The sequence below is a fragment of the Amyelois transitella genome, chromosome 6 (assembly GCF_032362555.1).
Source record: "Amyelois transitella isolate CPQ chromosome 6, ilAmyTran1.1, whole genome shotgun sequence".
In the NCBI taxonomy this organism is placed as follows: Eukaryota; Metazoa; Arthropoda; class Insecta; order Lepidoptera; family Pyralidae; genus Amyelois; species Amyelois transitella.
Genome location: NC_083509.1, coordinates 7479358 through 7609598, shown reverse-complemented (window position 1 = coordinate 7609598; position 130241 = coordinate 7479358). Strand labels below are relative to the sequence as shown.

At 33.9% G+C, this 130241-nt stretch overlaps 9 protein-coding genes across 19 annotated transcripts; 4 read left to right on the top strand and 5 right to left on the bottom strand.

Annotated features, from left to right (window-relative positions):
• Positions 1-14665: 14665 nt before the first annotated feature.
• LOC106131078 (odorant receptor 4-like) lies at positions 14666-18142 on the bottom strand. Its single transcript, XM_013330068.2, has 7 exons — positions 17521-18142; positions 17079-17280; positions 16598-16694; positions 16054-16158; positions 15230-15318; positions 14903-14969; positions 14666-14719 (listed from the first exon to the last, which is right to left on the bottom strand). The coding sequence occupies exons 1-7, from the start codon at positions 18140-18142 to the stop codon at positions 14666-14668; spliced, it is 1236 nt and encodes a 411-aa protein (XP_013185522.1).
• Positions 18143-23195: 5053 nt separating this feature from the next.
• Positions 23196-43305, bottom strand: LOC106131117 (potassium channel subfamily K member 15). 3 transcript variants are annotated; one of them, XM_013330107.2, is made up of 8 exons: positions 43206-43305; positions 37754-37999; positions 30780-30947; positions 30462-30585; positions 30199-30357; positions 29914-30114; positions 29409-29617; positions 23196-24987 (listed from the first exon to the last, which is right to left on the bottom strand). In XM_013330107.2, the coding sequence occupies exons 2-8, from the start codon at positions 37904-37906 to the stop codon at positions 24829-24831; spliced, it is 1173 nt and encodes a 390-aa protein (XP_013185561.2). In that variant the 5' UTR covers positions 37907-37999; positions 43206-43305; the 3' UTR covers positions 23196-24828. The 3 variants fall into 3 exon arrangements, with proteins under 3 accessions (XP_013185561.2, XP_060800829.1, XP_060800828.1); XM_060944846.1 differs by having other exon boundaries at positions 37754-37927; positions 43256-43292; XM_060944845.1 differs by lacking the exon at positions 43206-43305 and adding an exon at positions 40643-40703.
• Positions 35929-37146, top strand: LOC106131119 (cAMP-dependent protein kinase catalytic subunit alpha-like). The gene has a single exon (XM_013330110.2). It carries the CDS (start codon positions 36052-36054, stop codon positions 37144-37146), a length of 1095 nt encoding a protein of 364 aa, XP_013185564.2. The 5' UTR covers positions 35929-36051.
• A 6257-nt stretch (positions 43306-49562) lies between the features above and the next one.
• LOC106131132 (circadian clock-controlled protein daywake-like) lies at positions 49563-58914 on the top strand. The gene is made up of 5 exons (XM_013330125.2): positions 49563-49713; positions 54535-54763; positions 56785-56921; positions 57279-57431; positions 58662-58914. Exons 1-5 carry the CDS (start codon positions 49644-49646, stop codon positions 58823-58825), a joined length of 753 nt encoding a protein of 250 aa, XP_013185579.1. The 5' UTR covers positions 49563-49643; the 3' UTR covers positions 58826-58914.
• A 93-nt stretch (positions 58915-59007) lies between these two features.
• On the bottom strand, positions 59008-68895 carry LOC106131316 (uncharacterized). The gene is made up of 10 exons (XM_060944559.1): positions 68739-68895; positions 68114-68327; positions 67322-67449; positions 65286-65540; positions 63445-63610; positions 62811-62983; positions 62141-62318; positions 60934-61242; positions 60404-60567; positions 59008-59552 (listed from the first exon to the last, which is right to left on the bottom strand). Exons 1-10 carry the CDS (start codon positions 68767-68769, stop codon positions 59284-59286), a joined length of 1887 nt encoding a protein of 628 aa, XP_060800542.1. The 5' UTR covers positions 68770-68895; the 3' UTR covers positions 59008-59283.
• A 411-nt stretch (positions 68896-69306) lies between these two features.
• On the bottom strand, positions 69307-72097 carry LOC106131300 (TIP41-like protein). Its single transcript, XM_013330360.2, has 6 exons — positions 71928-72097; positions 71643-71800; positions 71119-71298; positions 70622-70835; positions 70324-70482; positions 69307-69482 (listed from the first exon to the last, which is right to left on the bottom strand). The coding sequence occupies exons 1-6, from the start codon at positions 71940-71942 to the stop codon at positions 69390-69392; spliced, it is 819 nt and encodes a 272-aa protein (XP_013185814.2). The 5' UTR covers positions 71943-72097; the 3' UTR covers positions 69307-69389.
• Positions 72098-73945: 1848 nt separating this feature from the next.
• LOC106131299 (dynamin-1-like protein) lies at positions 73946-91508 on the top strand. Of its 8 annotated transcripts, none has more exons than XM_060944852.1 (15): positions 73946-74212; positions 74587-74731; positions 79001-79209; positions 79391-79601; positions 82674-82783; positions 83034-83171; positions 83419-83659; positions 84127-84272; positions 84928-85071; positions 85343-85498; positions 87283-87354; positions 88049-88172; positions 88688-88783; positions 89850-90061; positions 90344-91508. In XM_060944852.1, exons 1-15 carry the CDS (start codon positions 74111-74113, stop codon positions 90398-90400), a joined length of 2163 nt encoding a protein of 720 aa, XP_060800835.1. In that variant the 5' UTR covers positions 73946-74110; the 3' UTR covers positions 90401-91508. The 8 variants fall into 8 exon arrangements, with proteins under 8 accessions (XP_060800835.1, XP_060800834.1, XP_060800840.1 ...); XM_060944851.1 differs by having other exon boundaries at positions 85343-85516; XM_060944857.1 differs by lacking the exon at positions 88688-88783 and adding an exon at positions 86264-86338 and having other exon boundaries at positions 85343-85516.
• Positions 91509-92182: 674 nt separating this feature from the next.
• LOC106131309 (gamma-tubulin complex component 2) lies at positions 92183-119784 on the bottom strand. 2 transcript variants are annotated; one of them, XM_060944849.1, is made up of 16 exons: positions 119651-119784; positions 119396-119563; positions 118719-118863; positions 118228-118414; positions 117440-117735; positions 116962-117090; positions 116495-116668; positions 116067-116244; positions 115538-115826; positions 114719-114834; positions 114222-114393; positions 113700-113868; positions 97418-97561; positions 96132-96209; positions 94949-95115; positions 92183-94572 (listed from the first exon to the last, which is right to left on the bottom strand). In XM_060944849.1, exons 1-16 carry the CDS (start codon positions 119719-119721, stop codon positions 94479-94481), a joined length of 2577 nt encoding a protein of 858 aa, XP_060800832.1. In that variant the 5' UTR covers positions 119722-119784; the 3' UTR covers positions 92183-94478. The 2 variants fall into 2 exon arrangements, with proteins under 2 accessions (XP_060800832.1, XP_060800833.1); XM_060944850.1 differs by lacking the exon at positions 96132-96209.
• Positions 98533-110724, top strand: LOC106131308 (transient receptor potential cation channel protein painless). Its single transcript, XM_013330371.2, has 2 exons — positions 98533-98669; positions 107675-110724. Exon 2 carries the CDS (start codon positions 107695-107697, stop codon positions 110530-110532), a length of 2838 nt encoding a protein of 945 aa, XP_013185825.2. The 5' UTR covers positions 98533-98669; positions 107675-107694; the 3' UTR covers positions 110533-110724.
• Positions 119785-130241: the final 10457 nt, after the last annotated feature.

Here is a 130241-nt window from a genome sequence, read left to right as displayed (position 1 = left end):
TAAGAATACGAGAGTTTACGAGTACAACTTTGGATATATTACCTTTTTAAGTACCACTACGATGAAAATAAAGACGCTTACTCTATGAATCCAGCCTCAGAAAGTCTGAACCAATATTGAAGGAATAAATCTGACTATATAGAATAGATAAATGAATTGTTACGAAATAATTATTATAGCGCGACTCCGTTTTTATCTATGCTACGGAGGCTGAAGAATTACTTGAAATACATAAAGTATGTTTAATAACATGACAGTTGATGTTTATACAGAAATTTTGAAACAGATATACATACATATTTTAAAATGTGCCGGCATTTAAAATGCCCTATAGATGTCGTAAAAGGCGACTAAGAGAAAAGAACACCATCATTAAGCCATACAGCTGAAAATGGCCTTTCAAGCTTTTCAAGACTGCAGGCTCTGTCTATCCCGAAGGAATATTGACGTGATTACATGTTACATACATACATATGGTCACGTCTATATCCCTTGTGGGGTAGACAGAGCCAACAGTCTTGAAAAGACTGATCGGCCACTTTCAGCTATTTGGCTTAATGATAGAATTGAGATCCAAATAGTGACAGGTTGCTAGCCCATCGCCTAAAAAAAGAATTCCAAGTTTGTAAGCCTATCCCTTAGTCGCCTTTTACAAAATCCATGGGAAAGAGATGGAGTGGTCCTATTCTTTTTTGTATTGATGCGGGGAACCACACGGCATGTATATATTTTAAAGTTTCATTTATATTATTAATAAATACACCATGATATATCGGTTATTCATTTTATTGCATATCTATAAAAAGAGTTGCAGAACAAGCATTTTCTCACAATTCACAAGTTTCCCAACGTCATTCAATCTAGTATTGATGAGAAAATATCGAATAAAACACGATGGTCATTCGATAAGACGTCTCGATCAAATCCCACTTGGACATTGAGAAATCTCAAATCAAGGGGTAATGAATCGAGTTTAGGTTTCAGGCTATTTTTCAGAAATATTCATCTTTACTAAAAGATAACTTTTTACTTACGAAATATTAATAGTAGTGCGCTTTTGTAACTGCATTGCCATACTATTTCGATTAGGATGCATTTGCAAGTTTTTTTTCTCATCCCATATCATGTGATTCCCGGCACCAATAGAAAAAGCATAAGACTACTCCATCTCGTTCCCATGGATGACGTAAAAGACAACTAAGGGTTAGGTTTATAAACTTGGGATTCTTCTTTAAGGCGATGGGCTAGCAACCTGTCACTATTTAAATCTCAATTCTATAATTAAGCAAAACATGGTGTTAAATTCTTTTAAAGACTGTTGGCTCTGTTTACCCCGCAAGGGATATAGACATGATTATATGAATGTATGTATCGTTTCGAAAATTGTATTCGGTATATGAATTTATGAGTTCTTGCATTTTTGTTTTAAATATCATCCTTATATGACATGCTCAAAAAGTCAGCCGGAAACCAAACGGTAGGTATACTACTCTGTCAAGAAAGTAGCAGGAAAAGATCAATAATACACAAACTGTTTGTTATTCATCCAAATTTATTTTATCACCTTCAAAATATGCTCCTTTAGAAACGATACACTTACGCCAACGAATAATCCAATCATCAAAACATTTTTTAAACGCTGTTTCCGGAATTGAGGTCAGTTCTCGCCGCGAATTCTCTTTTATGTCTTCTACCGATTGAAAACGGGTGCCACGAAGTGGTAATTTGAGTTTAGGAAAAAGAAAAAAGTCAGCTGGAGCCATATCTGGTGAATATGGTGGTTGCTCGATGGTATTTGTTGAGTGTTTGGTTAAAAATTCGTTCACAATGATGGCCTTGTGCGAAGGTGCATTATCATGGTGCAAAATCCAAGAATTTTCTTTCCACAAATCTGGCCTTTTTCGTCGGATTTGCTCTCTTAAACGCCGCATAACACTCAAATAATATTCCTTATTTACCGTTTGACCTTCTGGCAAGAATTCCGAGTGCACAACACCGCGATAGTCAAAGAAAACAGTCAACATGACTTTGACTTTTGAACGACTTTGGCGTGGTTTTTTCGGTTTCGGTTCAGTTGGAAGGCGCCACTCCGAAGCTTGTTGACTAGTTTGCATGTCAAACTCGTAAACCCACGTCTCGTCACCAGTAACAATGCGTTTCATGAATGTTGGGTCGGAATTGACTCGTTCTAGCATGTCCTCAGCGACTCTGATGCGATTGAGTTTTTGAAAAAAATTCAGGTCTTTTGGGACTAGCCGAGCGGCAACATGTTTCATACCCAAATTATTAGTTTAAATGGTACGGATCGACTCGTGAGATACAGAAAGTTCGGTGGCTATCTCTCTCAAAGTTGAATGAGGATTTTCAGTCACTATTTCCTTCACTTTTGCGATGTTAACTTCAATTGCAGACGTTGATGGCCTACCAGAGCGAGGCAAATCTTCCATCACAGATCGACTGCTTTTGAACGCTTTGTACCACTCATAAGCACGAGTTTTTGATAAAGTCGATTCACCGTAAGCCTTCTGTAACATTTTCAGTGACTCCGAACACGATATTCCATTGGCAATGCAAAATTTAAGACAAACTCTTTGTTCGATGTTTTTATCCATTATGAAATTAGCAATACACACTAGATATGATATAACTAAAAATAGCACTGTATTTAATGTAAACAACAGATGCAACTCAAACTCCGCGCCAAAATGGAAAACAGTTGTGCCAATCTAACAACAACAAAAAAAACAAAAATTTGAATTTGGAACCATAAATGAATAATCCATTCCCGATACTTTTCTGACTGAATGTATTTAAAACCACATTCCTGAAACTGAACTTTTCAATTTCTCTCCATAGAAAGAGTAGACGGGCTGAAATATGTAACTGCAAGTGCAACATGACTGCAGCACTAAATTGTTAAGTAGGTACCCTCGCTCCTTCTTCCCCGTGCAAATGGCAAGTTATTTATTCTACGTCGAAAAGAACTACGCTGGAATCTTTCGCATTTATTACTCTCCTATGTATTAGCGGATTCATTTGTCAAGTCGCCCGATAGCATGTAACTTAGCTTTACGACTGCCATTTCACAATATCAGCCACCATACCTCTTGATTCGTGGTCCAAGATAAAAATGCTATTAGAGTGGAATCACTTTTGCTGTTACCATAAAGTACTCTTTTAAGATTGCATTCCTTTTTTCGTCTATATCCCGTGCAGGGTAGACAGAGCCAACAGTCTTGGAAAAGCTGTTGTGAAAAATGCAGGTGATGGCTTTAAATTCTTTCTACCTAATTTGATTTCCAGTACCAACTAAGGTATTATTCTTATACAAGCACATATGCTAGAACCATGATCCAAGCTTTTTTATTACCTGTAAATATTATAATGGAGGACAGACCGAAGTCGCTCCGCATAATAATTTACCCTGTATTGTGGACTTCGAACTGCTTTTCTGGTTAACAAAACGAACGGACTAGGAGCATAATGGAAAAAAACACCAAGGATGATGCTGTCTCTTTTACACAAAAAAAAACATTCAAAATGATACCAGTCCTAAACGCTGACTTATTGCAAATGCAATTTATTTCTAAGGCTTGGCAAAGTAAAATAATAGATGTTTTAATGTTATAAATGTTTCAAGATTTATGGCCGTAAAAAGTACCTATAGCCTACAAATGGTCAGATCGTTGTTTTATCATGTTGTGTCCACATGAAACAACGGGGAAAAATTTCCATAAAAAAGCCCAATTATAACATCGCTCTTTGTGAATAATATGCAAATGGTATGAACATGGTTTGAATTTTAATTTTAAACGAAACATTACACGGTCAATTTATGATTTAACCATACACTGGTAGATACCATTTCAAATACTATAGGTATATACTGAATCGACAGAAACATAAAATTACATTTTTCCACGCCAATGTTTGGAATCCAAAATTGTGCCCGTGTTATTTTTTGTCCCCTGTCCTCAAAATATTACGTTTCCATGAATAAGTTAAACACTATCAGATAGAACCAAGTAAGTTTTCCCATAGCTGCGGAAAATACTTTCCGATAAGGGAATGTTTATCGACCAAAAATAATATTGAAGCAAAATATAGGTACAGTAGCATGTAAATAGAGGTTATGAGTCAGAGACGCGTATCTAAATGTAAAAATATTATTTTTACTTCATCAAATCATATCGTGAATGCAGGAAGGCAGTAGCTAAGCCAATAAATTGTAGTTGTGTGAAATATCAATCTTGGTACTTTGCATTGTACGCCGTCAACTTTATTCGCTTTCTTCGTTTTTTTTTTGCTTCGCTTTTGCTTCTTTGCGAATTTCCAGTAAAAAAGTAGCTACTCCTACAGGTCTTTCTACATACATCTGGGCCAAAAATCGGTCTAGTTTGAGTTTATTTATTACAAACAAAAATACAAATCTTTTCTCCTATAATATTAGTATGGTTTGTATGGAATGTAGTAGTGCAATTAAGCGCTCAAATAAATATCAAACTTTTTCTTAACTGCATATACATATATGTACTTCCTTAATGATAATGCAAAATACTGTGCAATCATGGAGGTGGAAGTACAATGTAATGCGGACGACAAATATTTATTGACAGAGAAACGGCTTGTCTAGGCCCAACTGACTGTGAAATCTGTAAATTAAAGTAAATCATATTTTAAATAAAAAAAAAATTAATAACTTCAATTTAATTCGACCAGTGTTGTTCATTAAAATTTAGCTTTGAATAAATTGAATTCCCCAAGCGCGGAATTGGGTCCATTACGTAACAAGTAGGTCCTACTTGGTCCTGCTCGTAGTTCAGCAGACCGCAATAAACCTCAACCTCGGCGGCAGAGTGAAATTTATATTGCAAGTTGTAAGCCATCCGCCACTTTATAGGCGAGAGGCTCTTGGGATTCCTCTGGACGCCCCTGGCTAATTCCCAATTTTTTGGCGACACATAAAATTGAGCTACATTTGCGCGCCTTGTCATAAGTACTAGTTATGATCATCTGCCAGACCATTGCTAAATAAATTACTAAAGTATCTATTACATCTTTCGGTTCATTGGTTGTATTACGCGTTAACTAACAAGTTAGATATAGTCTTTATTTGATGGAAAACTTATATCCGTTAAGTGATGATAAACAAGCTCATTGTCAATCCAAAAAAATGGAGCAACTATTGTGATCTGGGCTGGGTTGGGTGCAAATAAAGTGTTATTTCTGCTAAGAAATAGATGGTCACCTATCTATTAGCCAGCGGCCAAAGAGGATGAAGATTAATGGGCCTGTGTCACGAAACACGATTCTGAATATTGTGCTATCGTGTGTGATTGCATAAAATCGGACGCAAAAATGTGTCAAATATTTCACTATTAGGGCGGGGACGGGTAGAAAGAATATCGGTGTATTTCGTTAATTCCTTTGTCAGATTACTTTTGAATTTGGCTGCTTCCTACCATTTTTTTACTTAATTCAAGGAAATTTCTTAATGGAAGTGTATCGTAGAGCGTCGATGGTCTAATCGGCAAGGTGCCCGGTTAAAATGCATGATGCGCATAATAGCTCAGGTTCGAATCATACCTCGGCTATGTACCAATGACTTTTGAAAGTTTTGTACTTACATCAATTTCAAAACTAGCCGATGCCCTTACGGTGAGGGAAAACATCATGAGGAAACCTGCCCATTTAGGCAACTGGATGTGTAACCATTATCGATTCAATACGGGTTAAGTTGCTCTGCAAAGGTTGCGGAGGTCAAATGAGATCACTCCGTGTAAAACCTGACTCACCCAATCCAGGATCTATGGTCAAAGACATACCCCGGGCTCTTCTCTATAGTGGTGAGGCTGCAACCGGGAGTAAGAGTAAGAGTATCGGAAATTAATAATGAAAAATTGTAAAAATTTCTCTACAATCTTACATACATACATCCATATAATCACGTCTATATCCCTTGCGGGGTAGACAGATCTAACAATCTTGATAAGACTGATAGGCCACGTTCAGCTGTTTGACCTAATAATAAAATTGAGATCCAAATAGTGACAAGTTGCTAGCCCATCGTCCTAAAGAAGAATCCCAAGTTAAAAAGCCTATCCTTTAGTCGCCTTTAACGACAACCATGGGAACGATATAGAGTGGTCCTATTCTTATTTTTATTGGTTCCGGGTGTGATTGCGGTGTGGATACACGGCAATCTTAAATGTTACCTATCAATCTTAAATGTTATCTAATATATGTAATTACACGTTTAATAACATTTAGTTTATTGTCCATCCCCTGAAATGACTGACACATAATTCAAAAATTGTATTTGAATGTATTATTATTGTACAAATTATAAAACATATAGTTATTGCTATTTTAATCTAGCTCAGACCGTGATGTATGACTGCTTTCTGTTAGGACCGTAAGCCTTATGTATTGTAGCTTAACAGCCTAAAACGTCATATATTCCGTTTAAAACTGCGGATATAAGGCAGACAATTTATAGCTGGGATTTAAAACGCGCAATGTTTCAGAACTCTGCTGTACTAGTCATATTATAAGTCGGAATTCCACGTACTTAGGTGTGAGTGAATTATCATTTGCCGACACATAAATAAATTTAAATTATCGTAAGAAATTTATCAAAAAATATAATTAATTACATACCTAAAATCACGCCACTTTATCAGAGGGGCAGTCAGACACTACATTTTTCCACTTGTCAGGACCCCTGCGTGTTTAATTCTTTCGCATCGTCCACATTTTATATAGTCATCTCATATTTTATAGTTTATTTAGTGTAAATTCAATAAAATAACCAATATTTTTTCTATTACTTCCAAAAGGGTGAAGAGGACAAAGCCAAAACACCGTAACTGTGTCAAATATCGTGACCTGAATATGATAAACGTTCATTAATGCAAAATGCTTGAAGCAACAAACAAAAATAAATGAAGCGCTCATTTGAAAATCGAATAAAAGCGCCGCATGCAAATACCGGGAAAAAACCATTTCGCTGATTCTTTGCCCTTTTTCTTTCTTAATTAAACTTTGTTTATAAAAAGTATTTACGAAGTCGTGCTGATGACTTGAATTTAACTAATCGATAAAAGTATTGTTAGTATATAGTCATGATAGACATTCTATTATTTAAACGATAAAAAAATAACATACCTTAAACTTTTTTTTTGTAATATCGTAAACCTATTTACGTAACAGAATATAATACGTTGGCCCCGAAGGATCATAAAACTCAATAGTACGGGCAAATGGCTTACAAATGATCGTGGAAATGCTTTTCACCGGTGTTTATGTATAGAGGGCGAAACATAAGCGATTTAACATAACCGTTGCTACTTAAATTAAACGCCTGTAATTTTCGCCAGCAAGTATAAATCATACGTGAAATGCGTGCTAAACTATTATTTCTCAAATACTACATCACACGCGTTTACTTATATGAAGCCATATAAAACAACTGTGATTTATTTAACTGGGCACTCTCGTGTTTGGGTAAATTTTAATTGCCCTTGCGTGATTGTTTGTGATAGCCATAAAACCATTTTGAGCGATTTAGATGTTGTTATGACAGATGATCATTACCTTTGCCTTAATATCAGGAGTCTGCAATAAAATACATGTTTGTGGACGCAATAAAAGTCACGTTGATTTATTTTATGGCGAAAAACAAGAGTCACAATTGTCGATAATCCCAATATAACAAGGTGTATCGATCGTCCATAAATTGCCTGCGAACAATAGGCTATCCTCGATGAGAAGTAAGACGATGTAAACTCACGGTATTATATACTCCGTATACCTTGTTGTGAAGACAGAGCCAACAACTACAGGTTGCTACAAGAAGAATCCCAAGTTTTTAAGAGTTTCCCTTAGTCGCTTTTTACAACAGACATGGGAAGATATGGTCCTATTCTAAAGTGCCTAGTATCTGACGACTTTTTTTGTTAATTTGTGTGTTAAATTGATTTGCACAATTATATTTGATTATGCTTCACAATACAATTAATGTAGTTTTACCACAGATAGGTATTTAATTCATTATTTAGATTTGTGTTTTATCCATGTGCGACCAAATCATGTGTTTTATTACGAATGCTGAGCAAGCGAATATTAAGGTATGGCTTGACGACACTGCAAATAGCAAAATTACTTCTTAAGTCAGTGCATTAAGGTCTAAAATTCTGGCAAATCAAGAGTGTATTTCCAAAGATATAAAATAACGTAAATATGGAGGCTAAAGTGGTACAAACAACCACCCCAGAGTAAAATATCATATTGCGGTATTTGGACGATAATGAAATAAAGTTCATGACATCTATCAACACAACGAATACGACATAGAGTCCGTGTTTTGTGGTTGGTTTAATTTCAATAGTATTAACTTGTAACTATGTTTTATTTATTTTTATTTTATAATATTTTGAGTAAGATGTTTGTTAGCTATAAAAATAGGAATAAACGACGAATATCAACTGGTATATACATAAGTCACATTTTTTTATGAAAGACTGACAGTTATCACGAAATGTGAAAAGTCATGGAAACAGTCAAATAAAATTCCTGAAACTTTGACAATAATCTTAAGTTATTACGTTAACCTTGGGAAAGATTGCCGAAATAATAAAAAGCGAGAAAATGACTCAAAATAATAACGAAAAATCCACGAAAAAATATTTAACTAAGATGTAATGCTATCTATTCAAGCAAATGTTAACAATGTTTTATGTTTATTGTAATTCTGTAATGTATCCTCTCTGAGTGCACCCCTAGATCACATCAGTAATCCTGCATGCTTAATTTCAAATTTCTAGATTTAGGGTGGGCTTTATGTTGTCTGTCAATCAGACACGGAATAGATTTATGTTCCAAGTACTTTCTTAACTAAGTACCAAGTTTTATCATAATCACTGTTTTAACAGATATGTTAGATCGGCCTTGTTGCCGCAGCGATAGTGCGCTTGTCTGTGACACCGGAACTGCCGGGATTGAATCCTGGTCACCATAATGAGATTCTGGGACCATAATGAGAAACGTATACGTATATTTCTCTGATTGGCCTTGGATGTTTTTCTATATAAGTATTATACTCGTATAACATATCGTTGGGTAAGTATCTCGTAACACGAATCTCGAACTTACTTCGAGGCTAACTCAATCTGTGTTATCTGTCCCGTATATATGTATTAACTTTTAATATACACTAATATATATTAAAGAAGTAACAAAATTATTTTTAAAATTTGTTATATAATATTTGTTTTGTTTTTTTTTTGGTGCTGTGTGGTTCCCGGCACCAATACAAAAAAGAATAGGACAACTCCACCTCTTTCCCATGGATGTCGTAAAAGGCGACTAAGGGATAGGCTTGCAAACTTGGGATTCTTTTTTAGGCGATAGGTTAGCAACCTGTCACTATTTGAATCTCAATTCTATCGTTAAACCAAATAGCTGAACGTCGCCATTCAGTCTTTTCAAGACTGTTGGCTCTGTCTACCCCGCAAGGGATATAGACGTGACCATATGTATGTATGTATGTATGTATATTTGTTTTGTTTGGGAGTCTATTACTACAGTGAAAACTAATCATAAACTTATTATTCAAATTTATATGGAGTAATCCTATTTCTGTTAACAAAATATTGAGACCAGATGGTTAGCTTTGGTATGTAATATTTAAGGTTTCCGACAGATGTTGAGAGTTGATAGAGTAACTATGTATACGAGTTAATGTAATGTAATACATTTAGCTAATGTTCCCGATATAAAAACAAATGTACTCAAACGAGTACCTTTCCAAGCATTAAAATTAGTTTTGTATAAACTCCTTATTTATTTTTTAGAACAATTTCTAACACAATGAACGTGTATTGCAGAAATATTTCCATAATTAATATACCAATCATTTTTATATGAAACAGATTATGTTCTAACGTCAGACATCCAAAGAAAAAGATGATTCGCGAAGAAGTTTTACGTCATTAAATTATTTTAATCTTGAATGAAAATAATAACAATCTCAATTTTGTTTCGGCTTCACAATTAGAACAACATGGGCTTCCGGTAGCCTGTGTTTCTTTAAAGCTACCTACAAATTCTAGACTAAACATTAAGTTAAGAGAAGTTTATCTTGGTCAATAAATATCTGCATAACAAAAAAATATAATACAAATAGTAATCAAGCTTTTGAATGAAATTTAAAACAAATTTTTAAAATCAATTAGAGATACATAAATTGATAAAAACACAAAATTTGAACCCTGATGATTTTCGACAAAAACATACATAACGCGATTAAGTATTTTTTTTATTAAAGCTTTACTTTGTATATACTGTTATGTTTTATTTAAATGTAACAAGGTAAGTTCATTTAAAAATCTAAACGTTTATTATGCTGTTATTCCTTCTTTATGGAAAGTTTTTCAATAAATGTACTCAAGGACAATTTAAGAAAAAAACATTTCTCATTTCAACTCTGTCATGTGTTTCCAGCGAGTTGGTATAACTTTTGGGACTACATGAATTCGGCCACAAGAGTAACACATGTTTTTGAGTGTCATAGAAATTCAGGATAACAATTTAATACGCAATTCGTATACCTATAACAAAAATTAAGAAATGTTTTTCGGTAGTCAAATCTTCATTATCAAAGACAAAATTGGCTATTCTGTTTGACTTCTGCTTTATATTAATCGTATTCAAGGAGAAAGAAGACCTTTGCCTTACGACGATTATCAAAACCATTCCATCCCTTTCCCATGGATGTCATAAATGGCGACTGAGGGATAGGCTAATAAACTTCAGATTCTTCTTTTAGATGATGGGCTAGCTTGGATTTGTGGCCTATCAGTCTTTGTGAGACTGCTAGTGCTGTCTACCCCTTTAGAGATAAAAACGTCATTATAAGTATGTACCTATTAACAAAAAAATTTAACAGGCAAAATGTAACTTAGGTTAAATTCGAAACAAAAGTTTTAATTTAAAAAAGCAACAATAATCCCTACTATCGAAATGCCAAAGAGGCCAAATGTCCTCTGAGAATGTTCCAAATTGGGAGCACAGAAAATAAACTGAGAATTGAAATGATCTCATTTCCTTCGGCCTTATAAAGCGCACATTCCAAAATGTGAGTAACATTGCAGCATCCATGACTAAATGAAAACTATCTTTTCTAAAAATAAATTCTTGAATAACAAAAGGATTACAACAAAGAGGTCGGACATAACGTCTTCCGTACTTCGCGGTTCGGCACACCCAGTTCATATTCAGTTATTTATTGCTACGAGAGGAAATATTTGTTTCCATAAGACCTGGTAAATCCTATCAAAGCTCGCATACGAAGTAAGCTCACATTTGATGCCAAATATCGTTTCTCGCTGCTATCGTACAGATGATCGTTTTGCGCTAATGACTGGAATGGAATATACGCAAGTTAAAATTGAACTGATTTTTTTTTATATGCGGGACAAATTACACAGATTGAGTTAGCCTCGAAGTAAGTTCGAGACTTGCGTTACGAGATACTAACTCAACGATACTATATTTTATAATAAATACTTATATATAACATCCATAACCCAGACCAATCAGAAAAAGTTCTTTTCTCATCATGCCCTGGCCGGGATTCGAACCCGGGACCTCCGGTGTACAGCGTACTTACCGCTGCGCAACAGAGGCCGTAATTTCTTATTCATAATTTTATGCTTCATTTTAGTGTAATAAATCAAAATGTCACATCATTTGCCAATGTTTATTTTAATAGAAATATCAGAACAACAACTACTGCGCACTGAAGATGGGAGTGAAAATTTAGTAAAGATTTTTGTTTACTGCCTGTACTATAGTGCATCATTCTCCGAGTTGTTGTTTACTGCTCACATTTAAACTCTTCTTTGATTCTGCTTATTTAAGTTTGGGTCTACATCATTTATGTATATAATGTTCCTAGGCAATAATACTATGCCGGGAAATACTGAAAGATGATGAAGAGATTTAAACTTACAGTGCAGATTTTTTATATTTCAGCCTAAAATTTCACGGGGGCTGCGTTACAATATTTTTTTCTTCTAAACTCTCATACTTATTTCGATCAAGTATCGGACGGGATTCGGTTATAGTCAGTCCACAGGAGTACATATGTTCATACACACGTACAATTAAACCAATTTGGCCCGCCCCTGTTAATTACGACCACACCTATCACTTCCTAACAACCGTTACTGAGATTGGTTTTTAACCAAATTTTACCAACTAATCACGCCAGTTAGGTGATTAGTCCGTAAAATTTGATTTTCATTCGTAACGTATGACGTAGATTTCCCAGATTGTTCTAATTTGAAGGAATGGAAGTTATAAAAACATTTGAAAGGTTAAATGTCTATTGATTCCTTTTCGTCATTCATTACAGTGATCCTAAATCCTAAAATTTCCATAATAAAAATCACAAAACAAATTGCTATCAATAATTTTGGATCCTCCATGATCCAGTTATCAAAAGGGCACCATCCCACACTTAGAAGGTGACTAAGTACAATAACCATGATACAAGCTTGTCAGATTCTTCGTAGTCGTACTTACCTGATTAGTATAAGTAAGGTGTACGTTCCTTGCAATAAAGAATTGCAAGACGTAGTATGAAACAAAAACGTTTAGTCGAGTATGACTACAATGTAGTTTTAGGTTCTAGATAATTTTCAAATTGTTTTACTAACCCGCAACACATCTGCGGTCTATAAACAACGTGTTTAGTGAGCGGTACAGTTACTAAAACACGTGAGAATGCATTCTAGTTGCAAATGAATGAATGAGCAAAAATGGTATATGGTGACTACATCATTACATTTTCTATTTGATAAGTAATACAGGATATTACAAGGTTATATGTATATCGTCAGGTGAATTCATTGATTTGCCAATGACCATGACCCAGATATTGATAAATATAATAATCTCTCTTCTTAGGATGTCGGTTGCAACTGAACAAATTCGGATCGCAAGTAATTTATTGTCTTTAATCTAACTATCTTTTTGCAAAACGTAAACATATTCTTCAAAAAGTGAATCACCTATGAACTTTTTATTGTCTATCGTGCTATAGAAGGGGCAGTTCTGCACTTTGTTATCGGAGGGCGTGCCTCGTATATTCACGAAAGTAACATTACATTACATATGCTTCAGATATGTTTGAATGAAAACACTGTTCTGTACAACGGGTGTGTGCTTGTTGTTAATATTGACGTCATTGAATTTAGATTATTCCTATTTTGTTCTTGCATCATCATCTTCCTTCTCTTTGCCCCGGACGCATTGTCCTTGTGGAGGAGTCCGAGGTAAATAAATCCAGATAAATATCCGTGACCTTTTTAATAAGGAGACCCATTCTCACTTGAGTTACATTCAGTTGCTTGAATCCCCAGGATTTCTCACGCATGTGTTTCCTATTTGGAAAGAACCAATGAAATAGTAATAAAGGGTAGAATCAGAGGGATGATCTAAAGTTTACCGTCGCAGTTAATAAAACTATATATTTGTTCATTTATTCTTATTAATACTATAGCATTTCGTATTGAATGCAAAATCATTGATATCAATACATATCATTGAAAGGACAGAAATATTTTTATCTCAAGGCATTATTTCTATGGAGCGTGAAATTAGAAAATCACGATCTGTGACTTTGCTCACATGTAATCCATTTTTGCATTGAGGATGCGTTATTATTTTATTTATAAAACGTTTACGTAAAGTCCAAAAGGTTTTCGAGAATAAAGTAATGATGTGATTATGCTACATGTGTGTCAAGGCAGGTCTAAGATGTTTTTTATCACACTGCAACTACTAAAGATACCCGAGCTTTTGGTGCGAACAATCTAAGTAGGTAAGTAGATACTTTTTATAATAAGTTTTATTGAAGCTCTTCTTAACGTAACTTATCAGATTTTTCTCTCGTAGTTATTCCGATTTTCAAACATATGTATGTCCATAAACTTCGGTGTTTATTATCGGATGTCTCCTGGGCACCGGACAATAGGAATCTCGTTTATTTAGCGCAATGCCATTTGATACTGCCGCGTCGTTGACCTACATACACTCTGTTTTTGTTCTCATGTCTGTTTAAAAATATATACAGACCGTTTGTCAACGCACGTCGATTACTCGCGAAAGTGTAAAAGAAAATGTGAGTTGATGAGGTCACTCGAATATTTTGTCTCTTAAGTCTTTTTTATATTTTAAATAAGGACATTTAAAAATAAACTGCCATAATGAATCATATCAAAAAATAACTTGGACAATAGATTAAAAGATAGAAGACTTAACTTTAAACCCAGTATTCTTTTTTCTTTTTGGCAATGCAAACAATCTGTTTCTATATCTGAATCTCAATTTAATTAAAAGCCAATCAAGCTAAACATGGCCTTCGAAGTCTTATGATTATTGTCTTTGTTGGATAAAGATTTGATGTGTGTGTTTGTAAAAATATAAATATAAGAATCAAGTACTAAGTGAAATATATTTTACTTATTTACAATTTACTTATAAAAAATATTTCAATATTAAAATTCGAAATAATATAAGTAACTGTGTAAATGGTTTGTTTATATAGCTACGTTCGTATGACTGGTGCACCTGGACGGATTTCAAAACTTAATTGCATTCACTTGTAAACTGTTTTCAGCAGGGCAAAATACGACCATGCGGTGCCCATTATCTGGAATGAAACAGTAAGATAATGTTAAGTAAATAAAAAAAAATGCTTCAACTAAGCACCATACAATTATTATACAAATTTCAGTAGCTTTTATAATTATTTTTATAACAATCTTACAGCCCACAATTAATTTAGTAATATTTTATTTTAAACTATAAAATTAAATGCAAAAAATTACATTACCCTGTAATAGGTGTGTAAATTGATTTCGGCAAAACCATAAGCAGTCAGTTTACACGGTCTTCGAGATCTATAAAAAAATATTAATCGTATTACACGAAGAAACTTGCATCATGGTAATCTACATCTGTGTCTTGCCTGATTATATAGGTTTCCTAACCGCTAGAACCTCCCTCACCGTAAGAAAATGCATACTGATCGTAAGATGAGGTATTTTTAATGTTGAGCAATGTTCATAATTCAAAAAAATACTTATACTTTCATTTGACTAATAATTTTCATAAATTTTCGGCCTTAGAGAAAAGTATAGATTATAACTTTTGTGGTTACCTCATTGAAATGAACAGCATGTCCTTCATATCCGACGCATTGGCGACATACCACTGAGATTTATATATAGCATCTCCAATATCCAAGCTCTGTTAAAAATGTTTTACATTTAGATAATTTAACTTCCGAAATGAAGAAAAGGTTGTACGCATATGTATATACTTACTATAAAATATTTTATACCTAATAATTATATTTTATGAGGATGAAATCCAATTAAACGCTTCAGTTCTAAAATTAAATTTTTAAGTAGGTACCTATTATTTATTTACTTTCCCTCATCCAAAGAAAAAATTCCTCCATTCTTGTCACAATTGAAAGCGGTCAGTAACTCATCCCACGGGATACATTTAAAGTGGATTGAGTTGACAAAAGAGCACTCATGCTCGGCCTTTACGACATCAATCCTCAACGAACCATTCCATGCTTACTTTTACTTACAGATTTTTTTTGTGCTATAATCTTTTTGATGTTAATTGAGACTCACATGTTTTCATCATAAATTATTCACCTTATTTATAACAATCGGAATGAATGTATGGAGTAAATAGTTTTAGTGTGAGTCTTTTGTTTTCAAACCCACAAATACAATTTAAGTATTTAATTATTTAAAAGGTTTTTTTTTGTGTAAAATTTTATTAGCTATTTCCCAAGGTGGTGGTCAAATTTCACAATTTTGTGACCTGAAATTATCTGATGGCAAATCACCTGGGATATAAAAATCCACCAGACATTTTGTTAAACATGATAGTTTAAGAATTTGTAGCCTTCAACTTAACTATATTTATATCAAACTTCTTTATTGTAAAAAAAATTGTACATACGGACTGCATTAACAGATCACCGTAGTAACATAACACGTATATCTGAAATAGGCCCATCGAGAGAAATCCAAAGAATGGCACCATCAAAATGTAGTTGTCGATAGTCTGCAAAAAAATAAACATTTAGTAGTCAGTATATTATATTTTCGCTTTAATTTCCAAAGTACACAACAGAATTTTCAATGAAATTTTGACAAAGAAGAGTTATCACAACATCTTTCATTCTTATAATATTTTTTATTAACTTTCATACGGTTGGATACGCGTGATCTCTCTACTGAAACTATGCAAATGAAACATTGGAATAATTTGCATATGCAAGCGGAATTATGTTAACGAAAACAAATCACTAATTTTCATTCACTTGAATGACTTCAAAGCTCTAGTTCGGCAAAATACAGGCTGTTAAAAATATTTTACATACTTTGAAAATATTTTGAGAACTTTTTACGATCGACTGCCTACCGAATATGAGTCTGTGATTTTATGATGGTGTGATACTATGCACTTGTTAGTATTAACCTTTTTTTTAATTTAAACTTACCGTGACATTGAATCCACTGATACAGATCAAAAGTGAACTGGTTGCCACGTTAAATAAAGTGGATTTACTATAAATAGTTTCTAGCAACTGAACACACCTGTAAAAATAAATGTTATATTCTACGTGCATAACCTATGTTACTGAATTTTATGTGCTCAGGTAGACAATAAAACATCCATACAAAATGATTTTTACCATCGTTATATCAACTTATTCGTCTAATAATTCATTTACATGTTAATAGTTACAAATATAAATAAAATATTCATCTTATAACTAATTTCATGAATGCTTGTGGTCCTCTAATAATAATGAAAATTACTTACGCGTATATAAGTTTTGCTGTTTAATCGCATCGTTCAGGAAGAAATGCAGTGAACTTATCTCACTCTTTGAAATTTAGCAATAGCCTGAGCTAATTCAAACATCTTCATAATTAAATTGTTTTGCAACTAAGACAAAAATACCTTCACATACAAACCGTATTAACTCCTTGTGCCTCTCTATAATCTGCAAAATCTGGGCAGAAAATAATTTGTCCTTTGTTTTATTTTTAGGGTCTGCTTTACTCGTCGTTATCCTCTCTATATCGTATTGCAATTTCAGAAACTGCACATGTATGAATGTACAACTCATTGAAAAATAGTTATCGGGTCCAATGACCGTAAAGATGGCATTTACAGCTGTAATAATGGTAACAGTTATTCGTATAATAGGGCATTAAGAGCTTAATAGCTGGGCTGTAACCAATTTTAACTGCTAATATATACACACCAACATACACATTCATCTATGTGTCAATAGACTGTGCCTACCAAAACATACTAGTATTTATCTGAAAATTAAATTCTTAAAACTTATTTCAATTTTCAACCATTTTTTAGACCTACAACAACATATGTACCCAGACAATTTTTTCTTACCTGACCAAAGCTGATGAATATAGGTAAATGGCCAAATCCGAATATCGGAAGGATCGAATGGATACCACACAAGAAATGGTAGTCCCAATTTGATTACCCCTGTTTCTTGATATTCCATGGCTGTTAACACAAATGGGCCTACTGCAAATGTTATCAAGCCAAAGGCGTTGGAACACCAGAGTGAATAAGTAGCAAAATTAAGTTTTGGCATTTGTTTTATCATTTCTTCTTCTACTTCATCTCGAAAAACTCGAACTTTATCAGAAACTGCCTGCAATTTCCTCAAAGTTTTAACCAAGTCATTAACTTCGTTCCCGTGCTTTATAAAATAAAATGTCTTTAAGTCCCCAAGTATACACAGAGTAAGACATGGCAAAAAGTAAGTAATCTCTATAACACTTCTGCCAATGAGCAGACTGTCTATCAACCAAGCGACCTCAAGAATCACATCGTTGTTAAACCAAAGGCAATTGAAACAGAAGAACAAACGGTGCCGCAATATTTCCCCGTAAGATCTATCCAAGTCTTTTTCATCTAGGGACATGCCTAGTATACGTAGGACTTTGTTAACCCTATCTAGGGATTTTTCAAAGAGTGCTGACTCTTGACTAATTCTCTCCATTTTTGTCGTTTTCATTTGCAGAGCGACCGCTTATATTTCATAATAAATCACTATCTTTTGTGCGTGCTTACATTTTTTATCATAATTACAGCCTTGATATGTAATTATTTTGTAGATTTTTGTTTCCAGTTTAATGATAAAATAGTTGTTTGTATATAACCATATAATTAAAAATAATAGCTCAATTACCCCTTTTCTACAAATAAGCAAGTAATGAAACTGAAAATCACCTGATTATTTTCCCGTGAGTTGATTTATTTCGATACTGGTAGCTTTATTATTTACTCCTTTACCAGTGATAAAAATCACCATGAAAAATCATTTTTATAGTGTCTTTATTTTATTACTACCTTCCTCGAGCCATTAAAAATGCAATTAATCTTTATGTTATTGTTACCCAAAACGCTTCTTGCTGAATATTTGTTTTGGAGTTCCTTAAGAGCTCTTTGAAGTTGTTAATGTTAACACCTGGCTCTGCGTAGATACAGCAATCAAAGAGATCGGGATATGCTTTATATTAAGCTAATTGTAAACGCTGATGTAGAAATTATTCGTCTGTTTACTTTCTTGCAGAGATGTTTGGTTTGTATTTTTGTGCCGTGTGGTTCCCGGCACCACTATAAAATGAATAGGACCACTCCATCTCGTTCCTTATAACTTATAAACTTGAGATTCTTTTAGGCGATGAGCTAGCAACCCGTCACTATTTGAATTGCAATTCTATCATTAAGTCAAACAGCTGAACGAGGCTCATCAGCCTTTTTAAGACTGTTGGTTCTGTCTACCCCGCAAGGGATATAAACGTGATTATGTGTATGTTTGGTTTGCAACTCTACTTCAGTATTACAGTACTACAGTAATATTAACTTTGATTATTATTTAACTTTCAGTTTGTCTTTAATCTTCAAATTTTAGTTCTATTTAAGCATTTAATTCATTTTATGTGACTCCTTTTAAAGGCGATCTTGATAGAAGTCATTAAAAGATAATGCTTTTTTAAAAATAATATTTATTTTTATTTTTTGATATGTAATGCACAAGTTCGATGTCAAGTACGCAGCTATTATAATAATTTATAGTAGAACCGCCTAAATGAGTCCTCGCCCGCGGAGTACAGGGGCGCGGGGGTATGACGACGAAGGGGACCGAGAGAGGTGCGGGCGGCGGGCGCATTCTTGTAAAAACTCAGTTCGCTCGCTACGCGGTTAGCGATCACACGTGTTGACAGTTGCGGACGCCTTGTGAAAATTATACATGAGATTACATTCTCAAGATGAGTCGAAATATTTTCGGACATAGAATTAATAGTCAGTGCAAACAAATGGCGTTTAACGTATATGAATATTTTAGAAAAAAGAAACTCGACCCAAATTCTGATGAATATAAACAAGATATACCTTTAAATAAAACTGTAGCAGAAGTTACTGGACTATCAGAAAAGACTGTATCTAGAATTGTACAACAAGGGAAAGCATTAAATGACAACGAGAGATTTAAATCACCGAGAAAACCAAAACAGGTTCGTAGAAAAAGAGTGGAAATAGACGATTTCACAAAAGGAGTGGTAAGAAGAAAAGTCACTCAGTTTTACACAATTTTCAAAAAAATACCTACTCTGAAAACTTTGAACGCTGTACTTAGAGAAGAGAATATATTACACTGCGGCAGGGAATATTTAAGGCTATTATTACATGATCTAGGTTTTAAATTTAAGAAATGCGGATCTAAAAGGAAACTCCTTATCGAACAGCCAAATATCACATCGTGGAGGTGGAAATACCTAAATACTATTAAAAAATATCGTAGAGAAGGAAGACATATTTTATACCTTGACGAAACTTATGTAAACGCGTCTCATAACGTTTCAAAATGTTGGCAATCAAAGGATGAACTTGGCGTTCTATCTCATATTGGTAAAGGGGACCGTTTGATCATCGTACATTGTGGAGGTCAAATTGGATTTGTAGACGGAGCCCTTGTGATATTCAAATCCAAATGTAAAACAGGTGATTATCACGATTCTATGAATTTCGCAAATTTCAGTAAATGGATAAATGAAAAGCTCATGCCTAATATACCGCAAAATTCTGTCATAGTAATGGACAACGCAGCTTATCATTCGGTTCGAGAAGAGAAAAACGCCAACTATGGCTTCTACCAAGCCAACTATGCAAGAATGGCTACGACGACATAACGTGCCTTTTGATGAAAAACTTAGAAAGGATGACTTATATAAATTAATTAAAAGTAATTTCACAGAAGATATTTACAAAATTGACGAGGTATTGAAAAGAAACGGACACGAAGTATTGCGTTTGCCTCCATATCACCCAGACCTGAACCCAATTGAGTTGGTCTGGGGTGATATCAAAGGACAATTAGCACAAAAAAGTATCGACTCTAATTTGGACCAGAAAAAAGAAATATTAGAGAGATTATTTGCTGAATATCCCAAAGAGAAATGGGAGAATTGTGTTAAACACGTGATTAAAATCGAAGACGAATATTGCAAACATGATGGAGTCCTAGATGAAGTTGTTGATTTTATTATTAATGTGCAAGACGATTCTGATGATTCTGATGATGGCTGTTGTGAAAGTGAAGAATCAAGTTCCAGTGATAGTGATATTATGGACATAAGTGATTGATTTATAATTTTGATAAATTTTGCATAAATAAATATTACATACATAACTTTATTACCTTTTTTTTACCTACATATCATACCTATATATCATAAAATCACATTTTTATCGAATTGTTTTGTATGAAAAATAAAAATTTGAAAATAACAATAATCGAAAAATGCTTATGCTATTTAATTCATGTACGTGGTCTCGTTGATACCATGGAGTTATGGGATAACAAAAGGAACACGTTGTATAGTTTACAGTTGTTTCATTCAAATTTTGTATAGCCATTATTATTTTTTTAATAAAAATCTTCACCTGTTTGCCGCTAACCACTATGACGTCACATATCTCAAGAAATGTCCAGTAACATTTCGCCCCTTGTATTACACGCTACGCTCGACCGCCGCCCGCACCTCTTTCGTTCCCCTTCGTCGTCATACCCCCGCGCCCCTGTACTCCGCGGGCGAGGACTCATTTAGGCGGTTCTACTATAACTGCCACATCAATTCACAGTATGTGACACACAGATAATGTAGTCAGATATGATTAAATATAAGGATTAATTTTTGTACCTATACTTACATATTTTTCCTTACTTTACTTAGTTATAAATGCGAAAGTATGTCTGTCTGTCCAAGTATGTCCAAGACTCCCACTTGGCCGGTTTTGTTATTTATTGTGTGTCATCTCTTATAAAGAAGCTTTAAATACAGCAATGCAGATTTTCAAGACCTGAATAAAATAAATTGGACAATCCCGGCGGAAATCACAAAAAATGACACACTTGTAAAATAGATTAAGGTCGCATAGGCAAATAGGCTGCCATTGTGTCGTAACATTTACTTCCTTGCTTTGATAGATCGACTCATGAATCTGCAGAACCTTTTGTATATAGCTAGCCTTAAAAGGATTATGAAGTACCTTAACTGATATTTATACATTTAGAATAGGTTGAGTCTTGTCTTCTTTAAAGAACCCAAAATGTGTGTCATTAAATATTATAGCTCAAAAGGCATTAATGACAAAATGAAGTCAATTAATATGTAGTATAATGTTTTGAACAATTTCTATTCAGAAAGAAAAAAAATATCCTACTGCAACCAACGTTAAAAATATCGTCGGGTGGAAATAGTTTGATTTGTTTACTTTACGTTCAAATGTATCCCTCGCTATTTAAGTCTCTGAAGAATCGAATCAGCATTTATAAATTGATTGTTGATAAATATGTTGACCACGTGTAATACACGCACTTTAGTCTCTTAATATTTTAGAATATAATGTCGGTAAAGTTGAAATTTAAGAAGATAAACAATAAAAATATTTGCTTCCATCTCATTTTGGGGGTTACGAGTCCCACCTCAGTCAAAAGATTTCCGTGACTCGTCGTAACGACCACAGTATATAACCTAGTCAAGTTTTCAACATTTAACATTAGCCCTTCACTAGACTTTATCTTATTGGTACGGCAGCTCCGACAACTTTGCATTACTACACTCTACTCTGACATAGGAAAATAAAATGTTTCCGCTGTTATATAAAAATAGTAAAATAGTTATAGTTTGTCAAACATCTTTAATACATGTTACAAACCATTAAATCTGTTTTTTAGGTTAAATAATACATTAATGTTAGCAGCTGTAAGAAATTGCGCGCATCTATTATTATACGCTAAGAGGCTAATAAAGACTTGAATTATGAACATTTTCTATTCAACACAAGCCACTGTTTAGCTTGGTACTACTCGCCAGTGGGAAACGGCATGTTTACACTATAAATTATGAAATAAACAAACATCGGGATATATTTTATTGCGCTGTAAAATAGGAAGACGGGACTGTAAGTGCGGTTTACCGATACTGTAGGTAATATTTTGGTTTACCTCATAGAATTTTATAAAAATGCAATTAAATTTACGCAATAGCCTTTTATTGCGGGTGCGTGAGTATAATAAAGTCGAGTCGGTTAGTTCAGGCATAATAAAAATTTTCAGACCTAATAACCGTATAAGCGTAACCATACCTAATAAGCGTCATTACTACAATATAATACTCGTAATGCAAACAAACGCTATAACATCATCGCCGCTCATAATGCTTAGCTAAAGCGTAAGCATATATGTATATATCTTAGAAATAGAAATAATATTGGTAAGACAATTATTCTTACTGCAGTGTGACTCAGTGACTTGCTCATGGTACCTTGAAAACTCGAGGTCCAAAAATATAACAAAGGAAAACAAATTACATGCACCACAATGGTTACTCTTGACAATTTAATGCTAGTAGCTTGCTGGATGATTTTTGATACAATATTCAGTTATAAGAGAAACGACACGACGAAGAAAAAGGTAATAAAACAAGTTGTTAAAAAAACAATATATATTATTCAGTATTTGTAATACTAGAGAGAACAATGGAAGTGTAACATTTTTTAATTGATATTTCTAATAAAATCATCAATCAATTAGAAAACAAAATACAGTTCACGTAATGGAAAATAACAAACGGGTGTTAGAGCTATAAAACGTAATTACTATAATGTCTTTTCTAACAATTTTCTACATCTTTTGAGTATTGCAAATACAAACATTCATCATATCATAATGAACAATGATTGGAAGGCAATGGTAATTTGATAGTGATTTCAATAGAATTTATACATAGATACTTATTTACATTATATTAAATCGTAAAATATAGTGCTTGGAAGCTTTAAGTCTATATTATAAATTATAGAAGAACAGTAGTGTATTAATTTTATAACTAAGTGATATCAGTTTTTTTTTCAAGAGCACCCGAAACCGCCGAGCTTTCATGAAGAGAGTTATAACTGTGGATGAAGCAAAAGAAGTATGCAGAGATTGTGTCAAGTGGAAAGATGTAGTTTCTGTCTACCCCTCCGGGAACAAGGCGTGATTTTATGTATGTATGTATGATATTTGTACGATTTTAGCCACAATTAAAAAGAACTGCTAATGGAAAAGGAAAGCTTAGGCCTTGATTATTTCAAATTAATACAGGCAAGAAATCATACCTTAGTATTTTATGTATTACAAAATTAGGGATTGATGCCAAAATACAGTACTAACAGAATAATATTCCAAAATCCGCCATCTAGACCGTAGTCTACGCTACGTTCGATAAACGCTGGCTTTTAAACTATCTGTTTAAATATGTTTATTACATGTTGTGTCTAGACAATGTGCCGCCGAAGATTTCACTCACTCTTAACGTCAAACAAAACAGAATGCACAAACAGCTCATCACATCTTTTTTGGAGTTGGCACGTGCAGCACATAACACAAACAGAGTGTCTACTCAGTTTACACTTACAATTACAATTTAGTTTTTCTTTATTTTTTAACTGAATTTTGTTACGTACCAAGAGGATGCGATTTATAACAACTGGTATGCGATATTTGCTAAATTAAAATAAACAAAAATCCAAATATCCAATGTCCAAATATAAAATTTGTCTTTAAAAAATGTAGTTTAAAAATAATGTTTGGAAATTATCATTTAATGTGCTTAAGACCAGCTGTATATATAAAATGGTATATTTTATCTTATTACCATTCTATAGCAATGTGGAATGAAGCAAGGCGTTCTTCGACCTTCACCTTCGAGGTTTTATGTGTAATCTGAAAATGTCACGCTATCTAGCTGCGTCCGTGATCAGCTCACATCAAAACAAAAAATAATTTGAAAGAAATTCACGAAATATTTCGCCTCATTACTACATAATACTTCATTAAACCCAATTATTTATTAAACCCAAACGGATTACTCGTCGGCGGAGCAGTCGTTTCTAAGATTCGAAGTCATATGTCGCTTTTACGAGAATTTATTGATTCACGAATGGTCAATTCTTGGATACGATGTAATCGTCGTTGATTTATAGGATTTTTTTCTTCTTAGTCACATTCATAGATGCAAGTCAGAGAACCAATCAGAAACAAGCAAGAAATCAATGAGGGGCTGGTTGAATGACAATTTTAGTTATCGGCGCCAATCTTATTCAATCGCAGCGGTTAATCCGTCGCGGCTGTTAAATTTATACCGATGATTCGTAAATAACAATTTGAACAATAGTCGGTTTCTTCTCCGGGCTGGGCGCCTTGATCTCTCGAAGGGCCGCTTCCAGGGCCGCCTCCCATTCCAACTGACGTTTCTCCGAGAGCCCATCACGACCGCTCAATCGTGGCATGGTAACCTGCAACCAAATATATCTATAAGTCTTATTAAATAAATAATATCGAAGGTTCCTGTAACAAAGTTCAAATATAATGTAATGGTAGTCTAGTCAACTCAACCAGAATCATGGTTTTAAAAGAAACAATAACGATTTTACAGACTTAAAAATTTAAAAAAAGGTACCTATAGATTTTCATGATAATGCAAATACCTTTTTTATCTTACGTATTTAACGTGTTACCTGTTACTGGATTTTTTTTTCATCTATTACAGATAAAGTTGCGTTGCTCTTTATAATAAATACACAGACACATGAATCAGAATACCTTCTAATACTTTAATGTAGAGTATTTACTGATGATCAATAATATAAGGCGTATATAACGGTGCAAATTAAATTTAATACTATTATCGCGACAATAAAACAAAGGTAATCTATGTAAAATTAATAAAGCACCTTACGAAGCCGCTAAAGCTTGTTGTATGATAAGCTTGATGCTTTAGCATTGCGTGTGCATTAGCATTTTAACAAGGAAATATTCAAAATAATTAATTTCATTACACAGCACTTTTATAAGATTTATTATTAAAGACGCTTTATAAACTACATTTGGCGGTCTTTAACCCATTAATTATAATAACTCTTAAACTTTACTAGCGTTAAGTCACTCAACTTTATGCTAGCCAATATTAATTTCTTGGGAAAACTTTGAAAAACAGCTGTTACTAGGTAGTTCGAATTCAGGGTAACGCCATCCATCTTCAACAAACAACAAGTAATTTGCTACCCGACCAATAGGTTCCTAATATTTTCCAATAAGTTTTAGTACACTCGCTACTAACTGATATAATATGATATATTCTTTTGGCATATTTCGTATTTTTATCCGATTTCACATGTTTTCAAAATCTTCAAATTGATATACTTAATATGCTGCTCTCTTCCTCAACTCGGAGTAAATTATATAATGTTATGATGATTTGGATAGAATTTATTCAAACTAATCGAAAAGTAACATTGTTATTTTATGCACATCTAAACCATTGTAGAATATAATCTCGATTTAATTTATTACGAGCATGAGTAGGTTACTCCGGAAGTATGTTTTCTTTTTTCAACTATTTTAAAGTTCAGCATTGATAGAAGATTTAATAGTAAGGTCATCGAATAACGAATAACTGACGCACTTGTTTAATCTGATATTTTACGAGCACTACATCGGAGACTTATAAAAATACACCACAGAACATTCGTCTTACGGATTGTAAAACTTTTTACTGCACCGTCAGAACGATATATCTTATTTACCGCAAGCACGAAGGCAAGTAGTTACTAAAATACGTAAGTTAAATTTTATGTGACAACTGAATAAATTATAGTTGGTTTACATAATTTATTTTGTGATTATTAAATTTACATAAATTTTCATACTCAATTCATAATAAGTATAGCGAGGCACTTTGATTTAATTTAGTGAGTTATCTTGCAAACTTTAAGCCATTAGGAAATAAAGTAGTAAGTATTACCGAGCCGTATACAGCATTTTATTGGGCACTAAAACTAAAAGGGTGGCTATTGCGACATTGAACATTAGGTGACCTCGATCCGACTTATGCAAGCATTACGCGTGGATACACTTACCAAACATTAACCTCGTGACGTCATTATTTTGGGGGATACAGGGCAATAAAGAGTTAGCAACTAATCGATAATCAGTTTTTCTGTGATTGCTAAGCTTTTAAATTATTATTATGACGTCATGAACAAAGAAATAATGACCTAATAACAAACAATAAAAATAACCTTTACCTATTTACTGATACTTCCCTAAGGATCAAATTGTGGAATAAGTTTTATATATATACTACTTTATTATGTCATATTTTCCATATTTCAAAATAATTATAAATCAATAACAATGCCATGTTTGTACACCATTCCACCACTGGAATAATAAAATTAATTCAACATTCAAAATGGATATAAACAGCGAAATTTCGTAACAGAAGTGGTGGTAGAATTTCAGTAATAGCAAACTCCAAACGATTAATCTCTGAGGTCAAGGGGTCAGTATATCACCGAACTGGCGCCATGGAAGCGAGTCGAAAACTATTTACTATGAAAGCTGCCATTAAAACTTTCATGAAAATTACTACTGTATCTCATAAGAAAGCTTCCTTTAAAAGATATATTAAAAGAAAAAATATTTTTTCAACAAAATTAGGTTTAAGGTAAACCTTGTAGAGGTATCTACTTCCTTTTTATGGTTAGCCTTATAATTGTACATTTTCAAGGTTAAGATGAGCTAATAGAGGTAGGTACTATTAAAAAGGTTCCGCTTTAATCTAATTCAAATGCTCACTCATATGAAGTCAAAAGTCTTCATAAGCGACTGACTGGAAGCGCATAAGGCACGATTATATATTTTTCTTACTCTGATGACTTCTACATAGAAATATGAATAATCCAATATTTTGCTTAAAGCTGAAAGCGCTATAATACGTATTTAAAGAGTGAAGTTATTCAATCTTACACTTTTCTTACTCACAGCCGCGGCAGTATTGGTAGTTTTTACTTCCGGAACTTTCCAAGGGCTCAGGCATCTGACGCCCTTGTTCACATCCTGTATAACAGGTACAGTCTGCATCATTTTACTTTCATTGTAAACAAAATCTGAATATTTGAAATCAAACGATTCGATGGCAGACGTTTTTTTTTTCAGACAACGTCTATGTATTTGACAAAACAAAAATTAATTTATGAATAACATTTGTAAAATTACTCTACATAAGTAGTTACTTACACAGATTGAGACAGCAGCATAGTTAGGTCAACTGTCTAGTAATAATAAGATTTTCGAACCTACTGTCTATTAAGTAATTCTTATAAAGCTATCCGCGTATACAATGAATGATCATAAACGCAATATCCTTTTAAAAAAGTTCACAATACCGAACAATATGTACCAATCGCCTATTGTAGTTCTAGTGTAGAAAATTATAATTCATAAAATGTTGCAAGTCAGAACGAATCACGAAGTTTACTCCAAATAGTAACCATTTGACTAAAGGTAAACAACCTTTCAATCATATTGACACGGTGGAAATGTTTGTTTACAATTTGCTTGGACGTCTGTCAATACATTGGACAGATCTCATTTTAAATTCTCGCACATTATGTATAGAAGAGTAGATGCATCTTCAGTTCACGCCCGACATCGATATTTATGTCTACAGTTATTTATAGATAGTTCATCAGAAGAACAGTAAACCAGTAAAACTTGCGAATGCGTAATACGACTGAAACGTAATAAATAAAAGTGAAATTACGTCATACTTTAAAGTAGTTTCGCAATCACAATCTTGAACGAGAACTTGAGACTATATTACTCCGCGATTCCCGAGTTCATGTAATGAAGCATTTTTTAACTCTATGTTTCTAATATTCATTGTATAACTAAAAATTAGATCTTTCATATTTTATAGGTATATATTAGTCAAGAATTTGAAATGATCGCCCAATTTATAAGAATATTCTACCGTACTGCTGGAAAACCATTGCTAAAATTTTCACAGTATTATCACATTAAATTGTCTTAAAGCAGCTGATCCCTGCATTACAGTAAACGACTGAGAAAGCAATAGGGAAAACACTATGATGAGAGAATACATTTTAAGAAGAAAAGTGATGGACATTTGCATAGATGCATTTTCAATTATCTACTACGTTGAAACGATCTTTGAAGATAGGCGTTCAATTAGGTTAGGCAACTTCAACCTAATAATGTTAAAACATCGTTACCGCTATAGTTATTTTTAGGCAGCTATATGGGGACATCTATGCCTATCGTCTAGACTGGCTTATCAGGATAGAATAACCAGGTAACCTTAAAAGACCAATCCTACCTCTTCAGGTTACTTAAGGTTGGTAGGTCATAAATATCAGTCCCTGAAAGACCGAACTAAATCAAGATTTTGTCTTGAACTCAACCAAAATGTGGTTTTTTAAAAGAAGTATTGGTGCAATGGGTTCCCGGCACTTATACAAAAAAAAATAGGGCCACTCCATCTATTTCCCATGGATGTCGCCCATGGATGTCGTAAAAGGCGACTAAGGGATAAGTTTATTAACTTGGGATTCCTCTTTTAGGAGATGGACTAGCAACTTGTTACTATTTCAATCTCAATTCTATCATCAAGCCAAATAGCTGAACGTGTCTTATCGGTCTTTCAAGATCGTTGGTTCTGTCTACACCGCAAGGGATATAGACGTGATTATATGTATGTATATGTTAAAAGTATTGTTCTGAAACCCAAAAATAACACATTATATAATATATGCATCCTTATCTCGAAACTGATAATAATAAAACTTCGCCTATTTACTAATAGAAACAGGTCACAGATGTTGTTTCTTGTTCCCCAAAAATCTTCACTTACCACGGTCAATACTTTTTGTAAAGCAGACACGTCTACTCCTCTACCAGCATCTCCCAATCTTCTTAGGGTATCTGCTAACGGGCCTGACAGAGCCCGGAGTTGCTGCCACGATCTTGCATACTGCCTTCGCACCAACTCTATGATGGTAGACGTTAGTGCCAACCCAATAAGAATGTAAAGTGTACATAGTAACATGTACTTTGGTCTTTCTGTAACAATGATTAAAGGTATCAATATTGAGACTGTTATTGGCTCAATGTCGTTTTTTAATTTTTATAGCGTTAATAATTTAAACAATATGAACAATAGTCGTGTTACCATTGATAATTTTTTAAGTAAGTTATTATCCTTTTCTAAATATTAAAAAAATTACCTCTCTATAGGTATGTGATATGAAAATGTCAATACTATGTAGGTATATAACAGACTGAAGATTTAAAAAATCATGATAATTTACCTTAACGACTTTTTTGACCAAGAAGGCTATAATCAGAACTAAACTTACTTGGAACAAGATCTCCAAATCCAATAGTGGTCATTGTGATGAAACAAAAGTAGAATCCGTCGTAGAAAGTCCAATCATCCTCCCACATCTTAAATAAACCGGCACCAGCAGACAAATATACGAACAGGAATGCCACGGCTCCGAGAGCGTAAACTGAGCGTTGTCCTGTGGGATTCGCCTCAGATACTCGACTGCAACACCCTGTAAGATAAAAAAAAAATATTTTTACAATACAAATATTTCCTCTTTCTATAATATTTGTATGAATTTATTTACTACACTTACTTGGCATAGGGGGTAATTGCTTCGCTATAATAGACACAACTGTTGCAAAAACTCTTCCTAAGTCTGCTATAACTGTGAGTGTCAATGGTATACCAATAAGAGCATAAGCAATACAGAATAATCTGCCCCAAAATGTCTCAGGTACTATATTACCATAGCCTGAAACAACAAAAATTTTACTTAGATATTTTCTAAGTAAGTGAAAAATTAAAAAGTGTAAGAATGTAAACACTGTCTATGCTTACATGCTATTTATTACACACCTATTGTGGTGAGAACTGTGGAAGAGAAGAATACTGCTTGCAATATACTCCACTTTTCCTCTGCTGGTGGAAAGTTTTTTTCTACTTCCAACGCTAAGCCACTAGATGACGCTTCTTCTAATACCTAAAACATTTAGTTTTAGATTATGTTATAACTAATATATTAATGATACTAAAGAAATATGTTAGATAAATTGAATCATGCGCTTTTACGAGTGACGAAAAATTATATTTCCAGATAAACTAAATTATCAAGCAATCATTTCAGTTAAGGTACCTCAGACACTTGTTTCAACATACTAATTTTGAATAACTGACCTTTTCATAAATGGCTAGTTGTTCGCTTAGTATTTTTTCTAAAATTATAATTTCCGTGACGTTGCGTTCAAACACAAATCTTATGAGATTCCAGCGTTCGGCCAAAAGTCGTTCCCTGTGGAACTCCTGCTTAGCCAGCTCCGCGGGATATTCCAGAGCCCGAAACACCTATGCAGAAAGTATAAATTTTACTTGTCAGTACGGTGAGCTCAGGAGATAGCTTTATCTCTTGAGCCATGTGGTGGTGTGAAATATGAGAATGTTCAATTAATAAAATATAGGTACCTCGTTCTCCATTAGGCGTAAAAGAATGACATCAGGTAATAAAACAACATTTTCTTCAATAATTAGATAAACTAAGTATATTTACATCGTATAAAATAAATCTCACTTAAAAATGCTCAAACTCCTTTTCATACAAACACTCCTTTCCCTGTTTTAGTTTCATTTCAGTGACAGGAGGGAAATTTGCTGCGTCCCCAATATCTTTTTGTATGGGGTTATAAGGAGCTTCTAACTTTTGATGAAGTATGGAACCCCAATCTGTTTCCTTGAACCAAACATGACTTTTTATATCATAAACACCTGCTTTAAGAGATCCTATACGTTTAGTGGCGTCAACTTCCAGAAAAGACTTAACTAAGTTCCTGCATTGTGGTGACATATTTTCAGATGTTTTAAACGTTCCTTGTAGTATTTTCTCATAAAGTTTTATTGGATCTGAGTTGTAGAAAGGGGGATAACCGGAGATCATCTCGAAAATTAAAACACCTACAGCCCACCAATCAACTGCCATAGTATATCCTTTGGACAATATTATTTCCGGAGCCAAATATTCTGGAGTGCCACATAAAGTCCATGTACGAGTTTTTATGACTTTGCAAAAGCCGAAATCACCCAATTTTATATAACCATTTCTGCATATAAAAATATTCTCTGGTTTAACATCACGATGTATAACAGAACAATGATGCAGATATTCTAGTGCTAATACTAATTGAGCTGCATAAAATTGTGACAAAGGTTCAGAAAGCAAGCCTAGTTTTCTAATAAGAGTAAATAGTTCACCACCAGATTCAAAGGGTAGTAAAAAATAAATGTACAAATTATCCTTGCAACAAAAATCCAGAGATATTACAAATGGAAAGTTAACACAATGCATTATCTTCTTCTCTAAGAAAAGTTGCTTAACACATTTTTTTGATATAACAAGAGTTTTCTCAAGAGACTTCATAGCGTGGTATTTTAAAGTCATCTTGTCCCGAACTAAGAACACTGTACCAAAAGCTCCATTTCCCAATGTTCTAATGATGTCAAAATCTGTCACAGACTTCATATGGTCATCCGAAGTATAATTATTATAATTCTGAGTAAACTCCTGTTTGAGTACATCCAAATACCTGTTGTGACTTGCTTGCAACTCATGAGTGTATATTTTATCATCAGATGTTATTTTATCGAATAGAGTTTTCATTAAATATACTGCACTTCATCTAAAACCTATATTATATTACAAAATATCTTATGAGAATTTGGTAGTGTTATACTGTACACGAAGTACTTTCATGCTTTTTATTAGTCCCAAAATTACTTTCTAGCTTAGGTAAGTTCTATAGAAAAATTATTACAATTTCATGTTGACGTTGATGTAAGATATTATGTTATAGACAAAAAATAATTTATTGAAAAGTTGATAAAAAAAAAACACATCGTGAGAACTCTTTTCTTATGAATGGTATTATTTTATTTGTATATGCGATGACAATCCGAATTCACTTTGTTACTAGTTGTAATAAAATTTATATGAATTTTCAGTGCAACAGTAATCCGATATTATACTTTTCGTGAGTGTAACTATAAATCACCATTTTGCCCCACCACAGTTTGTACGAATTATCATTTCATTCATTTTTTTTTTGTTATGATGAAGCAATAATATATAATTATAATAATTAAGACAAAAAACTCGTTTGTATTTCTCCTCTTCACGCTTTATCAACTTGACCAATTGTCATAAAATTTGACACACACAAACTACTTAATTTACCTTTTTTAAGGTAAGGACTGGGGATAATGGCAAGCCAAAACTAAACTAAAAAGTTTTCGTCGTATTTGCAATAAACGCGATGTGGCTTGTGCTAGTAAGACAAAAATGCAATGTTTACTTATTTTATAACATCAAATAAATATTCAAACACTCACACGATGCATATTTATATAAGAGTAAAAAAAACAAATCAGGTTATTGGGTATATCTACTCAATATCTTTTTCACGGATAAGTAAGTATTTTATTATAAAATACGCATGAAAATTAACCTCAACAGTTGGTTCTTATGTAACACTAGGTACGAACTGACTTTCTTTGATTCGGCTAAAATATCAAAAGTTTATGCTTCTGAATACAGGTTTCAATCACCAATTCAGTGTAAGCAGTCCATTTTTAGAAATCAGCAAATTCTTCTTCATAAACACATTGAGATATCTTTTTAAGCATTGGTTGTACTAGATCAGGAAAATTTGCTGTATCTCCCGGTGAATGAGTAGTTGGTACATATGGGGCTTGTACCCTTTTTTGCAATATTGAACTCCAAGAAATGTCATGAAACCAAGGATGGCTTTTTATATCGTAAACGCCACCTTTTAATGATCCTAAACGCTTGTTTTGGTCAACGTGTAATAGACCTTTTAACAATGCCTTGCAGTCGGGATCAATACCATCGGGACACTTGTATCTTCCTTCCATAATATGTTCATAAAGTTTATTTGGATCAGAAGCAAAGAAAGGCGGTTGACCTGATAACATTTCGAAAATCAAAACGCCTACTGCCCACCAGTCTACTGCAAAAGAATATCCTTTTGAGAGTATTATCTCTGGAGCTAAATATTCTGGCGTTCCACATAAAGTCCAAGTTTTCTTTTTGATTATCTTGCAAAATCCAAAATCACATAATTTCAAATAACCATTAACGTCAATCAAAATATTTTCTGGCTTGATATCTCGATGAATTATATCACAAAAGTGTAAATACTCCAATGCTAATACAATTTGGCTTGCAAAAAATTTTGCCAAATTATCGGAGAAACAGCCATATTTTTGTATATAATTAAACATTTCCCCTCCAGCAACAAAGGGAAGTATGAAAAACAAATATAAATTGTCCTTAAAAACGCCGTCCAAAGAGACAATAAATGGAAATTGTATACACTGAAGTATTTTCTTTTCTTGTATTAAGTGTTTCACGTGGTCTCTCTCTACTACAACTCGTTTGTCTACAACTTTCATAGCATGATAAGTAAACAAATTTTTATCCCTTACAAGAAACACTTCACCATATGCGCCATTTCCTATGGCTTTAATTCGATCGTAATCATCAACATTTTTCACATTATTTGGTGGATTTTGGTAAATTTTTAAAAATTCTCCTTTAAGCATTTCTAAATACCTCGTATGATCACTATGGCTTTGTAGCGTATAGGGTCCCGTAACTGATTTAGATTTGGACATATTCTATATCTAAAGCAAAAGATTCCATTGATAACTCTTTCCAAATAATATAAAACAAAATAAGAGTATTTAAAATTATCACATTATTTACGTAAGTATATAAATGTGCCTTAAGTTCATTAAAAATGATTGAATTTTAAGAACAAAAAACTAAGTTTATTATAAAAGAAAGATCATATTCTGACATAAAAATTTCAGAAAGCAAAGTAGAGACCAGAGACATTTTTATTGTTTTTTTAGCAATGGCATAGTTTAATAAATTCAACATTAGAAGCACAGATTTGAAGCCATATTGTTTGGTATACATAATTTATTAGACAACCTGTCTGAATTTTTACGGTCTATTTATCATTCCGATCTCAACTTGCCTTTAAGCTATGCCGACCTAAACTCGGGCACCGCATTATTCAAGAAAAATAAAAAAAAACCTCACAATAGGTACAGATTAAAATTTTAACATCTTTCAGTACATGAGTAGTAAGGGTGAGACATTTAAGTTTACAAAAAACTGTGTTTAGTAAGGCCCGCTCTTCAAATTACTTATATTATATTAGTTGATGCACGCAACTCCGTTTGCGTGTTTTTGGAAATAAAAAGGTTAAGGTTTTTTAATTTACTTAAATTTTGGTACATATTACAGAGTAGCCCCTTTGGCTTCTTCACATGATCCAGATCTTCTATTTTATTTTCACCAAAAGATAATGCACATCAGGATAATACTTTTGTCAAGAAGTCTTATCCATTATTCCGATGATTTAGCTGGTCTATAATGGTTCTGCACCAGGTGTTCCAGATCTTCGATTTTATACGCTTACAGAAAATGCTTATCAGGTTGAACAACTTTTGTTAAGACGTCTTTTCTATAATTCGGTTGATTTAGCTGGTATATAATGATTTTGAATCAGGTGTTCCAGATCTTCGATTATTATACGCCAACAGAAAATGCTTATCAGGTTGAACAACTTAAGACGTCTTTTCTATAATTCGGTTGATTTAGCTGGTATATAATGATTTTGAATCAGGTGTTTCAGATCTTCGATTTTTATACGCCAACAGAAAATACTTATCAGGTTGAACAACTTTTGTTAAGACATCTTTTCGATATTTCCTATGGTTTAGCTGAGTTGTTTTGGTTCGATATCAGCTGTACCAGATTCCAAAATAAATTATACCCTATATGTTGGCCAGGCATAAGAGAGACACAACAAAAAAACTTTCATTCAAATCCGTTCAGAAGATCCGGAGATTAGCAACAAACAAAACAAGTTTTTTTTCAAATTCATGCTTTGTTACTATTTTTATATCGTCATAAATTATTTCTTTGAAAATATACTCAATGTACAGAGATTTTTTTTTAACTTTTTTATTATATATATTGATTATACAAGATATTCTGCGTAATCCTAGCATAAAATATTACTCATTGGTTTTTATTGCTTATACATTTATTATTAATGTAAAAAGATATAATAGTTTTTCTAATGATATGTTTTGATAATGCTTCTGGTGCTTTTCTTTCTTTAGCACTTATTGAAAATGCATAGAGCGAAAGAAAATGATATAAAATCTCCTTCGAAAATCCTCTAGAAAATCTCAGATAAAATGTAGATAAAATACTCAAACAATAGTGTCAGATCTTCCTTCAATGGAAATCTGAGGTGCATATTTTTCTCATACTTAAAGTTTTTTTTCCGCTCTTTCATTGTTAACTACAACTGAAATTTAATGTTGAGCGAGTTGTTGGTATTAAACTTACAAATCCGACATGAGTGACGACATGAAAAGATGCAATTATTTGCCACCTCAACCCCAAGGGGGCGGCTATTCGCAACAGAAACAGGATCAGTATAATCAATATCTTCGTAAACTGCAACAAGATTTTAAACAAATATGGGGTGAGAAAACTGAAGAATCAGTAGCAAAATTAACTGATTTTGAAAAACAAAAAGTTTTAGGAACTGGAGCGTTTGGTATAGTTTACTTAGCAAAACATATTGCTAGCGGAAAATATTACGCTATGAAAATGTTGGAAAAAGAAAAAATAGTAAAATTAAAACAAATTGAACATAGCTTCTACGAAAAGAAAATTTTAATTGGTCTCAATTTTCCGTTCGTAGTTTATATGAAGTATTTCTTTAAAGACAATGTATATTTATATTATATCTTACCTTTTATCCCTGGAGGAGAGATGTTTTCTCATTTACGTAAAATGGGCAAATTTGAAGAATCAGCTGCCAAATTTTACGGCGCTCAAGTGGTTCTAGCCCTAGAATATCTCCACGCATGCGAGCTAGTCTATCGAGATCTTAAGCCGGAAAATATTTTGATAGATAGAACAGGATACATAAAAATAACAGATTTTGGGTTTTGCAAACTTATTCATGGTAGGACTTGGACGCTTTGTGGTACACCTGAATATTTGGCGCCAGAGATTATATTAAGCAAAGGATATGGAATGTCTGTAGATTGGTGGTCTCTTGGAATACTGCTCTTTGAGATGAGCGCCGGCCATCCTCCTTTTTATGCTTCCGATCCTATGAGAATTTATGAAAAAATCGTATCAGGGAAGTATCGTTGCCCAGCTCACTTCACTGCCGAGTTAAAAGATTTGATTGGTCATGTACTCCAGGTCGATACTACAAGAAGATACGGTAATTTAAAAGATGGAATCTTAGATTTTAAAAATCATAAATGGTTTCGAGAAATAGATTGGGACAATCTTTTAAATGGCAGAGTGCAACCACCTTTTCTTCCGAAAGTTCGGTCACCTGGAGATACAACTAATTTTGACGTTTTTGATGAAGAAAAAATTAAAGACAGTCCACTTTGCTTGTTTGAAGATGAATTTGCGGATTTTTAATTTGACTTTACAGTATTTATTTTCAATAATATTACAGACATAAGGGTATATGATTTAATTTAAGTACATATAAAAAGTATTATTTTCATTTACTGTCCTGTGACTGTTTTATGTTACAATTTGTTGTTGCTATTTCTTTAAGCAATAAACGTGGTAAAGTTACTCATAAAAAATATTGTATATATTTATTTACGTTATCTCAAAAGATTGACATGGACGCCAAAGATTTCAAATAATTTACTTATCATTCAATCAATATTGTTTGTACACGCTAATCTCCGGAACTACAAGAAGGATTACAATGAAACTTTTTTGTTTATACTTAGCTTGAGAAACATTATAGTGTACAATTACGATCATGTTACTAATCCCATTGAGTTGTCCAATAGTGAACAAGTGAAACGAATCTGGGGAAGTGGCATGTTAGACTCCTTATGTGTACGAAGTTGCTGACATAGGCTGGGACAGCACAGCCCTGGGGCAAGACCTGGCCCAGGTGGAACGAGGAGGGGTCCTCATCACGGTGTATAGTAGCAGAAAAGGTTCATGCTGAACCTATATTTAACTAACCAATGAATTCAACAAGAGTTCATTATGCATTACTTACCAGTCCTCCGCCAGCAGTGTATAACATGAGCGCCACAAAGAGTCCCATATGGGACAGCGCAGCCCTGGGGCAGTACCTATCCCACGTGGACCGAGGAGGGGTCCCCATGAGGGTCTCGGTCTCCCAGGTCACAGGGTTCACGTTCTTACACATCGCGTCACGTATTTTTCGCCACTATTTTAAATAACACCATATTTTGTTCGTCTTTTTGCACTTTACTCCAAATTAGTCATGTCATGGTAGCGTCTGGGATTTCAAAATGAAAATTCATGAAATTTGGTGCCACTAGATAAAGGAAGATATAAAATCTAAAAACAATACCCATACGTGTTTTTTTTTTTTTTGTAAACATTATACATAGTAAAAGCCAAAACATTGGGGCGTGGCTTTGCAGATCTTAGTCAACAATTATTCAATTGTTATTTTTTCAAGTATTTTGATACAAAATAACTCTTTCGCTTTTAAGACATACTAACTTACAATTAACGAAATGTTTGTTCAAATTAAAATGAAATTATATACAAATTAAATATTTTGCTTTAATTTTGGATCTATTTGTGTTTTGAATTCATGTCGATGAACTTTGTTTTTACTTTCCGTATTTTTGTATATCATCATCGTCATTAATTTTAAGAACGAAGATACTTTTTTAAGTAAAAAGAGAATAAACTGACAAGGAATTTGGAAGAATGCCGAGGTTAATAATTAATTGAAGACATGTTGCTTGTTTACTGTGGCGCAGTGCAGGTGTCGCGAATAACCGCACGAAAGACGCGCGACTTGATTCAGAGTTTGTGGTATTTGCTTTCTCAACTTATACCACTAATTAAAAGAAGTTATGCTGCGTTTAAATTAGGTACAGTCGATTTTTGTCCATCAAATCGAATTTTTATAATTTTTTTTCAAACTATGATTTTACTTTTATTTTATATTACTTAAATTGTTATTTATATTAAACTGTTATTACAATCAAACACACCTTAAGGTTAGAATAAATGGTTAAAACGTGCATATTAAGAAGTTATGATGCGTTAAATTATTTATAGTCGATTTTCATGGAACAACCGTATTTTCATTTACATATTTTCCAAAACTGACTTTACATTTTATTAATTAAGAATTATAGAATAAATGATTAAAACGTGCATATTTTCTCCACAGTTAGGTAGATTCGAGAGATCAGGTACCTAGGCTAGGTATGGGACAAGACTAAGTAGTGTGTTTGATTCTAATTATACACATTAACATAGATAAAAAAAATCAGTTCTATAGATTTATTTATTTTATTTATTTATTTACTTTCTTACATCTACCATTACAGACTATAGATATTAGAATAATGAAAAATAAATGAAGATAGAATATATATATATCAGAACCATTCAAACTTATCTTAGAAAAATGATAGCATTCCTATGTACCTAATAATAAGATCGTCATTATTTTTGCAATGCACTAAACCTACGCAAGCATAAACTAATTACGTTGAACAATAATAGCTTAGCATGATAAATGAGGGAGCACTAACGCAACCAACAAACATCCCACAAACAATCTCGTTAATCATCTCACATTTCGTTGCAGACTTCCCAGATGTGATTTTATGTTATTTATAATTAGGGTTTTTTCATTGACATGACATTAAGTACATACTTAGGATTATATACAAATAAATGAGCAAATTAGACACATCTTCATCACGGCGAGTTTAGCTAACTATTATCCTTATGCAATTTAAAGGTTTAATTTGCATAATACACTAACTAGCAATTCTCAGTTTTGGATTTCTAATCAACAATCTTTTGTTCATATAAAACACTTTTATTGTGAAAGAAGCTCATTCAAAGAAGAATTAAAAAAAGGGTGGCATAAAATTCTCATTCCGACGAGGAAGTCACACAAACCAGCGTCTTACAAACATTTGTACAGTTTTCGAAAAATATTTTTTTACAGATATTTTTTCTGATTTTGAAGCTAATTTGCTAGTTCGACTGACGGTAAGGAATTAAATTGCAATAAATGGATAACCTAAATCAATCAAGATAAAATAAGTTTTATTAAGTAAGTACGACCTTTTGTATAGTCCATTATTTTAGGTAATGAAATAAAAGTGAATAATCTTCATACTTCCTTCTGTTGAAAAATACATTATACAATTAATTAATAGCCATGAGAATAAAAAGCAAAATGAATAACAGATGTCATAATGAATATTAACCATAATTTTTCTATTAACCATTCTTAATTTTTGAAATGTATTTAAAAACAAAGAGACGTATTTAGATTATTTGACTTTATATCAGTACCTAAAGAAATGGATTTACTACACTATGGACCGTGGTTACAAGCGGATCAAAGCCCCATAGAAAACGCCATGAAAATATCAGAATTGGATTATTATAATGAATTACAATTACTTTCATTATTTACAAATAGCTGATCTATCTATCTGATCTGTAGTGTCTATCTACAGATCACAATATATACTATGACAGATCACTATCTTTTATTACGTAGTCGCGTGCTTAGCCTAATAAACTCTCCCAGTCACGTCCATGGCCACACCATGCCAAACTTCCCTTATCTTATATCCTTATTTGATAGCCCTTTTTACATCACACAATAAATTATGATTAGTATACCTCTAGCTTGCTTTCATTAATAATTTGTGGTTTGACAAAATATTCTGTAAAAAGTACTCGGGTACTAATAAAATTATCTTCTGAAATATGTTTCAGCCATAGAATCCAAATATTTTGTTTATACATACATACATTTAGTTATACTCTTTAGACTTACATAAGGATAAACGAATGAATGAAAACCACTATTACACTTAAATTCAGAAGGCGAGTATTACGAAACAATATCTTTAGAACAAATACATACCTTATCTTAGAGTCAAAATATTCCCTTTCAGAAAATTTTGAGTATCATTAGTAAATCTGTCGAACATATTTCAGTCCAACACTCAATATATCTGAATTGTTTGTCAAAACATTGTAAGAAGGATTGATTTATTCAGTATTAGCCATAAATTATTCAAAGACGTTAAAAGCTTTCGAGACATGACCAAATACCGGACTGAGTTTCTGACGGTTAGGTACCGTATAAAATTGCCGTCAATAATATTCATAAATAATTAAAATTCAGTGATACAGAATTATTTATTAGTGCTAATGGCTAACAATGTTATTAACATTGCCACAAATTGACAAAAGTTAATCAAATATTTAATACCTAAATAATAAATTGATAACCTTCTGTCAGAGTATTTTTAATGAATCAGAAGGTACAAATCTCATACTCAAATATACCAAACATTTCAAATGAAATAATAGTGAAAGGCGAATGCTAAATTGAAAATGCTTTTAGAAGTTGGTGCTGTAGCTAACTGAAAATGTCACTAAATTACTTCAGATGGAAGCAATCGTTGGGATCGCATCTGGGGCCTCGCTGCGAGCTAACTAATGCCTGCCAAGGGTTTAAGATACGATACGAACACATACGATTAACCCATATTCGAGAGCTGCTATATCAGGAGCTATTCCGATTAATTATGTATATGGCAAGGATATTACTGCAATAATTTATTTCATGCTTTGCATTCTCAGGAGGATTATGATGATTTTTTGGCATAAGCAAAAGTTGGTATACAAAGTACCTACGTAATAATGTTATGTATCTCTTTTAACGCAGCTTTATTTAGCTTTATCAAAATGTTGATTTGTTTTTCGACTGCAATAACTAAAAACATGTAGTGAAGTAGTAAGATACGATATGTAATAAATATTTATTAATTTAGAACCACAGTAAATTATTCCAGTTCGGAACACTGTAAGCAGCCTTGGATCATACGATCTTTAAATAAAAATATATGTTGAACAGAAAAATAAACTGAGCATCGGTTTTATTGCGCGTAGCACTTTACGTTAAAAATGTTTAGAGTATGGCAGGTTGTGTATTGCAGATACACACACATACATACAAATGAATAATTATATTTATATCTATTATACATATGTCTGTTCTGGGTTTTGTATTCTATGACTCAACAAGATTTATGCAAAAACGTAATTTCAAAAATTTCAAGTTTAAGTAACTATGTCTAATTTTGTATCGTTGTAAATTTTTTAATCAGCTTAGACGTTTTGGTTGTTCATTAAATGTAGTTGATCTACCTATTTTCTAGTTATTCAAAAAATCAAAAAGGTATACAATAAAAACACATCACATACCTAATAATAAAACAGATTAACTTAATTGATACCTTGGTTTATTGACAAATACGACCAAAAAGGAACATAGAAGGGAAAAAGGTTTTGTCTATAAATTAACATGTCAATGTCCCAAGTTCACTGAGCTAATCTGCATGCTTTTTACAAAGCGGATTATACCATAGTTTAAATATCATTTAATGCTAATACTATCATTAAAGATACCAAAAATTTTTGAGACTTCCTCACAAACTAAAATATTTACAAACATTTATAGCTTATTTTACGTTATGATCATCACTATTGTTAACTATAGGTACTATTCACATGAATAAAGAAATAAAATAATTAATGATTAATCTTTCGGTCGTGACAGGATTCATTTTAACACAACTGACCCTAACCCAAACCTAGCTAGTAGACCGAAATTTAACTTAAAAAAATATTTTCTTTAAACATGTGGAAGCAATAAAACATAGTCCGCTTTTCTAATGGATTTCAATGGACAGGAAGCTTGCAGAGCAATCGATCTTAGGCTGGCGTCAGCAAACTGTAGTTATAATTTTGTTTTCGACGGCAAAATAGATATTTTTTTCTTTTGTTTCAGAGCTGCTGTCTACTCAGATTTTTTGCTAAACAAACATGAAATTTCTGGACGACATTTTTGTTTTGTGGTATCTTATACATGATTTACCTCAGGATTTTCGTGAGCATTATCGAATTGTATATAGGTGTTGTATGTGTATATGATGAGACAATATAGACTAGACGTGTAAATAACTTGAACATGATTTGTTTTATTAGCCTGAAAGATGTTCTTCAAACCTGCAATGCCGCAAGGTTATATAATTTCTAACAAACAACTAAATAGTTAGTCAAAATTGAAACGCGACTTATTAATAAAATCGATTTTTTATAAATTATATAAATACATTTCCAATGGAAATTTTTGGTAAATATTATCTCATGAATTTGGTAGAATGCCGAATAATTTAATGCCTAACGAATAATAAAAATTTTATAACTGGATAACTTACTTCAACCAAATGTAACACCATTAATTTCGTCATGGCGTTGCTTTGATATTAACATCCTTTTATCAAATAAAAACTCAACCTAAAATTAAACACTGTTTTAAAATAATCTCAAAAAGCATTTACAACTGTCACAGAAATCGCAATTATATAAAACTTTAAACTTTTCGGATTTCAATGACATTTATGTTTTTTTATTACCATGACATGACTAATAAATAACTTTACAAGTTTCGAACTTTTTCACGTACTAGTGATGCGAAAACGGCGCGAACTTTCGGACATGCTTCCCCCGTCCGCACTCGCGAATGACTGAACATCTAAGCGTTTTCAGCATGCTTTCACAACTCGGGAGCTTTCGCTAAGCACTTTGCAGGACAGCTTTTAGCTTTATGACAACTCGTTGAAAGCTTAAATAGGCATTGGGGATGCTCCCGTAGACGAGTGGAATGAAAAGTTTAAAAGGGTCGTGACTCGGTGCGATTATTATAAGGCCCGCAATATTAAGTGCAAGTAATTTAGAAGTGGTCAAAGAAATGCCTACGTACTTAATAAGTTTCCAATAAATTTGTGATTAAAATGTATTTTTGTATACATTCAGTAAAATATAAAGACAGATCATTACATAAGGCATCCCGATAATTTACCTATGAATTAAGATTTCACAACCGTTTATATGAAAAATATAATAAATTATTTCTTTTCGTTACGTTTTCATGGATTAGTATAGTTTGCTAAATATAACAATAAAAATAACTTAATTGATACGATAACAGAGATCTACATGAATACGATATGTCGCACGGCACAATGTGACTGGTGGTAAAGTGGTTTTTTTTCAGTGAATTTTATAGGGGTGAAGTTATTTTAATTAGGTATGTTCTTTTTTCCTCGTCAGAGTTATAAGAAATACAAGGGAAGTAGCACTAGCGGCGGATAACACAAAGAGTTTTGACACGCTCTATTACGTGCACGCAAATGACTGCTGACATGCCGCGATTACAATTTAGTTAAGTTTTGGAACCTTTGATTTCAGACAGAGTAGAATAATGTAACGACTCAAATCCGTCTATCCGGTGGGCATCGTAACAGGCTTAATTAGGAAAATATGATTAGCTTACTAAATAACAAAAACGAACCTATCCTAGGTTTGGTCTTGCCTCACTGAAGTGCTACAATTAGTAGTGGAGTGGAAAAAACTAAAACCATGTCAAATTACCATGAAAGTTTTGGACCAAAATTCAAAGATACTTTAAAACAAAACCGCTGAGAATGCCACCAGAATACACGCATGATAGTGAGACACGTAAAGAAATCCAGGGTAGAAATAATGAACTAAGAACTTGACTGTTTCTCTTTCCGTGCAAAAAGCAAAAGACAATCAAAGGAAAGGCTAAAATTTGTTTTTCTTCTTGTACCTATAGTGGGCTAGCAACCTGTGACTATTTGAATCTTAATTCCATTAGGCCATTACGCTAAACATGGCAATTCAGCTAAAACCATATAGTTAAAATTTTATCTAGATTGTTGTCCGTGTCTACCTCATAGGGGCAAAGACCTGTAAGAGAAGTATATAGGTATGTAAGAAATAAACTACCCTTAATTCGGCGAGCTTGGTTCAATAGAGTTATGTATGCGGATGTACCGAAAGAAGTATGCACGGATCGTGGTAAGTGAAAAGATGTAAGTAGTCTCTGCTTACCTTCTCCGGGAAAGAGGCGTGATTTTAAGAATGTGTGTGTGTTTAGGAACTTAGGAATTTTGACACGCTGTATAACGTGCACGCAAACGCCTGATGGCATGCAGCGATTACGTTTAAGTTCCAAGTTTATACTAATAAAATGTAAGGCGTTAATAAATTATTATTTTTTTTTATATTGTTTTTTCACAATTTTAATGAGCGAAGGTCAATGACACAATAACTACTGAACGATTTGTCTAAATAACTAAACAAGGTCGCAATAATTTTTTAATGACAAATTAAAGGTTTTTCGTTAGGTTGTCACTAACTTGGACAATAAAATTGTGTAGTTCCGGGTACTCTAGAATAGGATCCCTCCACATAACCCGACTTATTCAATCCAGGATTACGGTCAAAACGCGCACTAGGCTTCTCTCCAAACAGCTAAAATTGTAACAGGGATTAACGCAAGAACGAAGAAAAAATCAATATTAACTAGGTTTTTGCAATACAAATTAGTTAAAATACACCTACTTAATCCTAAAGTTAAAGCCTGAAGTGTAAGCGATTATCACAAAAGATCTAGGATCCCACAACAAGTTCGTTCAATAAGAGAATTATGAAATAAAAAAGAAACTGTCAGTGACCTGAATATTTGTATTTCTATCTTATTTGTTCAACTATCTTACTTTTGGTAAACTTCCAAGCAATCCAGAACATTTCTGGATGATGACGAGAGTTAAACAAATGAAACACGAGAAGATTACAAATTAAATAAGCGTTGTTATCGACAGTCACAAAAGGTAACTGGCCGTATTATATCTTAAGGTCATCTCAATGTATTTATAAAAATTCAAAATGTATGAATCAAGGAAGTCTCTGATGTCTTTCCGGATCGGGGTATGTCAAAAATATATTTAAGTAGATACTGTCTTTTTATAGCTGTGATGAAAGCTTCCGAGTTTAAATATATTTATAATTACAGTGCCGTTAAAAAAATAGATGTCCGTGGTAGATGTATGGACTATGGAGCCTACCTCAATGTTCCTATCATTAATGTAAGAATTCTTACTACTTTGAAGGTCATACTTTGAATAATTCAATATTTGTTTTTATAATTATGATTATAAGCTGATTGTTTATAAAACTAAAATTTTATCCTCATCATATATATATGTACATATAATCACGGCTTTATCAGGGTAGACAAGGCATTTTTTCATCTTAGAAAGGCCACATTCAACTGTACGTCTTTATATAACAGAGAAAATTGAGATAGGTCGCTAATCCATCGCCTAAGACCTACATCCTTATCATAAAAAATAGTATTATAGCGAGCAAAGGGTTATTTAATTGTGTAATTGTTCATCTGATGAAATTTTAATGCTTCAATCAATCAGGTAATCGCGCATTGTTTTACATTTTTTTAATATTTCTTTTTTAATTTTTTTAATGAGAAACGATCTAAATCTGGCCAAAGAATTTTTTTTTCTATACTTGCCAGTATTATAAATTGTAAGCTATTGAAACAACTGAACAGCTGATTTGAACCTATGCGCGATTATCGATTTTCTCGGCGCCCGCCTGTCGGGTTACAATTTCCCGCATCACGGATTTGTATCCCTAGATTTCTTAAAATAGTATACAAAAAACACTAATAGTACTTAGAAACAGACTTATGTTTTTGAACAACTTTCACATTTAGTTTAATCAATATTATTAAGTTTGTAGGTAATATGCGATGTTCATGCCGGTAGCAAATACTTACCTGAGTAAGTTTTAAGTGGCCAGATTGGCGTTCATCCAACAGGTAATAAAAGCTATTCCTTATAGCAAATAACAATGATCCCTATCAATCCATAAATAAATAAAAACTAAAGTGACTTATAACAGGACGTACTTTAACTAATTCTGTGATAGGAGTCTGAACAAAATTGTTTGACTCTCGGCAAAAAATTTATTGCCAGGAGGCCTCTTATAGAAAACTAGCTGTGCCCGCAACTTCATCCGCGTGGAATAATTATTTTGGGCATTATTGAATCCTCAAGGATGAATAATTTTCCCCCTTTTTTTTTAAATTTTCCATTATTTCTTTGCTCCTTATAGTTGCAGCGTGATGTTATATCGCCTATTACCTTCCTCGATAAATATTCTATTCAACGCAAAAAGGAATTTTCAATTCTAACTAGTAGCTCCTGAGATTAGCGCGTTCAAACAAACATACAAACTCTTCAGCTTTATAATATTAGTATAAATAGAATGATGATTCCTAGTTGATGATTTCAGTTAGAGCTCTGTCAGCCTCTTTGCTTCTTCCTTGTCTTCTCCTTTTCATCATAGCGTGTTTACGATCTCACACGACAGCTTCAAAGCTCAACCATTCAGAGTTAGTTTTAAACGATGCCTTGTAAACAAGAGTATTATTAAAGAACTTACTTCGATGACATCTACAGGAAGATTCCTCGACTCAGACCAATAGAAACAGCATGCTCAAAAAATTTACAGTTTAAGAATTATTTATTTAAATCAGATATTTACCTTCCTTAACCAAATTCCTATGTTAACTATTCTAATATTTACATACATCGAATGTTTATTTAATAATAAACGGGTTTATCGTTTTTTTACCTTTGATCATAATCTGGTGCTTGGAAATACGAGTTTTTTGACAAAGCACATTGCCCTTGAAATCAGTCTGATATCAGTTTAAATCCTCATTAAAAATTGTTATATTAATAGAATCGTTTTTACTATGTACTTAATGATTTTATTTTATTGCAGTTAAAAGGGAAAGCTTTCCAACCTTTGCATGGCTAGATGGACACCAAATATTTATTACCTAAACTTTCCTCATGAACATCTTAGTAATTTTTGCATTTATCGCAAACGGCCAAACGTGATGGATACTTTTTTCTGCTATTTTGGAATTCTGTGATAAAAAAGAAAAAGATTCATAAATTTAATGATATGGATGTGCCAAAACCGTTGATAATGTACGGAAAGCAGAAATTGTAGTAACTTGTAAAATGTCAATAACGATAAAAATCTCAGAGCCTTAACCTATAGAGATCAGAGCTCTTCAATACCTTAAACAGAATCACGTACACATTACTTTCGTTTCACCTTTTCTCGCCTTTAATTGAATTAAGCCTACGCTTAAAGTTTTCTTATTTATTTCATTTTATCTTTGCGTGGTTCATATTTACACCCCTAAGTTTGTTTCATGAATTTCAAACACGTAGTAACGCTAAATTTAAAAAAAAAACCGCGTCTATGCTTACATATTTTACTTGTGAACATAATAATAAAGATAAATAAACCTTGGAATGAATTCGTGAAAATATTTTGAGACAATACTAAATATGGTTTTCAAATAAATGTTTTAACAATGACTTTTAAAACTTTTATCCCACGCTATACACAGTTACACTAATTTACGATGAATAGTATCTAACTAACAACTGGATGACATCTGCACGGTATATCTAACGAGGTCAATGCCGTGTTTAAATTTTCGTAAGGAACAATCGACTTAATATAATTTTGCACACCTGCAAATCAGTTGAGTTTGGCCATAAAAGATATACCTACAGAAAGAGATAGATTTGTCGTGTATGTAACAAATGCACTCATTACATATCATACTGAATTTAAGTACGTCAAATCTTTATTTTCAGAATATAAGTAAAGAAAATATAATACAAACAATTAGAAAAAAAATAGTAATAATAAAAGACTAACTGATTTCTACTAAAATATTTCTAATAAAATCTTAAAAGTTGTAAACATTATTCTGTTTATATTTGACTGTTTATTACATCTATGTTTATTTTAAACTTAATTGAATTCTATACCCGCTAATTTTCTAAGAATGCGTATCTGCCTAACACCTTCTGGCACGTGTCATGCATTGATAAGATGACAAATGTTTACTTTTATAGTGCCTTAATATACTAGACATTACCCAGAGCTCCATTTGAACAAAATAATTTAAATAAAAACAATATAAAAATTCCTTTACTCTATTCCTGTTACATTTTGGGAAAATGCATCTCATATTTTTGCTTCCAAACACTATCTTCGTGATCCTTTCTACTTTCGGTTTCCGATCCTTCCGATTTAATCTTTCTTTTGATTCCAAAGACCTGAAGATAAACCACACTACACATCTACTCACAGCTAACATTTAAATTGTAGGTGCATATTCACTCCACTTGCATTATTTTCCTACTATAGTAACAATTTATACCGAACTTTTCCTTGTGAACCCTTAATAGAATAAACTTTTTAAAGCCATATAACTATTTTGTAATAGTTACAACAGCATAGAAAATACAGTTCCGAGCTATCCTAGCTATGAAAAGCAGATAAGAGAGGAATCAGACTTTATACTGTTATGAAATAAAATACAGTCGGATAAAGAAAACCTATAATTTGACCGGAATCCAAGCAGGGCTGAAGCTAGCATTGGTGGACGTAGAAAGAGTTAAATAGAGGTTGTTCGTTTGTAGAAATAACCACCTTGTACAGAAGTACCCAAAAGTGTATCTGAGTACCGTCGCCATTTCTATGTTTTCTTATTGATTTACTATCTACCAAAAGTCGCATAAAGTCTTATTTGTAAGATTATAATTAGTATTTAATCAACCTAGAGTATTAATTTCATACAAAGGTTTCCCATACCCATTTATACCTACGTCTATAACACGACTAATAAAATAGCAAATCAAAGAATGATTGCTAGGTACTTAATTGCTGTTTACATTGTCATCAATACGACAACACAGAGTAACAAGATTTTCCTGAAAAAAAAAAAAAATGTTGTATGCGTCATATTCACCGGTTTATAGAACTTTAAAATGCCCGCTACATAAATATGTCGCCTCAGTGAAGAACCTTACAGTAGGTGCCTGGCTCTTGAACGAAAAAGTTATTGAAAAGTAAGAAAAAACGGCAAAATGCAGCCGATATTAAGTTTAGTGCTGGTTGGCCTGTTTTGTGTGACAACATGTGAAGAATACTTTTTGCGTAAGTAACTGTATATTTTTTCAATTTTATATTATTTTTTATAAAATTTTTATATAATATGGATAGTTAATTTAAAATTTTCTGCAGGTAGGTTCTATATTCAAAATTTAAAACAGAAACAACAGAATAAAAATTTTCAAGAAATATTTTTTATCTTGATACATTACTGAAGACGTGACATTTTGCATTCTTATCTAATAATTTCCAAATCGATGATTGACATTGAAAATCAAAGTTCAAGTACAAGTCTCGTTGGAATCCAGTTTTTTTTTATTATTTATCTATCTCTTTATTTTATGCTGATCTAAAACATACACATGTACTTATTCGCAAAATCATATCTGCAATCCTCTTACAATATTCTGTATCTGCAATGACACTCATCTAAAGAATAAATAAATATTTTTATACCGTTAATTGGCTAAAAATGTATCGTTATGTACCAAATAGCAATCAGCTGATTGTGTAAACGCGTTTGGCGTGAAATATATTTCCTTGTTTCCCTTAGGCACACTCTTTGGAAAAATTTTAGTGGAAAACCTAGTTATTTTCTGACTCAAAAATATTGATAAGACATAAGGTATCATAGGCATTTAACGCCCGCTTAATTTCAATTCAATATATTATTGAATAAAATGATTGGATTAAAAAACTGTTTAGAAAAATAGTTTTATTGTCAAAAAAAGAATACAAAAAACTAACACATATATGTTATCAGTCATATAAGATTATGAAAACAAAGACTTTCTGAATAGCCTGTCATTGGCGTTACTGAACATACAGTTTTTAGTAACGCCCATATATTTATTTACGTAATATCTTAATAAACACATATATTTCGACTTAGAGCCGTACAAAACTTAAAAGTATATTATATTATCTTTTTTTAGATAGCATCATAATTATCATTATATGAACTACAAATACTAAAATATTATAATTTTATAACACTTTCAAACATCTCGTAATTTCTACTTAATCATCTATAACAAAAATATTTCACTTTTAACATGTTCTATAACAATAGAAGATCAATTTTTAAAGGATTTTAATAAAAAATCAGATTATTATTAAAATGCCTATTGGGCGCTATTCACCGTAGGTGGCTAATGACGCCCCAAAATAGTACGTCAATTAACGCCCTGAAATGAAGTAAATTAATATTATAGCTTAAACATAAATGAGATCAGTAATCAACTTATATATCCTACGGACTATTCAGAGTATCAGTAATCAGTCTTACAATCCTTTGAAATTTTAATACTTTTTCTATTTATTCGCAATTTGAACAAATGAAGTCTTTGTCACGTTTTGTGAGGCCAACACACTCCTCATGGTACCACTTCTTGCAAAATTTACATTGTCTCATGTCCAATTTTTGGTTTTCATGACATGCATTGCAGTACCAAAGTTCTCCTGTATCGTCCTTTTTTTCATTAATTGTCTTTTTATTGCCTTTTTCATTAACAATGTTCTTAACATTTTTTGGAAATTTATTTATTGTTTTTCTGCTTTGTTTTTTAATTTCATCTTATCTTTTTTCTTTTTCTCATTTTCTTTGGTATTGGTATTCTTTGTTTTTTTTTTTATCGTCATCTTTTTTGTCAACTTTCATAGTGTCTTCAGACCATGACTCCCCTCTTCTTTTACGTGTGGAATGAGATGGATTCATTTCCCGGATCTGTTAAAAGCAAATCATTATGAAATAAAAGACATCGATTTTCGCCTTGTATAAATACGCCCACTTAGGATAATAGCGCCCATACAGGCTATTGACGCCCAAACCTCACGTCACGGGGCGTTATTACCCGAATAGCACCTTGTACCTAGTTCTCATATTTTCACACATAATTACAAACAAATCAATCAAATTGTCAATGAAATATGAATAAAGATATCTAAATAGAACGCTTATCACAAAATTAGACATGTAAATTACAGAAAATGAATTAAAACTTACGGATTTGTCGGAGTATTTTTTATAAGAACAGCGTGCACTGCCGGCGTCCTTCAAGTTCGGTTCACAACTGAGCGACCGATGGCCTGAGCGGCGCCGCGTCGCGTCCGCGCGTTCCTATTGGTTTATTCTATGTGTGCATGAAGTATAACGTAACTCGTGCGGCATTATCTCCGATTTTTAGCATTCGGGCGTTTTTACACATTGGGCGTTAAATGCCATACCTACCTTATATATATATAAACTATAGAAATAGTAAATAAGAATCTTTTTATAAATGTCTTAATAAGTTTGTTTTTATTACGGAGTTCCAATTGAACTGACAAACAAACACTTGGTTTACAGTGTACAGACGTGAGTAACATTTGAAATAATCCCTAGCATTATCTGCTTTATAACAATTCATTGAGAATCGATTATGTTTGTCTTTATTCCTATTATGAGTAATTAAACCCAGCTGTTAAAAAAAATGTTAAGTCATGTAATTATAATTTACGCTCAATTCTATATGAACTTGAAAACAATAAACGGAAGTGTTTCTTAGACGTAACACGTGTTACTATAGTTATCCATCCATCCAGTAGATGTATTTTGCAAAATTAGGCATGTAGAGAAGGTTAAGGGAAATAAATACTTGCTTGCAAATGTAAATAAGGTTTGAGTGTAGATAATGCGACAGAAGTATATAAGTTCAAAGGAACACGATTCCAAAAGTGAGAGATGATTTGTGCCTATCCCTCCGGAAAATACATGTGATATTATGAATGTATGAAAACTGTTACTGCAACAAAATACCTTTAATTCACCGTTTTATTTTAAAATCCCTTGTGCGCGGTCGATGCAGCGATGACTGAATAATAAAATAAATAATATAAATAAAAATTTTGTTTATTCAGTATCTAGAGATTACAATAATAGTGCTAGTTACTGGAGCCTCCTTTTAAGCAAAAATATGCTTGTGCCAGGAGAACTCCGCTAAAACTGAAGAAGCTTATTAGTTCTTTGATTCGCAATAAACTGGCTTTTCCTCATTGTTCTTCTTTAATTATTTTTTAAGGACAAATTTACTTAGTAGTTTCTTAGGATAAAATTTTCATCTGTATTTCCTGTGTTTGAAAGAGGTTTGCCAAAGATTTAGGTCAACTGCCTGCTAACACATCTACAGGAAAAGATGTTAGAGGGTATTTTAAATGAGATCCTTAAAACCTGAAAAAAATAAGGTATTACGTATCTTACAAAAAATTGTCTAATATTTATTAGTAAGTACTAAAGGTGTATGTACATTATAAATATAAAACAGTATTACAGTGCAAAGGCGAGCTTATGCCTAAGTGGGATTTCTTCCAGCCAACCTGACATTATTTTAAGAGTTTATTGACCGGGTAAGCCCAATAAACACAGTGGCAAAACAGCACCCCATATTTATATGCCCTTAGGTACAACGCATAACGTTTCTATAACATCTTAATCCAAGCTTATCTTTGTTATGTTATTGGCATGAATAACGTTATAAAATAAAGTATCTAAGTACAGACACTGAATATGTACTTATCAAAAAATTAAGCATTGAGACTGAAAGTCATGAACGGACATTGGTATTTAAAACAGGTTTATAGATTAAAAATAAAAATGCAAGGTAAATTGTGATCAGATCGATGAACTTTGTGGTAAGTAATATCACAAAGTTGTGGTTTTATTATTATTCTTCCATCTGAAATTAATCTCGGTTACATGAGGATCTCTCTGGTCGGGGCATCGTGATCCTGGATTGGGTAAGCAACGATTTTACACGAAGCAACTCTGATCTCCGCAACTTTTGCAGAGGAATCTTATTCGATTATGATAATGTAAGCTGCAGTAGGTGAATATGCCGCCTATTCACTTGTGTGGAAAAACGTTATTATTAAGGCATTCTTTTTATTTCTCTAACCATCCATCATTTCAATGTGAAGCAAAAGCCTACCCTCATAAAGTATATATTGTGTACATATTTATGTTGCGGCGGCCTATTTGGCACATTGTTTCTTGTCTATAAATTAAGAGAATCTAGGTTCGATCTCCAGGTCATGATGACCATGATGTTTTTTTATCCGATTAGCTTGAACTAGAGATATTTTTCTTTATGTTGAATTGTTGAGTTGGTACTTATCTATCACAAGTCTTGAACTCCTTAAGGTATGCTCTATCTGTGTAATTTGACGCGTATTTACTTTTGTTTATTTATTCGAAAACAAATATACTGGACGGATTTTGATATATTTAAGTACGTGGGTAGAATATAACCTGGAATTACATATAGAGTACTTTGTATCCCGAAATTCCAAAGGAAGAGCGAAGTCCCTGCCCCGGGGCATAGTTCACAAAGAAAACAAAAAACGAAAAATTCAGGAAGAACTTCCGGGGTATATAGCTACGATCTTTTGTCGTGTAAATTATTTTCGCAATTATGATAGACTTATTCAGCAAAAGTTTTGGAAACCTACTTCTCTTCTAGTACTGCCAGACAAACCTTATCCTTCCTGCCAATTTTCAGTCTTTTAAAACCATACGTTTATCAGTTGCTCATGCAATTCCGAAATAATTTCATAAGTCTGTGGATTGATAGATTTTTCGATAAAACATTGATAATATTATAAGTATCAAGATTGATATTTAAGCATATGTTATACCTACATCATTAAGTCGTACTACAGCTCGACGTGGCCTTTTAGTCTTTTCAAGACTTTTGGATCTGCCTACCCCACAAATGATAAGTATAGACGTGATTATGTGTATGAATAGGTATATATGATGATATGAACTTATAACCGAGCACATTTGGAAATTAATTTTCTTAAATACTTATTGCTGATTTATTTTCACAGCTTCATACATCAAGCCGTGCCAGTTGGATGACAAAAATTTCACGAAATGTGTGAAAGAACAAATAGAAGCCAGTTTACCCCACTTCACAAAAGGCGTCCCCGAACTCAACGTGCCGTCGATAGACCCCGTGAAATTGGATGATATTATAATCGACGGGAACGGATTAACGCTGAAATTCACGCAAGCTGCAATGCACGGGTTGAGCCAGAGTCAGCTTACAGACTTAATGTAAGATATTTATTATTTATTGGAGTGCGTTTGACTCAAATTTGCCTGATGGTAAGAAAGATGCTACACGCAATCTTAAATAACGACAATTCACTTTTGCCCTGAAAATACCTAAGTTGTCGGTATGAGCAAACAGACGCGGTAAGTTTTATAAAAAGAATTTGTCGAATCGAGAGATGTAAAGGATATCGACCATAAAAATAGGTGGAATCCCTGCCTACGCCGTAAATGCGGACGTGATGCAAACATTGACGTGTATGCATACGAAATTGTTTGAAGAGCATTGCAATTGTAAGCGTTTCCACATTCGGCTGTATGACAAATTTTCTTTCATTATATTCATTAGGTCTTTAAAAATCAACGTAAGTGGTTCTGACGCGTCTGTATTGTGGTACCTTCCTATATGATGTCAACATCCACAATTCCACATCGCAAAAGGTAAAGAGCTTCCGTACAATGAATTATTATGCGATGAACAATTGCGAGCCATGATTGTGTGTTAATTACTGATGTCCCTAGGGCATTCTAGATCGATTATATTTTTTATCTACCTGTTCGAAACAAACAGTCTAGACTCTTGGTCACCAAGTAATTTTCAAGGACACATCGCCTTATTAGCAGAATATGCTGGCGGCTAGCTCTGATACCGATACCTAGATTTGAGTAATTACCTATTTGTAGTAAGTAGTATTAGTACAGAAATATTAATATGATGGTACCTATGTGAATTCTAATTTTACCATAATCAAGATACCTATAATTAAGGGTACAGTGCATAATCAATTAACAAGCTTATGCTCAACACTCTACCTACACCTAAAAGTTTACGAATCAGGTTAATCCAGTCAATTTAATTCTAAAACTTATTTGACAACTTTTCAAAAATTTCTTATTTTGCCATCACAAAACAATGTTACAACAATAAAAATCTCAAAACCTGTTAGGTGCAACAATAATCTTAAACCTGCCCATGCGTGACTGGGGAGTATAATAATTAGTAACCACGTATTGAAGCAGTGCCTATTAATTGTGAGTCATCTATAGTTTGTATCAATATAAATAAATGATTGATGTAATGTGGGTAAACCAATATTCTGCTTTGAAATACGAAACACAAGATGATTAGATATTTCGTACAGATCTATGCTAATTCTCGAATATCTATTGCAAAAGCATTGACATGGCATGGACTACGTAGATTCTTTACATACAGACATATTGTCATATCTATTTCCCTTGCGAAATAGACAGAGCCAACAGTCTTGAAAAAACTGAAAGCGATTCAAATAGTGACAGGGCGCAAGCTCATCGCCTTTCTATCTAAAAATCGATTAATGCAACCATATTTCTATGCAGCTCATGCGCAGTCGCCACTTATAATAATACTTACCTACAATAAGGAGGACCCATGCCATAGAATCGTGAACAACAGTAATCATTTGATAAGTAAACATTTATCCATTAAATCCTTAATACCATGTAAAATTACATAACTTTATCATTTTTTATTCGCTAACCATGACAAAGTGGTTACAAAGATTACGACAAATGGTTTGACCGTAATACAAATAGCTTCAGTGGCCTTCTCAGTGAAGTACAAACACGCATTTTAAGTAACGGCCTTCCGAAATGGTAGCAAACTTCACAATGTCCATATCTACATATAGACAAGGGCCAGAGGTCGACATTCGTCTATTTAAACGTGTTAAAATTAGAATAAAAGCTTCCGTGGCAGCTTCGTAGCATTTATGTTATAAATAAAAAAACAAAGATTAGCTTAGATGTATAAGTATACTAAATACCTATTATACGGTCACTATAGAAACAAGTATAATGTATGTAGTCTTACTTCAGTATATTATTCTGATGTCTATCACAGTCAACAACATAAAAAAGTAGACACATTATAAAATTTGGACCTTAAAGCTTACATTGTACATACTCGTAGTATTATGAGTAAATTCTGGGCACAAATTTTCTATAGAAAGTTATTACTTTACTAACATTTTTACTATTTTCAGCGTAAAAATTGGTGAATCGGATGAAGATTTCAAGCTGGCTTTCAAAGGAAACCTTAGTTTGACTGCGAAATACGAGGTCGACGGGCGCATTCTGATCTTGCCCATTCAAGGAAAGGGAGATGCAATTGTTTATGCTCGTAAGTCTATTCGACATCTTTGCAATACCAGAATTTAAATTTTATTTGAAGGCACTTATTCGAAACTACTATTACAAACAGGTATTTTTATTTCAAATCAACACTTCAATTTCATAACAACACATAAGTAATTAGTATATTATGCTCTCAGTATAAAAACGCGCACATGACCATACTGAAGTTTAAAATTTAAGTCAAACAAATACAAATATTCTTACTCCCTTGGGAATTTTATTGACGGTCAAAGTATCTATGTCAAATTTCACCAAACAGGTCCTCATAATTGCGATCAAAACGTATCACTTATTTGAGGGAGTACTAACCACATATAACCAGGTTCTTTGAATTGTTTCACAGAGGGAGTCGAAGTTGAAATCAACAGCAAGCTGAGCCACGTGAAAGACAAGAGGAACCATACGCACTTTAAGCTGATCACGCCTTCCTACAACTACACAGTAGAGAAAACCACTTTTGATCTCAAAAACCTGTTCAATGGGAACAAACAATTATGTAAGACAGCATTTATGTACCTACTTGACGAGTTCAATTATAAAAAGTTGATGTTTAAATGTCCTGAGGATTAAATACGTATAAAGCTGAGGAAAACCTGGCCTGACGTCGTCGCTAAATACTTTATTCGTAACAATGACCTTAGAGAATGAAGATGCTGCTGACCGGTAAAAGTGGAAGTCGGAAGGGGACTCCAAGGTCCCGAAGCACCAGGTTTCAATTGTGAACACGCAAAGATGATACAGAGAAAACTTATTTCTGATGCGTTCTTTGTAAATCAGTCATCCGTCATTACTTAGTACCGGTTTTAGTACGTAGGTGTTTAGTTATTTTGTCCAAAATAAATAGCATTATTGAAGCTTTACATACCTACGTATATTGTTCAATATGATTTCAAATACCTACCGCCATTTTTAATTCTAGTTCATCGATTTTCCATTATCGTATAGTCAATATGTTATGTTATAAAGTAAATTTGAGTGGAGTAAATTTGAGTGGAATTCAGCCCCGGGTGGTGCAACTGGTAACAAGCAAAGACAAGAAAAAATTATTTCTTATATATACGTCAGCCAGAGCAGGCAGAGCCAACAATTATCAAAAGACCGAGAGGTCACGTTCAGCTGTTTGGCTTAATGATAGAATTAATTGAAATAGTGACTGGTATCCCGATTATATATGAAGCCTATCCCTGAGTCGATTTTTTATTAGGTACTTCTAAACGCCAATTCTATATCAAATTAAGTCAGGCTCACTCTCACTACGAGCTCACGACACCGACATAATAATTAATTATCGTGATAAAGAACATCAAGGAAATGCGCTTCGTACCTATGTACTTTGCAAAGTAGATTGCATCTTTTCGGATAATAATTTGATAAGGTGATATTTACAGAAACTCTATCAAATAATCAAATCAAATCCACATATGTCGACGTAGTACACAAAAGGCTTCTGCACTTCCTGAACTGGCCAAACCAGAAACTTTAATTCTTGCGAAAATTTACCTATCAGACATTACCAGTCTTTGATCCTAGGGAGCAACGTGGAACAAAATACAATACAATACAATTCTATCTGTATTATTGTATTGTATTGTATATATTTATTTATGCTTCTGTCATTAAGCTATCCAGCTCAACGTAGCCTTCAGTGTGTTGTGACTTAAGCGTGACTTCAGAGTCAGTGAGTCCTTTTTACCCCGTTATAAGTTCATGAATATTATTTTCACAGCGGACACAACCCACCAGTTCGCGAACGAGAATTGGCGGCAGTTGATGGACGATCTCGCCCCGCCGGCCATCAAACAGATCGTCAGGACCTGCGTCAAAACTATCAATAAATTCTTCGCAAACGTCCCCATAGAACGAATGGTGAAAGGGTACAAGGAGCCTTAGGCTGTGATATAGTGTTATTTAGATTAGTTGTTAGGATTATTGTAGTAATTTATTATAAGCGTAAATTAATAAAACGGTGTTTTAATTTATGACATATTCATTTCTTTCAAATGTTTTTTGGGACAGACAGAAAAATATGTTCATATCACTTTTCACTGTATGTTTAAAAAAAAAGATGTGTGCAGGGTTAAATATAAATTTATTTCGCTGAAATAACTTACACAATTGTCATATTTATTTATGACAATTCTATTACAAAGTTAAAATCTATAATAAATAAAATCAGTCCAATTGTATTTTGTTAATGACTATTTTAGGTTGTCCACTTTGATATTTCTTATCGTCTGTCACATGTCTTCTCAAAAACATAACTACACGTACAGGTGTTATTAACTAAGTACAACAATATTCATATGATTTAACATTATATTTCATTATTGTTTTTAAATCAAATTCGTTTAATACTCGTTATCAATTCGTCGTCTAGTCACCTCCGCGCGAAATTCTTCGGAATCCTGACTAGAATTGGAAGTACCACTGAAATTCGACGGGCGGACCCGTGAGGCAGTAACTACGATGTTCATATTACTTGCCGCATTTTGTCTTATGGGATTCTTCAATATACCTCGTTTGAATAAAACAACAACTATTAACATGATTAATACAACTGCAACGCCTACGGACATTCCGATTATACCGGCGCGCGATCTCGCCGTTCTAGAAGATTCTGCAACGAAAAAAAAATCATCAATACTTTACGACAAAATACCTTCGGTAGTGGGCATTAATATACCTACCTATACAGTTTAAACAATAGTATTATTGGGGAGTTAAGTGTCGCACCCTACTGCCGTGTTTCCGTGCCGTGTGGTTACCGGCCGTGTCACATTCATCTTTTTTCAGCTTTTATCATGATCTGATATGAGTGTGTGATATATTGCCCTAAAAAGGTTGCGGAGACGAAAATCGCTTTGCATAAAAACCTGACTTACCCAATCCTATCATCATAGACAAAAGGCGCACCCGGGCTCGTCTACTTAAGATTTAACTGACTAACGCCAAGAGGAAGAGTGTAGCACTATTGTTATAATATCATATCACGCTCTTTAGTAATGACGAATTCAAGTCATTAACAAGCGTGACTAATTAATTGTAATCTTTATATATGGAAGGTGACACACAGTGCGTCACATGTCAGCTAATCAACACAGATTTCAATCGTAATCATCATTTCTACTGAGAGACAGAGAGTCCATTCTTTATAAGAATATTCATACCAGCTGCAATTTCGTCCAGTAGTTTTTGAGTGAGGGAGTAACAAACATGCATACATACAAACATCTACACATTATAACCCTCGGCAATTTTTTGTAAGGTACTTAAAAGAGTTAGTACATACTTACATTCATATATCACCTCTTAGTCCCTTGCCGGGGGGACGGAGTCAACTGCCTTATTAAGACCCTTAAGGCCACATTTAACTAGATGGCTTAAAGATGGAAATGTTTTTCAGAAGTTACCAGATCGCTAGCCGATCGACTAAAATAAGATATACTTAAGTGTAAATATAATACTTACGTCGAACAACGATAGTGTCTCTGCCTTCCACAAGATGGTCGTCAACCTGAGCAGCGCAGGTCCATTCGCCAATGTCTTCAGCCCTCACTGGGTCTATGTCGAGAGAGCAATCGCCGTAATATAATTCACGGTCGGGAGTGAAGTAGTAACGGTCCAGTATAGCACTAAAATATAAGATTTATGTAAAAAAATGAGTCTTGAGTCACGAGGTTATTTATTACCTATAGCCTTTTCACTCATTTCAAATATAAGAGCAAAATCATCGTGGCTGTACGCCAGTTCCTCTGATATTACGGTGAATCAACAAAACATGAAATCAAACTTAAAAAATCGTTAGAGAACAAACATATTCGGGCAACATAATAATAATTTTATTTAAGCTATCTAAACTTAACATGGAAACTTTTTGAATGTATTACTTGATAAAGGAACAGAAGACGTATGCAGGAATCATGGCAAGAGCAAAGATTAAGAGAAAGCATATTATATTTTCAAAAACCCAATCTGAATTACCTAATATTAATACTTACTTTTCACTAGTCACAGTAGAATCAATGCTAATGCCAACTCTATTGGGAGCTAAGAATCTGCAATAATGGAGTGGTCTCTTGCCATTCGCAGTCCGACAATACAGCGTTGTTGACGCGCCAATGCTGGCATCTACTTCTTTTATATCAGCAGCTAAAGGTCCCGTCACACGAAGGTTAATGGAATCTGTTATTTCTACCCCCATTTGGTTGTTGGGTCCCATGTGGCAAGTCCATTGACCAGCATCTGCTATAGCGGCATGCGAAAAGGTGATGCCACATTCGCCCAATTGAAGACTTGTGCCAGTGTACCTATAAATCGGTCATTTGTAAAACTTACGTGACAAGCATACTTTTTAATATTTGAAAGTCAATGGTTGTATCTTTTAAAGTGTAATGAATACTACTGACTGGACCGATTGTTATGAATTTCGTACAGGGAGACCTAAGAAAGATGCACAAAACAGTATATAAATATTACATTTATTTCATAATATTTTTTAATTATTTTGTCCACATGAGTATAGTGGTGGACCTAAACAGGAATGCTGTAATAACCGTTGTAGAAACGATTTTTCGCTTGAATAACGCATGAATTTGAGAGAAACTGTTAATACAATCACAAGTACAATGTAATTAATTTTCATTATAATTATAATGACTTACAAAAAAACGTTACCAGTAACAATTATAACCTGAGTATTGGTTGCAATGTACCAACTGCACTGTACGTATCTTATCTTTAGTCTAAATTGTATGATAAGATGTAAGAATTGTATTATATCTCTCGACTTTAATAAGATATTTCAATTTTAAGATAATATATAAATACTAAGATTTAAGATTATATTAATACTCAATATCACGGATCTGACGAATATACATTAAATGATCTTATCAAAATCATCACGATGTGGCATTGTGATGATGTTATATTTGCACTTAACTACAAAAACATTAATGCAGTATGCATATGCACTTTATCGCACCACCAACTAAAAGTTTTTCTGTTTGGTCAGCTGGTAGACTGGTAGAGAATGCCAAACGACATGAAGTCCGCCCTTTGTACATTTTTTTTGTGCAATAAGTTATAAATAAATAAAAAATAATACACCTACTTATAGATTCGTAGTAATTACTACGATACTTATCTATTAGTACCTACTATACGACTGGTCTTTTAAAAAGTTCCCCATATATGTTTACATACCAAAACTCCTGTTCCGAGTCATCATGAGCTACTGGAGTGAACTGCGTGCCATTCGGGTGTTGGAACCAGCAGTAAGACAAGGAAACATCGGCGTTACACATTAGAGTGAAAGTAATGTTTTCTTCTACTATAACCTCTCTTTGTCCTCTGAGGTCGGTTCTGGAGTTTGGTCTTATGTCTGAAACAATAATCACAATATTAGAGAAAATTTACGGTGTAGATCTCATACAAATCTAGGTAAGTAATAAATCTCTATTATATGGTAGCTCCTCAAGATTTTCCCTCATTTCATCATAAGAACATCATTAAATCCTAAGTAGTATTCAAACTAAAAACTTTAGTCAGCATCTTCAGCATTCTCGTGACGTTAGTTCCCGTTGCATTCCCACTTTTGTACTACAACCAAGGGATTTTATCCCTGCTTGGATCACTTGGAACACATCAGATGCAAGTTTCCTTTTCAGAAATTGAGTTTTATTGCTTATCGCCTCTATCTTCTTGACCAATTTTCATGGAATTCTGTACACACATAATTAGGAATATTGAAGAAAGATATCTTTCATCTCGTAAAAAAAGATACTGTTTCCGTGAGATTGGGATTAAACTACAATGTACGCGGGCGAAGCCGCTCGCCATAGCTAGTAAACAAATATTTAAAAAAGAATCTCACGTTGAGCGTGAGGCAGGACTCTGACCAAGGCCTGCATGGCCGGTTGCTGTACAACTTGCGTGCCGACCCATTGTTTGAGACCTACGGAGCAACGCCAAGTGCCGTAGTCAGCAGAAGTGGGATTCTCCACCGTCATTCCGCAATGACGGGCTGCAAATCCGTCACCGTAGTAACTATAAGAAACAAATCAAATATTTAGTCAGTCATCTTTATCATTTCTTTAATCCAAATCTTATCATACGAGCGTTTGTCTCGTTTGCGTTGCATTCAGTACCTACTAAGTAGATGATGTCAAAAAAATTTGTAGATGCCACTCTTGTTCTACATTTCTTCGACATCGGGATTAAAAAAAATACTAGTAGGTATAGTTTCACGTATACTTATGTGATCTGGGGTCAACCTATGACCACGATCCGAGGATGCGTTAGACAGATTTATCGAATCTACCTATGTTCTCACCCGTCGCCATCCCAGAAAATATGTAGCTTCAATTATTGCCAGCTAAACGAGGTCTATCATAATTGTGGTTATTAACCCTGTGGGGTTCACAGGGGTAAGGATTAAAGAGTTGATTTATGTGTTCCCATAAGAGCCGATTTGAAAAAGAAGTAGATATATAAATATAAATAAAAACCTGTGAATTCCGTCACTCAGACCATCCATGACGTTATATCCGAACGATGCCGTGGCCATTTGGAAACGACAAAACGTAATATTTTTCATAGTGTGAATAACATTACAATATATATGAAGCTTGTTCGCATTTGTATTGTGTATATAACCCACATCTAGGCGTTCCGCTAAAATAATTAAGAAAAAGTTATTCACTAAAAAAATATATTAAACATCATCAACATAAAATAGAAGAGACTTTATCTTTATACCATCTGTTGATGAGTACTGGTAGGCCAATGTGGCTGGCATGGCAGGTGCAACGATATTTTTGCCGCGCGATAAACTATCGCTGTTTCGCTTTTTATTATGATGTGAAACAAGACAGCGATAGTTTAGCGCGCGATAAAAACGTCGACGCGGGTGCCCTGCTAGCCCGGCAGGATGATTTTTTCACAGATATCTAGTATGTAAACATTACCTGAAGAGACTACCCCGATGAAGACGGCACTTTACTTACAGAAAGCTGTTACAAGATCAAACCCTTTATTTATACACCCGGACACCCGGTGTCCCCACTATTTGTCCACAGATGGAAATCGAGAAAAAAGTTTATATATCCACAAGTGGCCACTACGTTACTGAAATTTTCCTACTAGACCCTACTGGTGGACACTAAGAAGAAATGAGATGCTTTCTCACACAGTGGTGGATATTGAAACCAAGAATCGTTCCTCTGGATGACCAACAGTAGTGGGCAAATAATGGGGGACATTGCGATAAAGAGGACAAACATGTAACGGGCTACTTTGTACATGTTATTTTACCTACAAGGTATTTGCAATGGAGAAGCTGCTTTGTTTCCATAGATAGCTAGTTAATAAGTAAATGCACTAATTGTAGATTTTTAAGTTATTAAAAACTTTATTACTTTGTCACTCTTAAAAAGTTGAAAACAAAGCAATTCCGCGGCTCAAAGTTATATGTAGTACGGCAAAGCGACAAATAATATTTTCACACGATGATTATACTTATACGTGCAAACAACATATTATTATCTACCTATATTTTATAATTTTCCTAAAGAAATACCTATATAATAGAAATTAATTAACCTATCAACACATGCCATCAAAAAGTGACATGGCAGACTTTAAACGGAATTTGCCGTAGGTAGTAATATTCCTAACTAGTTTTTTATCAGCAGATATATACCACTATCACTATCACCGATGAGGTGATAAGTCTTGTAGACACGCACAATAGGTATAATCATATATTATGACGGGGATAACATATTAGGGAGGTCTTTAAACCGAAGACGCTGCCAAGCGGACAACTTACAAGGAAAAAGGTCTGAAATCTAAATCTAAATAAAATAAGGCTAAATCTAGTCTACAAATTTAGAGTTTTTAGCTGTAGCCAATATTTCATTGAGCCTTTTGACTCAAGATTCTTCAAACACTCGAATCTTATTATTTCATCTTTTATATTACACGGCTTATAGCGATAATAATCATTCAAATCTTTATTAATTACTTAGATAAATACATTGTGCGTGACCTATCTCGCTAAATTTTATGTTAAGATTGATTTCAATATAAATGTGCACCTATACCTACCTAATCTGACTGAAAATATAATCTGAGCTTTCAGATATCGAATCAAAATAAACGAACAGCAATATGTTTATCTCTCAGTAATCTAATAGACTCAATGGTAGGTACTTTTATTTTTATGCTTTCCATGACCCTATATGGGTTAAGTTGGTCAGAAGAGTCGCTTCGTATAAAAACCCCGGGCACCTCTCCTGAAAGGTTAGAATATAACTGGGACTAAACCCTAGAGGAAGAAGAAACTCACCTTCAACGTTAACCCGTCTCTGCACTTGCAACTCCGAAACTCTTCCTGGTAGCCCAACTAGGACCTCCCAGTCGCCCTGCACTGCTCTATTGGCTCTATCAAGAGTCACACGACAGTGTCCAGACACTAAGGAACTCTCAGCAAAAGGCTGGGCTACGAGACAATAAGAATTATCAAGAGACGTTAGCTCAACCACTCTGTGCGTTTCCCCGTCCAATAGTGATATGGGAGACGCCGAGTAAGAATTAATATCATCTGGAACAAACAAAAGTTATATTCAGTCAAATACAATTAAATAAGTGTCGAGTAAGAATGAATATCATCTAGAACAAACAAAGGATATATTCAGTGAAATACAATTAAATACGTGTCAGGAATTTCAAACCTTACCAACTAATTATAAGTACAGAAGTCTCTTCAGCATTTTATCAAAGAACGTTGGAAGGAGAAGAATTAAAAAAACGGAACTGGCAGAAGACCAGGTCAAAAGTACCCTGAACCGACGAGCTTGCATAAAAAGAGAAATAAATCTATACTAATATTATAAAGCTGAAGAGTTTGGTAAAGTAAACTTTTTAGGTTGAATAAACCATTTCTCGAGGAAGGCTTTAGGCTATATTTCATCACGCTGCAACTATTAAGAGCAAAGAAATAATGGAAAATGAAAAAAAAACGGGAGAAATTATTCGTCCTTGAGGGCTTCAATAATGCCCAAAATAACTATTCCGCGCAGACGAAGTTGCAGGCACAGCTAGTGTATGTTTATGATATGGAGCTAAAGAAGTATGCAAGTATCGTAGCAAGTGTAAAGATATAGTCGTTGCCTTCAAGTTGCCTTCTTTTCCGGAAAAAACGCGCGATTTTATGTAGGTATGTATATTTAGATTTGCTACTCGTATGATGACAACATTTTTACGATCATCACAAAACCAAAATGTACGCACCCTTTTAACGTATTTGATGTAAGACTACTTTCCTGGTTCAAAATCGAAATATATACCTTCTCGCACAAACCACGGAGGCACTAATTTCCGTATTTGTCGGTAATAAATAATTCATCAATATTATTATTTATTATCTTTGAGTCAAACCATCAAATTAAAGCCTTGTCGGTAATTAACATCAAACTGATAAGGTCGGTATACATTGCAACAATGTATTTTGCTGATACTTATGCTTTTACGAGTATATTGCACATTTGAAATTAGGGGTGTTACAACCATATAATATATCCTCACATACAATATTATTTTCTAACTGGTATTTAGATAACATAACGTAAACTGTTTGCCTTATTATCAAAATTTATGTAGGCATATTGTAAAAACAAAGAAAAACAACAAGGTTTAGAAGTACGGATGAAAAATTTTTTGTTATGGGAATCGGAGTCCATTAGCACAATTTTATAAGGTAAATGATGATCCTTTGATAAAAATCCAAACAAAATTACATTCGACACAGAAAATTAAATATATATATGCAGGACCTAAATAAAGAAGACAATAAATTAAAGATAGGTATCATAAAATTTTGCAATTCTTATAGGTATATACGAATAATATGTCCATATCGTGGTAACCCTAAATTCGTGATATCAATCAGATTTCGAAAATTTATCACGTTTTAAACAAGTCTAGTAAAGTATTGTCCTTTTTGACCTTAGTATACCTATAACTAGATACTATATTTTATCTTTTTATTTTCTACATAATGTGTAAGTATGTACTTATTCAAATATTCGCATCGTATCAAATAGATATCAACATAACTTTATTTGACACAAGCTTTGACTCGGGACTTTGATCCCGTGGGAACTAACAGAAAAAGGTTCTAACATATATCCTATGTGACTCCTGAAGGTTTTGTCTGTGTGAAAGTTTGTATGGATGGGTATATGAACATGAGTGTCAATATAAAAATTAACCACTATAAATATTTTGCAGCAATGTAGGCTAAATATTTGAAAGTAACATGATTGTATTGATAAGCAAGAAATGTATGTATGTTTGTATAATAATAGTTACAATAAAAATTACCTTCTACGTGGAGTTCAGTCCATCCTGTAAGATTCGTATTACCGGTTACCGATAACCGCCATCGCCCTTCATCTTCAGTTCTTACATTTTGCACTCGCAAACCACATCCTTCGCTCCAACTCTCATATCTTAAATTAAATATTATAATTTATATACTGATTTACGTAAACTGTAATTGAACCCAAAAATCACTAAACAGAATTTCAAACAGTGTATGTTGGGATGAGTCCTGCTTCTAGTCATACAGTGAATAAAAAAAATTCTTAACCCATTCCCATAAAGCAAATAAGTATTAATACTATTCTAAATAAATATTCTATTCTATTCTATATTCCCATAATCTTGATTATCGTGTTCCCAGAAGACGCTGTGATCCATCAGTTAACCTTAGTAATTTGACGAGGTTTTTTACACACACCGACTGTACTTAAGACTCCTATCTACGACCCAAATCTACGGTCTTTTTTGACGAGAAATTCTTTTCTTCTCACTCTCGCTGTATTTTTTTCTATCCGAGAAAAAGAGATGATATGCCTTGCCAACGTTCGTGAATAAGGCGCAGAAAACAATATAGGACATGTATTAAGTAAAAGTTATGGTAATAGCCTACATACATATATACAAACACGTCTATATAGTCACACAAAGAATAAAAGACCACATTCAGCTTTATTCATTAGCCATTCACTTAGTCGCCTTTTACCATATCCGTGGGAAAGATATGTATATCTTCAAAGGTGCCGGGAACTACACTGTTAGTCTAAATTCAAAACATTGCCTCTCCTTCCTTACCTGGTATTTGGTGGACTTCTCACATCGAAGGTTTCTCCTAAAGGTGTAGTTACTTCGCACGCCTGCACATTTTCCACTGTTCTACCAATTTTTATAAGAGCTTCGTGACCCAATGTAACATGCAATGTGCGGGGCCAACCTATGCCTTGCTGCATCTTCAAAAGATTCGATACGACCAAATCTATGGCTAATACTGTATGTAAGCATATCGCAACTGAAATGTATAAATTTAAAACAAATGTAATGACAACTTAGGTATTGTAAAATGAGAGGATCATTGTCATCTTTCTGGAGTATGTTCTAATCTTGTCTCTAAAAAGGGGTCAAATTCCGGAGCATAGTTATCGGATAAATACTTACATGGATCTGCTCTCACCTGAATTCCGTGTAATATAATATAATCCGGTATAAGAAAATCCCAGCTTGGAACATGGTTTTTATACTGTTGCACTTAGGCGAAAATAGTTCTTAGTCGCCTATTGACATCTACGGAAAAGTGATATAAGTAGTCTATTCTAAAACCCAGGGTTAACAGCCCATGAGGTAGTAGCAAGTCTCAAAAACTGCTAATTGTCTAATAAATAAAGCAACTTTGAAAATAATTATATAAACAAGTTATACTAACCAATAAAAACTTCATAAATTCTGAAATACATGATGCCCACTTTCTACTTTATATTTATATTCTATATTGTATATATGCTCATTATATGAGACTATTAACGTTAATAGCTTAATACATAAACATCTGAAAGTACCCCAGACAGAAACACTGATTTATATACTGACGATATAATGATATCTCGATGATAATCATTGATTATTATAATTAAGTAAGGACATTGACTGTTGACATTACCATGCCTTCGCCAGTGATGTCATTCTTTTAGAGTAAGTTACCAATGAGTATGTTTCCAAAGTCTTCATTTAAAACTAGCTACCACCCGCAGTTTAGCTCACTTGCAAATTTAATTCTGTTTTATAATATAACTTTAAAAATTCATACAAAAATAAGAAGACGGCAGCAGAAGTAGAATAACCTAATTTTAGCCAGTAAACTATCTGTAGAAATAACATTCCTTATCAAAATGTCCTACAATTAAGAATTAGATCTTTTGCGTATCAACTATCGGTCGAATATATTGCTAAGATAAAAATATGTTATAAGTCTTGTTAAGGTAATAACAATTCAATTCTTTACAACCACTTTTATTTATGCTTAGGTACTTAATTTTTATAATTAAATTATTTTTATACAATGGAGATCGAAACTGTACTAAAAGTTTATTATCAATTTATCAATAGTTTTCAATTTGACAGGAAGGTGTGGAATCACGTCATCTGCTTCTTTCATGTGAGTGATTGGAATCTGAAAAGAGTTTATTAAATTTATTTAAAAACAACTACATATTTATAAAGTAGCAAGATTTGCGCGGGGCTATGCTCCCGAAAAAAATACCTAGCCTATGTTCCTTCTAAATAAGTACATTGTCTGTCTCTGCATGAAATATACTTCATCAAAATCATTGCAAGAGTTCATAAGTTAATTTTTTACAAGTGAAAGTACGAATTATTAATATTATAAGGGAAGTAGATAGTAAAGTTTAACCATTGCACTTGATATCAGAATTAAAGGCTTGGTAATTTTTTTCTTCCTGCACCTTTAAATTTATTCTCGCAAGTCGTTTCACTCTTGAAAAAGTGGTTGTGATCGTTTAAATCTACAAATATTGAGTATCATAAATTGAACCAATTATTTCAGATTCAAAATTGGATATAATTTATTACTTTTTTATTACCTACTTTAAACTGAAGCTACTACCGTTCCCTTTAGCGCAAGTACAAAAGAAGCGGCGGAACAATCCACACCGTGACGTTTTTGTAAAATATCTCTGTCTTAAATCAGTGAGGACAAATATACAGTAATTCGAAATAGGCATGGCTTTATTTCACACAAATCACTACAAAAATTATCGTAAATTGCAAAAACAGATCATAATAGAGCGATTGAAAATTTACAATTCATTGTATTTCAACATGGAAATGGGAATCCATTGACATATTTATTTGAGAAAAAAATCAGTTGTGTAGTTACATCATGCCTCCTAGATAGAGAAACTTACAAACACTTATTCTGTATAATATTTATAAGATTGGTTAACAAAAATAAATCAAACAGAAGTGTTTCAGCTATGAAGAACAATACTCACATTCAAATCTTTTGCCATTGATTCCTTTGCCATGAATTCTCTAAGCACATAGTTTGAATCCAGAACATGGAACATCCTTGTTTCATGTGATCGCACTAACACATCATCAACTCTTAGGAAGTATCTCATTAAAATATACCAACATGATGGCATCACTCTCTGGAATTACAAAAATATACATAAATTTTTCCATTCCATGTAAATTTTCTGTATGTGAATCATTACTGAACTGGGAAATGAACATTATGCCTTGCTGATGTATATATCTGTAAAGGTAAGATAAATAATAAACACTTACTATTTTGACTGACAACTTGGATATTCCATGGTCATGGAGTTCATCCTCAAATAATGTCAGATCATGATAAAATAATATCTGTTCTTTCCGCTTCAACAAATTGTAGTCAATCTCTTCATTTGTAGCTTCTATAACAATATTGTCTGTGAGTGTGCCTTTGTATTCAGTGGAAAAAGTCCAATCAAAATTCCTCTTTTTCTTTTCTGCATCTGGACTTTGATTAAGAAATAAAAAAAAATTATATGTTAATTCTCATAATCAATTGGTAAACCAATAAAGCTTTTGTATGTCTTAATTAGCTTTTGCTTACAGCTTCAATCACATATTAATTTTTTTGTTATAAATGTTTCTGTGATCTGTACTCTATGTTATTGTAATGATTTATTTAATGCAGTAGTTTTTGTAAGAAACAGTAGCAAACATGCTCAAAATTATAATATTATGATGGTGGTCTTCATCAAAACTGACTTCCAAATTATAAAAACACTGTAAATTACCGGGCTTCCTGCCACGCTTCAGCACAAGCAACTTCGATAGCCTCAACTGTGTTGGCTACACCTCTCAAAGCATCTAAAGGGTTAAAATTGATCACAGCACCACTTGCATGTCTAAGAAGTAAAATATTCTTAGGGAAAACCATATCTGGGAAGTGTGGAATCTGCAGCTCTTTGCAGTATCTGTAATAAAAAAAGGATAACCAATTAAAGACACAAAAAAACTAAAGGTTTACGCTAGTTACTAGAATCACGCACAGTTAATGTTTTTGTGTACAATTATTTTAAAGCAATTATTTATTCTACTGATTATTCTTAATTTTATTATCATTCTGACAGTTCGAGTGGAGTGCTATATAAATGATAAAATGCAATGTAGTATCTCCACATTGGCCCTCTGATACTATGACAAATTGCTTCGCGCCGAACACCCTGAGCCAACAGTGATAGTGACACGAAAACCAGCCATATGGGTAACTTCGAGGTATATTCAACTATATTTAAGACTAAAAAGAAACTATACTTACAAACAAAACTGGCAAAACTGATCGTCATCTCGTTCACATACAACCTTTGTAGAGCAAACACTGGGTAGTATACAGCTTACGTCGTACGAGATGTGCCAAGGGCCAAATTGAATTGAGTTGGAAGTGGTAGTATATCGTCTAGAATCTACTCCATTGTCCTGCAACGAAAAGTTTTAGTTTTAGTTTTTGTTCAAATTCTTAAATCATAATAATAAACATACCTAACACTTTACCATAGAAAATATTTTGTAGTAAAGTTAAAAATTGGGTAGGAGTAGAACTTACTTCATGGTATAGCATCTTGGCAGATTAATTTTATATCGACCAAATGATCCACAAATTAAAATAATACCTTTTTTACGAAAATTATTTGTGAAAATTAGGTACCCAGATCCCGACAGAAAAATAAAGATCAATCAAATCAACTGAGATTCATTCGTTCGATTCTCTGTCTACGTTCATTGAACGTCGTTCAATTCGATCGCGAGAACACAAACAAACGAGCAGTCAATGTCACATAGTTGAAAGTTGTATATGTCAATTTTTGATTATGTTTCGTTTCATGTTTCAGCTTGGTTTCATCCCCCTGTCATACATCAGTCATCCATCAGATTTTTTGCCTCTAATGGTGTTCATTTAACTTGGTTTTGATCTAATTACTCTTTTGCATTTTAATTAAATGAATGCAATGAAAATTTGAATATCAGAAATCACTTAAAAGGATCAGTGACCCACCTTATTAATTGTCTATGGAATAATCAGTGTTGCTAACTTATTATGTTTTCCATTTAAACGGGTGGTTTCGATTCAACAATTTATTTAGTGGTGATGGTAAAATACCTACTGTCTTTAGACAATATGTATTAAAAACTGTGGTACACTGCTTCTAGGCTGGTTTTGGTTTTTTTTTCTGGCTGATATAATATTTTGATGAAGTGCCTTGTGGTTCCTGGCACTATAAAATAGGACCACTCCATATCTTCCATAGATGTCGTAAAAGGCGAATAAAGGAAACGCTTATAAACTTGGAATAAACCTGTCACTATTTGGATCTCACTTCCATCACTAAATCATACCTACAGCTAAACGTATCCCTTAAGTATTTTCAAGGCTTTTAAAGGCTCTGTCCATCCCGCAAGATATATAAACGTGATTATTGATTAAACGAGCAAATTGAGTGAGGTCTACCAATCTTGAGGCAAAAACACATTTTTATTTACCTAAATGTAAATTTGTAACGCGATAAATTTCAAACCGCTAAAATAAATTGTTTTATGAAAGTATTTATGATTCCTACTTGTATTCTCAATACAATCACATGATTGTATTGAATATAACGTACCTATTCTCAATGATGTAAATGAAATAGTTATCGATGAATTTACGAAATTTCTGCATTTTGTGGTAATGTGAAATAATGTAGATCAAAATTCTTTTGAAATAATTTTCAAAGTTTAAGACTGCTGTAAAGTAATTAATGAAAAAAGCATATTATCTAATGGATAAAAATGAATATCTAATAGATAAAATGCATGGATTTGATGGATTAAAATTAATTGTAATTTTGAAAAATATATTTATTTTTTTATAATTAAACACAACTTAAAATTAAATCACTTAAAATTAAATTTCAGTGCATAAAAACTGTAAGCATGCAATGGTCACGATCAGCAGGTTGGTTAGTCATTAAAAAAAATTACGTTGAGTTCCCTCCAATAATGGTTGAGCACAACGATAGCTAACCCAAATGTCAACTGGAGAACGCATGTTTCCAGTGGGAATTAATCTGCTCAATATCTTTGTGGCGACATTTTTACGCCACAAGTTACAAAAACAAAATCACGCTACGCTATCAAAAACAGTGAAAAGTCTAAGACTCACAGCAAGGCAGCAACTGGGAATCGCAGCAGGTCCATCGGAGCTCAACGAGCTTCCAGGACATTCATTAGCTTTTTGAGGGAGCTAGGATGGTTCAACTGAAGAGAATTCAGCCCTCTCCACTCAAAAAGGGCTACAAAAAGGTTAAGCGCTGGAGTCATTTCCCTTATCGCGTTTGAACACTAGGTTCAACCTACTCGGTGGCGCCAAAGCCGAGGTTCGTCCCACTTTGGGAACCTTTTGAGCAGCCACTGCGTCGGCAGGAAACACTTCAGGCCTCGCCACTAAAAAGCCCGGTGACGTTGCAAAGCCTTTCAGGCAGCAACATTGATAGATCCACAAAAAAAGTCATTTTTCTTCCAACGCTTCCAATCTCCTTTATATTTTTGTTGACAACCTACTTTCGTGGAAAACTAGTTTGCATATTGGCAACACTGAGAATAATTGGTCAAAATAAATCAATATGGCCGACTTTTACCGGTTGGCTCCTCTGTTTTGATTTTATAAAAAAATAATCATTGCTCCTTTATAAAAAAACAAGTGAAGCAACGTAAATATTAGTGAATTTATAGTAGTTTTGAAAACCAATTATGGAAGCACTCATACCAGTTATAAATAAATTACAAGACGTTTTTAACACAGTTGGAGCTGATGCCATCCAATTACCTCAAATAATTGTTTTAGGAACACAGGTAAATTATTGTTATAATTTAAGTATTCTGAAATTTAATGAACACATTTATAATAATTAGTTATAATTGCCTTTTATTTTTCTCTGCAACGTGTTCTACATTAATTATAGTGGTTATGTAAAGGTGTCACTGGCAGTTCTTTGTCCTATTTTAGACAATTATTCTAGTTCCCTGTCAGTGACCCTGCCCCTGGCCGCCAAGTCAACGAGTAATCATTTAATTATTGATTCGACATTAGTTTTACATATCTGCATATTGCATCTTGCCCATTGAACCAAATTATTATTACTCATCAAATCAATGTTTATAACTGAGTTGTCCTAAACAGTGCAAATAGGTTTTCATATGTAATGAGAAATTTGTTTTTCCATTAGAGTTCTGGGAAGAGTTCTGTGATTGAGAGCCTTGTGGGTCGTTCTTTCCTACCTCGAGGTCCAGGTATTGTGACAAGAAGGCCACTTGTTCTGCAGCTGGTCTACAGTCCCAAAGACAGCAAGGAACACCGTTCAGCAGAAGAAGGTGAGTTCTAGAACATTGTTTACATTATTTGTTTATCTTAATGGTCTTGAATATGCATGAAAAGATTGTTTTATTCTTGGGTACATGTTTGTCATATTTATATATAAAATGTATGCTGCTATGTTTCGCCAAGTCATAAGGGAATTGTGTTTATTTAACCTTTAACTAGTGACGTGTAGCCTCACAGGCGTCGCGCACATTACCAATTCTTAGAATAATGCACTTCCCCCCGCTTGCCGCGACCCCGCGTCTCAGTAGCTTTTGTTTTAGTGCTAAAACGACTGCGCAAGGCGACAGATGTGTTATTGTTTTTAAAACACGTGAGAAATATCAATTGAAAAACCGGGCGTAGCCTGTCAGGCTACATGTCACTAGCTGCCATACAAAATATATTTTTAAATATTTAGTGCAAAATGGCAGAAAATTCGAGGAAACGTAAAGAACAGGCTGCGAGTTCATCAAGAAAACAAATATTACGCGTAAATAGTCCTTCATTTGAAGAGGAATTCAAATCCCTCATGCTAGCATCTGACCAATCTGATAGCGAATGTGATTGTGAAGAATTCTTGATTTCTGAGGGCGAACTTTTGCAGAACCATGATAGTGATCAAGATGATAATCAGGAGAGCAATTCTGTCATTCTGGAAGAATACCACAGTGATGTGGAATACGAGCAAGAAGTTGGAAGCGATGGTTCCGAAAGCGAAGACGATACACCTCTTTCTGAATTACGAAGGTCAAATTTTTATTATGGTAAAAATCGGTACAAATGGTCCAAGATACCTCCTAATACGAGGGTACGTACACCTCAACATAACATAATAACGCGTGCATGTACCACGAAATTGACAGCCCAAGATAATAAAGATCCTCTTAGCATTTGGTATAAATTATTTGACGAAGAAATGTTACAACAAATTTTGACTTGGACAAATAAGAAAATCTCTAGTTACAGGTTGAAGTTTACCCGACAGAATAAACCAGAACTGAAAGACATAGATTTGATTGAATTAAAGGCTTTTATTGGTCTATTACTATATTCAGCCGTCTTGAAATCTAACCACGAACGTTCTAGTTATTTATTTGCCAGGGATGGTACTGGTTGTGAGATATTCAGATGTTGTATGTCGGAAAATAGATTCGTCATTTTGCTGCTATGTTTGCGATTCGATAACCCAGATGACCGCAACAAAAGGCAAAAAAGTGATAGTTTGGCAGCAATATCACTTATTTTCAACAAGTTTGTCAACAATTCTCAACGACTGTATGAACTGAGCGAATGCGTTACTATAGATGAGATGTTAGTGAAGTTTCGGGGCAGAAGTCATATGATATCATATATGCCTAAGAAACCTGGCAAGTACGGGTTAGTTATACGAGCCTTATGCGATGCAAAAAATTATTATTTTTTTAATGGTTATGTTTATACTGGCAAAGGCTCTGATGGTGAAGGATTGACCACCTACGAAAAAAAACTTCTTGTGCCCAGTCAGTGTGTCCTTAGGTTGACACAGCCAATTGCAGGAAGCAACCGTAATGTGACTGCTGATAATTGGTTCTCTTCGATTGAACTTATTAATGAACTGGCAAAACGAAAGCTAACATATGTGGGTACTATGAAAAAAAATAAACGCGAAATACCCAGTGAATTTCAACCGCAAAAACATCGAAAAGCTGAATCTGCTTTATTTGGTTTTACAAAACAAATTACTATGTGTTCATATGTACCCAAGAAGAACAGAGCCGTTATTCTAGTATCTTCGATGCATCACAATAACGATGTTGACGAGGACACTAAAAAGCCTGAAATTATTCTATATTATAATGCAACCAAAGGAGGTGTAGACGAAGCAGATAAAAAATGCTCCAATTATTCAAGCAGCCGCCGAACGAGAAGATGGCCAATGGTGTTGTTCTATCGCATTGTGGATTTGAGTGCTATGAACGCTTACATATTATATAATATGCATCAGCTCAAAAGTGCTGATAGAGGAGATTTTCTAAAATCATTAGCGCGTTCATTAGTGGTACCTCATATGCAACGCCGCGTTGTCTGCAATCAACTGCCACGGGAATTACGGCTTGTTATAAAGCGAGTTCTAGGTGAAGATATGGTCGAAGAAGATGAGCAAGGTCATCACTCTGGTCAAGGCAAACGAAGGGCATGCAAGATTTGTCCATCTAAATTACACAGAATGACAGTGTACACGTGTGTTGGGTGTAACAATCCCGTATGTCTGCAATGTTCTAATCCCCTGTGCAAAAATTGCCAGTAATTTATGCCAAATTGAGTAGTTGTCAGAATTTTTGTATTTTATTTTCAGAAGTTACTTTTTTGTTTTTTTGTTACTTTCAACCTTAGACTTTAAGTTAAAAGTAATGAGTTTGTTATATTATAGTTTAGGGTATATAAAAATACTAAAATAAAGATCTCATGTCGAAAAAGTCTGAAATGCCCTCACTATTATTTGTTCCTATTTTTTAAATATAAATATATAAATAAAAACGTATAAATTCATTAATATGTCTTTTATTACATACTACTAGTATAATACATATATAGTTTCAAAACATTCCAATTATAGTTTCCGAAAAAATCTACATTAAAAGTTGTAGCCTGTGAGACGACACGTCACCTATAGTGTTATAAATGTTTCACGTCACTAGTTAAAGGTTAATTTTTATTTAAACCTTGTATATAAACATCATAACAAAGTATTAATTCTAATACAATTCCTAACAAATAATAATTTTTAACATTATTTATCAGTAGAATTTTAGCCCAAAATTTTACAATTACATGAACTAACAGATATTTGTTTATGTGATATTGAATGTGATTTAGAGGGTGTAAGGTAAGCTTTCTGTCATCAATTTCTTTAGTTACCTACTAAAATAAAGGTAAACAATCTTATGTCTTTTAATTGAAATATACATTAATAAATTAATTTATAGCCATGAGAAAACAAACAATCATGTGAAAGTTTTTTTTTAAAGGACATTTTAAGATTGTGTTTACTGCTTTATTTCAGTACCAAATATACTATAAGAATATGAAAAAAATTTCCACATATTTTAATGCACACTTGCATGCTAAACTTTCATAATACCCTTTCAGTCTTTATCAGACCTTTGGCTCTGTCTGCCCCATAAGAGAAATTAGATGTAGATGTGGAATGCCCTATGCACTTATCTTTTATATATAACCATAGCTAACATGCACAACAAGTGTTGAAAATTCATTTGCAATGTCAATGCTTCAAGGATCATTGATCTCAATTGAGTTTCTGAGGCATGCAATTACTTTGTTCGAGCAACAATAAATTTGCAATGGCAGTAGGTACACTTGTACTGACCTACTTATTTTTTTTTTTAAAGTAGGTAAGTATATGAATTGTAAGCATATTTTTAAATGTTTGTACATATTTCCAAAACCTTTAATATGTTGGATCCATTATTATAGGTATTTTATTATATTATTTTAGGAAAGTCTTACACTGAAATCTGAAAAAACTTTGCAAAAATTTATCATATAATTATCTATTTATCATATAATACTTTTGTTTATAATTTATTATCTAATGATATTTTTTTTTATTTCATTTCTGGCTTAATAGGATTCAGAAAAACAATGTTTATTTTTTTTAAATGGTTCAAAATTTTACATTCTTAGATATTTTAAACATTTTTCTGTTAGTGATTTTTTAAAGTAAACTTTATATCTATGCTAGTGTTAAGAAACCAGAGCACTGAAGCAACATCATGGAATCCAATTGCTCAACTATCACATACAATGTTTTCCAAAGGTTCGTATTTGCTAAGTAGTATGTGTATTGTATTGTTGCCACCATTACCATTTATTTTATTTCAATTGAAAACACTTTAAAAAACATTTCCTTGCTATTGGTTTCATGTTTGAGAAAAAACACCAAAAGTTGAATGTTGGAACATTACAGATTGTGTATGATACTTTTTATTTCAGCACCATATGTAATCTCCAAATTTCCCCAAATTGCCTGCATTACTTCAATGCATTTATTGGTTATATTTCATTAATTGAATTCAGAAACAATGAGAATTATAAGCAATTTTCCACTGTAGACTGATTCTAAAAAATATATTGGTTATTGCATGTGGTGTTTGCACTGTCACACTATATTTTTAAATGGTCACTTTCTGAATAACCAACACATTCATCAATGAATAACATGTGTACCTGTAAATGTAGCAAAAAATATTTTATAAATTGTTTTCTTTCCATTGTCTCAGGTACAGTAAATTTAGAAGAATGGGGAAAGTTCCTTCATACGAAGGACAGGATATACAAAGACTTCGACGAGATCAGGCAGGAGATAGAGCGGGAGACTGACCGCATGGCCGGGAGCAACAAAGGAATATGTCCCGAGCCAATCAGCCTTAAGATATTCTCCACCACAGTTGTCAATCTTACACTAGTCGACCTCCCTGGTATCACTAAAGTAAGTTTGTTTTCAAGAAATAATAATGTAACATAGAACACGAAACATAGCTACACAAGAAAAACCGATGTCATACAGATCATTTGTTGATCTGTAAAGTTTTTCATTTATTTTTGCTTATATTATTGCTACCAACAAAATAAAAATCTGATGTCACTTACAAAAAAAATATTATCACCAGGTCCCCATTGGTGACCAACCTGAAGACATCGAGAACCAGATCAGAAACCTCATAATCAAGTACATTTCCAACCCGAACTCTATAATTTTGGCGGTGACTGCAGCTAACACAGACATGGCTACCAGTGAAGCCATCAAAATGGCGAAGGAAGTAGACCCAGATGGCAGAAGAACCCTGGCCGTAGTTACTAAACTTGATCTCATGGATGCAGGTAACTTATTTTTATTATAATATGCTGTTGTATTGTACATTAGTTTGTTTACTAACCTATAGCTCCCACAGAGCCTCGAGTCTTGTCGTGCAAAAACCTAACTGACGCAATCGAAACTTGGCCCAGTACTCACTAAATGCACCCCTGAAAAATAAAGACTATTTGATTTTGGGTCTTTAATGAGCCTTATTTCAAACTTCATCAAAATCCCATAATAGGAATAAGAAAAATTAGAAACAGCGTAATAAGGGAATGTTGTGATGTGAAAGAAGATGTAGTAACAGGAGTCAGGGTAACAGGGTCAGGAGTCATGTTAAGAAGGTTTGGTCATGTGGAAAGGATGAATGAAAGCAGGTTGACTAAGCAAATATAGAAGGAGATTGTGGAGGGAAAGATCGGAGTGGAAAGGCCTAGACGAACGTTTGATCAAGTAAAGGACGTCCTGGCAAAAGGTCAGGTCAGAGTACCCGAAACCGCCGAGCTTGCATGAAGTGAGTTATGAATGTGGATGTAGCAAAAGAAGTATGTAGAGGTTGTGGCAAGTAGAAAGATGTAAAAATGACGTGATTTTATGTATGTATGTATCAAAATCCCCTCAGCGGTTGAGCCGTAAAATTTTCACCGACAGGCAGACATCTTCATCACATTTTCGTATTTAAAATGTAATGCATGGATATATTTTGCGGACTTTTCTAATCTAATCTTTAAGGACAATAGTCCATCAAACTTATTAAATGATTTTTGATTATTAAAAACGAATAGATGATATTGTAACGTAGTAATTAATGATACTCGTTGTAATCATTTTCTTAATAACACTACAATGCAGCAAAGAAGACATCCTTAAGAAACTTGCATACGAGTACTTTTATCAACCCTGCACATTCGAGCATACCTATGAGTGTGTTAAACATTGTTAATGTTTGGCCGTATGTCAGTCGCTCCATTGTAGTTGATATCGCTCCTGTGTATGATCATAGATTATCCCTCCGGTCGTCCCTAAGGAGGTAATAACAGTGACAAAACGCCAGTAAACATGAAAAAGATTAGTGTTTAAGTTTCTCTCATTTTTAATTATGAAATTTCTTTTATTAAAGCAACAAATAATGCATTCGTCTTTCTAGTTGGTCGATTTATATTCTCGGTACGCGTTACTGCATCTCGGTTTCGCAGGCCTATAATAATAAAATATTTTCACACCTGAGATCTCGTCTCACATCCGCGATTATGAAAGTTAAGATAATTAAACCGTTGCTTGCCCCAAACATTCTGCTATCTTGATGCTTAATAATAATATTTGAATAGAATTAAATAAAGATGAAATATGTCATCAGTACATAGTAAGTATACAGCAAAGTCGCTTCCCGTTTGTCCCTCTGTATGTATGCTTAGATCTTTAAAACTATACGACGTATTCTGATTTTTTTTTAATAGTTAGAGTGATTCAAGAGGAAGTTTTATGTGTATAAATGCTACCCGTGCGAAGCCGAGGCGGGTCGCTAGTTTTATATATGGTCATAAGAATTTCTTTAGTTGCGGCCGATATTCAAATTATTTTTACGTGTTTTATCTTACATATTTGCATTGATGATAAGGATTCATTTGACATTAAGCTTTATTAGATTACGAAGTATTTACTTAAAAATGCGTCTCTACTGAAACATGTCATCATCTTGTATCTAAAACCGATTCTCAACAATCGGTCGTCAATTATTTCTTCGCATTAGATAATGTTGTTGTTATTAAAGTTGTTATAAGGAATCATTGTCATGTATGCTAATGATCGATTGTGGTGTAAATTGATACCCAAGTGTACCTCGTATATAAGCTCCTGACAAACACTATTGTATGAAGAATTTAATTTTTCTGCCTCCGGTTAAAGCCGCACTAGATCAATGTGCCTATTTCCGTTCTCGCCGCGTGATATCCATGAGAAAGAGATTGAGTGTTCTTATACTATAGTGCCGATAACCACACGGCACAAGAATATTTAGTTTAAATATGCTTTTATTTTTATCTCATTGTCTACTTCTTCATAATCGATTGAAGATTTTTAATTTGGGTGCTTATCTATTCGGTATTTGGCATGTCTTGAATTAGATAACCTTCAAAGTTACGGGCAGAATTAATTGCACAAATAATGATTAGTGCGTATACATTTATGTAGATAGATATTAGAGTGTTGCAATCATATTCAGCACTTTTAATGACGCGTTAAATGCGTCTATTGATAATTAACTGATTTTTTTTCATAAGAAAGTATTGTGAAACCGCATTCTTATATTAATTATAGCTTGCACGAATCAATTCACACATTAATTTTATAAGATTAGTGAGCTATGGTATGATTCAAGACCGTTCTATTCTATCTATAAAAATACCTACCTTGTAAAGCTTTAACGTTTGTGTTGTGGGCGTCTGCGGTCATTTTTTATCAGTAAAGATAAAAGTATGTGTGTTTAATAGACATTCATAATTATATATTTATATATATATTAAAAAGCATAATATGTGGACTATTGTGCACAGTTTCAAATATTCCTGAATAAAAAAAAACTAATGTTTAAAATACAAAGGTAATTTTAGCTTATAGGTACACACACAGGCGCACGTCTATATCTTTTACACGTTGTACAAAGCCAAAGAATACTCACAAGACTTGCAGTTCACATTTAGTAAGATGAAGATCCAAATACAGATATAATGATACCTATGAAGCAAGCCGCCTCTCTTTATCGTAAAGGAGCTCTGCTCCCGTTGTATGGCATGCGCAACGCTGTTATTATCGCGCGAAAAACTATCGCTGTTTCGTTTTAGGTATTTTTATCACGTGAAAGGGGACAGCGATAGTTTTTCGCTGATCCTTTACTTAACCAGTTTTTCAATCTGTGCGACGAAGTTATTTATTTATTCTTTTTAATTAAAATTTGTTAGGTACAATAGTTAAGTATTGAAAAGGAGCAATGCAGAAGTAAAGCTCTAAAATTGTCTCAATATCGGAAAAGATCTAATGTGTAATATTCCCTAGTTCATAATATTGATATTGACAGTAACACATGCAGTCTATTTCAGGAACCGACGCCATTGACATCCTGTGCGGCCGCGTCATCCCAGTCAAACTGGGAATCATCGGCGTCGTGAATAGATCTCAACAGGATATCATCGATAGGAAGTCAATTACGGTATAAATGTGTTTCAAAATTTAGGATACTTCCTTCTAATGGGTTTCTGTCATGGATTCTTATTTAGACAGAATCTTAAATGTGCCAGCACAAAAATTTAAAAATAAATTTTTGTGCTGGCAAATTATAAATTATTTGAAATGCAATTAAAAAAAATTTAATTGGTGAGAAATAACCCCTAAAGTCGGGTATTATGCTTGGAAAATCGCAGGTTCGAAGGTATTGATAAAATTTTATATTTTTCATACAGGATGCGCTAAAGGATGAAGCTACCTACCTTCAAAGGAAGTACCCTACAATCGCTACGCGCAACGGTACGCCATATTTGGCGAAGACATTAAACAGGTTGCTTATGCACCATATTAGGGATTGTCTGCCGGAACTGAAGGTAATGCATTAAGTACCAGTCGTTTGAATTAAAAACTGAACTGATATGATAATAAAGAGTGTGCCCATATAAATAAGAAAACCAACTAGAATTGCCTTGATACTTAGGTAAGGTAACATATTATAAAATGATTTTACCTGATACCTACAAGGGATAAGGTGAAGTTCCTACAACTGAACGCAATTCCAGAGTATTGTTAAGTAATAGTTAATAATGAGCTATAAGAAGTATTTATTACAAATTTCAGGTTCGCGTAAACGTGATGATATCGCAATTCCAATCGTTGCTAAACTCATACGGAGAGGATGTGTCCGACAAGTCCCAAACTTTACTGCAAATTATCACAAAATTCGCCAGTGCCTATTGTTCCACCATTGAAGGCACGGCCAGGAATATAGAGACGACTGAATTGTGTGGAGGCGCGAGGATTTGTTATATATTCCATGAGACATTCGGACGGACTCTGGATTCTATACATCCTTTAGTTGGTAAGCGATATAACTATCAGTAGAATATTTTTTAATGTACCGTCAACGGCACAGAAACCTGACCCCTGCTTTGGTTTTGGTGTGTGTGTAATTTTTTACAATTTTTCTCAGCTGTTCACTGTGGTACGTAACATACAGGATTTTTCATTTTGATTTAAACTAGATTGAGAACCTGGTTTATTATGGCTATATTTGGTTACTCAAAATAGGTAAGGTATGCCGGACTGGAGATGATGCAGCTCCCATGCAAAGCTCTATTTTTTGTCAAAAAATACCTTAATTGATTTTGGAATTAAGTATCGTCAAAGTAGATGATTTTTACATACATCTGAATGTGGCCCTTAAGTCTTTCAAGGTTATGGGCTCTGTCTACCCCGCAAGGGATATCGACGTGACTATATATACATATGTTATGAATATTTTCACACGCTTTATTGAACTTTTTTTTTTAATCTCGTAAAACTCAGGTCTGACTCGCATGGACATCCTGACGGCCATCCGGAACGCGACGGGCCCGCGGCCCGCGTTGTTCGTGCCCGAGGTGTCGTTCGAGCTGCTCGTCAAGCGGCAGATCAGGAGGCTTGAGGATCCCTCGTTGCGATGCGTGGAATTGGTAAATTGTTTTTTTTTTTTTTTTTTTTTTTCTTTTGTAGATTGCACTTGTCCGAAATCTAATCCATATGAAGGCCGAATGTTGTGAGGACAAGATAATAGGCGAATAATCGTGTGTAAAACATTGACCAGTTAAAACATTTTTGATTTGCTGCACTACACACAGTACTTTACGTCTGTACAATGGTCTTGCCTATTTTTCCCCTGTATAGCTTATAAGTAGTTGAATTTCCTTTCTGTGCTTACCTACATTGTAAATTGTGTGTATGAATAGCAAATCAAATAAATGATTTATCTATCTACTAACTGTGCCCGTGACTTCGTCCGCGTGGAATAGTTATTTTGGGCATCATTGAAGCCTTCAAGGATGAATAATTTTCCCCGATTTTTTCACATTTTCCATTATTTCTTCGCTCCTTATAGTTGCAGCGTGATGTAATATAGCCTAAAGCCTTCCTCGATAAATGGTCTATTCAACGCAAAAAGAATTTTTCAATTCGAACCAGTAGTTACTGAGATTAGCGCTTTCAAATAAACAAATAAACAAACTCTTCAGCTTTATAATATTATTTTAGATATATCTATCAAAATGTTGTCAGGCAAAACTCGAAATTCCATTCATCTTTTGATGTAATAATGTACTCTTTGTCGTCCAGGTCCACGAGGAAATGCAACGGATAGTCCAGCACTGCGGCACGGAGGTGCAGCAGGAAATGCTCCGGTTCCCGAGGCTGCATCAGCGCATTGTGGACGTTGTCACTCAGCTGTTACGAACGAGGCTGCCCGCTACTAACTCTATGGTATGAAATATGACATTTAGAACCGTGAATTGAATACCTCTTCTCCTGCTGGCAAGTAGGTGAACCTAACTTCTTGAAACTATGTAACCTTGCCGAACAATCGATAAGTCGACTCTAATTTAACTAAACCTATGTTTATGGCAGTTACAAATTGAAAAATTTGCCCTTAGCAGATGACCCGGCTTAAAAAAATACAATTAGGCAATTGTATATTATAATTTATTGTAATGAAATACTGTTCGTCACACCTCACCTCCATTCTCTCCCGCAGGTCGAGAACATAGTAGCCATAGAGCTGGCGTACATCAACACGAAACATCCCGACTTCCACCGCGAGGCGGCGCTAGTGTCGGGCCTCCTGAAGAGCACGGACGACGAGAGCAGCCCCATGTACAGGCAGAAAACACCGCGAGCGACCCCCTCTCCGGTATCCACAATGTTCAAAGTATATATTTTTTTAGTGCCTTTCTCCGTTGCATGAGAGGGTAAGGACTAACCACTAAGGAAGTCACTAACAATTTGTAAGTAAACGTTTGGCACACAGATTAACAATATGCACTTTGAGTTGATAATTTATAAAGATGTACTGATGATGAGAGCAGCTCCATGTATAGACAAAATCACCACAAACAATCACCTTTCTGGTATCTGTATCCACCATGTTTAAAGTATATATTCTTTTAGTGCCTTTGTCCTTTGCATGGGGAAGGACTTCTTTGCATTGAGTAAGTAAACAAGAAATGAGAATTTGTAATGATGTGAAGCACCAACGAAGAGTAGCCCTATGTATAGACAAAATATCCCAAAGTACCATTCTTCAGTATCCACTTCAAAGTATCTTAAAGTCTTTTAATATGTCTATAAGGGAGGGAGTCACTAACATAAAGAAAATTGTAATGCTTTTTGAGTTCAAACTTAGAAAAGATGTGAAGCATCGAATGTGGGCAACATCCTCTCTGGTATCTGAGAATATCAAATGGTCTTAAGTTATTTATTGTTTTATTATTTAAGTAATAATTTTATATTGATTTTAATTTAGACTGATAGCATTTAAAACTATTTATATACCTCGCTTTGTGTTAATAATTGTGTGTTGTTAATATTGGTTGTGATGTCTGCATACCTTATGGCACATTTACATGAACTACTTGTATACATAGCCGATTGTTTTTATGTTTACCAATTGTTGTAGCTATTTCTTCGCGAAATGGGTGAAAGAGGGTCCACGCTTGTATTCTTGGCAAATGTATGGGACGCATACAACCAGGTAAAATGTCCGTTGATTGCAGTGTGGGATAGAGTCTCATTAGCTTCACATCGTCCCTAATGAATCATTGCTTTGTTTTATAACACGTGGGCTCTCTTTCAGACCAATCATTGTACAATCTAAATAAGAGACATGGCACTGGTTTTGTGAGCTGTCATTATTCATTTGCAATGGGAAAATATCAGCTAGATGTATAATTAGGCTCATCGTCATCAAAAAATCGACTCTGTTAAACGTATTCTTTGTAATGATTTAGCTAAATGCGACGATGGTTAGATAGCAGGCTTCGGTTTTAAGGAAAAAATTTAAATACGCCTTGGAAATATTGCGGTGAAGAATAAATTACAAAATACTAAAAACATATACGAATTGCATAATTGATTCTTTTAAGAACTGCGGAGACTTGACCACAGAATTTAAAATATTTTGCAGGTATTTGCAAAGGTAATCTGGCGTAGCCTTAACATGATTTTATTAAATATTAGCATGTAATTATTTTCTTTTTGTGCGTGAATTGTAGGGGTCTCTATCTATCTATTCTGTATCTGTTTAAAGGAGTCCAACACCAATCTTCGTCTTGCACGTTATCACATGGCCACCTTGCCAAGATTTTGCATGAAGTTCAAATATTATTTCACTAACATTTCATTAGATGACATTTCTTTAGAGTATGATTTAATAGCTTACGCCCGTATTTTTACGTTTTTCAACTCGTGCTGTAACTGTATGCTTTCGGAAAGATAATTTTATATTACAAAAATATCGAATAGAATACAAAAATATCAAATGCCAGATGTAAGGATAAATTAATTAAAATTCAATCTAGTACTTCCAATAAAATATTTGTCAAATAATAAAAATTCGTTCAAAAATATAAAAATACTTTGTTTAATATATAATAATTTGATAAAAGTTGAGAGTGAGTAACAAACGTTATATTTCAGCACGTGGCGGCGATCACGGACGGCTCTGAAAACAAGTCGCCGCAGTCTAACGACTCCCCGGCCACTCCTCAGGTAGATTTTATTTATGAGACGGACAGTAATATTTAATTGTATTGAAGCTCTTTATTTTGAATGCGTTTTACAATATTTCCTAGCACGAAAGTTTTACTTACAAATAGTGTTTAGTTCACATACACATCACTCATATTGGAGGAAGAATAAAAGGGGTTTACTCTTTAATTTTAACCATGAAGTAAAATTTAGTAAACCATTCTACAATCTGTTCGTTGACACTGGTACCATGGTGGTACAGTTCTTGAATCCGTATTCATAATTTCATATTCATACTAATATTATAAATGTTCTCTTTCTTGGCTTTTTTGTTTGTCACCCCTTCACGCTTTATCAACTTGATCTGACCAAACTTCATGATATTCCCGAAACAATTATTTTGGATAATTGGAGAGCGGAGTAAGAAACTAAAGTTCGGGAGTGAAACTGCGGGCAATGGCGGTGCCCATTTTTGTATGCAGTTTTTCTCGGACGTTTAGAATCATGTTACAATGATCTGTGGTGGTCACCGAGCGACTAAATTGTTGTGAATTATTCGAAATGTCCGATATTTAATAAATAACACGTACGTGACGTGTGTGTTTAATATCTGTACCAATGAAAATAGTAATATGCAACGTGAAAGTTTAAAATCATTATTCCCCCATTATAAAATTAAATAAAAATCAAATTAAGTAAAACAATATGTATTCAGATGAATGGCAGTATGGAGAACAAAACGCTGACTCCTCAGAAGCCGGTGAACCTTCTACCCGAAGTGCCGAGCCAGACCTCGCGCAAGCTCTCCGAGAGGGAGCAACACGACTGCGATGTTATCGGTACGTTTGTTGTATGTATTAGAAGCAACAAAAAAATCTAAGCTAAGAAGCCTACCATTGCTGCGGCTCAAAAAGAACGAGAAAAAATCCTGGAATGATGTCACCATGGCTGATAAATTTGTCAACTATTTGGCAACAGCTTCAAGTCAAAGGACTCAGGAAAGAAATCCAACACACCAATATAAGTCAGAGAGAGGGCAGTTGTAAGTTCTCTAAACTAAATTGAAACAAATAGTCTTGTAAATAATGTTACTAATTGTTTCCTTAATCATAATTTCTTTCAACTAAGTGGTAAAATTGTACCGTTTTTAACTGATAGATTAGTTTATATTGATAATTCCATTATTATTTATTTTATTAGTATTTTGATAATTCCACTATTAACATTTTGTTACATTTCGCTTTAAACCAATACTTAGATTTCAAATTTACTGTATTTGATTCCAAAAAATAATTAAACCATGTGATAAAATAGCTATGTTTAAGGTTGATCCAACGTTTTGTTGCGATGCTAGGTGGACGGAGCGACAACGTGACGGTCATAAGTCCGCATTCAAAGACTGTAGATGGCATCAACCTGATGCATTTGAACCATATGGGTGACTTAGTCGGTGAGGACACGATAGCTAGCCAACGCTTACTCATAGCTGTTCTTCCGGCCACCTATCATCAACTCTTGCTGATTCGCTTTACAGGGCTTATTTCACTGTCCAAATTGCACTTTCAGATTTTCCCGATGGAAAGTTGTACGAAGAATCTCGTTCTTTTTTTTCAATGTTTCTATACTTCGGAAATTTTATAATGACGTTTTCATCAAGTTGAAATAGTTCTCAACTGATATGTTTGTAAGGGATTCAATCAAACCCATAAATGTACTAATTTGCCAGAGTATCCCGACACCAATAGAAATAGAAAAGGACCACTCCATCTCGTTCCCCTGGATGACGATGACTAAGGGATAGGCTTACAAACTTGGAATTCTTCTTTTAGGCGATGGGCCAGCAACCTGTCTCTATTTGAATCTCAATTCTATCATTAAACCAAACAGCAGAACGTGGCCTTTCAGTCTTTTCAAGACTGTGGCTCTGTCTACTACGGGATATTATTATATGTATGTATCCACTGCAAAAATGTATTAATGATTTAAATTAAAAAAATTCATGGTTTGAAAACATAACGAAGATCCAAAACATACCAAGGCGAAGAGATCTCTCGTTTTCTTTGCGCGTAATATGTGAGACATGCCCTTTCAATAATTATTTTGCATTTTCGTGGTTTCTTTCTTTAAAAATATGATAAACGTCGCTTTTATGTGCTAACCCTTAAAATTCACTTTTCCATTAGTGCACTTTCACTAAAACCTATCATCATAAATGTTATGTTGGAACGACACTTTGTCTCGTACATAGAAATAACTTAAGATACATATATGATTAGAAACTAGTTTAAGATTACAACTTAGGAGTAATTTCTAATATCATACGTGTTCTTGTTTTTCTAGACATCGTGAATTTAATTTCTAGTCTGTTTGAAAACGGGCTTAGCTAAAAAGGGCAAGTGCTAAAACCATAGGCCCCCGTCATATACCTCACTTCGACTGACATCTGTGAATATGCACTGTGCATAAATTTGCCACATGTATATTCCTGTTATAAATATATTTTCTGTCTCTTACAGAACGGCTGATCAAATCCTACTTCTACATAGTACGTAAATCGATCCAGGACTCGGTTCCTAAAGCGGTGATGCATTTCCTCGTGAACTATGTGAAGGATAACCTCCAATCGGAGTTGGTCACACACCTGTACAAGTCTGATCAGGCAGAGAGTCTGCTGAACGAGTCTGAACATATCGCGCAGAGGAGGAAGGAGGCTGCCGATATGCTTAAGGTAATATTGATGTGGAAATTTCTAGATGTTTCCAATTTCTTCAGTGTTCGTTTAGTGAAGTGCTCTTCAGTTACTAAAATAAATTTAATATATTGTATAGGATCGTAAAATAAATTTCATATATTATATCAAGAGAAAAATACAGAGAGAAATGTTTAAAAGTAATAATGTTGCGCAAGAATTATAAGAATGAACTCGTTTGGTTAAAAAAATAAGAAAAACTTTACATTCACTGGACATTTGCTGATGCCTATAAATTAAGTAATATATCATTATTTTCAGGCTTTGCAGCGTGCCGGGCAGATCATAAGCGAGATCAGAGAGACACACATGTGGTGATGGCCGGTAGAAGAGGACTCTAGTCTTTAAATTAGTGAAATGGGCTCATAGCTCTGTACATACTCCCTTTAGTGTAGGTAAATTATGTGCATTAGGCTTTTTTTACTTACCAAACTATGTACTCATACATTTGCTTATACACTAGAGATTTCCTTTCCCTGCAGCTCTCTCTGTAGGTACTAAGTGTTAGTAAGTGTCATCGCCATTCTATTTGAAAAATGATTGTTTAGTAATTTCTTTATACCAAAAAAATCGAGTTTTGCGTGGAAATTGTACAAGCAAATGCATGTTTGATAGTAACACTTTTTTATGAGAGCACTGCATGTCTGAAACTGTTAGATGGTTTTTAAAATATAAGTGTTGGATTTTATCGCGTAATTTGAGTACTTAGCGTTGATAATGGCTGTATTGAGTTATTTGGTGCCAACAGATTTTTAGTAAGCCGGTCTTAGTGATTTTATTGTATACTGCACAAATGTAATGCTGTTTGAATTCAGTTACCATTTGGTTATCGCTTAATAATAAGATGCACATAAGCTAGGTTAACTTGGAATTGTACTCTATTATGATATTTATACGCAGTGATATTCGTAACATTTTACGATTAACGTTTCCCGTGTCTGTTGAATGCTTGTATTTACAAGATTTCATAATGTAATTCGCATGTTTTCTTACTATAGTTATTATTAGAAGACCGCGTTTTAAATTCGGCAAATTTATGAACTTGCATACGGTCAGTGATTTCTTTTTATTTGTAAACAGGGTTGGTTATTTTTAACGTTAGTGATGATTGTTACAAAGCCGAAAGACAATTTTAGGGCAATGTAAAAGTGTTTTTTTCATGATTTCTATATATTTTGTTCCTTTTTAGTATATTTAAAAGAATGCTGTCTGTATTAGTCATTTTGTGTCATTGTCCACACCACTAGTGATTTATTTATAACATCAAATAGTTGTAGTTTTTATTCCAATGTTACACAATGTATTTATTGTTGGTCCGTTGTGTGATTCGCTTAATGTATTGAACGAAACCAATTTAATGTTACACAAGGTAAGATTGTATTTAAAAGTCTGTTAATTATTAAAATAGATTAATTGTCCATGATAACTTGTTTTAATTTTGTCAACCCACCTGTGATAAACTATTTTTAATAAAATAAGAAGTTTCAAGTTTAGTTCTGCGAACTACAGTTAAGAATACGCGTACACCAAACTGCAATATTTTCTATTTGCTAATACATTCAAAAGCATTCACAGAAATCGATGTCGTGTAAAGAGTGATCAGTTCTAACGCTAACCTGCCTGCTTACATCTGTACCAGCAGTGGTTGTCTGTATTCCGATGCTTTCTTGCAATTTTCGAGGATGCAGCATTAAATTTACCTTTTGTAGATTGTATTTTGTATGAAATCCTCTCAATCTACGGGTTGCCCGGAAGTAGCCGCTGTTTTATCGTGGTCATAGTTTGTCATACCATACTACGAGGATATACATGTTCTCGTAGTCATACTGTGACTTATTGGTTTTCTTTAAAGTAAATAATGCAATAAGGTCTCCTTATTTTCCATTCTCTTATTTCTTCTACATGAGGTGCAAATCATGGTATGACTAAGAGGAAACTTATATCCTTGTAGTCATACTAATATGACCAAGGGAAACGGCTAGCAGAACAAGATTGCTGTTTTATAATTTAATATTCTAATGTATTATTTTTATGTACAATAAGGAGTTCTTCATATTTTCCACCTTTAATGGTACCTTCTCTAAATAAAAAAAAACAGGATGGCTGTTAATTAATTTATTGAAATAAAAAAATAACGATGGCATTTATTTACATTAGTTAGCTATGTACTGAGATTTAATGTTGAAAACATATACACGTGTGTGTGTATATGCTCATTATCAGGACGCTACATTGTATTTATTAAAATAAACGAGAAAATTATACATAAATCCATCCACACTACATTTGAACCATACAACGAACATGCACTTCCCTTGTCATGAGTCTTTTTACTTTATTATAATGATTAGGTGGGTAATAAATTCATAAAAACAATATAAAAATGTTATTTCGGGTATGACCTGCGATACTTACCAGTCTGTCCTAACAAAGTTCTTGCTTAGAAAGCAAGAACTTTGTTAGATACAATTAAAATCCGAGATAAGAATCTTCCAGACAATTTTAACGTTGTGACGTATACAAAACTACCATTTAAAAAAGGAGACATGTATTACTACCCTGTAAAGCGTACAAACAACACATTTCCCTAAGTCGGTAAACATAATCTTTCTAAAAATGTTTTTCAAATTTCACAGATGAAAATGCAATCGGGACCATGGACTATTTAATTTTTTCCAGAGCAAAGCAGTCAACTCTGTGAATATTAACCAACATATTTATGACCTAAAAATAACAACACAATTGGAAAGATGGCACTCTACTACAACAACAAATTTATCAACACTAAGGAAACATTACTATTGTCCAAAACATTATTAGCTAATGCACAGCCAATCACAACGAATGTAAAAAATATCAACATTAAAAGTATTTTTTTGGAATTGGGGCATACTTATTCGAATACACTTCATCTAAATTTAATTTTGTAGACCTTTATTTTCACACGCACTTACTTATGTCTAGTCACAAAAGTCAAACAAGAAAGATAACCATTTCCTACTAAAACTAATTGGAAGTATATTTTCATAAACAAGATCGTGAAATTTATTTTTAATATTATTAAAATATGGCAAGGGTTTCGGTTTTACATTAATGTTCCTACTATAAAACATGGCTGTATATAAATACGTTTTTGGATAACTATTCATTTATTTATTTTCATTTTATTATCAAAAATATTGATTTTAAACGGGAATTTAAGTGATTAATTATATTGTATATTAAGTGTTAGTTGTGCTCATAAATTATAAAGCGTATACGAAAATATAGGTTTAATCAATGATAAAATCGTGTAATTTTAATTTGTACTAAGCCGGATAGTATCGATTGAACAATCACAAAGTATACAGACTAACATTTACTGGTAAATTCTTTTAACACTATCTATCCCAAACAGTAATTAATCAGTATGTAATCTTTATTTATCCCTATTAAGCTTAAATAAGTTTACTATGCAATTATGAAGAGTACATTCAGATACAGTAATAGTTAATACAACACTCGAGATTACTTATTAAGATTCCAGAATAATATGACACTAAAATGGCAATCTGAACACTAAAAGGAACTTTTCACGTCACTGAATTTATAAGAGTCAAGATATGTAATCTAACTCTTTTTATTATTTGAATTAAAGGAACTTTGTTTCTTCGAAGTGTAACTGTATAATTTATATTAGATACGGCACGTAAACAAATGATCTCCACTTAAAATTTTGTCTACCAATAAGAAGCCTAAGTTTATATAGATAGAACAAATACATAGGACATGCAAAAGTGTAGTTGCACCATAGTTATCCTATAATACTCAATTTGATTGCATTTAATCTAACAACACTCCATAGAGTACCATTTATTTCTACGGAAATTTTACTTGAATTTTTTTCCATTTAAATTTGGTGCAGCTTCAATGATTAATATAAAAATTAATTAGTCGATTCTTTAAATAAGATTATTTAGCGCGTTTACATCTATCATTTTATTAGGCGTTAATACTATTTTATTGGAAATATAAAAAGACTTTAATGCTAATTTACCCAGTTTTGAAATAACCCACTCGTAAGTTACCTGCACTAAAGAGCAAACAAACTGGAATTCAAACCCATAAATAAAAAAAAAACTATTTAAGGGCCCCTATTTCTAATCTAAGCCAATTAGAAACAGTTGCAAAATATTTCGTTTCCTCTCCGTCTCTTTGTAGATTTTCCCTTCTGAATTTTGCAAAAGAATTGATGTGGGCTTTCAGTTACTAGCAGTATTTCTACGATTCTAGGTATTACAACTTCGACCGAGAAAGTAAAGGTGTGCACATAATGTAAGTTATTATGGTGGCACTTGATATAAAGGTCTGTTCACACAGAGGTGATGAGTTTGGAGCGCGACCGCGCCGCCCTGTGCTAGGAGGTCGCGGGTTTCTTCTCGCTTCCCATAATGTTGTCGTCATTGCAGATCATCTCCTTTTGTTTGTCGTAGTAAGTGTTGAATTTTAGCCTGAAAGCATTAAAAATGACCTTACATACAAATATCTTAATAACTAGTGAATAAGTACACTGAATAAAAAACGCTAGGAAAAATAATGACATGAGATTATATTCCCAATAAACTCATGTCAACCATCACAAGAAAGAGTATTGATTGATACAGCTCATTTCAATGAAGCAAACTTTTGCCCCTTAAAAATAAATAATTCAATAACAGTAATACATGATCATTATTAATTATTTTGTCGATATCATTATGTTTTTGAAGTACTTATATTAGTTCATTTTTACAGAGAAACTTCAACTTTGTAATACCAATGAAAAATAGTTCATTTAGTATCTGACCACTTTGGAAATCCAATCAAATACAGGTTAATATAACATACCTGGCGGATATATTGAGTAGTTTGTTGGTGTTGTTGTCTCTGGCCATCTGGTCTATGATCGCGAGGACTGACAGCAGAGCGGCGGTGAACCGGAGGCCGTACCGCGACACAGAGCGGGAGAAGGAATCCGACGACGCAAGCGCAGTAGAACCTCCGCAACCAGCGCCCTGGTCACGTGACAATTTTGATTTTAAAAAAAGAAACGCGACGGCTGAAGATGCCAAGGACAATATGCGAAAAACGATGAGGGAGGAGAGGGAGGAACGAGAGGAAGATAAGACAGGTTCTCTGATCATTCGCATAGCCTGAAGTAGCTCAAGCCATGATCGAGAATAGTAATTTCTGATTGGCTTGAATTTTGGTTTATTTATGCTATACAAAACATGGGTAGGTACATATTTAAAAAGTATATTATGTAGGGCTTAGATAAAATTATTATTTTATGACATTAGTAAGAATAGGCAGTTCTTGCAGTAAAGTTCGGATAGACTAAACAATTCTTTACCTATGGAAATAAAATAACTTAAGGAATAAATAACTTAAAGAGGCTATGTAACAAATTGGAACTAGATGATGTTTCTGATTTTTGTTATACTGGTAACAGGTTAACAATATAACAAATGTCAGAAGTATATATGTACATGGTCAAGTTAAAGAAAGTGAAATTGAAGTTATAGAATACACATTATGATATCCTCACCGTTTTTTATTACTAAGTTAAGCAACAAGTTGTTAAAATCAAAGTAATATGATGGAAGGAGAGTAACTAATTTAAATACATGAAAACAATAACAAGTGAATTATTCATACAATTATTCGAAAAACAAATAATATGTAGTTATACTCACCATAGAATTCTAAAACAGAAAAGTCATGAAAAAAAAATATTAAAAAGCATGATGATTTTGGTTTGTTCCTTCACAAATACTATATGGAAGCGTTACGTGTACGTAATGACTACCAACCAACTAATGTAAACACGGTTTTAATTATGAAATTCCAAAAATATTCCCAATCACAAATAGCAATTCAAAATGTCACAAATCACCATCTTGTGATTGGTTGAAATTGTCCTATGGCAAAATAAAGCCGTTTTCACATCAGACAGGTGTAGTTGAAAAATTTAGTGCTTCGATCAGAGTACTGGAAGTGCTCTAGTGATAACTTCTGGTTGTCTAAGTACCTCACTATAGTCTGAACTGTCATAGGTCGATCCAAGCATACTGTTAAGCTCTGCGTCCACGAAGTACTTGTGCATCTCCTTTTGCCAATTAACGTGTTTTGGTAGCGTTAAAAGAAAATACAAAATTAAATTATGTTTAGAAACAATACTACAGATAACGTGTTTTGTAAAAAAATATCATAATAAAATAACAATGTATACTTATAAAATTCGCTGAAATGTGCTACAAATATAATAGTGGTTAAATAAATTTAATTACATAATATGAATTATAGGTTAGATTTAGGATTTATATTGTGCCTACAAACATATCGCTACACATATTGCAGAAAATAATAATTTATTATAGCTCATGCATAAATAGGCATGTAGAAAAGGCTGTTTAATAAATAATGGATTTTAAAATAAACTTATATCTTATCAATGCTATATTTTTGAATATTATAAATAATCTTGAATGAGCAGTTGAACTTCTAGGTAGTCGTACTATTCAGAAAAACAAAGGCTAGTACAGAAACCAAAGGTCGGTTGAAAGTTGTTTGCATCCATGTCTTCATGTGAATATTAATTATGTTTAACACCAAATATACAATAAGAAGGGATTAATATTTGCATGCAATAATCTGGACTCTATCACAAAGGAGTAGAAAGGAAGATAGAAACAATTAAAATTACGTTAGAAAAGGATAATCATTCCGTGGGTTCCTCTGTATAGTCCACGCGATTGTGTTCTATGTGTCACTTTTTATTTTAGTAATTTAAAATAAATTTTTAAAAATAATTCTTATCTTCGCATACGATTCTTTCTCTCTTAAGTCTTAAGAGATTACCTATGACCACAATCTTGGAGTAGGTGATTCAGATTATTACATTTCTGACATTTGGCATTTTCTATTCAGGTGAAGCTAAACCAGCTTGAGTAATACATACATCCGGGGTAAACAGAGCCAACAGCCAGTCTTAAAAAGACTGAAAGGCCATGTACTTACGCTCAGCTTGAATCATGTGTAAAAATACATATAAGTACTTTCTTAGTTTCCTCTTACGACATTCGGGGGTCGACATACTCTAATAATATATAAAAGGAAGTTTCTGTCAGTGGAGTTAAGTGGAGGACCTTTTGATTTCTTTTTGGTGTATATTATGGTCTATTTTTTATTTGCATTATTTATTAAAATATTTCATATAATATAGTAACATTTCATTATTAGTCTTTTTTCTAAGACTAATGGACTAGACTAAGAATGAAATATTACTTCAAAATCAAACAGAAAAGCGAAATTTACCTGTATAAACGTGCAGAATTGTACGCAGACGAGGCAGAGCGCGGTGACTGCCTTCAACAGCTGTGACCTGGTCAGCATGCAGTCGCCCAAGCAGGCTTCCAGGAAGTCATTGTGCCGCTCCAGCACCTCGTCCACGTTGTTTACCTGGGAATGTGTCATATGCTAGATAAAGATACCTACAATCCACATCTGTGAGTGATCTGGTATGCATACAAATATTCGAATAAGATATTTTTGTAAAAAAACATTTGGTTTAAAGTCATGAACATAATTCTGACGTTAATCCCTTGGCTTCTCACCACTGGACAGTTGCAGAGTTTCGCATATGACAACCATCCTGGATTCAAGTCAGTTTATTACGAAATCCCACCGCCTGACCTCCGCATTTTTTACAGGAGAACCTTTTTAGGTTACACATCCAGTTGTCAGAATATGCAAGTTTCCTCACGCTAACCGTAAGAGCTACCTACGTTAGTTAATCTTAAGTTTACTCAAACAGGGGGATTGGTCAAAAGCCGCGGTAGGATTTGTACCAGTGCACTTCAATTTTTAAAACCTTAACCGTTTGACCACTAATGCTCTAAATTTTGATGTAAGTAGTATGAAATTATTTAGCTGAAAACATGAGTAAGACGCTGACGCCAGCATTATTGATTGCGCCCGCATTAAATTCTATTAGGTAGATTAACAACTCTGAATTCAGTTAACCATAATTGTTTGTAATATTTAAAGAAAAATTAGCAATGCATTTGTCTAAGTAAGAGATGGAAGTTCATCAAAGCTAAGACTCTTGCAATTATTTCAAACATCCACTGTTTACAGACCAGTAAAAAATGCTATAGCAATGACTAATTCAGCCTTGTGACGTGAATTCGGGCAAGAAGCGTACGCCTACAAATTGTAAGAGCTCCGCCTACAGCAAAAAGCCTTTACTTTATCAAAAAAATCTTACCTACACACTTTTGAATCTGACAAAGACATTTGCAAATTTTCTTGTATAAGGTGTTAAATTAATGGTAATAAATGTTGAAATCCATACAAAACGCAAACCAACATTGCACATTCAACAAATGGCTGTATTTAATTAGTGCAGGATCAGCGATGCGACCGTGGCCTCTCCCACGCCTGCGTCCGCGCACCGCCTCAATACGATCGGCGACCGCGCTGTCGAATGGTGGCTCGTAGGCCCGACCAATGCTGTACAGTGAACAAGTGCTTGTGAACGTGTGAAATTGTTTGTGATAATATTCAGGTAATTTGTGTGCAAAATAATTGGAATATATGTTGTAAAAGTGGAAAAAATAAGATGAAACATGGTCAACAAGCAACGTAAATATGAATGACACTTTGATTTGGTATACATATAGAGAAACTGGAATTCATATCAATCACTCGAAAAATAAAGTCGAATTCAATTTAAAGTTATTTAAATATAAAACATAAACTTTGGTTTCTTTGAACATTAATATTTGGACGAAATAAGTTTTTCAAATTTTCAGCGTAAAACGGATATACCTACCTAGGTAAAGTGATGAGATTTTGCATGATGAGTGCAATTCGTAATTTTAATTATCCCAATATCCGACACGCCCTGATCAAGAAAACCTAAGTTATCGCTTAACTACATCGAAATCAAAATAAATATAAACGTAGAAATAGATAACAACAGATATAATAACTAAAACGTTCAATCACTTATCGCACCTCTAGTAACTTTGGGCGCAGTAGCAGTAATGAGCTAAATAATGTCTTTCAAAAATTGTTTGACCATGGTGATAAAGGAATGTAACAATAGTTGTCATTAACAATTGGATAATTTTCAACGGTTTTAGATAACAAAGTTAATTTATCTCAATTTGTATAAAAAGAAAATATGTTGTTCAATCAAAAGTTTGACAAATAGAGTACTTTACAAAACTAGTGCGTCGCATTATTAAAAATGCAATGTAAATATTCAAAAAACGATCATTTCAGATGAACAAGGTCGAGGGTAATGACGTCATCTTTATTATGATACTATAGGACATGTGGGCCGGTTAGTCCATTCGTACACATGGTAACGGAAGTTTTGTTAGAGGCAATGCAAGTGTAATTGATAAAGTGGCGTGGATGACAGTATTTTCTGTTGATGATGGTACATTTAGTAAGAGAATTTGAATAATGTATGTTCAAAAAACTACAAAAACAGACAATGGATTACAAATGATCCAATTTAAAATGTAATTCGTAATAAAAAGAAAATCAAACAAGAATAAGTATAAGTAATGCGATTTTCATCACATAATTCCTAGTAAATCTTTGCTTTATGACAGCATTTCTAGTCTTGGTTTTATGCCTAAAATTACTTTAAAAAAAACATTTTACGTAGTCTTATTGTTCATTCACAGGTTTAATAGCTAGTCAGATATTGCCTAGAACTGGTTAGACTAGGTTCTGTATCACCTCTAGAAATATTTCCGTTCTCTATGGATAGAAGAAAACACGAACATGGCAATTCTGTTATATTTCAAATAACCTTTATACTTGCATTTGTCTGTAAATAACATGCCATGTAGGTATTTTAGTGATTTCAATATTAGGTCGAAATCATCAGATATCATGTTATTGACTTTACGAGCTGAACGATTGCTGAAAAAAAAAAAACAAACCGATTAATATGTGTTTCATATTAATCGGCTTGTTTTTATTTTCGTTTTAATTAGTAATCGGATTGTAAACAGGTCTTTTATTTACTTACTGGGTCCCAACCTACGGTAGATTGAAATCATCACATTATATAACACATAATGTGATGATTTAGATCTACCGTTGGTTGAATTTCCAGTATTCCCATGGCTAAGAAATGATTTTCTCTGCACAAATAAAATTATACATAATAAAATGCTCTGAGATATTTTACTAAATACCAATATTATTTGTAGGGATAAATATACGTAACTACTGCTTATTTAATGCTGACTATTATCAAATTTAGAAAGCGCATGGCAGATTCATTATGCTTATCATATACTAGTGAAAATAACTTCCAGAATTAAATTTCAATATAAATTAATCTTATATCTCCAATTAATGCGTGAGTTAATCACATCGGCATCGACGAGGCGAATGATGTAAATATAAACTCTTCTCGGAATATTGAATAATGGTATGACAGACATGCAATGCCCTTATGCGACCTCTGCTTTGGTACGGCGGCGTGCCATCATAGGAAAATCATTAATTTTGGGACCTTTGGTAGTGTAAAGCAAATAAAGTATGCATTCTCACGCTCTATCGTGCTCGTACTCGTATCTTTCTATAATTTTTAAGAACGGAAAATCCGTCGTAAGTAAATTTAGCGGAGTGTTTATGGCTCACAAACGTTTAATTCCAGTCAATAAATTAATACTCCTAAATAGCGGCATAAATAAACAATGGTGTTATATTCATTTGAGAAAATAAATTAGGGATATAGGCTAAAATAATGTGATTTGTTCTTATGTATTTAAGTAAGCCTAGCTTATATGCATTACCCTCATACTAGCATAGATATAATAACTTGCTATAGTTCATTTGATTCATTCTGGTTCCATATAATGAATGTAAAAAAGGTTTAGCTAACCTCACTTTCAGGATAAAGGGCCAAACTATTGGTCCTTCCACGGGAGAATGCAACCGTGAAAAACAGTTGGGACAATTATGATGTACCTACCGCAGCGATTATGTAGCTCTTTGCATCAGAATAAGCGAAAGGAAATAACAGTAATGATCTTGATCTTTTTGAACCCCGCTTTTGACAAATAAATTTGTTAAAAAATAGCGTTACTTTTAAACACTTTCATTGGAATAGCAACCACACGGTATATTGGCAAAAACGGTCACTCGGTTTCATTTGATTGAAATGGGTCATAAAGGGCATGTGTGTTATAAATTATTTTTAATGGGCAGTTATATTTCCATCGTAATAACTCGTCTTGAGTCATCTCCAGACAAACATTGCAACTATTGACGCATAATAACGACATTAAGCAAAGTACACCCACATAAGCCGTCGCCAAGGCGCGCCATTTATGGACCTCTGATTTGCACACACTCGCCTTTACTACTCACTTTAACTTCCACTCACGAATAAAATTATCAGTGACCATATGAGCTCCGATGAACGGTATTCCAAAAATGGATATCCCTAATTTGTGACAATATTTATCACCTTGTAACGTAATGGCAAAGTAGTTACAGATATCGACATTTAGAAGTGTCAAACATTAGCTTTACGAGTACAATTTGAAATATGACTCTGTGTTATGTTAAGTTACACTCAAGCAAGTATTTAACCGCATTTGTCACCACGTAATGAGAGACAGTAGCTGTGATTGGATAACAATAGGCATGCATGTTTCCATTACGGAGAATTTAATGTTTACTCACGACACTACACGACGTTGTAAAATAAATATATAATTGCAAATACTATAGTGAAAAGAAAGCAATATGACTTAATATAAAATAAATGTTTGTCACAAAAAGGAATTAAAGTTAAACAACACAGTACCAAGGTCAGACACGACATTCGAAACTGCAAAAAGAAGATGCAAGTGAGACGGCGGCGGAGAATTCGTTAGAGATGCAACGTGCGGAACAAACAGAAAGTACCCTACTTGATTTCTTACAGAAGTAGCAATGTTCAGTGCAAAAACAGTTAATCACAACCGGAGTGAGCCGCACCGGTCCAGCGATTCGAAATAGAAACTCGAGAACGCCTACCAGCACTTTAGGGTGTTGTAAAATGATTTGGAGTGTTGCGCGAAACTTTATGGGCTATTAAGCACTTGATGCAGAGTTCATTGGTACTAGCCTCATTAAAAGTACACCAATTTATTCATTTCCTTCGGTTAATTTGGAATACGATATGAACACGTGAGTCATAAGGAGAGATATAAATTTGAACAGACAAATCGTCAAATGATGTAGGTACTAAGAATGCACAAAAAATCTCTATTTTGGGTCAAAGTAAATTAAGCACAATGTTGACAAAAAGCGTAGAGCCATCGTATAACGAAACAAGTACCGAATTGAAATGTCGTGTGCGGAACGGAAGGCTTTCAAGTATAAGCATTCTTAGTTGGTCAAGCACCGGATATGTGGCAACGAAGCCAATTTACTACGCTTATTCTGGTCTCATATCGGTACATCAGCGATGTACGCCACATGGAAAGTTCTTCCTCTCAAACGAGCTTATTGGTCACGTCCCTTCCATATCTCAATGGTAATGCACACTGGTGGTTTGCCGAATGGCTTGTAATAAGACAGTAAGACTCGGATCGAATCGATTTTATGAATCAACGTATATAGTCAATTGGATAAAAGCGGCGATTAAATCTTTGATCTGGAATATTCTTGAAAACTATATAGTTACAGTGAAAGTCATTTTATTATTTACCTACAAAGTTAATGTTATTGTGCCCATTCAACCAGACAAGAGATGTTGGTATTAAAATTAAAATCTAAATGACAAAAAGTAAAAAAAAAAAACAAGGTATGGTAATAATACAAATTAATTAAATAACAAGTTTTACTACGATGAGGATGTACCACTTGTTAAGAAAATTACTCACAAACAACTCGTTTAACTTAATTTTTTTATGTTAATATTGTGTTATTAAGGCTATTTAATAAGATTTAAATAGCTGAATCTCTGAGATGCTTGGAACAAAGGTAGGTACATAAAAAATAGGATAATTTTTTTTATATTCAAAACGGTAGTTTCATTTAATCAAAAAATCACGAATACGTAATCAAGTCGAAGATTATTTAATTCAGTTTGAAAGCGTTCATAGTACTCATTTTACCAGTGTATGGGGGCGTGACCGTCAATTAGTTTGAATTGGAGCCAAACTGGTAGCGTGCAGATAAACCCATGGACAAAACACAGTAAAACATATTGAGAAACAACGGATGTGGCTAATTGCTGCACCGATTGGAGATCACAATCCCATTAAGAATGATATTCAAATATACCTATTTAAAGTTGTTATATTGAAAGGCTAGCTGTTCACTATTTATTTGTTTGACTTTCTCCAGAAAAAATGTTTGTATTTCAATTTAGAGAATAGCTATCAATTAATAACCATTAGGATTTTTTCTTACAAGAGCTTATCGTTATTAGCATAATGAGTTTTAGGTAATTTGTCTGTCAACATTGCTGGTCAGGAGTGTATTAGACTTTTGCTAGTGTGACTACGGAAAAATTAACAAAAGTCATGGTTGAGTGTTGAGTTTAACTTCCATACGCAGTCTGTGGTTCTTGTTTTAACTTCAATTTGTCGAATTTTCGATTTTTACGGCCGCATGGCACAACTTCATTTCCTTAGTGCAAATTGCAATGAATGTAGAAAGTGGATAATGTGAAACAAACTGTACAGAGATCGTGGCAAGTGGAACCTCCTTATTGCTACGGCTAGTTGGATTGGGTAAATATGGCAATATAGTCTTTATCCCTCTGGAAAAGAGGTGTGATTTAATGTATTTTTTGTGAAATGTTCTTAAATATGTGTTTTTCCTATTTTGAATATCAGGTGAATGGTCAACGTTCATTTATTTTCTTCACTTACTTACTGGTTGACTGTATGTGTTCTTTATTTTTACTTATATGTTTATTCTTAAAGTCTTCCAAACAAGCAGACATCGGTGACGACAAGGTTCCTGTGTTTTTTGAAGTTCGGAACTATGAAACAATGTCTCGTGTCATTTCCACTTTGTTATTAGTAATACTCAACGCGTAACAACGAATAATTTTCTCTCGTAAAAGATCAACATAACAAAAGTATTTGTAAATCTTTGGCAAGCAAGCCCAGCTGCGCTACGTTTAGCATATGAATCAAATTCTCTGACACTTTGGATAAATACACAAATGTAAGTACAATACGAGTGCGATGGGAGTTACTGATAGATAAATGTGAACGAATAATATAATACCTACCTACTTTCTATTCTCAGAATTATAAAAATTTTGAAGTAAATTCATTTTTGAAAGCTGTAAATTTTCCACTCATAAAGAGGAACATTTTATCTGGTGTAAGTTCGACTAATGACGAAGCCATTCCTCTAAACGTATTATTTGCAATCTCTTTTTAGATCGGCCCTGGGGCGATGATCTTCGACTTGTTTTGCTTTTAACATCCTTCCGCCGATGTCCTTTCGAGAATATATGTGATATTTAAAGCTAAAATTCCTACAGACATCGATACATATCGATATACCTTACACAATAGCAAATATTAAAATGAAATTAGAAAATATATCGTTGCTATGCTAACATAGCTAACATATTTTCTAATAATTTGAAAATTATAAGCATAATGTCGATGGAATTATATGGTCTATCCATGGCAAAGTATACAGTGACACCCCATGAAGACACCATGGCCAGGTATTTTAAATGTCTTATAAATGTCAAGTACAACGCGCACTTTAAAATATGCAAATAAAACTCAACATAGTCATAGTGAAAAGGTTTTATGATTTCGTACAGATAAACCAGATTGAAAGGAACCAATTTATTGAGTTAAAGGTCGGTGTCCGATTTAAAAAGCAAAACATGATTAATGTGTGTATAATATGGTATCTATAGATCATTTAGAGTGATCACTTCTATTAGGATCTTTTTTTTTTGAACTTGCATTAAAATATAATCCTCAAATTGTTACATTTCCATTTTCAATTTTATTAAAACGTTTGACGTTTTTAAATATTTGTAGCTAGAAGTATAGGTACTATACATATCAGCATAACTATATGTAGGTACTCATTTTATCAAGAACATTTATTCAAAATATTTAATAACGTGATGTGTATAAAAGTTGTTAACATTTTCCTTTGTACATTATATACTCGTATATACGAGTTGTTTAGTGATATTGTTTGAATTTAACTTATTTGTCTTTGTCCTGGTAGAGTGCGCCAATAAATACAGTATTTGAAGGCAACGTTTGTTAAATCACAATTATAGAGAAATAGTATTTCTATTTTATAATTTTTCATAAAATAAGAAAAATTATCACTGAGACATGTGATGGATTTCATTGCCTCATTCCAATGGGCGCATGTTGCTATTGTTTACTTTAGTTGGAACGCCCTCTTTTCGTCTCTTTGATCTTATTGTCAGTTTTTAGCTTTATTTTCGTTGCATGAAAAGAGTACAATATTTTTATTGTACATACTTTAAAAATTGGTTTCTATAGCCTAGTATTCTAGACGATTGCCGTGTATTCTCATAGGTAGTTTGTTTTTGGGGTAAAGTGACAAAAACATACATTATCTACGTTCTTCATATTAAGTTTATGTTCTAATTTCGATCACAAAATTGCGGTTGCTAGAGGATCGCAAACTTTATTATTATATTATGAGTTTTATACCTATTTAATGATTTTGTATGATGTTACATTTTAAATTGAAGATCCAAAATGAGTAACGCTCAAGGCATCGCTTAGTCACGATTTATTCAAAGTAAAACCGAAGATAAACATTGTCCTAACTAATCCGACAGGCGAGAATTAAACAGTAGACTGGACAATATGTACGCACATAAACGGCAAACAGAAAACTACGTTGTATATTTTATTTACTTTAGAGTTAGATATGCGGACAATCCAACAGTATTAAATTAAATATACACGTACGAGTATATTAACATAGTTACATACATAAAATAACACCTTTTGCCGGGGTAAGCAGAGACTACATCTTTCCACTTGTCACGATCTCTGCATACTTCTTTTGCTTCGTCCTCATTCATAACTATCTTTATGCAAGCTTGGTTGCGGGTACTCTTGAGCTGACCTTTTGCCAGGACGTCCTTAATTTGATCAAGATACCATCGATAAGATCGTCTAGGCCTTTCCATTGCACACTCTCCTTGTATATTTGCTTAGTCAACCTGCTTTCATTCATCCTCTCCACATCACCAAACCATTTAAAAAAACCCTTTTCTATTCTTGTTACTAAATCTTCTTTCTTCACATCACAACATTCCCTTATCACGCTGATAAACATAGTTAAACATTTTAAAACCATTTTACACCTTTACGAGAACATTACTCAAATTATAGTATATGGATAGAGAAGCTGCTTAGTTGTGCTGATGCCTTTACAAATTAAATGATAACGGTTGTCAGAATACATGATTTTAAGGTTAATGATTAAATTAAAATATCAAGATATCAGCCAGAACTAACAAAACACAAACAACAGTCGGCATTCCGCCGATTCATCACTGTTTCGAACAACAATTACGCTGCAATAAAATGCACAAATTGGGGAGTTGTAAACTGGTAACTTCAATCGATTCCATAACGTACGATAAGAGTAAAAAGTACACATTTGTATGACAGCGTGTGTATGGAAGGTTTCAATTAAGATTACTATAATAGAGAACGAAAATCGGCCCAATTATAATAATTTTCCTAGACTTGACCTGGGCATGTAACACGCGCGCTGCATTAATTTTATGGCGCCGAGAGAAATTTGGAATAATTGCCCCTTCATTACGACTACTACTAAGACGCGCTGCTGGTTGTTAAGAAGTGTGGAAAGAACTCATTAAATGAAACGACATAATAAATGGCCCAATCTTAAACAGATTGGGCCATTTATTATAAGAATTACTTACTACGACTTACTATAAGAATATTCATGCCATATTTTTGTAGCACCTACTCACGGTATAAAAGATATATTTTGAGCTGTGTTAGGTTTCCCTGAAATGGCATGCGCTCCGTGCTAAGTACCTGTCTTTCTCACTCCTAAGACAAGATAGCAGTGGCAAACGCTAGAAACGATGGATTAAAAACAATATAAATAACAGGAGTTAAAATAAAATTAGTTGCATCTGATAAAACCATAGTTCAATGGTAAACAGTAAAATAAGAGTTAACTTGGCGTACAGATTAACATGTAGATAACGGTGAACGCGTACTAGATGCCAATCATGGCTGTTTCACACGAATGTTTATACGATCGTTTAGCGTTTCTAATGAAATCAACATGTTTGCTTACTGATTTAACAGTATTTTGTATTAAGAAGATTGAATACGCATTCCTTAATAGAAAAATACCTCTGTTATACCAAGAACTATACAATTACATAGCCAGTTAGATACGTTAATTAAATTCAATTGAAAAATAAATTCTACAATCAGGGATATAGTACGCTAGGACAATTGTCTTATTGAGGAAATTGGTAATTGTTCCAAATATAAATGTTGTTTACTCTATTTCCAGATGCCAGTTCAGCGTGCAACATGACGCGGGACAGTTACGAGATGAACACCAATCGGCTGTCACGAGGCGGCTCTCTGTTCGGAGCGGACCCCCAAGTACAATTAAGAACAGCTCTCCGGACAAACGACTTTTTGACATTCAAGAAACTCATCAACGACGTTGACCTCGAATATGTTTATCAATATCCAGACTACAAAACCTGTCTCGAAATAGCTGTTTCCGAACCGAACAAAGAAAATTTTGTGAAGCTATTATTACAACATCAGGTTCAAGTGAATAATATCAACGAAACCCATGGTGCTGCTCCGATTCATTTCGCCGTGGACAGTGGTAATATTGAAGCATTGAAATTACTTTTAGAAGATGACAGAATTGATGTAAATACCAAATGCAAAGGAAATACAGCTTTGCTAAAGGCGATAAAAAAGATAGAAGACTTGGAGGATCGTGATCAAGAATTAGCTTTGTATGAAGATATGGTGGAACTACTTGTCAAAGCTGGCTGCAACGTTAACTCCCCAGATTTGAAAGGTATCACTCCCATTTATTCAGCTGCCAAACAGGGTCTGGAAAGAGTGATCACTTCTATTTTGGATTACTCCAAAGATCCAATTGATTTAGATACATACAAAGACAGAAGAGGCAAGACTGCACGTCACTTTTTGAAAGAAGCATTTCCACATCTCTTGGCAAAGTTTGATGCCAATACAGAATCAATAGAACAAATTGACAGTGACAAATTGTTTTCATACCTTCACAGACACGAGGAAGAAAACTTCATACGCGATTTCCGTAAATTAGTAAGTAAAAATGAACACAGATCTGCGTTTACTTCTAACAATGGTATGCACACCATGCTACAATTCGCCGTAGAAAAGGGATTTGAAAAAGTAGTTGAAACTTTGCTTACTTATGGTGCAGATCCCAATGTTACATTTTCGGGAAATAATAGTCGCCCTGTGGCTATTGCTTGCCAAAATGGCTTTTCGAAAATACTAAAAATGTTTATAGACAATGATTCAACTTTATTTGACCCCATCAATGGAGAATCGCTTATTCAAATAACTATAAAAGGTATGAGATCCTACCATAAAAATCCGAAATCAGATTTTAAAGTATGTTTGGATTTGTTACTGAAACACCCTAAAATTAATATCGACGTCAATCATTTGGACATAAAGAATAACACAGCATTACACTATGCCGCCAGAAATGGTGACAGTGATACAGTTTTAGATTTACTGAGAAAAGGAGCATGCATTGGCTTAAGAAATCAATTTAATGAGCCACCGTTGGCTGATATTAATGCAAAAACACTGGAAACTTATTTAGATGAGTGTATCACTACTAATGGCGAACGACCAAGCGATGACGATTACGAGATTCACATGAAATACAGCTTCTTGGTGTATCCAAATAACTCATTTGAAAATGAATTAAATACCCCATTAATTAAAACCTCTAACAATAATGTTAAAGAATACGATACAATTCTTGCACCAGAAACGGATGCTTTGTTATATATGACAAGAAATGAGGAGTTAAAACCACTTCTGAAACATCCAGTAATTACAAGTTTCTTATATCTAAAATGGCAAAGAATAAGTTGTTTATTCTATGGAAATATCACATTTTACTCACTATTTTGGTTATCTCTCATTCTTTATATTATTTTGGGATATGGTGTCGAAAAGAAACAGTCAGATTCTATTGAATTACTGAATATCGTCACTCATGTTGGTGCTATTGTTGGCCTTATTGTTTTAGTGATTCGTGAACTTTTTCAACTATTGGTATCCCCAACAAGATATTTGCAAAGCATAGAAAACTGGATGGAAGTAGCACTAATATTTGTGACAATATGGATAGTGTGTTACGACTCAGCCCAAGAATCAACAAAACAACAACTCTCGGCTGTTGCTATTTTATTATCATCTGCAGAACTGGTTTTACTTATTGGTCAATTTCCCACATTGTCTACTAATATTGTAATGTTGAAAACAGTTTCATGGAACTTTTTCAAATTCTTACTATGGTACTGTATTTTGATCATTGCTTTTGCATTAAGTTTCTATACTTTATTTAGACAAGAAATAAAAGAGGACCAAATAGCGCCTAATCCCAATGATACAGGCAAGGATGAAGAAGAGGAAGACTTTTTTGAAGATCCTGGTAGATCCCTGTTTAAGACAATAGTTATGTTAACGGGTGAATTTGATGCAGGCTCTATAAAATTTAGTACATTCCCCGTCACAAGTCACATAATTTTTATTGTGTTCGTATTTATGATTCCAATTGTATTATTTAACCTCCTGAATGGTTTGGCTGTCAGCGATACTCAAGCTATTAGAGCTGATGCTGAATTAGTAGGTCATATCTCCAGGATCAAATTAATATCTTATTTTGAAAGCGTACTGTTAGGCAACGCTAACGAATACACTCAACCATCTCGATGCTGGTCTTGCGTACCGCTGAACTGGCATAATTTTTACTTTTTAAAACCGAAGACTTTGTGTTTAAAGCCTTTTGCGAAACGAATAACGCTGTTTCCACATTTTTTGCCGCTGTACAAGATTCTGGTAAAGCCGAACCAAGATAACAAAATTGAGATACCTGAACCGGATTCGGGGCGCAAGTTCGGCGATGATTATGAAAATATTGAAAATGGCCGATGCTGTTTTGAACGCTGTCAGAACTACAGACTGGAGCGCAATATTGTTAAGAATGCAAAGCTGGTTATAAGTAAGAAGACAAACGTGTCAGAGTACGAGGAGATGAAGGAGTTTGTCAAAGCCGAGATAGATGATATGAAAGAAAAAGTGCAAAAAATGTTAGAGATATTGGAATCGAAGTACTAAATCTAAAAGTGCATCTTTTATTAAAAACATTTGTGTTGTGCTATGTTATTTTATGCTATAATTATTATTATATATAAATAAACGGCATTTAATTCAATGTAAAGTTGTCTATTATAATGTTATTTAATTAAGTAATTGATATTCCACTAAACTAAGCATTTTAATATTTATTCTTGCTTCTTAACATTTATGACTGCTGTCAATGGAATAAAAATGTTTCATACAAAAAGTTATTTTATTTTATTGGCCATTTATAAGATACACAATTTCTTAGTTGATTGTTTCAGAATTTACAGTTTATCCAACCTTACTTCTGATAGATTTCTGTTTGATTGAGACCTGATTGATTAACTTCTGGGATACGAACGCTGTTCCTTTTTGAGTTCTTTTCCTTTAGATTTGTCGTGATAAATCTATACGCATAACGCATATGCGGTTTCTTAAATACATACATACAAACATAAACTCACGCCTCTTTCCCGGAGGGGTAGGCAGAGACTACCTCTTTCCACTTGCCACGATCCCTGCATACTTCCTTTGCTTCATCCACATTCATAACTCTCTTCATGCAAGCTCGGCGGTTTCGGGCACTTTTGACCTGACCCTTCACCAGGACGTCCTTAATTTGATCAAGATATGTTCGTCTAGGTCTTCCCACCCCGACCTTTCCCTCCACACTCTCCTTGTATATCTGCTTAGTCAACCTGTTTTCATTCATCCTCTCCACATGACCGAACCATCTCAACATACCCTTTTCTATTCCTGTAACTACATCTTCTTTCACATCACAACATTCCCTTATCACGCTGTTCCTTATCCGGTCACTCAATTTCACACCCAACATACTCCTTAACGCTCTCATTTCCACTGCATTTATTCTGCTTTCGTGCTTCTTTTGCCATACCCAACTTTCACTCCCATACATTAATGTCGGGACCAACACGCCCCTGTGCACAGCCAGTCGAGCCTTTTTGGATAGTTTCTGACTGCTCATAAAGGCATGCAAAGCTCCATTCACCATGTTCCCCGCGTTCACTCTCCTTTCAATATCACTATCACACTTGCCATCTGATGTAAACTTTGATCCTAGATATACAAACTCTTTCACTTGCTCAACTTTTTCTCCTCCAATCAAAATATTACATGCTGTCATTTCTTTCTCCATTTCAAAAACCAGTGTTTTAGTTTTACTTACGTTCACTTTCATTCCTTTCTCTTTAAAAGCTTCATGCATACAGTTTACCATCTCCTGTAACTCCTCCGCTGATGACGCCAGTATAACCTGATCGTCGGCATAGAGCAGACATTTGACGAGTAATTCATTCATCCTTAATCCACTTTCAGACTCTTTCAAATCTGTCAAACAACTATCCATAAATAGGTTGAACAGCCACGGTGACGCAACACATCCCTGCCTAACACCTTTCTCAATCTTAAACCACTCAGTGTGCGCTCCGTTTATCCTGACACAAGCACTCGAATCCTCATATAAGGATTTCAGTGCTCGTATCAAGAGACTGCTCACCCCATGCATAGAAAGTGCTGACCACAATTCATTCCTCTCAACTCTGTCATAGGCCTTTTCCAAATCCACGAATGTGCAATAGACTTTTTGACTCTTGGCCAAAAACTTTTCGGCTATGCACCGCAAAGAAAAGACCTGATCAGTACATCCCATTCCCTTTCGAAATCCCGCTTGAGCATCCCATATTTTGTCATCAGTAAAATCGGTTTCTTAAATCCGTATTAATATTATAAATACGAAAGTTATTCTGGCTCTCTGTCTGTTATTCTTTCACGCCTTTACCACTAAACCGATTTTGATTAAATTTTGAACTGAGATAAGAGTTGACCAAAAAGATTTTAGGCTGCTTTTTATTGCGAAAAAGGTGGCTGAAAGATTTTTCGTGAACTTTTACGGCGAACAATGAATTCGCTATAACAGCTAGTTTAAAATAAAAGACGCGTATTATATTTTTCCACGAAACTCATGGTATGGTAAAAAGGGCATTTTGACTCCTGGGCATTCTGACGGGAGAAAAGTCGCGGGCAAGAGTCTAGTCAATATAACAATTAAAAACGTGACGCACAAGGTTCAAATCCTAATGCAGTTTTTTCAGAGTTAGTTTGTTAATGTGTGACCATTATGTAATATGGGTAAGGTTCCCCTGAACGGAGGCAAGACGGGAGTCGCTTTGTGTAAAAAACCAGCCAAGTGCGAGTCGAACTTGAGCACGAAGCGTTCTGTACCATCATCATGTTTGTTACTTAGATATTTAATATTAACGTTTCTACCTGTTTATTAAAATCGAAAAAAAATGCTTAAAACTTATTTATAAATAGGTATTAAACGCGCACGTAACGACCTTAAAAATTAATCTAGTTGTATGGAAGCCGCCCTTTAATAATTATTTATAATATTAAATTTTTATTAATATTTAATAATTTATTTTTAAAAGTTATATTCATAAGTTAATATATAAGCAAAAGATTAGAGCATAAGAGCAAAAAAAAATAGGAAAGAAACACGTTTTTTGTATAAGGTGGGAACCTTAATATTTTTTCTTTTTAATTTTTAGTATCTTTTGTAGAGGGACCATAATTTGTGAAAATTTCAGCTTTCTTCACGGTTTATGATACACTCGGTGACAGACAGACAAATGGATAGTCGGATAGAGGCTTAGTACCTAATAGGTCCCTTTTTTACCTTTTAGGTACGGAACCTTAAAAACCTGACTTACCAATCCAGGATCATGGTCAAAGGCGCAGTCTATTTAGACTACATCCCATCTACTAGACTAATGACTAAAAAGATGTGTAATTCTCTCCATTTTTCCCGTTGATGTCGTTAGAGGCGACTATGGGATTGCATGTTGACCTAGTGCAAGCTTCCATGCTGGTCTGACAGCGACGAAAAAATAGTGCATGTCGCAGCTATTCTCTTTACTCAGATTGTAAAAACCAAAGAAAAGCTTATTCTTTTGATCGGCTTTTACAATCTGAGCTCATAAATTTAAGATTCTTGTTTAAAGTTATAGGCTAGCAACCTGTCACTACATCTGTTCATAAGAACCATCAAGCTAGACAATGGCTCCAAAGCAAGTCTAGCGGCTAACTACTCCGTAACAGATAAAGACATGCTATGTGTATATTTAAAAATCACTTACCTTGTCTAGGCTCTGTATCAGCTGGCACCAGGAAGGTTCGATGACCTCCACGCACATGTAGTACTGCAGGTGTTGGATGCAGCTCAACATGCGTTGTCTGAGGGCGAACGCGTCGGCGTATTGGCGCGCTTCGGAGAAACGTTTCACCACTTTGTTGTACAGCCATACTCTAAAAAAAGATTTAAATTATACAATTCGTATTTTCATCATCAATAATTAACATTGATTTCCCCAATGTACAGCAAAATTTTATCGGGCGAGAAACCGATAAATAGAACACCACACAAAGTTTTTGGTGTCGTAAATTAATATGGTGGTCGAGTAATTATATTATAAATTCATGTGTTTTTGTTTTTTTGTGAATCTTTCACGTCAAAACCACTGAACCTTTCCATTTAAAATTTCGTGAAGTATGAAGATGGATATAGATGGTAATTTTCAAAGCTATTCAGTGATAAGTACCAGCCATTTAATGTTCATGTCAAAGAAATATATTTCAATATGGAATTAAAAATAACTGACCTGCACAGTAATCTCTCTACGTGTTTGCAGTAGAACAGATGTCTGAATATCATTTGGTAGCACGCGATAGCTTTGTGGTTGAGAATGAGTGAAACTGGCCATTTTACTTCCATTCCAAAGGAAAACGTCTCGATACCAGTCAACGGCGGGCAATCTTTGTTCTGTTTGTATTCTGAAAAAATAAACAAATATTTCATGAATGTTTATTTTTAATCTGTTCATGTAATTATATTTCTGAAATAAGGGCCAATCACTTGAAAGGTTCTATAACACCAATAGATATATTTTTTAATCACTTACACTTAACTGATTAAAATATATATGTATTTATCTATGGATCCTATTTAAGACGAAACACAATTTAAGGTCCTTTTCACTTTATTTGTTTATTTATTTTCTTTAATTACAATTTTTGTCATGTTTATTATATATTTAAATGGTACCAATAGAAGCACAATTGATAGATTTAAAATGATTTCACTTCCATAATTTCTTACCTTTCTCTTCTTCTGTCTCAATGGACAAAATTTTGAACATTTGGAATTGTAAATCATATGGCAAGAGCTCGACCCTCATATCCTCATTGTACGGATCGTGACTAGCTGCCGAAAGCCTGAAACAAGTTATAAATATGAAATTATTATACTCCTTCCAAAAATATTGTAGATAAGAAGGTGTGGGAAGTGTGTTGTTTCTCTCCTTAGGCGGACAGGCACCGATAAACAGAAACAGACAGAACAAAAAAGATGTATAGTAGTAACATGAGAAACCCTAAAAATAAACCAGTAATAACTAGTCATGACTTTAGTATAGAAATCTAGTTTAAATTCCACATAATAAATACACAAGTGCAATAAATAGCATTAATCAGTCTTTCAAACGATTTGAGCGTTGGTGGTCCAATCGGTAAAACGCGTATTGCGCATAAAGGCACCGGTTCCAATCCCACAGTGGCCATGTACCAATGACTACATTCGAATTTATGTACATTAGTTTGATTTCTAACCAATGTTCTAACGGCCTCACCGTTTACACACGGAAACGTCGTGAGGAAACCTATATTCACGCAACTGGATGTGTAACCATATGATCCAATACGGTTTAGGTTACCCCTGCAAAGGTTATGGAGGTCAGACGGGAGACGCTTAGTGTAAAAACCTGACACACCCTATCCAGGATCCATGGTGAAAGGCTTACCGTGGGCTCCCTGGTGGTGAAGATGCAGCTGGGACTATAGCTATGAAGAAGTCTTGTACAATACGATTCAAAACCAAAATCGAACACATACACTTCAGTAATATTTTAGTCTGTCTTACCTTAAACAAAGACCCAGTAAAGACTCCAGCTTCGACGGTATAATATCATCAATTTTCTTCGACAGCTCTTGTTCTGTGGCGTCCATGAACTGAACTATGAAGTCTCCCTGACTCATCAGGAAGTAATTCTTGACGGATTTCAACCGCCCCATGAGATCATACTCCTTCAGAAGTAACTCTAGTAGAGATTTGCTTGCAAAGGCATACGCCTTTTGAATTATGGCACCGTAGTTTTGTTCCCTTAGAGAGTATTTGATTTCTTCTGTGTTCGTTTTGGAAATTGATTTACCTGAAAATTACAAAAATTATAAATCAGTGTCGAAGTTAGACTTATCACTATAAATCTGTGAAAACCGCAATAACCATAATCAAGACAAATATTCCAGAAAACGTAATATTAAAAAAATTACCAAAAATTTTTGATAAAATATTTCTTAATGTACTTACAAACGAATTTCAGTTACAATTTGTAATACCATCATACAGACAACAAGAGCCAAACTCCATGTAGGAAGACATTAATACTCACCACATTGGCTAATAACATTCAGGTACTTCCCAGTCCTCAGAATGATATCAGTGAATTTCTCCAAGAATTTGGGCACGCGATCCTTCTGCACGCTGTAGCGTTTCTCCCAGTAATCAGCCGAGTAGTCCACGGGCAGCTCCTCCTTGTTAATCAGCTCGTTGTCTTCAATCATGAATTCCTGAATATCAAAATTATAATAATAAAGCCATACAATCTGAATAAGAAAAATATTCCATTCAGAAATAGATAGGTATGAACACAATTATAATATGTCTCTTTTTTGGCCTGCTTATATTTTTATCCTGTTCTGTACAGCAGTCTGTACTTTACATATTTTGTGTGAGATAAGTACACTGGCTTATAGCTTGGTTTATTTTATAATTATTTTTGTTATCAAAAGGTTTTCTAAAATATTACAGAAATATTACCTGAAACGGATCAACAATTGTTCCTTTATGTATCCATTGATCCAAAATGGCGAGGTAAGGTCTGCTGGCCCGTTCCGTTAGAAACAGGGATATTTCTTGTGCTCTTGCGTCCCCCATTAACGTGTTAGTCTTATCATGAAGCACCGTCAGTACCGCGCCTCCACGAAGTTCGCTCTGTAGACAGAGCAATTAATTAAGTACTATAGAAAATAAGATTCAGAGATAGTGACAGGTTGCTAGCTGATCACCTAAGAAAAGCAAGTTTGAAAATGCTGGAACATAATTATTATGGTTTTTCTTTAATACAGATAGATAATAATGTTTTGTCAAATATATGCTCCAGTATAAGATAATGAAAGTCCTGCCCCAAGTAATAGATATGATAGTCATAGTGTCACTTTCGGTCTTTAATTTTTAACGACTCATTTAGATAAGATGATTTCTTGTGGATTAATAATAAAGCTTACCTTTCCAATGTTGGTGACTATAGCGGCAAGAACTTGCATTGTATGCATGGTAGGCAACACAAAGTACCACAGTTTCTGAAGAGACAGTGCCCCAGCCATTTGCTCTGTTTCTAACTGGGCTATCATTGTCTGAAATACATACAGATCAAAATCATAACCCTCCTTTTTGCTTCGTCATATTCAGGTAAAAAGTTAACACACTATTTATACATGATATTCACTTTGACCCATAAGCCAACCAGTTGAAGATTAATTGATGATTTCTATTGTAACCGCCATCAACGGATAATGCCACAATGGGTATAAAAGAATTCAAGATACAGTAATACGTTGTCCGATCAATACAGGCATATTTTGAAAGTAATTAATTATAAGTGTGCAGAAAAAATAAAAATTGGTTTAGCATGTTGACAATAAATTTTATGCTTTACTCAGACATCAGACAAGGACACAGATCAGCATTTATTATCATACTTACATAATAATCCTTGAGAAGTACTTCGATAGCAGCCACCAATGCGTGCAAGACCTGACCTGACCACATATCACAATGCTCCAGAAACCTCCTCACTATAGAATAATTGGAAGCAAGAGGCAACATCTGTTCGACTATCTGCTTAAGAGCATCATCTAAATCATCAGATATGATGAATGTCCGCGGGTCAAAAGTATCTTTCACAGGTTGGTGGACAATAAAGTTGCCAGGGACACCAGAAAAAAGATATAGAAGCTCGTCTATCATGATGTTCTCTTGAGAATCTATTGGTATACCAGCTGAAAAATCAAAATAGTCTTTAATAATATATTAAGACATTCGTCGAATGTGCTGGTGGTCATCTGTGCAGTGTGCAGTATTGATAGATAAAAGATTAAAGAAAAAAACTAACTATTACTACAAAAAATTTAAATTTCATGAATTTACAGTAAGTAATCCCATTTCAAAAATATTTAGTATTTTGGAATCTTCTTGCAAGAGATTTATCTTCCAAATATTGATATACATAAATAGTGATTTACATAAATCCCTCCCAGGTTATTTACACAGGTACAAACAATGACATAATGTTAACATGGTATGTGTGTCCCTTACATATAATTCAGAATAAAAGAAGACAACAGGAATGCTATATTTATAAACCACAGAAAATCATCAGAGAAGAGAAGTGTCATGAATTTTAGAACTTAGGTGCAAGATAAACAGAACATGGTATTCTGGACATACCACTTCTATAGTCTTATATTATTTTGAATTCTTTGGTTCCTCACCTAGGTTACCATTTATTGGTAAAGGTTCTTTAGGAAAGTCCCAAGACATAGATGGATGCTCCTTCTGCCAGTTTGGTAAATCCAAACTGCTGTACCAATTAGGCCGGATCTTGGTTTCCTTTTCTTCAAATGACTTCATCACAAGCTTTTTGCTTTCATCAACAGCTTTAAGTAACTTATCTTTAATCTGAAATGAATTGGGAATAATTATGATGATCAGTATTTTTGATTGAAGCTAGCCCCAAAGAAAGTTTGAGGCTTATTATTACAAAATAGAAGCTACAATTTTGTTTATCATACATACATACTGTAGCATGTCAATATCCCCTAGAGCTAATAGTCTCAAAAAGATACTTGCAGTTATATGGCTTTATGATTAAGATTCAGATAGTATTTCTGGTTCAGGTTCACGTTCCTAGCCCACCGCCTAAATGTATCGTTTTTCATGTAAAAAGATAGGTGAAATAGGAAAATTTATTTGAAAAATGTACCTGTGGAAGATCATCTTTAGTGATTTGATGTTTGTTGTCACCCAATATAGGCTTCGGAGCAACTTTTGGTTTGTTGATTTTCGATTTCTTATCATCATGAACCAACTTGTAGAATAACAAAATAATGTCATATAGATTGTCAGTGCTGAAAATATTCATTGAAAAAATGCAGTGAACTTATGAAGACCAACATGAATAAGTGTAATAAATTTTATGATGTATGCTCACTAGATTGTATGGTGATTATACTCCTACAACTATTTAAAGTCTTGAAATTAATACATACATCAATATTATTCCATCAATATCCCTAACCAGCCAACAGTCTTGAAAAGACTGTAGGGCCAAAATATATAGTTGGAATTGAGATTTAAATAGTGACAGGTTAAGCATATTGCCTTAAAAAAATTATGTCAAATTTAATAAAGCTTTATCTATATATTTATAAAGCATAGATGCTCTGGCGAAAAATCAGGTCAAGAGTACCCGAAACCGACAAGCTTGCATGAAGAGAGTTACGAATGTAGCTGAAGTGAAAGAAGTATACAGGTATTGTGGTCAGTGACAAGAAGGAGTCTTTGCCGGCCCCTCTGGGAAAGAAGCATGATTTTATATTTGTATCTTATATTGTCACTGACATTTTTGCGATGGCCAAGCACCATAACTATGCTACTTACTTGCGGCTTTTCAAATCTTCATACTTTTTGAGAAATGTCTTGGCATTTGTTGCCTTTAGCGCTAATCTTTGAGCGTATTCATTTACTTGTTTAGATGTGAGATTGCTATTGCAGTAGTTGGCGTCATTCTGCATGTAGTCCAAAACTGTATCAATATCTAAATTACATCTGCAAAAAGAAATAAAATTAATTGCCATTGACTAAAAACTAAGTCTGCACTTATGATAAGTCTGATAATGAACAAATTTAATTTACCCTAGAGCATCAAGCAGTTCCTTGATAGTACTTTGCATTTTATCTCGCGGTAAAATCCAGTTTTGATACATTTATTTAACCAAAATTCAAAAAATTGTTTAAGGAACTCTGCGAAAGCTTCATCTGTTTTGACAACTAAATTGACGATTGTTGACTTGACAGTGTTGACAGTTGACAGCGTTTTTAAAAACATAGTACGTCAAAGTCAGATTTCTTTTTTATATTGTCTGAGACGACAGATATATAAATAAAAAGAATGTGCAGGAGCGTGGCCAACGTGACAAAGTTATGACTCGTGAGTCTATTGCGCACCTCGGCATTTTGTATTTGAGTTATACAAACAAAATAGTAACAAAGTATAAATAATTAATTATAATTATATATGTAAGAAATGATTCAAAGTACAGCTGAGGAATAACTTGTGATAAACCCACAAAGCGTAATCTGGTAGACAGAGCCAACAGTCTCGAGAAGACTGAATGGCTTAAATACCATTTATTGCATTAGATTCAAATATTGTCAGGTTGCTAGCCATATAAAAAAAGATCCCAAGCTTATTAGCCTTTCCCTTGATCAACTGTTACAATATGCACGTGAAGCAGCGGGCACACACTGGTTTTTTTACCAGTCAAAGCTTGGGTGAGATGAATATGTGTCTATTCCTTTAATCGCCGTTTACAACATCAATGAAAAAGGGGTTAGTGTTCCTATGCTAAAGTGCCGCTTTCTGATTGGCTGACAAACAAATTTGAGAAGCTACCCAGGGAATGCATGAGAAATGACAATCGTTCGTTTATCAGTTCAATTGAAAAGTCTTAATCCCAAAGGTTGACTGGAAGAGATTGCATTAGCGATAAGTCCACCTTTATACCATCTTGTGCTGTTTTGTATGTTTTACTCATATGGTGAAATAAAGAGTTTTATCTATCTACATACCTATCTTATATTTTCGTCTATAAAAGTAACTAGGTTTATCTTTTTCTTTAAATAAATCTTATATCACTACTATTATAAATGTGAAATTAACTCTGTAGGTATGTCCTACTTTTTCACGTCAACATAAGCTAGTTTTTAAAGATTTCAGGCTTTTATTGAAAGTATTCCTAATCCGATTTCCGTAAATAGATACTACTACTACCCCAACAAAACATTGGAATAATGGTATAAAAAAACCGTTTCTCACAGTTGATATGATGTGATGAACATGTTTTTGTAATTCGTCGGCACAGCACAAAAGGTTTGACAAAAGTTCGGTAGTCGTTTGTAGTCAAACAAAAAGGGATTTGGGTCCTATTTTGATTGTTTGATAGCAAAACTAAAGACGTACCACTTGTATAAAAATGCCGAATCACAACAGAAATACCGAAACAATTATAAAATATGATATGTAGGCAAACAAAAGTTACCGTCACTTGTGAATTTCACACTTCAAGGGTCTAATTTCAATGGTGTTAAGCGAATAGGTACCTACTTACAATAAGTTGAACTTTTTTTGTTCCGTTGTAAGACGGTTACGGTTGTAACTTAAAAACTTCCGAACAGCGAATAATAAAACTTGTTGACTAGATAAAACTGTACGTACCTACATAGGTAGGTACTATGATGTCTACACTATGTCTTAGATAGGTAGGTTAGATAGTGTGATAGTGGACACCATGAGAGGTAAACTTAAGTAAAGTACATGGAAAGTAAATAAATTCTTTATTTACAAGCACAAAAGAGACAGAGATGTTACAAATTCCGACTTATCTAATGCAATCTCTTGCAGTCAGTCTTTGGTTAGAAGGAAACAAAACAAGAGTAGGTAAGCAGCCGCTAGTCCTTTTTATCTAACGGAAGACATTTATGATCATAATTAAAAATAAACGTCTCAATTAACATCACAAATCAATAAATATTCTCGAAAAGAGTCGTTGAAAAAGAACTAACGCAAAAATGACAATGTCCCATAAACACCTGAGTTTATGGCGCTAGTGAAAAACGGCGTAGCTTTGAAATCCGTTCTTGTGATGTCGGACAGGGATGGTCATTCTTTCGGGTGGATTTATGTGTTTTATACGACCCGTCTATAAATGCCGTTCTTTTATTGGCCGCGAGACGTTTACTGATTAATAAAGTGGGTGGAGATGCGGAAGAAACCAACGATTGCGCTTCCTAGAATCTATTTAGTAGGAATTCTTCATTAATTAACTGCCTTACTGCCTTCTTTCTTTAATTTTTTTAAATATACCGCGATAAATATCAATGCTTGGAAGTATATTTTGTGTAAAATAAATATAGGCTACTATGTTTAAACTTATAAAAATGTCCCATCCTTTCGGGTAGGTAGTTTTGTAAAAACGGTTTCGAAAAATCGCAGACCGCCGACATTCTTGGATGATTCCATTTTTGTGTCAGCATCCCTGTTTCTGAGGCTAGAAATATAGGGATTTTCAGACAGTAAATTAGAATAGGGCTTCTTCTCTTTGATGAATATCAATCGTAGGAAGCGACTGTAGGTACTAATGACAAAAGCACTAGCTCTCATATGCTGTCATACCAATAGGTACTTACGGATAACATCACCTGAAGAACCTCTCTCCCTCCAAATTGTAGCCACACCTTTAAACCAACACCTGACAATGTAATCAAAATTTCACATTGATTAGAGAAAAATAGAGTCTGCCTATACCTACCTAACTCTTCATCTGTTGAGAATGGATATATGTTCAGTGCGACGATGGTGAAGAGAACAAGGCATCCGCATTGCCGCATGCCGACTCGTGCGTTTCGACATCCAATCTGAATTACAATGCACAGAATTTACAGCACCGGCCCGGTCCGGCGTCCGTATCCGAGCGGAATAAGAAGCGGCTTACGGTTAACTCTATTGTTTAAACACACACTAAACAATGTATTTTTTCCAAATATGGAGTCGCGATTATGTCAACGTGTGTGTTTTGTTTAAATAATGTTCGACACCGTGCGCATCTAGCATCGCAAGTAGCGGGCGCGCTTTCAGCATTTCAATTTTCTCGAGTCCGGGATCGTCTGGCAGTTGTTTTTTTTTTTTTATTTTTATACATATTTTTGCAATATTCATCGCGTTTGCAAATAAGAGCGCCGTAACATTACAGGATGTAATGTACAACGAAATGTCAAATCCATACGAGAAATGGCGATGCACACCACAAACGGACATTGTATATTTTGATGAGTTTTCTTACCAATAACTTATATTCTCTCTAAATCGTGTTCTATAACATTGTCAATCAATTAATTAAGTGACGTAACGCATATTATTTCCGCATAGTCCGTGTGGTGCCGACTGCAGTGCAGGTGTTGCATCAGCGGAAAGGTTGCGGTACTTGTATTCGTTACATCAATTGCCGATTGCGTCCTACTCTTACCCAATGTTGAATTAAAACGAGACGTGGGGCAGGAGCCCTTCGATGAAAAATATTTCGTCGAAGTTAATTGTTTATAGTTCTACCTCCTCAACTCTCTAGAAAGTAACCCGGAGTGCGCCTTTTGACCAAAATCCCGCATTCGTAAATTGGGTATTTTTCTCAACCAAATTTATTGACTATGGCAAAAGCACTGAATGAATGTACTGAATGTCCTGAAACTAATGTAATGAATGAATGTAACTGTAATTACGAGTAAGTAACCGTTATAAATTTGTAATTGAGGAGAAACATGTTCTTCAACTTAAAATCTCATCGATATACCTATACTAATAAATCCTCCCTCTTATGGTATAGGTAAACAAGTCGCGGCACCTATATATTTAGGTATATTTATACTATTATATTTATATAGGTATCCAGTGTATGTACGCTAGGGCTTCTGATTGCTTTTAAATATTTCAGTTGCGTAAAAAGTTCCGGCCTTGTTCGTGGAAATGCCCATTTTCGAAGTGAGTATGCGTGGACGCGCAGGCGCACGTGGGCTACAAGCGGGGGCAAAGGCGGCGCGGCTTGGGATCAGGAGTCGCTGACCGGATTGAGGGTGACCAATAAAAGAGTATTTTGGACAAAGAAGATTTTGTAGCGACTATATTATTTTTAAAGTTTCGAGGAATTTATCAAGGAAGGCTTTAGGCTATTTTACATTACGCTGCAACTATAAGGAGCAAAAAAATAATGAAATATGTAAAAAACGGGGAAAATTATTCATCCTTGAGGGCTTCAATGATGCCCAAAATAACTATTTTACGCGGACGAAGTCGCGGGAACGGCTTGTTATTTAATATCAACAAGTAGTAGTAGTAAATACAATATATATCAATGTAACAAGATGGGCACCCTACATACATCGCGCCTTGCATAAGGAAAGGAGCAGCCTTTTGTATTCAGCTAAAGTCACGGGCTTCCCAACTAGCGCGAAGTGCGAACCTATTCTTGTTGACACTTCACGAGTACCTGCTAACAATCGTCATTTTTGCCATTGTCATATTAATGCGTACGGCCTGTGGTCACAGTGACCATCCCGTGGAATGTAGGCTTTATTGTAAAAGTAGTATAAAGATTGGGTTTGGGTACTTTTATTATCCACACAGATACCATAATGGAGAGCCGAATGGGCAATGTGGAATGTTCAGAATTGAATGATTTGATGGCGCCGTTCAGACAAATTTTCGAATAGGGACATAGAAAAAGAACTATCCATCAGAACCTAGCGAAAAGCTGAAGAAATGCACACGAGTAAAGTTCAATTACGGGTTCCCTTTATAAATTATTTGTTAGACATAAGTTCTAGGGTAAATGGTAATCATGTAAAGTGATTATTGTATAAAAATCCGCATTTTCTACATAAAATGATCTTTTAATTTTCCTATCGTTCAGGTTTTTTTACTTTTGCGTATTGATCAAACCTATTAAGTCAATGGGCATTTACGTTGAGTCAACTAGCATTTCCTTCCCTAATTGATATTACTGAGCGGCCACAGCGTACTAGAAATAAGTGTTGGTAGGGTTTTCCCTCGGCCATAGTTTGGTTGGCGGCCATCCATTCCGCTGTCGTAAAGCACAATCAAATTACCATAGCACAGCGGGAACGCGGCCAACAGGAAACGTTCGTCTCGGCCGCATACTGATGCGGTTACTCGTGTTACCCCAGCCCATCTCAGACTATCAGACATCATATCGAAGCTTGACATCAATCGAGCTATGGTGCAGGGATACCTAACTGAGAATTTATTTTGCTCTGCACACCATTTGAGTCAATCTGCCAATTACTGCAATTTGGACGGCATTACATTGTTTTTTTTTTAAATTCCTGCTTGACTAAGATTATTCGTTATATCTATGAAGATTGTGTGTGTCCCGTTGGTATCTACGTACAATACCAACAAGCCATTATCATGACGCTATTCAATATACGAATTACTCATACTTACAACGTGTGATTTAATACGACTCCCAAGTCATGTCAAGGGTCAATGTTCTATTTATTTTTGTATTAACTAACTATAAATCGTTTTGGGTGTCATATTTAATTAATGATTAAATTAATAAACTCAAGCCATAAGCAGGAAGGAGTCTTTATTGAGACCGCAACAATTGGCGCCCTGTTCCTTGTAAGGGTGCACCAATTTTGGTTTTGAATAGATCCACCGAAACCCCTTCTGTATTCATCGTTAAATTAAAGACAATGGGGCTTACGGATTGGCTATTGATTCCTCATTTATTGTAGGTACAGAAATTATGGATCACAAAAGCGATTGACCAAGTAAAGGACAATGTAGGTAAATGAGATTGTTCACTCTTAAATTAATCATAGTCTTGTCCACAGGTCAGGCATAATCATCGGTACCCCATGTCGACGGTCGACATCATGTTTCTCGTCATACAATTAAGTTCCCTGTAATATCTTGGGTGAGCGACTCTACTCTCTACATAATAAAATATAAGTAGTTATTTATTGAATGAAACTCACAAAACAATTTCCTTTCACAATTTATTAACTGACATCCAACACCTGGGTCTGTCTTCTTTTTCGAATGGCTGAAAATGTTTAAGGCACATTTTTTGATTTGTATTACACACGTATGACAATAACATCCGCGATGTGATATGTTCCAACGAAATGACATAAGTTTACCTAGTTAGTAGACAGGTGAGCGTAAGTAGCAAGTTGATGCGCACTCGAGGGCTCCTTGCATACAAATGACGATATTTGGCGGCCAAAGCGGTCACAAAATACCAAAGTTTTATATCCCTTGTACACTATAAACGAAGGACCAATGACACCGCGTGTCATCACGTTCTTGTACCATGTGAAAAATCTCTTTATAGCAATTGATACGGAGAATTTTATCGTAATAGCTTCCGGTCACATATGTTCCAAGAACAAAACACATTAATGGCGATGTATTGTAGTCGTTTTACAGTTCTATATAAACACAACCCTATTCTTTACACAATTGATGGGAACTTTTGTGATAATAGATCACATACATTCAAGATCAAAATTGATTTGAAAATCAATTCTACTTATATGTACAAATAAATAAATTTATCTGTCATCATTGCATAGTTGATTGTAAATAATGCTGATGTAAATTGCAGATTGCTTCAAAAAAGCATAATATAATTATTGAAATTTTGAAGGAACCTATACCGTTGATAAAGTGAATAAAAATAACAAAATTAAATACTTTCCTCACCCGCCCAATACCGCCATAGCGCCGCCCGCCTTCTAATGAGTAGTTCCATCGTTCGCGCCAGATGGCGCTACAAGTCTTAAATTCTTAGTTTACTACAAACTTCCTATTCTTATTTATTAAGGCTATTTATAGTACAGGTATAAACTTTTAAAGAAAAAGTATAATTGTAGTTATACCTACGTTTGGCAATTTTTAACCAAATCTGATCACCTGACAAAAAGGTCAGTTACGTTTTCCGCTTATGCTTATAGAATATTTTCGATACAGTAATTTATTATAACTTTTCATTTGATATTTTTAAATTTAATTTAGTACACAAAAATTAGAACTTTATAAAACTATGCATACAATAAAGAATTGAATTTAATAAATTATCTATTATTCGTTTCGATAATAGTTACATATTTCCAGTTATATAGGTACATGTACATTTTATGAAAAGTATACTTAGCTACCTCTATTACTAGGAAGCTTTTTAAACAATAGCAAAATTTACTGATCAATTTTATGAAACTGAACAACTCCCAAAAACCAAAAGGAAATCTTATTGTTTTATTAATTTACTTAATTTAGTATTAAATTTTGTATGCAAAACAATAATTTTAAAATCTTAATCTATATGAAAATATTCTAAACTGATTGACTTGGATATTGAAGTTTCCCAAATGGCCATAACAAAAGGCGCTTTAAACGTCATACATTATATTTATAAGCATAGTAACTCCAAAGTTTTTTATCTAGTCAGTATTGGAAATCACGTTTATCTACGTAGTTGTCATTCAAATAATGTCTTCGAGACTCCAAATTAGGTGCCGCATCGGCTTGCATTAACGACCAAGTAAGTATATGGGTTGTAAGTACAATAGAAACGATGTAAATATACAAATAAGAAATTTACAACTGGTATTAGTAAGTAATGAAATAGCAGCTATTTTAACATACCATTGAAGACTGTCAAGATTATATTTTGTTTTATTAGAATTTTTTGCCAAATACTTAAAGAGGTATACTACGAGTACTACCGTTGTATTATTGGCGTAAATAAATAAATAAATTATAATTATACTTAAGTTTGTAGTACAGAAATCTGCCTACCACTTCGTCAAAGAGGCGTGATCATTTCTATTATTTAACAAACAATTATAATGATTTCGGTATATACCTAACAGGCAACGGAATATGTAACAATGATCCAAGCTGGCTCAGGTTCCGCAATAACATGTGTTACAGACGTCAGATAGTTGTTACTTCGCGTTATAATCTGACTTTCTTACTGCTGGGTCTGAGACGAACTTAGTAAAAATTATTGAGATAAGTATTTTACTACATTTTGAGTCAATCAAACGCTTTTTATTAAAGTACCTAATATCGTGCTTGCATGACTCACTTAATAAAATCTAATACTATTTTCGCTACGAGTATATTATCGTAGTGTAGTAGTATACGTTCGTAGAGTGTAGCTACGTTACCGATGATCTTCAGTGCTACGAGCGCTACGACTTATACGTAAATTATGAATGTTCTGTCTTAGATAATATAAATACATATGATTCTTATTTAAATGGGATATTACAATTTTTCCATAGACCCAATGATAGCATGTAGCTTTAGCTTACATTTAATTTTTAAGAAAAAGGATATACTTTGAGAAAAATAGTTATTTTTTATCTATTTTGCCAATTCAATTGTTCTAAAACAATTACTCAAAATTTCCATTATTCGTTCATCAACCATATTTTAATTTGCCCCTAGGTCCAGGAAATCATTGGATGCCATGAAGCATAAAGGGATTAATCTGGCCGGTCGGGTTACATTGGCTTTATTTTGAGCTCAACACCGTGGGCCCAATATAGGGAGAAAACAGATGTCACCGCTTAGCTAGGTACCTCTTACTGGGAAGCTGTTAAACTATAGCTTACCAATCAATTTTATGAATCTAAACAATAACCAAAAAAGTCTTATTGTTTTATTAATTTACTTAATTTAAATTTGACTTTTGTTGACTTCCACTGATAAATTGACTTTTCAGTTAAAACTAAGTACACAAAAAGATGTCTCATTATAGTCACCTAATGCATGATTAGTAGGTACTCCTAACCAAACCTAACCTACAAAAATATTTAATGGGCAGCGAAAATAGTTAATATGTAATTGTATGCTTAAATATTTCACAAAGCTTCACCCGTCTAACCTTATGGCTTAGAGTAAGGAAATCTTACCCAGATTGGATATTCTTGCTTGATGACATCCATGGAAAAGAGATTTCCTCTATATCTTCCTCCTGGCTTTAGTCCAGGTTGCATCCTCATCACTCTGGAGTGGAGCCCGGAGTATGCCTTTGACCATGGATCCTGGATTGGGTTAGTCAGGGTTTTACACGAAGCGATTACCATTTGACCTAACCCATATTGGATAAATCATGGTTAGTCAAGGAACATGTCATGGTTAGTTAGGAACATGGTTAGTTACATCCAATTGCCTGAAAGTGCAGGTTTCCTCACGATGTTTTCCCTCACACAATGCATCATTCAAACTAATGTACATAACTTCGGAAATAGTCACTGGTACATGGCCGAGGTGGGATTCGAAATATAGGTAGGTGTCAAATGCTGTACTCTCTATATTGTGATCGTGGTCTGAGTGCTTGTGGTCTGGTGCGGGCATATTGTGAGACCCACGCTTGAGTGCACGCGGGGACGTCTTGTTGTATGTTTATTGCTTTTATTGAGACATCATGCACTGGGTCCTTTGTCGTCAATAGTATTTTAATAGAACCATAATAAAATTGGACTGGAGCATGTGGTTAAAATAATAAATACTTGCCTAAAATAATTTATACCGTAAATCTATTTCTATTTCAAGATGAGTAGCATCAATTTCATTTCGTAGTATATGAACTTATGTAATGTTAGGTAGGCCGTTTCATGGTTCCACTGAAAGAAATCTCAATCGAATATGTTTCATAAGGTGGGTTAGGTTAGGTTAGGTGGGAATTTGGCCAACAATTCCGGATTCCACTTCACACGCGTGAATATTAGTCTGATATCTCTGAGATAACTCTCAAACTCCCATAGATAAGCTCCTAGTTCCGTGTAAAATCGTCTACATGAGCAATACCTTTATCTAATCTAACATTCAGGTAAATACTTCTATTGGGAACATAAAGTTCAATGTGTAAACCTGTCAAGCTGTTTACTAAAACTGAATGTATTTTCTCATTAACCTTGAGAAGACGGACGTGTCATAGCATCAACAGTGACTCGCACAAATATGTAAGTAATTGCAGGTGGTAGGGTCACCTACTATAAATGACTATAATATTCAAGAAAATATAATTTCCCTTCTGAAAATATCGCATCTAAAATGATTTTAGTTTTTAGACAATCAAAAGTCAATTGGAAATTAGTTGGTTTGGTTTCACCAGAAAAATTCATAACTATCAAAAATTCATGACTAATATTTTCAGAAGAGATTGCAATAGATGACTATATAGATTTTTCCATACTACTATTATTAACTTGGAAGAGTGACCGTTTGTCCGTCTTTAACATTAAAACGAATTAACTGATCTCCATATTTGCATACAAATAGACTGCAGTCCGGATAAAACCGGCGTACGTAAAATAATGTCGGACAGCAGACAGACAAAGCGTTACAGCAAGATCCGAGTACACAAAAAGCAGGTGTTAGAAGCTGCGCAGTTTGAAAGCGGGCCCGCGCTGGGTTGTTATACTTACATGGAACCCTTCAAAGTTGTGAAACTTCAGAGCGGCAGCAGAGCAGTACGCGAGCGGGCCCGCGTTTTAATTTGATGTGTCGGGTTCAAAGAGTTTTTTGTATTACCTACAATTTGGTGCAGCCAGCTTTCAAACTCCATTGCAGCTGCTTTTGGTGTGCTTATGCTTTAAGAACATGTAGAGATGAGAGAGAGAGACTATCACT

What these genes read in the sequence shown, in the direction of transcription:
- LOC106131300 (XM_013330360.2), bottom strand. An exon ending in GAAGCGTGGCAGGAAGCCCG is followed by an intron (nt 70,836 to 71,118) that starts GTAATTTACAGT and finishes TCTTAATCAAAG; the next exon opens with TCCAGATGCAGAAAAGAAAA. An exon ending in CCAAGTTGTCAGTCAAAATA is followed by an intron (nt 70,483 to 70,621) that starts GTAAGTGTTTAT and finishes TTGTAATTCCAG; the next exon opens with AGAGTGATGCCATCATGTTG.
- LOC106131316 (XM_060944559.1), bottom strand. Translation starts at nt 68,769, where the DNA reads ATGTATTTCAGAATTTATGAAGTTTTTATTG. An exon ending in GACTCGGAACAGGAGTTTTG is followed by an intron (nt 61,243 to 62,140) that starts GTATGTAAACAT and finishes ACCGATTTATAG; the next exon opens with GTACACTGGCACAAGTCTTC. An exon ending in TCTACTGTGACTAGTGAAAA is followed by an intron (nt 60,568 to 60,933) that starts GTAAGTATTAAT and finishes CTTATATTTTAG; the next exon opens with TGCTATACTGGACCGTTACT.
- LOC106131299 (XM_060944851.1), top strand. Translation starts at nt 74,111, where the DNA reads ATGGAAGCACTCATACCAGTTATAAATAAATTACAAGACGTTTTTAAC. An exon ending in ACTTGATCTCATGGATGCAG is followed by an intron (nt 79,602 to 82,673) that starts GTAACTTATTTT and finishes AGTCTATTTCAG; the next exon opens with GAACCGACGCCATTGACATC. An exon ending in ATTGTCTGCCGGAACTGAAG is followed by an intron (nt 83,172 to 83,418) that starts GTAATGCATTAA and finishes TACAAATTTCAG; the next exon opens with GTTCGCGTAAACGTGATGAT.
- LOC106131119 (XM_013330110.2), top strand. Translation starts at nt 36,052, where the DNA reads ATGAGTGACGACATGAAAAGATGCAATTATTTGCCACCTCAACCCCAA.
- LOC106131132 (XM_013330125.2), top strand. Translation starts at nt 49,644, where the DNA reads ATGCAGCCGATATTAAGTTTAGTGCTGGTTGGCCTGTTTTGTGTGACA. An exon ending in ATGTGAAGAATACTTTTTGC is followed by an intron (nt 49,714 to 54,534) that starts GTAAGTAACTGT and finishes TTATTTTCACAG; the next exon opens with CTTCATACATCAAGCCGTGC. An exon ending in CAATGGGAACAAACAATTAT is followed by an intron (nt 57,432 to 58,661) that starts GTAAGACAGCAT and finishes TTATTTTCACAG; the next exon opens with CGGACACAACCCACCAGTTC.
- LOC106131308 (XM_013330371.2), top strand. Translation starts at nt 107,695, where the DNA reads ATGACGCGGGACAGTTACGAGATGAACACCAATCGGCTGTCACGAGGC.
- LOC106131078 (XM_013330068.2), bottom strand. Translation starts at nt 18,142, where the DNA reads ATGGAGAGAATTAGTCAAGAGTCAGCACTCTTTGAAAAATCCCTAGAT. An exon ending in TATTCATCAGCTTTGGTCAG is followed by an intron (nt 17,281 to 17,520) that starts GTAAGAAAAAAT and finishes CCATTATTACAG; the next exon opens with CTGTAAATGCCATCTTTACG. An exon ending in GTGATCTGTTAATGCAGTCC is followed by an intron (nt 15,319 to 16,053) that starts GTATGTACAATT and finishes CATTTTTAACAG; the next exon opens with AGCTTGGATATTGGAGATGC.
- LOC106131309 (XM_060944849.1), bottom strand. Translation starts at nt 119,721, where the DNA reads ATGTATCAAAACTGGATTTTACCGCGAGATAAAATGCAAAGTACTATC. An exon ending in TAGTCACCAACATTGGAAAG is followed by an intron (nt 116,669 to 116,961) that starts GTAAGCTTTATT and finishes CTCTGTCTACAG; the next exon opens with AGCGAACTTCGTGGAGGCGC. An exon ending in AATTCTGCACGTTTATACAG is followed by an intron (nt 96,210 to 97,417) that starts GTAAATTTCGCT and finishes AATTGGCAAAAG; the next exon opens with GAGATGCACAAGTACTTCGT.
- LOC106131117 (XM_013330107.2), bottom strand. Translation starts at nt 37,906, where the DNA reads ATGTGTAAGAACGTGAACCCTGTGACCTGGGAGACCGAGACCCTCATG. An exon ending in GCAATTACCCCCTATGCCAA is followed by an intron (nt 30,115 to 30,198) that starts GTAAGTGTAGTA and finishes TTTATCTTACAG; the next exon opens with GGTGTTGCAGTCGAGTATCT. An exon ending in ATTTGGAGATCTTGTTCCAA is followed by an intron (nt 29,618 to 29,913) that starts GTAAGTTTAGTT and finishes TCATTGTTACAG; the next exon opens with AAAGACCAAAGTACATGTTA.